At 39.5% G+C, this 144,179-nt stretch overlaps 6 protein-coding genes and 1 long non-coding RNA gene across 9 annotated transcripts; 3 read left to right on the forward strand and 4 right to left on the reverse strand.

Moving 5' to 3' along the window:
- The first annotated feature begins 7,095 nt into the window (after nucleotides 1–7,095).
- Nucleotides 7,096–57,189, forward strand: LOC124275476 (fucolectin-1-like). 2 transcript variants are annotated; one of them, XM_046711051.1, is made up of 5 exons: nucleotides 7,096–7,247; nucleotides 8,302–8,535; nucleotides 9,449–9,685; nucleotides 18,944–19,132; nucleotides 57,136–57,189. In XM_046711051.1, coding segments are annotated over exons 1-5 (732 nt in total). In that variant the 5' UTR covers nucleotides 7,096–7,177; the 3' UTR covers nucleotides 57,138–57,189. The 2 variants fall into 2 exon arrangements, with proteins under 2 accessions (XP_046567007.1, XP_046567006.1); XM_046711050.1 differs by lacking the exons at nucleotides 18,944–19,132; nucleotides 57,136–57,189 and adding an exon at nucleotides 10,127–11,279 and having other exon boundaries at nucleotides 7,103–7,247.
- On the forward strand, nucleotides 22,743–45,149 carry LOC124275477 (fucolectin-1-like). Its single transcript, XM_046711052.1, has 4 exons — nucleotides 22,743–22,853; nucleotides 23,896–24,129; nucleotides 25,045–25,281; nucleotides 43,771–45,149. The coding sequence occupies exons 1-4, from the start codon at nucleotides 22,784–22,786 to the stop codon at nucleotides 44,034–44,036; spliced, it is 807 nt and encodes a 268-aa protein (XP_046567008.1). The 5' UTR covers nucleotides 22,743–22,783; the 3' UTR covers nucleotides 44,037–45,149.
- LOC124275478 lies at nucleotides 45,304–47,049 on the reverse strand. Its single transcript, XR_006898299.1, has 2 exons — nucleotides 46,892–47,049; nucleotides 45,304–46,547 (listed from the first exon to the last, which is right to left on the reverse strand). It is a non-coding gene; the product is annotated as an uncharacterized LOC124275478 (long non-coding RNA).
- A 1,809-nt stretch (nucleotides 57,190–58,998) lies between the features above and the next one.
- LOC124275238 (putative cystathionine gamma-lyase 2) lies at nucleotides 58,999–75,416 on the forward strand. Its single transcript, XM_046710720.1, has 11 exons — nucleotides 58,999–59,189; nucleotides 60,284–60,365; nucleotides 61,148–61,243; nucleotides 62,991–63,101; nucleotides 63,640–63,774; nucleotides 65,467–65,524; nucleotides 65,849–65,926; nucleotides 67,354–67,506; nucleotides 70,255–70,376; nucleotides 72,959–73,011; nucleotides 74,975–75,416. Exons 5-11 carry the CDS (start codon nucleotides 63,640–63,642, stop codon nucleotides 75,120–75,122), a joined length of 747 nt encoding a protein of 248 aa, XP_046566676.1. The 5' UTR covers nucleotides 58,999–59,189; nucleotides 60,284–60,365; nucleotides 61,148–61,243; nucleotides 62,991–63,101; the 3' UTR covers nucleotides 75,123–75,416.
- Nucleotides 75,417–77,606: 2,190 nt separating this feature from the next.
- LOC124275479 (probable pterin-4-alpha-carbinolamine dehydratase) lies at nucleotides 77,607–86,243 on the reverse strand. The gene is made up of 4 exons (XM_046711053.1): nucleotides 86,138–86,243; nucleotides 81,988–82,125; nucleotides 79,916–79,996; nucleotides 77,607–77,899 (listed from the first exon to the last, which is right to left on the reverse strand). Exons 1-4 carry the CDS (start codon nucleotides 86,219–86,221, stop codon nucleotides 77,798–77,800), a joined length of 405 nt encoding a protein of 134 aa, XP_046567009.1. The 5' UTR covers nucleotides 86,222–86,243; the 3' UTR covers nucleotides 77,607–77,797.
- Nucleotides 86,244–92,067: 5,824 nt separating this feature from the next.
- LOC124275480 (nuclear factor interleukin-3-regulated protein-like) lies at nucleotides 92,068–101,557 on the reverse strand. 2 transcript variants are annotated; one of them, XM_046711054.1, is made up of 2 exons: nucleotides 101,401–101,557; nucleotides 92,068–93,019 (listed from the first exon to the last, which is right to left on the reverse strand). In XM_046711054.1, the coding sequence occupies exon 2, from the start codon at nucleotides 92,973–92,975 to the stop codon at nucleotides 92,136–92,138; it is 840 nt and encodes a 279-aa protein (XP_046567010.1). In that variant the 5' UTR covers nucleotides 92,976–93,019; nucleotides 101,401–101,557; the 3' UTR covers nucleotides 92,068–92,135. The 2 variants fall into 2 exon arrangements, with proteins under 2 accessions (XP_046567010.1, XP_046567011.1); XM_046711055.1 differs by lacking the exon at nucleotides 101,401–101,557 and adding an exon at nucleotides 93,236–93,382.
- A 27,216-nt stretch (nucleotides 101,558–128,773) lies between these two features.
- LOC124275239 lies at nucleotides 128,774–135,068 on the reverse strand. The gene is made up of 5 exons (XM_046710721.1): nucleotides 134,976–135,068; nucleotides 132,685–132,835; nucleotides 131,500–131,667; nucleotides 129,904–130,000; nucleotides 128,774–128,869 (listed from the first exon to the last, which is right to left on the reverse strand). The coding sequence occupies exons 2-5, from the start codon at nucleotides 132,808–132,810 to the stop codon at nucleotides 128,865–128,867; spliced, it is 396 nt and encodes a 131-aa protein (XP_046566677.1). The 5' UTR covers nucleotides 132,811–132,835; nucleotides 134,976–135,068; the 3' UTR covers nucleotides 128,774–128,864.
- Nucleotides 135,069–144,179: the final 9,111 nt, after the last annotated feature.

Genomic DNA, 144,179 nt, shown 5'->3' on the forward strand with positions numbered 1-144,179 from the left:
ACACCATCCCTTCAGCCGTTAGCAATTTAGCAAAATTAGCCATACATTAAAAGAACAGGTATTCTACGATTAAAAAAGTGGAACATTTTAATTTACTTCGAATGTTGTGGGACTTACATACCCTCTCAGGAGGACAATAATTTTACAGTACTTTAACCCCCCTCGAGGATACAGCCACTAACAATCTTAGTTACTAATTCAAACTTCCAATCTTAAAATATTTATGTATTTACAAATCATTTAACAAATCTAAAAATGCAATAATTAAATGAGAACTGATACTATTAAAAAGATCCTTCATAGTTCGTGATTTAAAATATTTATCCCTTGTGATGGAATACTCAACACAGTCAAGCAAGACATGCTTGACCGTGATTCTTTCATCACAAGGGATACAAAATGGAGGATCCTCACCTTTCAATAGGTATTCGTGAGTATATCTTGTGTGGCCAATACGACATCGTCGCATAATGACCTCTTCAAATCTGGACTGACAACCCAAGTAAGTGTAACCGATATAGGGTTTTATTTCATGTAATTTATTGATACCTACATGGGTATCCCACTTCTTTTGCATCAGATCACGGATATAAGATCTTATAGCAGCTTTGTAATCAGAGTATGGGATCAGAAGTGGTGTCACAGATTTGTTGAGTGCTGCCTTAGCAGCAATATCAGCCATTGTGTTCCCAGAAATGCCAACGTGGCTGGGTAACCAACAAAAGACGATGTCGCATTGGCCAGTAGCAAGTTCATTGTGCAATTCAATAATTTCTAATAAAAGTGGATGTTTGCAAGAAAGATTTTTAATAGCCTGAAGACACGAAAGAGAATCTGAAAAGATGATATATTGTTTATATTTACGGTGTTTATTAATATATTTAAGAGCTGTTAGTATTGCGTTTGCTTCTGCGGTGAAAATTGAACTGTCATTGGGTAGTCTGGAAGATATTGTTTTGGACCCAATGACAGTGGCACAAGCAACCGCGCCACCATCCTTGGATCCATCTGTATATAAGGATTTATAGGTATTATATTTATTTCTTATTTGACTAAATTCTTGTTTATACTGTAAATCATTAGTTTCGGATTTTTTAAATGTGGTTAATGTTAAGTCAACTTCTGGCCTCACCAATTGCTAAGGAGGAGAAGAAAAAAGACGAGAAGGAGATATATTCTCCAGCTCAATACCAGCAGCAGAAAGGAATGGTTTAATTCTGTGCCCAAGAAGCGGAACAAGAGAAGGCTTTTTGTTATACAAATCCTCATAAAGAGGATTGAAGACACAGTTAAATGCAGGGTTAGACTCGTTAGAATATAGTTTGGTAATATATTGTAAAGATAATTTAATACGGCGTTGGGAAAGAGAAGGCTCATCAGCCTCAACATAGAGACTATCAACTGGAGAAGTTCTAAATGATCCAAGACAGAGTCTTAGACCTTGGTGGTGAACAGAATCAAGTAGTTTAAGGTTGCTTTTGCAGGCTCCGCCATATACGATCAAGCCATAATCAAGTTTAGATCGTACCAATGATCTATATAAGTGAAGGAGGGTAGTTTGATCCCTTCCCCACTTTGAATTGGAGACAACCTTTAACAAATCGAGTGCCTTCAGGCATTTAGCTTTAAGGGATTTAATATGTGGCAGGAATGTTAAATGGGAATTGAAAATTAGGCCCAAGAATTTGGCCTCCTTTACAACTTTGATGGGAATGCCATTTAAAGATAGTTCTGTGTCCTTATGAGGCTTATATTTTCTAAAAAAGTGTAGACAATTAGTTTTGGACTTGGAAAAGTTAAAGCCGTTTTCAAGACACCATTTATTTATTTTATTTAAACAAAACTGCAATTGCCGTTCAATAGTATGCATATTTTTACCACGACAAGAAATATTAAAATCATCCACAAAAAGTGATCCATCGATTGAATCATTTAAAACCTTGGATAAACTGTTAATCTTGATACTAAATAAAGTGACAGACAAAATACTGCCTTGAGGGACACCCTGATCCTGATTATAATGATCAGACAGGGTTGAACCCACTCGGACTTGAAATTGCCTGCCTTTTAAAAACTGTTATACAAAAAGAGGCAAACGGCCCCTCAAACCAAAATCATGTAAGTCCTGCAAAATGCCATGCTTCCAGGTGGTATCGTATGCTTTCTCGAGATCAAAGAATATCGATACTGCATGTTGTTTATTTACTATTGCATTTTTGACGAAGGACTCTAAACGTACCAAATGATCAATGGTACTACGATTTTTCCTGAAACCACATTGGATATTGGTGATAAGGTTATTGGTTTCAAGATACCATGTTAATCGATTGTTTACAATTCGTTCCATGGTTTTACAGACACAACTCGTTAAAGAGATTGGTCTGTAATTAGACGGATCAGTATGATCCCGGCCATGTTTTGGAATGGGGACTACAATGGCATTATGCCAGGAAGTTGGGAAATTCCCTGAAGTCCATATCATATCAAATATATTTAGCAGTGTTTCCAAACACGATTCAGGCAAATGCTTTAGGAGCTGATAGTGGATATCATCAGCCCCTGCTGCTGTATCATGAGCTTGCTCAAGAGCGGTATGTAGCTCATGGAGTGAAAATAGTTCATTATAATCTTCACCATTGTCTGAGTTAAAATTTATTCTTTTCTTCTCCTGTTGTTTCTGGTGTTTTTGAAATTCAGGGACATAATTTGATGATGAAGAATGTTTGGCAAGAGTTTCGCCAATTTTATTTGCTATGTCAGTTTTATTAGTTAAGATTATCACCATCCTTCAGATGGTGTACAGCAGATTTAGAACCTTTGCCCTTAATTCTTTGGACCATGTTCCACACCTTGGACATAGGTGTACGTGAGTTTATTTTGGAAACAAAATTCCTCCAAGACTGACGCTTATTTTGTTTAAAGGCACGTCGAGCCTTGGCATTTGATATTTTAACTTTGTCTAAATTATGGACAGTAGGATGTTTGCGAAAATATTTTTCCGCTTTCTTCCTGCACTTTCTGGCCTGTTTACATTCATTATTAAACCATGGTTTACGAATGTGTGGAGTTGTAGAGGACTGTGAAATTGTTTTGTCAGCAATGTCATTTAAAATATCCGAAAAAGACTGTATAGGATCTTCACTGTTCCTAAAAAGATCATGCTTAATGTGTTCAACACACAGAGTCTTATATAATGACCAATCAGCCCTGGCAAAGTTCCTTCTGAATAAGGGTGGATCATCACCAGGGTTGATATTTTTGAGAATGGTTGGGAAGTGATCACTCCCACATAGGTCATCATGTACCGTCCATTCAAATTCATTATATAAGGTTGAATCAGTAAGTGATAAATCCAGGGAAGAATATGTTCCCGTAGCTGGATGTAAATAGGTGGCTGAATCGTCATTGAAAATACATAAATTGTTATCGGAAATGAAATCCTCAAGTGTTTTACCTTTAGTATTAATGTGGGCACTTCCCCAAAGCGGGTTGTGTCCGTTAGGATCGCCCATAATGAGACATGGCTTCGGAAGTTGATCATATAAATTTTGAAGATCTGACAGTCGAATGTCAGAAGAAGGAGGGAGATACAAGCTGCACAGAGTCAAAGCAATGTGCAAGGTCAGCCGAACAGCTACAGTTTGAAGATTGGTATTCAGAGATACAGGGCTATGAATAATACCCTGGCGCACCAAAATGGTAGCACCCCCAGTTGCTTTATCTCCTGGAGGAGAAAAGGAGTGATAATCAGTATACTGTCTCAGATTAAAGTTATTTGTATTTTTTAGATAAGTCTCTTGAAGACATAATGCTGATGGTTTACAATCTTGTATCAACAAGTGAATCTCATTGAAGTTATTTTTCAATCCTCTGCAATTCCACTGCATTAAAGTCGACAACTGAGTCATGGTGGCTCAATTGGCGATCGTTCCCTTGAATGTGAGGAGGAACTGTTCCTCTGTCTGTCTTGTGTAGACAGAGTAACCTCCATATCTAGAGTCCCAAAAGAGTTTTCTAGAGGAACCTCTGAAGATGAAGGGATGGTAGGGTTGTTTTTGTTTAGTTTCCTTTCTTTCTTATTTTTCTTTGTATTTGCACTTGACGGTTGAGACGAAGACGTTTGAGATGAATTGCCAGGCAGACGGTCTGTTTGGCTTCCCGACGTAGATGTAGTGACCAGGGGTGGAGACTGAGTGACTGCAGCCGTAGTTAGAGTAGCTGACACGATAGGTTTCACTGACTTGACCCAAGTCAAGTCAGTCTGACAGGAAATAGAAGACGTTGCTACAGAGCGTGTAACTGCAGCAGAATATGTGACAGTGGATGGAGTTGATGTTTGGCCTGATAACATTTATTTTGCCTCAAAGTACGAAATATTGTTTTCACACTTAAGTCTCATGATTTTGGACTCTTTTTGCCACACAGGGCATGCCCTGGATGAAGCAGGATGCTGACCCTCACAGTTTGCGCACTTGTTATCTTTCTGACAATCTGGTTCCTCATGGTGGTCTGAACAACGGGGACACACCAGAGAGTTACGACAAGACTGTGATCCGTGGCCAAACTTCTGACATTTATAATACCGGAGTGGATTGGGGACATACACCTCCACTCCGATGTTGAAATATCCTGCTTTAATTGATGTTGGAATATGAGACCGAGCAAACGTCAAAAGATACGTATTGGTGTTAATGATAACACCATCTCTCTTGACTGTAAAACGTTTTACTGCCGTCACTGCTTGTTCTTTTAGTTCTGTGGCAATGTCCTCTTCACTCATGTCAGCAAGACATCTGGCTCTGTCACGAACGATGCCGCGACAGGAATTTAACGTTCTGTGCACAGACACAGCAACCTCAATGTTGGCAAATGTTTTGATGGATAACAAATTGACAGATTGCTGTCTCCGTGCACACTCCACAAGAAGTGAACCACTACGAAGACGGGTGACATTCTTTACTTCACCACAAATACCAGAAACAGCCTTTGAAATGGCAAACGGATTTAATTTGATTGGCAGGAAATCTACAGCCTCAATGACTACAAATCGTGGCCAAGAATCACTGTCAGAAGAATTTGATACAGATGTGGGATCTAAATCTTCAAAACGTCTTTTCTTTTCACTACGAGATGAACCAGCATGTGATAGTGCCATGGCGAAAGGAAATGATTCGACACCCCTGCTCCCCACCCACCATGGAGTGTCAACAAGGACTGTGTCAATATGCATCGGATATCCAAGATGCTGACACCAGGGATACAGGGGTGTTATACACCAGAGAATATGACATGAATAGCTGTATTTATCTACCAATTTAATGCCAGACTGGTTCGGCCCTTGACAAGAAATTGGAGACATACATTACCCAGGGGTCAACATCACCAGATTGGCCCATGAGCCACCGCCTTCTGGCATAGGACTCTAGGCAATTTAAAGTTATGAATAATTTAAACATTGAAAATCAAAATTTCCAAGACCCAATCATAATTTATTGTGCAAATATAACCACCATGCACAGGGCTTGACGTGACCAGCCGATTAATAGAACCGGGCCAGTTCTACCACCCGCCTAGGTGAAGTAAGGGCCGAAGTGGTGTGTTGGGCAACAGGAACACGGTTCCAGGATCCTATTGCCCCCAACCACCAGAATCCCGTCCTCCACCGACACAGGGGACAACCCACGGCAAACGGGTTGGTTGACCAAATATCCCCCCGGGTCCACAACAGGGGGTTGAAGGGCGTTTAGCGTGACCCAGCACCCACCACGAGGAGGTGGCCCTTCATGGGTGCCTTTGCTTTTAAGAAGAAGTTTGGCGGTGTTTAATTTGTAACATAGATGGTTAGTTGCAGTGTCCTTGAGGAGATTATAGTCGTGTAAAATTATGTTCCCCTGAGAACATATGTTAAACCACATAATTAAAAATTCTATGAAGGAAGCAGAAGTACTTTAAGTCCCCACGGTCCCTAGTCAGGTGATCTACCTTCAGTTGTTCGCGATCTATTGCATGTTTTACATTGTATTATTAAGAATGGAGATGAATTTTCATGGCTACAAACTTGTTTTAAACCAAATCTGTTATACTCTAGTAATTCTACTTCCTTCGGTGACATGGCTACATAAACTTCATGTACTTATCATGTCTCTCTACATTTTCTAGTCACGCGTTTAAGTCACTCCCTCACTGTTTCTACTAAATTATAAACAAAAACCTTTTATGATATATAAAACAGGTATAATGTAACCTTACATGTAATGCCCAGGAAAAAAATCACCATTCGTAGCATATTCGCAGTGTCACAACGCGAGATGAATAACACATTACCTCCCATCTTAGGTAATTGTTTACCTACTTTGCACCAATAATAATGTATTGTAATTACATCTCGGTCGTAATTGTTAATTTTGAAGAATTACCAGAAATATCCGTACCTTCACGTGTATATATAAACACTTTCTGTGTAAGTAATATTATTTTCTCTCAGAAACTGACTTATTGTCTCCAGGAAGAAAAGTTCGCAGCATATTTGCAGTCAAGTTCACTTTACTTTCCCTTTTACATATGGCTTTGCCAACGGACTTGACCCATCAAGAAGATTTTTGCCCAGAAATTATGTTTCAGAGGATAACGTTATCAAATGGATTTGATCCCCTGCATAGTATTGAGAGCAACAGCATGTGAGCAAAATAACTGTTCTGCAACGTCACATCAACTTCTTGCTTTGGCAAACAAACAGGTGAAGACATAAAGGATTGTCTCAAGTTCCCTTTAAAGATTCGTCCCTTGTCCCTTGCGTTTACATTTCTCAGGTTGCATCAGGAGAGTAGTGGATAGGAGCACGAACATCCATTCCGACACTGAGTACATATTTAATGACTGCTAATTCCCTTGACGTCTTCTGCAACACATTTTGATATGGCTTGGTTCAGTTCTATGCAAACTGTGCTTATCACCAGGGAAATATTTACGCACGTCTTTTTAACACTCACCGAACAAGAAGAAGAACAATATTGATCATGTACTTCATGTATCTACATATGAAAGGAAAGACTGACAGAGATCGAAAATATTGGAAAATGGCAACAATACATCAATACAAAGATTGTGTTACTGCTGGAAACTGAGTCAATACAAAACGCACGATCCTTATCAGTGAGCGGTGCAGATCGGCTCAAGGATGTTTGTTCCAGTAACGTTGTGCTGTGAACTATTGGGATTCATCCTTCACTATTTTCCTTCTGTCGGTGGTAAGTCATTTAGTTACCTTTGTACGTGCGATGATATTTCGTTAAGGAACGTGTTTGTTGGACTGCTTAAACGCCGTTTCCCTATGTAGTAATCCATTACACCATTTAACATCAAACCTTTGGAGGGTATTTAGAAGCGGAATGCATAAGAAAACAAGATTTATGAATGTCAATTTCTTTATTGGTAACAACACGATGTTTCGGAGTGTATGCTTGCTCCTTCATCAGGTAATGTCCAAGGAGCAAGCATACACCAGAAAACGTCGTTTTATTCTCAAAAAAGAAGTTGACATCCATAAATTTTGCTTTTCTTACAATTTAACATGTTTCTAACATCAACAAACGATACAGAGAATATCATCACATCGTGAAAACGGATACATGCGACATGTTTAGGTCTGTAGGCTCATACTGATACAAATTCATGAAATAACCATTACCTAGCATTGTCTTGTTCTTCCTTTGGGTAGTCCGTAGGTTTCCTCAGTGCATTGATATTAGCATCTTGTATCAAAATCAGGTCATTTATTTCTAAACTATGCCTGTGATATCCCTTCATAGTTGGAAAAATACAACTCTGATATCCAACTTGACGACTATAAAACAGATTGGTGATATCACATATCGTTACACCGTGAAAACGGATTCATGCAACACGACCGTAACTCTCTTATGTGTACACTACTAACCAAACAGAATCATGTTGAGACCTTGTCAATAAGTTTTCTGAAAGCATGATTTTTCCAAACATTCTTTTTGAATCTTCTTGAATGCATGTGTCTATTTGATACTCCATGTACTCCAGTGAGGTAATCTATTAGTCTGAACTTCATATGTATTCCATTCATTCACCAACTTTGATGAAACATTATTTGATAAATATTGTCAGTAGGGTTGACAGGAAGACTGGTCTCATACTTGGGACGTTTAGTATTGGCAGGAAATACTAGTCTTATGTTTCGGACATTCGGTATTGAAATTAAGTACTGGGCTAAAATCAAATTGATTCAGAGTTGGCTGGGAGTAATAGTTGGCTGATGTCTCTTTTATTCAGCACATTGCCTTGACAACGTTGCCCTTGGGAAACCTGCTATTCAGAATTCTATTGGGTTCTCCGCTGGCCCGGGGCGAGCCGTGGACGGAAATGGAGATCTTATCTTTGAAGGTTCATCTTGTTCGTACACACCCAGTTCCACTGGTGACCCACTGCCGTGGTGGCGGGTGGATCTGCAAAAGGTCGTCAACGTTGAGGCGGTCACCATCGCTAACAGAAGATCCAGCGAATATCGTAATTATTGATAATTCACATCTGTTGAACACCTTCACAATCTTTTCATGTCTACATTCAACAAAGAGTTTGTATATTTTATCATTAACTCAATGTTAAATTGTTATAGTCATTTTAGTCGTTGTGGTGTTGTGAGTTGTGCTGTGCCGGGATATAACTGACATACTGGTTAATATACAGGAGTTACATGTCCATCACAATAACTGGTCATTCATAGAGGCCCTGAAACAAATATATCAGAGAAAGCCAGTGCCAGTCAAGAATAAGTGGCAGGTCTAGATTACCTCGCTTTCCCTAAAAAGTCTCTGATCACCCTTTCATAATATTTTATGATTTAAGAACCGTTTTTTTTATGTAATATATGTTTATTTCAGACACTAGATTGGAGTGTACCTACTCTCTCTTCACAGTTTTCACATACAAAAATCAACAGTAGTGTATGGTTATTTCTTTATATACTCTTGAAGAAATAAAAGTTTCACTTTTGTGATAGTTTAAAGTCTGAAATTTCAAGACAAGAATTGGTCTCCGACGCACATATACGTACTTCAGGCAAATGCTGAACTGGTGCCTTATGCTATTCAGGCAAGAACAAACGATTCACAAAATTGAGAGAATTGGTTGTGTCCAAAACAGTGTATCAAGATTAAGGCCATGAAACCGTCTGTATTGCTGTTGGGCTGTGCACAAATATTAAGCTTTTCTGCTTTGTGCGTACACATCAATAGGTAGAGTGATTACTATTTTGTTTGTATAATATGAAACAATTCGCTTCATCATTCGTCTATTTCGACAGCCTCCCATAAGAAGGTCGAACCAAGAGTTATTACTGAAGACAGGATGTTTAACCTTGCCGTTAATTTGTGAGGCTCAGTATCATAGTTGTCTCATTTTCACAAAACTTTGGTTCCAGACTGGCGTCTACACAACTTTGACATAGAAGTATTCTCAGCTGACCCAGTTGTTGACCCTGGAGCAAACGGTCAGCTGTGCTTTTCCTTCTTTGGGCAATTTGGGGATTCACTTACTGAAACCCTTAGATGCATGTATCCGGTTGAGGGGCGATATGTCCGGATAAAGAAGAGGCAACATCTGAATAGTCAGGACAGGCTGACCTTGTGTGAAGTGGCAGTCCACCCAAAGATATATGGTCAGTGAAACAATGTTCTCGAAGAGCCTTGGTATTTGGTCAGATCAAAGACTGTACGGGTAACGGAACATGGACATGGAGTGTTACGTAACTGTTTGCTAAATAGGGTGCACTTCTCTGTTTATAGTAAGTCAATTCCACAACGGAAGTTCACATACAGAAGGAAAATGATCCTATTTGATTTATTTAGGTGGCATAGACAACATTTGTGAAATTAGATTTTACAAAATCAAAACAAAACCATCATTGCCTCAGAACTGCCCACTTTTTCGTCTACTGTAAATATCAGAACATACATTTCCTACCAAAATATATATGTCGAGTATTCAATTTGACTTATGGAGACAATATGGATAGATAGTGTGTGTGGTCAGAGATCATGTCATCAATGGATCACAGTTGCCTGTATGAATATACGAACTGTTTCGTTGACACTTTCAGAAAGCAACTGCAGTTTCAGTCAGAGGTACCCTTCCACATTTGTGCCCTACACGGACAAGTACCTCACGACCAGACCCAGGCATGAAACCATCGGAAGCTTGAAGACCTGCATGATTGAATGTACAACTATGTGGGCATGTGATGGCTTCAACTTCAATATCCTGGACAGCAGCAGTGGAAATGGAACCTGTGAGTTTGTGTCTGTGTCACTGGCAAATCTTTACTCTAAATCTGGATGGACATATTACAAGGCCATTTGTTCTGAAACTCCAGCACAACTCGTGTAGGATTCGATGTATGAGGAAGGCGGCTCTTGCATAATATGTTCCCTTGGTGACTGACTATTACTGTTCATATATAACCGTGCAGGCATACAAGTGGACTATGCATCATCATCACTGCGACAAAACAAACTGAGATGCCCATCTTGACCAACAAAAAACTAGGATGCGAAGTTTGCAAAAGAAATCATATATGTGTTTCAATTAATTTCTTGCTTGTTTGTTGCTTATTTTGTCCAGTTACATGTCCAGTTCAGAAATAAATGAATCCAGCCCCCAAATTCCAGTGATTGACATGATAAATATTCATCCAGGGTCATAGTGTGGGGCCTATTGTGCCTATGAAGCTAGCCAGACTTACGAGGAGCCCGATCCTAGTGACATCACACGCTGTCAACGTTCGTTTTGTGATTACTGGATATAGGTGGTGCAGCCGGCTGGAGTGCTACTTCTTGATCGTTGTTTCGACTCTAGGATTAGCCTTGATTTATGTTGACTTAAAGGAGTTTTCTTACCTCATGTGAATCGATGCAGAACATTTCCCCTAACACATCATACTAAGATGGTGTGCAGTTTCCTAAATACATTAACAGCTGTCTTCACGGAGAGATGCATTTGCGAAATGAGGACCTGCATGTCATCTTATATAAATTACTGGATAAATTCGGTGTAGAATTGATCTTCGGCAACCCATCCAAATAATCACACATTTCCATTTCCACATGCACATCCACTATTTACTAAAGTCATGGTGGATTGCATAATGGACTTTGTCTTAATACTTTAGTTACAGTATGAAGACTAAATATATAATTGCTCCTTGCTCACTATGTGTAAATCTCATATTGATGTTAATAAATGGGTATTATGTATTGTGAGTGTTGTTTCTGTGTATAATGTACTTAGTAAGGGCAAGATGCACTAAAGTTACCTGCAGACTATATATAGGCATTAAATGGCATTAAATAATTTATTTGCAACCAAAATGTTTTCAATTGTGAAATTGTACTAGATGAACACACATTGTCAAATGTTCTAGATTCAAGCAACCCAATATCGTCCATATGTGAGCACTTTCACAGGCGTAATTTCTGGACAAAAAGCATCTCGGGGAACTTCTTCAAAAACAGCGAGTTCAATGACGGAAAACGGGTATTGTATTTAGCAAATTGTATTATGGAACGCGGCAACGATTGCATAGAGAAATATTGTTATGCCATTGTATCCCAAATAATAAACTATCAGTGTATAACATTACATCAGGGGTCCAAGAGAGGCACATACATATTCTCATACATTATCGTTCTGGTTTAATATAACCAACCGATGTGATGGTCGTTGTGAAGTAGATATTGTTACTCACCATTTCAGAAATGTGTGATTCGAAGTACATTTTGACGTGGTCGGACGCGCTTGCGAAACCGATCTGGCAGTAATATACCACTGAAATTCATGTCATATTACGTTGTTACACATTATTTACCCATTGTCAAATTACACGTGTATTAAATATATGACAAGCCTAAGGTCAACTATTTACAATGTAATGTAATTGCCATAGTAAAAAAGATTTAGAATATATTACACACCCATCAGAATGGCTTTTTGGTATCCTACCACCACACACACACACCACACACACACACACACACACACACACACACACACACTCTCTCTCTCTCTATCTCTCTCTTCCTCTCTCTCTCTCTCTCTCTCACATTCACACACACGTACACGCACATGCGCACGCACACACTTCATAACACACATCGCTTTGGGTCAGTCTTTTTTGTATTGAAGCAAGCCTGATCAGGTTGAAATATTGTCAGTGTTGTTTTTTGCTGTAAATTTCAAACATAAAGGAGTCATATAACAGTTTTTAACGGCATGGGAAAGTGCCGAAGTTAATGACAGCGAAACATAAGATAGAGCAATTTACCGTTGTTGACGTATAAAGACAAGGAACCACCGAAACACTCGGATGCAAATCACTTATAATATCCATCTTACAGTTATTCATTATTGATCCTGCACTTATACAGCATGTAAAAAGACAATTACTAAACACACAGAATGCCCAAAGCTCGACCAATGAAATTTTAAACAGCCATCATGTGTATGTCAAGAAAGGCACAAACGTCATGTGCAAATCTTTAAATTGTAGGTGGGTAGTCATGGGTATCATTTCGCTTTGTGTTTCTCAGTACCTATCGATATTCCTATTTCTCAGCTTTCATTGTTCAACTCTCATTTGCCACATTAGAGGCCAGAGTTTGGCGCAGTGTTCCTACGTCTCAGCGGAATTGCTGAATCTTAACGTTCTGCTGGACATCTAACCGTAAAGTGTCCCAGGCCACTAACACAGCTTACCTAAACATGTTAAAGAAGTAGTTGCGTCTGACGTCAAACAAAACCATTTAGCATTTTTAGTTTCTTATCAACTTTGGAACACAAGGTTTGTATATCAAAGACCCGATTTCTGTTATCATTAATTCCGACAACAGAAAATTCGTTTTAACGAGTAAACTGTAACACAACTATAAATAAAATATGATGACTCCATGAATAAAAACAATAGTGGATGCATGTTGTCCTTGTAGAGAAGACTTACACATTTCACTCGCTGGATTTACGCTCAGATGGGTACAGTCTCCATAAATCATTGAGTTCCCCTAAGATTTATCACTCTATTTTCATTCCTTATTACCGAAGCATTGAAATGCATGTTAAATTAGAGTCAATGTTGCAACATTCCATTTACCCATATTTATGAGTGTATTTAATATAGGACAAACCTAACCATGGTCATACGAAATTTTAAAGGTACTGAAATTTTTTTACATTCACAGCATTGCTCCTAAATACATGGAAACAATGGCCAGATTTATACACCTGTGATATACAAGTAAATACAGAGTTGAATGTTATGTTAGCACCCCTTTAAACATGCCATTTAGAAATTAATGCCATTTAGAAAGTGGTCAAATATGACATTCGTTATGGGTTTAGTCCCATCCGGGATCTGAACGCACACCCTCAGAGTCGGGGTGGTTGAGCGGGTTAGACGGCAGACGCCCAAGAGTGTGTGAGTGAGTGAGTTTAGTTTTACGCCGCACTCAGCAATATTCCAGTTATATGGCGGCGGTCTGTAAATAATCGAGATTGGACCAGACAATCCAGTGATCAACAGCATGAGCATCGATCTGCGCAATTGGGAACCGATGACATGTCAGCGAGTTTGACCACCCGATCCCGTTAGTCGCCTCTTACGACAAGCATAGTCGCCTTTTGTGGCAAGCATGGGTTGCTGAAGACCTATTCTAACCCGGATCTTCACGGGTCATCACGCCCAAAAGAAGAAGGAAGAAGAAGAAAAAGAATTTATTCGTCTAGCGAAACATTTACATTTAAAAAGTGTCATAAGACATCAGGTTAAAATATCAGTGGAGGTGGGAGTGTTGAACAGTTTACGTTTAAACATAGTTTTATATATAATTAGCGCACCTATGGTATTCGATAACTTATTGCACAGCATAATATATGTACTTTCATCTGAACTAGATAGTTGGCTAAAATTTGGTAGGATAGCAGAGGCAAGACTAAAAAGTGTTACCCTCAGCTCAGAACAAGTTCGATATGTTGTTTTGGGAAATTAGAAATTCAACCTATTTCCCCTTGAGTGTCTTATTACCCACTCCTAAGAAAGATCTACTGGCTCTATTTTGGATAGCGTTGATGCAACTGTACAACTGTACTCTTTTGTGCCCAATATTGCTGACCCATACGATAAAATCGGTTGAACTAAATTATCATGTAATGGCGTAAAAACTTCATAATTCATGCCTCCCACCGACGTAAATTTACTAATAATAACACCTAGCGCCCTAAAGGCTGATTTAGCAAGGGCTTTGGCTGTATACTTCAAATCTAAATGCCCAAATAGTTATAAGCCTGAGTTACTTCTATATTCTCATCATAGAATTAAAAGATGACTGCACAGAGGAAATGTTGCTGTAATGGATGACCTTGTTCTTTTCTACTTTTAATTTGCAGGCGCTATTTTTACACTATTCACTGACACAATCAAGCATACGTTGAAGAGATACTTCATCAGGAGCTGTCAGAGCAATGTCACCTGCATACAATAGAAATATATACCTTTATACCACAATTAAGATCATTAACCTCTTGAACTAAATAATGAATGAAAATAGAGAAAAGTGTTGGCGACAAAACATCCCCCTGTTTAACACCGCTATTTACCGCGAAACTTTTGGTCATATCACCATTAACGAATACACGCGAACGATAACTTTCATATAGCGATAAAGAATTTTCCTTTTAGGAAGCTTACACCACAGACACTCGCGGTTAACGCGATCAAACGCTTTCATTGCGTCGCTGTAGCATACATATGTTAGGAGGTTTACCGACTTCCAGTTTTTAATGATTAAAATAAGGTGTAGATATATCCTGATGTACTTAGTTTACTGCGGAATTCGTTCTGGTCTTATGCGAGCAAGCTGTTGTTCTCGAGCCATTTCGAAAAACGCATATTTAGTATATCCGTGTAGATTTTACAGGGATTGATAAAAGAGAAATTCCGCAGTAGCCTATAGGGTCCCGTGGGCATGTGTCGGATTTTTTATGGGATATATAAGACTTTCTCGCCAAACACTTAGACAGTGTGTAAAAGTACATAATAAAATGTCGGATGTGACCCGTCAAAATGGTTTTAGGCAAGAAATTATGTTTCAGAAGATTACGTTATCAAATGGATGTGATCCCCTGCATAGTATAGACAGCAACAGTATGTCAGCAAAACAAGTGTTCTGCAACGTCACATCAAATTCTTGCTTTGGCAAACAAACAGGTGAAGACGTAAACGATTCTCTCAGAAGTTCCCTCTGAAGATTCATTCCTTGGATCTACATTTCTCAGAATGCATCAGGAGAGTAGTGGATAGGAGCACGAACATCCATTCCGAAAATGAGTATCTTTTTTATGACTGCGAATTCCCTTGACGTCCTCTGAAAAACATTTTAATATGGCTTGGTTCAGTTCTATGCAAACCGTGCTTATCACCAGGGAAATATTTACGCACGTCTTTTTAACACTCAGTTGGTCAACCGAACAAAAACAATATTGATCATGTACTTCATGTATCTATATATGAAATAAAAGACTGACGGAGATCGAAAATATTGGGAAAATGGCATCAATACAAGGACTGTGTTAACTTGGAAGCTGAGTCAATACAAAACACACGTTCTTTACCAGTGAGCGGTGTAGATCGGTACAAGGATGTTTGTTTCAGTAACGTTGTGCTGTGAAGTATTGGGATTCATCCTTCACTATTATCCTTCTGTCGGTGGTAAGTCCTTTAGCTACCTTTGGACGTTGCCATGATATTTCGTTAAGGAAAGTGTTTGTTGGACTGCTTGAACACCTTTTTCCTATGTTACAATAATGCATTACACGATTTAACATGTTTTTGTCTGTAGGCTCATACCGATACAAATTCATCAAGTAAGCGTTACATAGTATCGTCTTGTCCTTCCTCTGGGTAGTCTGTAGCGTTCCTCAGTGCATTAACCTCAGCATCTTGTATCAAAATCAGGTCATTTAATTCTACTAAACTATGCCTCTGACATCCCGTATAGTATGTAAAACTACAAATCTGATATCCAACTTGACGACTATAAAGCAGATTGGTGATATCACATATCGTTACATCGTGAAAACGGATTCAAGCAACACGACCGTAACTCTTTTATCTGGACACTACATACGTATCAGAAACATGTTGAGAACTTGTCAAACTGTGGATAGGTTTTCTGAAAGTATGATTTGTCCAAACATATATCGGTTTGAATGCATGTGCCTATTTGATACTCCATGCACTCCAGTGAGGAAATCTTTTAGGCTCTGCTCCATATGTAATCCATTCATACACCAACTTTGATAAATATTTGGACAATATTGGGAGTAGTGTTGGCAGGAAGTACTGGTCTCATATTTTGGATATTCAGTATTGGCTAGAAGTACTTGCCTAACGTATCGGACATTCAGTGTTGACATTAAGTACGGGACTAAAATCGAACTGATTCAGCCTTGGCTGGAAGTACTGGTCTGAGGTCTCTTTTATTCAGCATACTGCCTTGACAACGTTGCCCTTGGAAAACCTGCTGTCCAGAATTCTATTGGGTTCTCCGCTGGTCCGGAGCGAGCCGTGGACGGAAATGGCGATCTTATCTTTGAAAGTTCGTCTTGTTCGTACACCTCCCAATTCCAGCAGTGACCCGCTGCCGTGGTGGCGGGTGGATCTGCAAAAGGTCGTTAACGTTGAGGCGGTCACCATCGCTAACAGAAGATCCAGCCAATTTCGTAAGTAGGGATAATTCACATCCGTTGAACATCTTAACGATTTGTAATGACTATATTGAACAAACTGTTTGTTTCATGTTTCATCATGAATTAAATGTTAAATTGTTACCACGAAGTCAACAGCAGGTGGTGGTGTGTGGTCCTGTGCATAGAGCTGAGGTCACAAATCAGTTGAAGTTAAGCAATGTTGGGCGTGGCCTGAGAGTTTCTAGGACTACAGTCCTGCCCCACAACGAAACAAATATGATACATGCTTTCTCAGCTTAGGCAGGTAAGTTTGTTAAAAAATTGCTTCTGTTCACCCAGCAGAAAATGGGTACCCGGTGGGATAAGTCATATGACTTTATTAACCATCTAGCGCCTCACAGGCAGCTTGGGTTATCCAGGGTAATAAGGAACTGTCTGCGCTATGAGCATTCTGTTGGTGTGGATTGAGCGCAATATAAATGGTCTAATAATTATAATATATTTACCAGCGAGTATGTCGTCCAGTCGTCCTAACTTGATATATTCACATCATATCTCCCCAGTTTCTTGTACATGCTTAAACTGAAAGTGACAAAATAACACTGCATGCTGCAGGTCCGGGGTCTATATGGTGTTGTGTGTTGTGCCGTGCCGGGAACTGACATTCTGGTTAATATACAGGAGTTACATGTACATCATAATCACTGGTCTTCCATACAGGCCCTGAAACAAATATAGCAGAGAAAGCCAATGCCAGTCAAGAATATGTGGCAGCCCTTAACTCGGTTTCCGTAAAGAAAGTCTCTGATCACCTTTTTACTATATTTAAGAACCGTTTTTATGTAATATATGTCTATTTTAGAGACTAGACGTGAGCGTAGCCAATCTCTCATCAGTTTTCACGTACACATAATCAGTAGTAGTGAACGGTTATTCCTTTATATACTCTTCAAGAAAGGAAAGTCTTTCATACAGCATAACTGCAAAAAATGTCATACAAAAGAAATTAAAGGCAGAGCTTCATTGGAGTTGTCGATGCAGTAAGTCTCCTGGGAAAAGGTTGGATTTATTTCCGGAGCATTTTAACGCTTTGTACTGGTGCCTGATGTTATTCAGGCATGAACAAACGATTCAGAAAATTCAGTTGGAGGAATTGGTTGTGTCGAAAACAATGTATCAAGATTAAGGCCATGAAACCTGTATTGCTCTTTGGGTGTACACAAAAATTAAGCTTTTGCGCTTTGTGTGTACACATCAGTAAACTGGATACTTTACAGCCTCTCATAAGAAGGTCGGACCAAGAGTTATTACAAGATGACATGATGTTTAACATTTGCACATTTGCCGTTAATTTGGGATGCTCAGTAACAAAGTTGTCTCAATTCGTACACAAAACTTCGGTTCCAGACTGGCGTCTACACAACTTTGACATAGAAGTATTCTCAGCTGACCCAGTTGTTGACCCTGGAGCAAACGGTCAGCTGTGCTTTTCCTTCTTTGGGCAATTTGGGGATTCACTAACTGAAACCCTTAGATGTATGTATCCGGTTGAGGGGCGATATGTCCGGATAAAGAAGAGGCAACATCTGAATAGTGAGGACAGGCTGATCTTGTGTGAAGTGGCAGTCCACCCAAAGATATATGGTCAGTGAATCAATGTTCAGGAAGAAAACCTTGGTATTTGGTCACATCAAACGTTGTACGGTTAATGGAACATCGTCATGTAATTGTTTCCTAAATACGTTTCCCTTCACTGTTTATCAGAGGCCAATTAATCAACGGAAGTTTATATACAGAAGGAAAATGATCCTATTTGATTCATTAAATGGTATTGACAATCTGATAATCAATCAATTTAGACGTTGTAATTTATAAAAGCAAAACAAGGAAAAAATATCTTGGAATACAGCTAGGAAAGACAACAATTGTGAAATTAGATTTTACAAAATTAAAAACTGCTCAGTTTTTCGACGATTGTAAAGAACAGAACTTACATTTTCTAAAAAAATATATATGTCGAATATTCAATTTGACCTCGTTTTCGGTCTGAACAACACTGTAGAAGACATAGGTTTTGTACAAGAGATAATATGGGTAGATAGTGTGTGTGGTCACAGATCACGTCATCAATGAATCACAACTACCTGTACGATTATACGAACTGTTTGTTTGATACTTTCAGAAAACAACTGCAGTTTCAGTCAGAGGTACCCTTCCACCTTTGTGCCCTACACGGACAAGTACCTCACGACCAGACCCAGGCATGAAATCGTCGGAAGCTTGAACACCTGCATGATTGAATGTACAACTATGTGGGCATGTGATGGCTTCAACTTCAATATCCTGGACAGCAGCAGTGGAAATGGAACCTGTGAGTTTGTGTCTGTGTCACTGGCAAATCTTTACTCCAAATCTGGATGGACATATTACAAGGCCATTTGTTCTTAAACTCGGGCATAGCACCTGTAGGAATTGATGCATGAGGAAGGCTGCTCTTGCATAACATGTCCCTTTGGCGAGGTGCCTCACCATTGCTGTTTAGATATAGCTGCTCAGGCGTACAAGTGGAGTGTGTACCGTCACAAAACAAACTGAGGTGATCATCGTAACGAGCTGCTCTTGTTTTAAACTAACATGACATTTTGGCTTTTCCTTATTATCATGTCCCTTTGGCGGGGTGACTGACTATTACTGTTCAGATATAACCGTGCAGGCATACAAGTGGACTATGTATCATCGTCACTGTGAGAAAACAAACTGAGGTGCCCATCTTGACCAACATAAAACGAGGATGCGAATATTGAAAAAAAGAAAAGAATTATATACGTATTTCAGTTACTTTCTTGCTTGTTTGTTGCTTATTTTGTCCAGCTACATGACCCTTCAGAAATAAATGACTCCAGCCCCCAATTGCCAGTCACTGACATGAGAAATGTTCATCCACGGTCATAGTGTGAGGCCTATTGTGCCCATGCAACTAGCCTGACTTAGGAGGAGCCCGACATGCTGTCAACGTTAGTTTTGTGATTACCGGATATAGGTGGCGCATGAAGCCGTGTGCTACATTCTTGATCGTTGGTTCAACTCTAGGATTAGCCTTGATTTACGTGGACTTACTGGAGTTGTCTTACCCCATGTGACTCGATGCAGAACATTTAGCCATTACACATCACACTATGATGGTGTGCCGTTTCTTAAATACATTAATAGCTGGCTTCACGGAGAGATTGCATTTTCGAAATGAGGTGGAATTATAATTGCCAGTATGTGGAGTACATTGATACCTGCAATAATCGGCGATGTTTCTCGGACTATGATCTGTCACACACCCAGGCTCAACTGGAACTTGGACCTGCATGTCATCTTATATAAATTACTGGATAAATTCCGGGGTAGAATCGATCTTTGGCAACCCATCTGGCATTTACTGAAGTCATGGCAGAATGCATAATGGACTTTGTTTTAATGCTTTAGTTAAAGCATGAAGACTGAATATATCATTGCTCACTGCTCACTGCTCAATAATATTAATGTTGTGTCACTAATGGATTTGGTCATATTCTCGATCATCTGGTGTACAGTACTACATAATATACCTCTTCGATAAATCTTTTCTAACTCGACAAAATTTCTTCTTTTCTCGATTTGCTGTGTTAGTTGAGACCCTTGGAGATCCGGGTTAGAATTGATCTTCAGCAACCCATGGTTGTCGTAGATCCGACTAACGGGATTGGATACAACAGTAAATGTACTTGAGAGCCAGCACGACGAAATATAATCTTCATATCAACCGGCGCTTAGCCCACACTCTTGATAGGAATCATTCAAAAATAATAATGAACAATATCGTCGAACCCCTCGTTATCAGAAAAGGAAATTACATTTAATTTATACATGATATTGATCAGGTCAACCTTTCATTCCGTGCAATTTAATTATAAGTTACGACAGAAAGTACATAATTCATTTCAGTGACTTCAGTGACGGAAAACGTGTATTGTATTGCGCAAATTGTATTGTGGAACGCGGCAACGATTGCATAGAGAAATAATGTTATGCCATTGTATCCCAAATAACAAACTATCAGTGAATAATATTAACATCCAAGGGCCAAGAAAGGGTGCTATAAAATTCGAAAACAATCTCGTTCTGGTGTAATATAGCCAACCGATGTGATGGTCGTTGTGAAGTAGATACAACTATACAAAGTATTACCCGCTGCCATAACAACACGTATTTGCCCAACGCTGTACTGAGGCTCCATACAGTGACACTGGCTTCGGTCGACGTAAATTCTAATAGTATTGCGGTGCGAGTGATGCGGAGAGTTTGTATGTAAACATGAGTTATCTGGCGTTCATGATTGTCGTTGTGAAGTAGATACCTCTATTATTGTTCACCATTTCAGAACCCGTGAAGGTCCGGGTTAGAATATATCTTCAGTAACCCATGCTTGTCGTAAGAGGCGACTAACGGGATCGGGTGGTCAGGCTCGCTGACTTGGTTGACACATGTCATCGGATCCCAGTGGCGCAGATTGATGCTCATGTTGTTGATCACTGGATTGTCTGGTCCAGACTCGATTATTTACAGACTGCCGCCAAATAGCTGGAATATTGCTGAGTGCGGCGTAAAACTCACTCACTCACCATTTCAGAAATGTGTGATTCTATCGAACCCGATGTGGCAGGTATATTACCGAACCATTGGAATACATATTTTTATAACTTTCGTCCTAATTTAATCATTTGCTTTTAAGAAGAAATTAAACTGATTGATAAATTTTGACATTGGCGGTGTTCAATTTGTAACAGAGATGGTTAGTTGCAGTGTCCTTGAGGAGATTATAGTCGTGTAAAATTATGTTCCCCTGAGAACATATGTAAAACCACATAATTAAAATTCTGTGAAGGAAGCAGAAGTACTTTAAGTTAAGTATTTTGTGAAACAGAAACAGTAACATAGCGGATAGAACGTTTTTACTAGATAGAGATGGAAACTGCAAATTCGCCACTGGGATTAATACGGGTAACCAGTGTTTGTCCCTCTGCGCAAATGTCAATGATGGGGCTGATTCCGGTGTGCTAGCTTCCGCCCCGTACTTTTAATCGCATTACGAGGATTTCCTGCTTTTTGGCTCACTCATAGTCCGCATGCAAATTGCAATGCTGTTGCTGAAACGCAATTGATTCAATTATTTATTGCCTATCCTCGACGAAGGTTTGAAATGTACTTTGCACCAATAATAATGTATTGTAATTACATCCCTGTCGTGCTTCTTATTTTTGAGGAATTACCAGTTACCACACATTCACTTGTATATTCACTTTCTGTGGAAGTAATACTATTTTCTCAGTGTCCAGGAAAACAAATCACCATTTGTAGCATATTCGGCAGTGTCACAACGCGAGATGAATAACACATTACCTCCCATCTTAGGTAATTGTTTACCTATTTTGCACCAATAATAATGTATTGTAATTAAATCTCGGTCGTGCTTGTTAATTTTGAAGAATTGCCAACAGCATGTGAGCAAAATAACTGTTCTGCAACGTCACATCAACTTCTTGCTTTGGCAAACAAACAGGTGAAGACATAAAGGATTGTCTCAAGTTCCCTTTAAAGATTCGTCCCTTGCGTTTACATTTCCCAGGTTCCATCAGGAGAGTAGTTAATAGAAGCACGAACATCCATTCCGACACTGAGTACATATTTAATGACTGCTAATTCCCTTGACGTCTTCTGCAAAACATTCTGATATGGCTTGGTTCAGTTCTATGCAAACTGTGCTTATCACCAGGGAAATGTTTACGCACGTCTTTTTAACACTCAAACGAACAAGAAGAAGAACAATATTGATCATGTACTTCATGTATCTACATATGAAAGGAAAGACTGACAGAGAAAGAAAATAATGCAAAATGGCAACAATACATCAATACAAAGATTGTGTTACTGCTGGAAACTGAGTCAATACAAAACACACGATCCTTATCAGTGAGCGGTGCAGATCGGCTCAAGGATGCTTGTTCCAGTAACGTTGTGCTGTGAACTATTGGGATTCATCCTTCACTATTTTCCTTCTGTCGGTGGTAAGTCCTTTAGTTACCTTTGTACGTGCAATTATATTTCGTTAAGGAACGTGTTTGGTTGACTGCTTAAATACCGTTTCCCTATGTAGTAATCCATTACACCATTTAACATCAAACCTTTGGAGGGTATTTAGAAGCGGAATGCATAAGAAAACAAGATTTATGAATGTCAATTTCTTTATTGGTAACAACACGATGTTTCGGAGTGTATGCTTGCTCCTTCATCAGGTAATGTCCAAGGAGCAAGCATACACCCAAAACGTCGTTTTATTCACAATAAAGAAGTTGACATCCATAAATTTTGCTTTTCTTACAATTTAAAATGTTTGTAACATCAACAAACGATACAGAGAATATCATCACATCGTGAAAACGGATACATGCGACATGTTTAGGTCTGTAGGCTAATACTGATACAAATTCATCAAATAAACATTACCTAGCATTGTCTTGTTCTTCCTTTGGGTAGTCCGTAGGTTTCCTCAGTACATTGATATTAGCATTTTGTATCGAAGTCATTTTTACTATGCCTGTGATATCCCTTCATAGTTGGAAAAATACAACTCTGATATCCAACTTGACGACTATAAAGCAGATTGGTGATATCACATATCGTTACACCGTGAAAACGGATTCATGCAACACGACCGTAACTCTCTTATGTGTACACTACTAACCAAACAGAATCATGTTGAGACCTTGTCAATAAGTTTTCTGAAAGCATGATTTTTCCAAACATTCTTCTTGAATCTTCTTGAATGCATGTGTCTATTTGATACTCCATGTACTCGAGTGAGGTAATCTATTAGTCTGAACTTCATATGTATTCCATTCATTCACCAACTTTGATGAAAAATTATTTGATAAATATTGTCAGTTGGGTTGACAGGAAGATTAGTCTCATACTTGGGACATTCAGTATTGGCAGGAAATACTAGTCTTATGTTTCGGACATTCGGTATTGAAATTAAGTACTGGGCTAAAATCAAATTGATTCAGAGTTGGCTGGGAGTAATAGTTGGCTGATGTCTCTTTTATTCAGCACATTGCCTTGACAACGTTGCCCTTGGGAAACCTGCTGTCCAGAATTCTATTGGGTTCTCCGCTGGCCCGGGGCGAGCCGTGGACGGAAATGGAGATCTTATCTTTGAAGGTTCATCTTGTTCGTACACACCCAGTTCCACTGGTGACCCACTGCCGTGGTGGCGGGTGGATCTGCAAAAGGTCGTTAACGTTGAGGCGGTCACCATCGCTAACAGAAGATCCAGCGAATATCGTAAATATTGATAATTCACATCTGTTGAACACCTTCACAATCTTTTCATGTCTACATTCAACAAAGAGTTCGTATATTTCATCATTAATTAAATGTTAGATTGTTATAGTCATTATAGTCGTTGTGGTGTTGTGAGTTGTGCTGTGCCGGGATATAACTGACATACTGGTTAATATACAGGAGTTACATGTCCATCACAATCACTGGTCATTCATAGAGGCCCTGAAACAAATATATCAGAGAAAGCCAGTGCCAGTCAAGAATAAGTGGCATGTCTAGATTACCTCGCTTTCCCTCAAAAAGATCTCTGATCACCCTTTCATAATATTTTATGATTTCAGAACCGTTTTTTATGTAATATGTGTGTATTTCAGACACTAGATGGGAGTGTACCTACTCTCTCTTCACAGTTTTCACATACAAAAATCAATAGTAGTGTATGGTTATTTCTTTATATACTGGTACTCTTGAAGAAATAAAAGTTCACTTTTGCTGATAGTTTAAAGTCTGAAATTTCAAGACAAGAATTGGTCTCCGACGCACATATACGTACTCAAATGCTGAACTGTTGCCTTATGCTATTCAGGCAAGAACAAACGATTCAGAAAATTGAAAGAATTGGTTGTGTCCAAAACAGTGTATCAAGATTAAGGCCATGAAACCGTCTGTATTGCTATTGGGCTGTGCACAAATATTAAGCTTTTCTGCTTTGTGCGTACACATCAATAGGTAAAGTGATTACTATTTTGTTTGTATAATATGAAACAATTCGCTTCATCATTCGCCTATTTCGACAGCCTCCCATAAGAAGGTCGAACCAAGAGTTATTACTGAAGACAGGATGTTTAACTTTTGCCGTTAATTTGTGAGGCTCAGTATCATAGTTGTCTCATTTTCACAAAACTTTGGTTCCAGACTGGCGTCTACACAACTTTGACATAGAAGTATTCTCAGCTGACCCAGTTGTTGACCCTGGAGCAAACGGTCAGCTGTGCTTTTCCTTCTTTGGGCAATTTGGGGATTCACTTACTGAAACCCTTAGATGCATGTATCCGGTTGAGGGGCGATATGTCCGGATAAAGAAGAGGCAACATCTGAATAGTCAGGACAGGCTGACCTTGTGTGAAGTTGCAGTCCACCCAAAGATATATGGTCAGTGAATCAATGTTCAGGAAAAACCTTGGTATTTGGTCAGATCAAACATTGTACGGTTAATGGAACGTCGTCATGTAATTGTTTCCAAAATATGTTGCCCTTCACTGTTTATCATAGGCAAATTCAACAACGGAAGTTCACATACAGAAGGAAAATGATCCTAATTGATTCATTTAGATGGCCTGTTAACGTTGTCAACCTGATAACCGTTCGATTTAGATCTTATCATTGATTAAAGGAGAATACGAACGAAAACAAAACTATTGATTTTTGTAAAGGATATTCTTAAAGTCACATTCCGTGATTAAAATTGAACAAAAAGTTTGTAAAATAGCAATAAAAACACAAAAACGTACTCGTATTTCCGCATATTACGGAAACACCAGACAGTTAATGAGCAGAGGGGGTATCATGTGACATGACGTCATAAGTGCCTGTTGCTGATGGCTTTCTCTTTGATTTTACCTCGCAACTTAACAGTGTCCGTGGATTCTGAAGCAGTAAAAGCTGTTCCTGGTGTCATTTCGGAAATGGATGTTAGACCGTATCAGTACGATCCGATTTTACATCTTGCAAAACAATCTTCCACTGAAGATGAAGAAGAAGAATCAAGCGAAACGGAGGCACCGCTTGAGGTCAAAATAAATATAAAAATAGACCATATCATTTAACAAGATTACTATTTGTCAGCAAAATGTCATTCAGTTCCAGCCAGCAAACTCACCCCTATAAATATATGACCAGTCACTAAGAATTATTTTTAAAAAATGGGTGACTGTATAGGGTGTCTGGGATTTAAAAAAAAATAAATTATGCTTCAGGCGAGGGAAAATAAATATTATCTGCTTAAAAAATTACACTGGAATTATTTTGTTGAAAAAAATTAGGATCCTATTTCTCATTAATAACGTATCAAGTCTCGATACAAGATCCCAGCCTGGTCGAGCAGAGATAATATTTGCGACGCAGATAAGTTATTCCCCGAAAACTGGTGAATTATTAAATACTAGTCAGGACAACGTATGTTTCTCCATTGTTTGGTTATGGAAATAGTTATGGTACTCGGTCATAGCCTCAGAATGACATCTTGTCAGCCAATGAGAATACAGAACAACTTTCAAGGCACACACTACTGACAAATAGCGAGTCTGATGCCGACGTGCGTAATTGGACAAAATGGGAAAATATGAAAGCAGCAAGTACTTCATGATTTGCCGTTGTATTCGGCAATGTTTCGAGCTGACTGCATCATTTAGGGCTCCAAACCGAAAAGAACGTTATAGCGAAACATTTTCAAGCTCATGTGAAATCTCTTACTGATTTTGATAATATATATCTCATGTGTACCAGTCGAACTGCACCAGCTACAAATTGCCCCAGCAAATTTGGTCATTCATTCTAATTTGTTCAAATTTATTTATAGTGATTGAATATAGGCCGTAAATGCATAGTTTTTGTCAACTTATTATGATATTATGTTCTTCATATAAAAGTTATTAGGAAGTATTATTTCTGATAAATGTTTCATTAGTAAACTCACAACTATGTATATACATTTATATGAAGAACATAATATCAAAGTTGACAAAACTATGCATTTATGGCCTATATTTATTCATTTTATATAAATTGGGGCATTTTGACTACCCCACTGGGGCATATTGACCAAATTTGCTGGGTCATTTCGTAGCGGGGGCAATTCGACTCGACTGGCAACCGGACTTGATATAATTTATGTTAAAAATACCACTGACAGTATGTTGTTACAGGGAATGATGGAGTATAAATGAATCTCATGGATACTTTTACCTTCTTCTGCCTAGCTTGGGGATTTCCATACCCCATGCGTGCATGTCTCTTTCATATGCGTCCTACTCGGAATGATCGGCGCATTTCTCCCGCCGAAATCTGTCATTTCACTTGGAAAACGGAAGAAATGGTGGTTCTTTCCCATGTTCGATGATGCCGTGCATCCCCAGGCAACGCAATACACCATCGTACCATTTAAAAGAACGACAGAAACAACACGATTTGTACTAATGTAGCGCTTGGTCTTTGGCAATATGGCGGATTTCAGGCACATTTGACGTCACGCGCGGAAAAGTCACGTGGGTTCCAGTGAAATATGCATAATGGCCGAAGCTGAGATTTGGAGAAACTGTTTTCGCGATTAAAACATAATTACACATAATTTGTAATTGAAAATTTGGGAATATGTTTCTGATGACTTTATCTTTCACCAAGCAAATTATTGCAATTCACTCGTATTCTCCTTTAAACCAAACGTCATTGATAAGGAAATAAAATATATTTGAATGCAGCTTGAAAAGACAATATTTGTGAAATTCGACTTTAGAAAAGAAATGAATAAAACAACATTGTCTGAGAACTGCTCACGTTTTCGACGATTGTAGAGATCAGAACTTATAGTTTCCAAAACATATATACTAGCCACATAAAGAAACTGTGCATTGTCAAAATATTATCCCAGTTGATAAGTACGATAACAATGTCAAAGGTACATATAAACTTTAATGGAGGGATCATGAGACCATAACAAGTCGGGAGAATTTCAATTGAAAAGTCAATCACAATGACGTCACGAGTCCACAAGCAGGACAGGGGTCACACGACCATGTCACAAGCTCAATAACGGGTATGTCCACCATCGGCATTTAGAACAGCAGTGCATCGACGACGCGTAGAGCCTATCAAACGTGCAAGGAAGCCTTGTGGGATGTCACGCCAGATTCTCTCAAGTTCTGTTGCAAGGTCAAGGACGTCATCTGGCGGATGAGGAAGACGACGTAGACGTCGATCCATCTCGTCCCATCTCGCAAAGATGGGTCACCCTTATCCATCTGTCCTGTCTTGGCGTTGTTACACGTGGACGTCCAGAACGTGGCCGATCGATGACGTCATTTGTGTTCTGGTAGCGTCTCACCAGTGAAGAAATGGTGTTCCGGTGGCAATGGAAATGTGCAGCCACTTGTCATTGAGACATTCCCCCACGGACCATCCCAATGGCCTCATGACGTTGTGCAGACGTGAGCCTTGGCATGCTATGCGTTTCAATAGCCGTTTAATTTTTTTGAACGATCGCAAGGGCAGGGGTTGAGCTTTCCAAAGTGACAGTATTGTGTGGCATTCATTTGCTCTGTTTCTCTTTCCCGGAATGCACGTGAAACAACGTATTGCACGTCTCAAGGACGAACCCACTGACGTCACGGAACGTGGCACGTGCATGCATGTTGGATACATGTCACTAATCTCTGAGTTTAAATCCTTATGTGTCTACACAGGTTTGATAAATTTAGATTTTAAATTTTGGTATGCACAGTTTCTTTATGTGCCTAGTATATATCGAATATTCAATTTCCGCGCATTATTTTAATTAGGTAACATACTAATTAACAACACTGTAGAGGCCACTGTATTTGTACCCGGCCGCAACGCGGAACGGGGGGACTATGAATTCAGCAGCGTCCGTCCGTACGTACGTACGTCCCGATTATTGTTAACACAATATCTCATGAACTGTTGTCCCCAGTGTGTTCAAGTTAGGTTTCTCGTGATTGAGGCTCAAGAAAACACACGATTAAAGTTGAACCCTTTTGCAATACAGAAAGGCATACAAGGCATTGCCGGTGACGTTAAAAATATCAAACGTTTACGTTCAGGTGCATTGCTCGTAGAGTGCAGCAAAAGACAACAGGCTAATAACCTGATGACTACTGAAACATTCGTCGGCATTCCAGTAACAGTATCCTCTCATAGAACACTTAAAACCAGCAAAGGAATCATCAGAGATAGAGATCGATTGTTTGCCAACATGTCTGAACTTGATATTGTTTCTGAAATGAAAGATCAAGGGGTGACATACGTTAAACGTTTTACAACACGTAAAAACCAGGAAACCATTCAGACTAATACGTACCTGTTTTCGTTTTCCTCTCCAAATGCTCCCAGATCAGTAAAGGCGGGATATTGTCACATTAATGTCGACACCTACATACCAAATCCTTTAAGATGTTTTACATGCCAGAAGTTTGGTCATGGGGTTAGTACTTGCACATTGTCTGTTGTGTGTGTTCACTGTGGTGAGAAGACACATCCAACAAAAGATTGTGACAGTGACTTTAAGAAATGTAGCAACTGTGCAGGCAATCACTCATCATTCTCCAAAAGATTGTCCGATCTGGAAACAGCAGATGGAGATCAATAAGATAAAGTTCACCCAAAACATTAGTTTTACTGATGCCAAAAAGCTTGTCTTACGATCTGAAATTAAGGAAACATATGCATCCACAGCCGTCTGATGCAACTCCTCCACTAGCCAAATCATCTGTACGCTGTCAGACGAATTTAACGTGGCTCAAAACCGATTCTCCTAAGATTTTGTCACCTGCTGTGTCTACACAAACTGCGGAATCACTTCCTGTCACGGCCAAAATCCAAGCACAACCATCTCATGATGGTGACACATTTTCTCAGTCAGCTCAAAGGACTCAATCAACGTCAAACGTTCCACAAATTGTTGAAAACAAGGCAAACCGAAGCCAGATTCTTTGAAGAAACAAAGTGGCAGAGCCCCAAGAGGGTCCGATGATAAAATCAAATTATTTAACAAATACGGATCACTTGAGGACATGGACGTGTCCGAAAACGTCCATTCTAGGGCACATAGCTTGTCGCCCTTGAAAAAGGTGCGGGGTAGATGCCCTATTAATCCACCTAAAAGATAGGTCTATCTGAACATATCGTGCAGTGGAACTGTAGAGGACTATGGACAAATTTTAATGAAATACAGCTATTAATCCAGGATTTAACACCATCAGCGTTCTGTCTGCAAGAGACGTATCTGAAACAGACAGATAATTTTAACTTACGTCAGTTTGAAGCCTATCATTATTTTTCCCCTCAAGGTTATAGAGCCACTGGAGGTTCTAATATCCTTATACGACAGGATGTTATTCACAGCCCTGTTACACTTACACTAATCTCCAAGCTGTTGCAGTGCGACTTACTCTGGGTGTAGCATTTACATTATGCTCTCTGTATATTCCACCTTCATCGGCACTTCAACAGACTGATCTTCAATCACTCTATGATCAACTTCCGAAACCATGTGTTATTATGGGTGACCTAAATGGTCACAACCCACTCTGGGGCAGTACTAACACTAATACTAAAGGCAAAATACTTGAAGATTTCATTTCCAATAATAACCTGTGCATATTCAATGATGATTCAAGCACCTATCTGCATCCTGCAACTGGCACTTATTCTTCTCTGGATTTGTCTCTTGCAGATTCTAACCTCCTAAATGATTTTGATTGGTCTGTTCATAATGACCTTTGTGGAAGTGACCACTTCCCAACTATCCTTTCAGAAATTACTCCATCTGATTCTCCATCGTATACATGATGGAACTTTTCGAAGGCTAACTGGTCTTTATATCAAACTGTTTGTAAATCGAAACTGCGACATAAATGTTTCAGTGATATAACTGATCCCATTCACACTTTCGCTGACGTTTTAAATGAAATAGCTGATGAGTGTATACCATAGTCCTCTACGACTCCACGAAAACCATGGTTTAATACAGATTGTAGACAAGCCAGAAAAGCGAGGAAAAAGGCAGAGTGTGATTTCCGCCATCATCCAACTGTCCATAACTTTAAAAAATTAAAATACTCAATGCAAAGGCGCGTCGTACCTTTAAACAAAACAAACGACAATCTTGGAAAAATTATGTCTCCAAAATTAATTCACGCACGCCAATGTCTAAGGTATGGAACATGGTTCAAAGAATTAAAGGCAGAGGTTCAAAATCTGCTGTTCACCATCTTAAAGATGGTGATAATTTAATTACTGACAAGTCTAAAAGTGCAAATAAAATTGGCGAAACTTTTGCCAAAAATTCATCATTGGCAAATTATGTCCCTGAGTCTCAGAGATATCAGAAACAACAGGAAAAGATAAAACTTAATTTCGAATCAAATAACGGTGAAGATTATAATGAAGTGTTTTCATTACATGAGCTACATACTGCACTTGAGCAAGCTCATGACACTGCAGCGGGTGATGATAATATACATTATCAGCTACTGAAACACTTGCCTGAACCATGTCTGATGACACTTTTAGATATATTTGACCAAATATGGACGTCTGGAGAATTTCCTTCTTCGTGGCGTAATGCCATTGTAGTCCCAATACCAAAACCTGGCAGGGATCATACAGATCCGTCGAATTACAGACCGATATCTCTAACTAGCTGTGTCTGTAAAACCATTGAATGTATGGTGAATAATAGATTAACTTGGTATCTTGAAACCAATAACCTAATAACAAATATTCAATGTGGTTTAAGGGAACAATCGTCGTACCATTGATTATTTGGTACGTTTAGAATCCTTTGTTAAAAATGCTATAGTAAATAAACAACATGCTGTATCAATTTTCTTTGATCTTGATAAAGCTTATGATACGACCCGGAAGCATGGCATTCTGAAGGATTTGCATGATTTTGGTTTGAGAGGCCGTTTGCTTCTATTTATATAACAGTTTTCAAAAGACAGGCAATTTCAAGTCCGAGTGGGTTCAACCCTGTATGATCATTACAATCAGTATCAGGGTGTCCCACAAGGCAGTATTTTGTTTGTCACTTTATTTAGCATCAAGATCAACAGTTTATCCAAAGTTTTAAACGATTCAATTGATGGATCACTTTTTGTGGATGATTGTAATATGTCTTATCGTGGTAAAAAATATGCATACTATTGAACGGCAACTTTAGTTATGTTTAAACAAAATAAATAAATGGTGTCTTGAAAACGGCTTTAAATTTTCTAAATCAAAAACTAATTGTATACATTTTTGTAGAAATATAAGCCTCATAAGGACCCAGAAGTATCTTTAAAAGGCACTCCCATCAAAGTTGTAAAGGAGGCCAAATACTTGGGCCTGATTTTCGATTCCCATTTAACATTCCTGCCATATATTAAATCCCTTAAAGCTAAATGGCTGAAGGAACTTCATTTGTTAAAGGTTGTCTGCAATTCAAAGTGGGGAGGGGATCAAACTACCCTCCTTCACTTATATAGATCATTGGTGCGATCTAAACTTGATTATGGTTCGATCGTATATGGTGGAGCCTGCAAAAGCAACTTAACACTATTAGATTCTGTCCATCACCAAGGCCTAAGACTTTGTCTTGGATCCTTTAGAACTTCTCCAGTTGACAGTCTCTACGTCGAGGCAGATGAACCATCTCTTACACAACTCCATATAAAATTGTCCTTGCAGTATATAACAAAACTTTATTCTAACGAGTCTATCCCTGCATTTAACTGGGTCTTTAATCCTCTTTATGAGGATTTGTACAACAAAAAGCCTTTTCTTGTTCCACCTCTTGGTCTAGAATTCAACCATTCATTTCTGCTGCCGGCATTGAGCTGGTAACTACGGAAGCGTCCTAGTGCCACAGTCAGAATTTTTTTTATCTCCTAATTAGGTGATACTATCTCCTAATTAGGACTTAATATCTCCTAAATAGGACATAGCTATCTCCTAATTAGGTGATACTATCTCCTAATTAGGACTTAGTATCTCCTAATTAGGACTTAATATATCCTAATTAGGACTTAATATCTCCTAATTAGGACTTAAGGATCTTATAAATATGTTTGAAAAAGTCAACCAGTAGTCATTCACTTCTTCTGTTTGGGTTTAGCATCTTGGATGAAGTCATGGATGAAAGCATATGCATTTTTTTCATGTTGGACATGCAGTATTCAGAAATTGTGTCTTGTTTGGCCCATGTAAATGGCATCATTATAAGCTTGAAGACTTTGAAAAGGAAATCAAAACGACTGAATCTGTTTAGGCGAAGACATAATAGTGATATTGCAGAAGTTGCTATGTTCGTAGTGAAAGTGAGTGAGTGAGTATGGTTTTACACCGCTTTTAGCAATATTCCAGCAATATCACGGCGAGGGACCGTAGTGAAAGAGGTAGAAGAATCAGGACAAATGTGTGCTTACAAGCTTATGCATCTGAAATGCATACAAGAGGGATTCATTATCAGTCAAGACATGGTACTTCATTTGCTGCATTTAGTAGTGACAGAAATGAGAGTACAAGAACACCCAACTGCATGTACTTCCATAGAGATCGGGTAGCCTCCCTGAATGTGAGAGGCTACCACACAAATGACGTCACAGGCGGAATCGCCCTTGTTTCCTCTATAGCATGGCCGACGCCATGTTGAAAAAAACTCAAGTCGTCCGTTTGTGTAATGACACATGCCGGCACAAATGCAAATTTATAGAGCGAAATAAACAATGACAACATACAACTTCTATACGCAATATTTAATATCCCCGTGCATGCAGAATGGACATGGGTAGGAGAACCTCCCCAAGCCACCCTTACAATATATATACCGATGTCTCTTGAAATATACAAATACACTTTACACATCTCTCTACCATGTGTCTGGTGGTATATGGTGGTGATGGTGGTGTGTGGTGGTATGTGGTGGTCGGTGGTGGTGGGTGATGGTGATGGTGGTGATGGTGGTAGGTGGTGGGTGGTGGTGTGGTGGTGTGTGGTGGTATGTATTTGTGTGTGTGGTGGTAGTGGTGGTGGTGCTGTGTCTGCTGCTGCTGCGTCTGCGTCTGCGTCTGCGTCGTCGTCAGCATCAGTGGAACTGCATTTTGGCATTCATCAGAATGTTTGACTCTCATGTGTCTCTTCAAATCATAGGGGCAGTGGGGTAGCCTAGTGGTTAAAGCGTTGGCTCGTCACTCCAAAGACCCGGGTTCGAATCCCCACATGGGTACAATGTGTGAAGCCCATTTCTAGTGTCCCCCGCCACGATGTTGCTGGAATATTGCTAAAAGCGGCGTAAAACCAAACTCAGTCAGTCAGCCAGTCTTCAAATCATAAGACCATGTATAAGTATTTCCACACAAAGAACAGATATCCATCTTGATGTTTCTCCGCAAAAAGGTCAGTGACAGAACAACAAGGTTCTGGGCTATTCATACCTCCATTCATTGGCTCTTCTCTGATTCTCCAATGACCATAGGCCAGACTGGTTACACCATCTTCGGGAAGATATCGCTTGTCATTAAAAGGGAGATGACCAAATATCAGTGCATAAAATGGGCTAATATGGGAAATGCTAACGGAACTACTATTAAATTAATTGTTGTGATTGCACGTGTAAAAATGACTGTAAAACTTAGTGATAACGTTTTGTTTATTTTTATAAACATGGTTTACATTATAGTTGTGCAAGACGATTTGAAAGGTAGGCCTACTAACCCACTGACCTAGTTATACAGGTCACGTCTGTTGTACATAACCAGGCGTGTATGCACAGGCTAAGACTCGAAATATATTATTGGATACAAGTGGACAGACATTACACTATATATAAAACTCTGTTCAGTTGGGAAGACGTATGTATGTAGCCTGTTGCAGATTCGTAGGACAGTAAGGACTGTGTTTTTTATGACAAGGCATGCTTACATGACGATCTGAAAAAATGTGACTGTTGATCTCACAGATTATATGGATTATGCGATACTGTGGATAAATAATAATGAACAGGTGACGTTGGCATTGGGTGTTCTGGTACTCTTATTTCTACCACTACTAAATGCAGCAAAGACGCACCGTGTCTTGACTGACAGCGAATCCCTCTTGTATGCATTTCAGATGCATAAGCTTGTAACCACATATTTGTCCTGATTCTTCTATAACCTATGTTATATTTGGGATTGCACTTTCTTAGTAAAGTACAATTCTAGTACTTTTGTGGGGTTGAGTCCCTTCAAGGATGGCATCCAATCGCCAGCCATCCGATCGCCAGCACACAAAGTCAGCCGGCTCACTCACCGCGACTTCCAGCCACCGCTGGCGATTAGGTGCCTGATTCTGAGGGTGTGGGTTCGAAACCCGGATGGGACTCAACCCGACAAAAGAACTAGAATTTGTACTTTACTAAGAAAGTGTAATCCCATATATAACATAGGTTACATCTGACCACTTTCTAATGGCACTGTGTAATCACTGGTTCTTCTACCTCTTCTACCTCTTTCACTAGTATGTCTTCGCCTACACAGTTTCAGTCGTTTTGATTTCCTTTTCAAAGTCTTCAAAGTCTGATGCATATGCTTTCATCCATGACTTCATCCAAGATGCTAAACCCAAACAGAAGAAGTGAATGACTACTGGTTGACTTTTTCAAACATATTTATAAGATCCTTAAGTCCTAATTAGGAGATATTAAGTCCTAATTAGGAGATATTAAGTCCTAATTAGGAGATATTAAGTCCTAATTAGGAGATACTAAGTCCTAATTAGGAGATAGTATCACCTAATTAGGAGATAGCTATGTCCTATTTAGGAGATATTAAGTCCTAATTAGGAGATAGTATCACCTAATTAGGAGATAGCTAAGTCCTAATTAGGAGATATTAAGTCCTAATCAGGAGATAGTATCACCTAATTAGGAGATAAAAAAAATTCTGACTGTGGCACTAGGACGCTTCCGTAGTTACCAGCTCAATGCCGGCAGCAGAAATGAATGGTTGAATTCTAAACCAAGAGGTGGAACAAGAAAAGGCTTTTTGTTGTACAAATCCTCATAAAGAGGATTAAAGACCCTGAATACTGCATGTCCAACATGAAAAAAATGCATATGCTTTCATCCATGACTTCATCCAAGATGCTAAACCCAAACAGAAGAAGTGAATGACTACTGGTTGACTTTTTCAAACATATTTATAAGATCCTTAAGTCCTAATTAGGAGATATTAAGTCCTAATTAGGAGATATTAAGTCCTAATTAGGAGATAGTATCACCTAATTAGGGGATAGCTAAGTCCTAATTAGGAGATATTAAGTCCTAATTAGGAGATAGTATCACCTAATTAGGAGATAAAAAAAATTCTGACTGTGGCACTCGGACGCTTCCGTAGGTAACTATAGCTCCTTCCCGTCTTCTTTCTTCTCCTCCTTGGCAATTGGTTAGGCCACAAGTTGACCTACCATTAACATCATTTAAAACATCTGAAACTAATGAATTACAGTATAGTGAGTGAGTGAGTGAGTTAATATTTAACGTCACATTGGCAATATTTCAGCCATATCGTGACGAGAACATGCGATATTAGAATGAAATATATGTATATTATAAAAAACCTGCCGACGAAGGACAGTAAAAATACTAGATAATCACAGCTATCAATATAAAACTAGCGAAAAAAACTAAAACATTCCAATTAAAGAAGACAATACAATGTAAAAATGGGCTATAGATCGCCAACAACTGAAGGTAGATCACCATACTAGAGACCATGGGGACTTACAGTGCCTTTGCTACCTGCATGGACCCTAGTTGGATTTACACCATCCCTTCAGCCATTGGCGACAGAAGAGAAATCTAGCCATAAATTAAAAACACACTTATTCTACGATTAAAAAGCAGGTACACTTAAATTGACTTTGAAAGTTTTGGGACTTACGTACCCCCTCAGGAGGACAATAATTTTACGCTACGTCAACCCCCTTTGAGGGTACAGTCACTAACAATCTCAGTTGCTAATCTAAACTACCAATAATAAAATATATACCTATTTACAAATCAGTCAACAAATCTAGTTTTTTAAAAAATGCAAGAATTAAACGAGAACTGACATTATTAAAAAGATCCTTCAGTGTTTTGGATGTGAAATAGATATCCCTTGTGATGGAATATTCAATGCAGTCAAGCAAGACATGCTTGACTGTGATCCTTTCATCACAAGGGATACAAAACGGAGGATCTTCGCATTTCAATAAATATTCATGAGTATATCTGGTATGGCCAATTCGACATCGTCGCATAATGACCTCTTCAAATCTGGAATGACAACCCAAGTAGGTGTAACCAATGTAGGGTTTTATTGCATGTAATTTATTAATACCTACTTGGGTGTCCCACTTCTTCTGCATTAGATCGCGGATGTATGTTCTAATGCTGGCTTTATAATCAGAGTATGGAATAAGAAGTGGTGTCACAGATTGGTTGAGGGCTGCCTTAGCAGCAATATCAGCCATCATGTTCCCAGAAATGCCAACGTGGCTGGGTAACCAACAAAAGACGATGTCGCATTGGCCAGTAGCAAGTTCATTGTACAATTCAATAATTTCTAATAAAAGTGGATGTTTGCAAGAAAGATTTTTAATAGCCTGAAGACACGAAAGAGAATCTGAAAAGATGATATATTGTTTATATTTACGGTGTTTATTAATATATTTAAGAGCTGTTAAGATGGCGTTTGCTTCTGCTGTAAAGATAGAGCTGTTATCCGGTATTCTAGAAGATATTGTTCGGGATCCAATGACAGTGGCACATGCCACTGCGCCACCATCCTTGGACCCATCTGTAAATACGGATTTGTATGTATTATATTTATTTCTTAATTGACTAAATTCTTGTTTATACTGTAATTCATTTGTTTCGGATTATTTAAATGTAGTTAATGTTAGGTCAACTTGTGGCCTAACCAATTGCCAAGGCGGAGAAGAAAGAAAACGGGAAGGAGCTATATGTTCTAGCTCAATGCCAGCAGCAGAAAGGAAAGGTTTCACTCTTATACCAAGAGGCGGAACAAGAGAAGGCTTCTTGTTATACAGATCTTCATATAGTGGAGTAAAGATACAATTATATGCAGGGTTTGACTCATTGGAATAAAGTTTTGTAATATACTGTAAAGTTAATTTTATACGGCGTTGTGTAAGAGATGGCTCATCAGCCTCGACGTAGAGGCTGTCAACAGGTGAAATTCTAAAGGACCCAAGACATAGTCTCAGACCTTGGTGATGGACAGAATCTAATAGTTTTAAGTTGCTCTTGCAGGCTCCACCATATACGATGGAGCCATAATCAAGTTTCGAGCGGACCAATGATCGATATAGGTGTAGGAGAGTGGCTTGATCCCCTCCCCACTTAGAATTGGAAACAACTTTCAACAAGTCAAGTGCCTTCAGGCAGTTAGTTTTGAGGGATTTAATATGCGGCAGAAATGTTAAATGAGAGTCAAAAATTAAACCCAAGAACTTGGCCTCCTTAACAACTTTGATGGGAGTGCCATTCAGAGATAGTTCAGGGTCTTCATGCGGTTTGTATTTACGGCAGAAATGTATGCAATTGGTTTTGGATTTAGAAAATTTAAAGCCGTTTTCAAGACACCATTTATATATTTTGTTTAAACACAACTGCAGTTGTCGTTCAATAGTATGCATATTTTTACCACGACAAGAAATATTAAAATCATCCACAAAAAGTGATCCATCGATTGAATCATTTAAAACCTTGGATAAGCTGTTGATCTTGATACTAAATAAAGTCACAGACAAAATACTGCCTTGTGGGACACCCTGATCCTGATTGTAATGATCAGACAGGGTAGAACCCACTCGGACTTGAAATTGTCTGTCCTTTAAAAAGTTCGCTATAAATTGAGGCAAACGGCCTCGCAATCCGAAGCCATGTAAATCTTTTAAAATGCCATATTTCCACGTAGTGTCATAGGCCTTTTCAAGATCAAAAAAGATAGACACAGCGTGTTGTTTATTAATGAGTGCGTTTTTAACAAATGATTCCAAACGCACTAGGTGATCGACAGTACTTCTGTTTTTACGGAAACCACATTGTATATCTGTTATAAGGTTATTAGTTTCCAAGTACCAAACAAGTCGATTATTAATCATGCGTTCCATGGTTTTGCAAACACAGCTTGTTAGTGAAATAGGTCGGTAATTTGACGGATCTGTATGATCACGTCCAGGTTTAGGTACTGGTACAACTATAGCGTCCCGCCATGAGGAAGGAAATTCCCCTGACGTCCAAATATCATCAAAAATATGTAATAGCGTTTCTAAACATGATTCTGGTAAGTGCTTCAGGAGTTGATAATGTATGTTATCAGCTCCTGTAGCAGTATCGTGAGCTTGATCAAGAGCAGTATGGAGTTCATGAATAGAAAATGTTTCATTATAATCTTCCCCCATTATCTGAATGGGAATTAATAGTTTTCTTTTCTTCTTGTTTTTGATATTGTTGGAATTTAGGCACATAATTAGAAGAGGAAGAGTGTTTAGCGAGAGTTTCACCCAGTTTATTTGCAATATCTGATTTATCGGTAAGTAATTGATCTCCATGGTAAGATGATGGACACTAGATTTAGTACCTTTACCTTTAATTTTCTGGACCATGTTCCAAACCTTGGACATGGGCGTTCGAGAATTTATTTTAGATACATAATTTTGCCAAGACTGGCGTTTATGCTGCTTAAAGGTACGCCGCGCTTTAGCATGTAAAATTTTAAATTTATTTAAATTGTGCACCATAGGATGGCGACGGAAATAATGTTCAGCTTTTTTCCGCGCCTTCCTAGCTTGTTTGCATTCATCGTTGAACCATGGTTTCCGAATATGTGGAACCACAGAGGACTTTGGTATACAATAGTCAGCTATGATATTCAGTTCATAAGAAAAGTCTTTTATAAGATCAGGAACATCTATAAAAAGTTCAGGTTTAAGTTTGGCAGAACAGAGAGTTTCATATAAAGGCCAGTTAGCCTTTTAAAATTCCATCTTGATGATGGAGGAACATCAGATGGGTTTACAGGTTTTAGTATTGTGGGAAAATGGTCACTACCACAGAGGTCGTCGTGGACTGACCATTCAAACTCATTTAATAGGTTAGAATCAGTAATTGACAAATCAAGAGCTGAATACGTTTCTGTGCCAGGGTGTAAATATGTGTTTGAACAATCATTATATATGCATAAATCATTGTTTGAAATAAACTCCTCCAGTATTTTACCTTTAGCGTTCAGAGTTGTACCGCCCCAGAGTGGGTTGTGGCCATTAAAGTCACCCATAATAATACAGGGTTTCGGAAGTTGATTGTAAAGTGTTTGAATATCAGCCTGTTGAAGAGCTGAAAATGGCGGAATATACAGCGAGCAGAGAGTAAAAGCAACGTGCAGAGTAATGCGTACTGCAACGGCTTGAAGATTAGTTTTAAGCAAAACAGGGCTTTGGAGTACATTATGCCGTACAAGGATGGAAGATCCTCCCGTAGCCCTATCACCTGGGGGAGAAAAAGAATGATATGCATTGAACTGACGTAAACTGAAATTATCTGTCTGCTTTAGATATGTTTCTTGCAGACAGAATGCTGATGGACTAAAGTCCTGGACCAATAGGTGTAAGTCGTTAAAGTTGGTCTTCAGTCCTCGGCAATTCCACTGTATAATATTCTTTAGGGAAGCTATCTTTTGGGTGGAATGATTGGGCATCTACCCCGTACCTTTTTAGAGGGCGATATGCTATGCGCCCGTGGCTCGATGTTTTCAGCCACATCCATTCTTTCCAGAGATCCAAACTTATTAAATAGTTGGATCTGATTATCTGACCCCTTTGAAATTCTATCACTTAGATGTCCTTTCGAAGATTCAGTTCTTGCTTTGGTTTGCTTCATATTTCTGTGAGACTTTTGTGGGTTTTGTGCTGGTGATTGATTCTGGGTGAAAGACGATGATTGGTCTTGTGATAGAGTCTGTATGTCAGAAAGTGAGTCCGATGTTTGAGTTGATTGTTCATTTGAGTATATTTGAGGTGCTTCAGATTTCAACCATGTCAAGTCTGTCTGGCAGTCTATAGATGATGTCTTGACTTTGGGGTTTGTTTCAGGGGCTATCTGAACGATAGACGCATACGTTCCTGTGCCTTCCCGAGATAGAACAAGTTTCTTTGCATCAGAGAAACTGATGTTTCTGGAAAATTTAATTTTATTTATTTCCATCTGTTGTTTCCAGATAGGACAGTCTTTGGAGTATGACGGGTGACTCCCTGAACAATTGGTACATTTTTTAACATCATTGTCACAGTCTTCCGTTGTGTGAGTTTGCTCACTGCAGTGAGCACATGTGACAGATCGTGTACACGTATTGACGCCATGGCCATATTTTTGGCATTTGAAACACCTCAGCGGGTTGAGAATATAAGTGTCAACTTTGATATTGCAGTAACCTGCTTTAATTGTTGTTGGGGCAGTCGATGTTGAAAATGAAAAAAGGTATGTATTAGTAGGTTGTGTTTGTGAGTTCTTTCGTGTGGAGAACCGTTTAACATACAGAACACCTTGATCTCGCATCTCAAACACTATGTCAGCTTCAGTCATATCAGTAAACAACTGATCCCTGTCACGAACAATGCCTTTACTGGTATTGAGTGTTCTATGAGCTGTAACTGAAACAGGAACACCAACAAACGAAACTATTGACATGAGGTTGTTGGATTGTTGCTTCCTGTTGCATTCTATTAGCAAAGAACCTGATCGCAATCGTCTGATGTTTTTACCTCGCCAGCTATGCCTTGAACTCCCTTAGATATTGCAAAGGGTTCAGCTTGAGAGGTGTTTTGTCAACTGTCTCAATCACTAGAAACCGTGGCCAATGTTCTACAGGCGTTAAAGGCCGTTGCTCGTCTTCATTATCCAGAGGACGTTTGGTTTTTGTTAGGGGTTTGGTAGTCCATGTTTGTTGGTAATAAGGTTCATCATCCGAGCTCCCCACCCACCATGGAGTATCATAAAGACAATGCTAATAACAAGTGGATCTCCGACTTGCAGCACCAGGGATACCCGGATGATATACTCCAGCAGAAGAATTAAAGAATTAAGTAATCTACCAGATTGGCCCATGAGCCACCGCCTTCTGGGTATATGACTCTAGGCAAATTACAAAATTGATGAAGATGCACTTGCAATTCGAGTGATAGATAATTTGGCCAAGACTTTTATCAAAACAAGTTAAAAAGTTGAAGTATTTTGGGAAATACAATAATACTCAGGGCTTGGCATGACCAGCCGATTGATTGAACCGGGCCAGTTCAACCACCCGTCTAGGTGAAGTAAGGGGCGAAGTGGTGTGTTGGGCAAAGGAACACTGTTCCTGGAACCAGTGCCCTCAACCACCAGCCTCCCGTCCTCCACCGACACAGGGGCGCAACCCACGGCAAACTGGTTGGTGGACCAAATATGCCCCCGGGTCCACAACGGGGGGTTGAAGGGCTCTTAGCGTTACCCAGCACCCACCACGAGGAGGTGGCCCTTCACGGTTGCCAATTACAGTATAAACAAGAATATAATCAATTAAAAAGTAAATATAATACATACAAATCCGTATTTACTGATGGGTCCAAGGATAGTGGCGCAGTGGCTTGTGCCACTGTCACTGGATCCAGAACAATCTCTTCTCAATTACCAAATAACAGCTCTATTTTCACAGCAGAAGCTAACGCCATATTAACAGCTCTTAAATATATTAATAGACACCCCAAATATAAACAATATATCATATTTTCAGATTCCCTTTCTTGCCTTCAGGCTATTAAAACTTTCTCTTGTAAAAACATCCACTTTTAATTGAAATAACTAAATTGTATAATGATCTTGCAACTGGCCAATGCGACATCGTCTTTTGTTGGTTACCCAGCCACGTTGGAATTTCTGGGAACACTATGGCCGATCTTGCTGCCAAGGCAGCACTCAACCAATCTGTGACACCACTTCTTATTCCATACTCTGATTACAAAGCTAGCATTAGAACTTACATCCGCGATCTGATGCAAAAGAAGTGGGACACCCAAGTAGGTATTAACAAATTACATGAAATAAAACCCTATATTGGTTACACCTACTTGGGTTGTCATTCCGGATTTGAAGAGGTCATCATGCGACGATGCCGCATTGGTCATACAAGGTATACTCAAAAATACTTGTTAGAAGGTGAAGATCCTTCGTTTTGTATCCCTTGTGATGAGAGAGTCACAGTCAAGCATCTCCTGCTTGACTGTGTTGAATTCTCCATCATAAGGGATAAGTATTTCATTGTGAAAACAGTTAAGGATCTGTTTAACACTGTTAATTTTCATTTAATTATTGGCTTATTAAAAGAAATTGATTTAATAGATGAATTTTGAATAATATGTTCTGTAGATAGATGTACTTTAACGATTTGTAGTTTAGATTAGTAACTTGTATTGTTAGTGGCTGTACCCTCAAAGGGGGTTAAAGTACTGTAAAATTATTGTCCCCCTGAGAGGGTACGTAAGTCCCAAAACATTTCAAGTACATTTAAGTCTACCAGGTTTTTAATCGTAGTATTTTTGTCATTTTAATGTACGGCTACATGTCAATATAAACGCCAATGACTGAGGGGATGGTGTAAATCCAGCTAGGGTGCAGCAGGTAGCAAAGGTACTGTAAGTCCCCATGGTCCCTAGTATGGTGATCTACCTTCAGTTGTTGGCGATCTATAGCCTGTTTTTATCTTGTATTGTCCTAATAGTGCTATGAGTTTAACCTTCCACACCTTGTATGGATACAAGAATTTTTTTCCTTGACACTTTCAGAAAACAACTGCAGTTTCAGTCAGAGGTACCCTTCCACCTTTGTGCCCTACACGGAGAAGTACCTCACGACCAGACCAAAGCATGAAATCGTCGGAAGCTTGAAAACCTGCATGATTGAATGTACAACTATGTGGGCATGTGATGGCTTCAACTTCAATCTCTTGGACAGCAGCAGTGGAAATGGAACCTGTGAGTTTGTGTCTGTGTCACTGGCAAATCTTTACACCAAATCTGGATGGACATATTACAAGGCCATTTGTTCTTAAACTCCAGCACAGCCCGTGTAGGATGTATGAGGAAGGCTGCCCTTGCATATTAACATGTCCCTTTGGTGGAGTGACTGACTGATAGTGTTCATATATAACCGTGCAGGCATACAAGTGGACTATGTATCGTCATCACTGTGACAAAACAAATTGAGGTGCCCACCTTGACCATGAATTATATCAATTCAACACCCAATTTCCAGTGATTGAGTGTGCGCTGAAAAACTAAACTCACTCACTCACTCACTCCAGTGATTGACATCAGGGATATTCATCCATGGCCAGGTCAAACATAACAATGGTGTGGCTTCGTGTGCCAAGATTTATAGCCTGCATTACGATGAGCCCGATCCTCTTAAAATTACGGCTGAGGTGCTGCATTATTTCAATTAAAGGGACACTGATCCAGAGCAATTCCCCGGGACTGGTTGTTGTTTTGGCTATTGTTTTTTCCCCACGACAACCCGGATGATATCTCAGAATTCTTGACTGGGTTGCGATCTCTGCTGCGCCGCCCGCACGCGGAATTGGTACATTTAACAAAAATTAAAATGGCAACTGGACTTCGTAAATCTTCACCAAATTTTATGATCTATGTGAACTGGGTAGAACCCTACTTTATATAAAGATATTCCAGCGCATATAATCATTTTGACATTAGCTTACCTACCCCTGTACCGAAAACTTAATACTGTCACAAATCGTGTATAACTGTATTTTGACCAAACATCAACAGTGTCTAAATGGTTATCACTGGATACGCTTTTTCAAACTACACTAAATAATATCGAACTAAGTGAAATATTAATTTTGTCGATCCCTCGCTTTACCAGACAGCAAATTTATAATGTTGAGTATTTACTCCAGACAGGAGAAATGCTGTAAGGGAACCCTTGTCGGGTAATCTAGAGGTGTTACCGCTACTTACACCTGTTATACATTCATTACCTCTCCGTCAAGTGAATGTCTCCAAATAAACCGGTGTAGGTTTATACCACCATGTACAAGCATGTGTTACAGCAAGGGAGTAGTAAGAGCTGTAGTGCTTAAACAACTTAGGGGTCGACGCTGTTTTGAGGATACGAACGTAACTTCATTGTTGCATAAGAAATACATATTAACATTTGCTGTGTACTAAACTGTATGCCCATTTACTAAGTAAAGTTTCAGATTTTTCTAGCAATGACGATTCAGTCGATTTAGTTTACGGATTCAAATACATCAAATGTGAGTTTTTATTATTATAGTTTAATAGATATCACATTGCTACATGACATGCTTAAATATCGAGGTAATAAACACATAAATAGGATCAAATTGGATCAGTCATCGTGCCTTTAACGCATCCTAAAATCCGAAAAAGCCCAGTACACTGCTGGGGTATTTGATTAAAATCAGACAAGAACTGCCGGGGATATTTTCAAATAACGGCATTTGATGGACATCCACCGTTGCTACTGTCCCATTGTTTATGAAATTCTGTCAAGGTGGACAACTGCCCAGTCCCCGGGTCCGTCACCGTCGAGGGAGCAGGGATTGACCATCTGACCATCGCTCTGGATCAGTGCCCCTTTAATCTATTGTTTACTTGTTGCATTCACAGTTTTCAGTTACATGACCCCTTCTGAGCATATATGAATCCATTCCTAAATTCCAGTGATGGACATCAGGAAGAGCATGTGTAGGAATTGATTTAGTAGCAAGACTGCTCTTGCATGATATGGCACTTTGGCGAGGTGACTGGCTGTTACTGTTCAGATATAGCCGAGCAGGCATAAAAGTCGGCTGAGCATAGTCAACACCGTGACAAAATAAACTGATTGGACAAAACCAACAAAAGAAAACATGTGTGTGTTTCAACAATGTCATTGTTTATTTGTCGTTGAAAATGCCGAAATGTTGCACTTCAGTGACCAGTTGTGAATTATTGGATTTTTATATTCCCGACCTACTAATTAAGGCAAATCCGTCAGAAGATATTTTTTGTTCAACAAATGACTATTGGTTGGATAGTTTTCAAATTTGGAAAACAGCTTCCTTGTCGAAAGGAGACGTGCAGTGCAATGTTTGAAAAAGTTGCGTGAATTTAAATATTTGAACTTAAAAACTTTTGTTCAATAACATCAACACATTTGAAAGGGTTGTTTTCAAATTTGGTGATCACCCTCCATATCTGTAGGAGATACCTTAAAGTTTCTATTTTGAGTTGATGGAGAGCTATCATAATTACATCTCGTTTTCTCATCACTCGAGAGAAAGTCCCACACCAAACTTGTTCAAATTTCAACCAGTTTCAGCTTTGGGCAATGTTTTCTTGCAAAGGTGCATTAAAATGTTTGGCAGATATTTTATTTTTGTCGAGAATAACCAGTATATATTTATTGAATTTGTACTGCAACTATATTGTCTACATCCATTGTTATTCCTCTGTAGTTGTTTCTATTGATTTGTAAAGTTAGTTTATTTAAGAATACAATTATTGTTAATCATATTATCTTTCTTTGTTGGATTCTCACTGAATACTCCGCCCGGATAGCGGAAGGTCGCGGGTTCGATCCCCGACCGCGTCATACCAAAAGGCGTTAAAATATGGTATTTGTTGGTCCCTGCCTGGCGCTCGGCATTAATGGGTACAACAAGGACTGGTCGGCTCGGAGTCCGTATAATGTTGTCTGAGTGGGGTATTCATGCTTCACTGCGGCATGGTATCTCAGTGAGCTAGCACTATAAAACCAGCTTCAGTCTGGGCTAGTACAAGCAGCCGCACATACACATACACACGCATGCACGTCGTCATATGAGCGAACTATTCTCAAGCACGACGTAAAACCCAATTTCACCTCACCTCACCTCACCTCACTGAATACCTTCCCAGAATAACTTCGGGTTTCAGTTTTGAAAACGTAGCGTGACAAGGGTGAAATGCTTTTAGCGTGTTACTCGCCTGGGAGATCACAGTGCTTTGCACTGGTATGCACAACTATCGAGGTAAACATAACGCCCAAGTACCTACAGACGGAAACAGACTCATAGCAAGGATGAGGTCCAGTGTTCCTACAACCCATCACGTTAGTCTTATTAAGCTTTACCCTTATTCCAAAATAAATTTTAATTTTAATAATTAATTCTGTTTCGTAACAATTTTGCCAATATTGAGACTGATATGAATGCCCTTTCTGGCAGTTTCCTCCAGAATTGTTACAATTATATCAATAATACATTCTCGCAGTTCATGGTATTTCAACATAAACTGAGTTTAAATATGTATATATTCGAATAAGTGATGTATGTTCAAGTGATCATCACACTTGCATAGATTATCATAATCACGTGATCAATTTTATTGAAATTGCACGTTCAAGTGCGTGTGAGTGAGTGAGTTAAGTTTTACGCCGCATTCAGCAATATTCCAGCTATATGGCGACGGTCTGTAAATAATCGAGTCTGGACCAGACAATCCAGTGATCAACAGCATGAGCATCGATCTACGGAATTGGGATACAATGGCATGTGTCAACCAAGTCGCGAGCCTGACCACCCGATCCCGTTAGTATGCCTTTTACGACAAGCATGGGTTACTGAAGGTCAATATTCTAACCCGGATCTTCACGGATTGATCCTGATGAAACTGTTCTGTTATGATCTGCGTAAAGTTTCTGATTGGGCTGACAAATGACATTTAATCCCGATAAAACAAATTCTATACAATTTTGTCGTAAGGTACAGCCTAGCCCAAAGCAAAATTTAATAATGAAGAATAGCAATAATTATTATGTTAGTAGCCATAAACATTTGGGACATACTCTACAGCATGACTTGACTGCATTGATTTTTCCATCACAAGGGATAAAAATTTCAATGTTAAAACTGTGAAGGATCGTTTTAGTAAAATTAACTATCATTTAATCATTGAGTTTTTAAAAGAAATAGAATTCGATTAATAAATTTTGATTGATATGTTTTGTGAATAGATAAATGATATTTTATAATCGGTAGAATAAATTAGCAATTAAGATAGTTAGTGGCTGTATCCTCAAAGGGGGTTAAAGTACTGTTAAATTATTGTCCTCCTGAGAGGGTACGTAAGTCCCAAAACTTCCCAAGTCAATTTAGTTCTACACACCTTTTTAATCGTAGAATATTTGTTGTTTTATTATGGCTAAATATCAGTACAGTAGCCAGTGGCTGAAGGGGTTGTATAAATCCAGCTAGGGTCCATGCAGGTAGCCAAAGTAATGTAAGTCCCCATAGTCCCTAGAGTGGTGATCTACCTTCAGTTGTTGGCGATCCTCAGCCTTATTTTTATTTTATTGTCCTAATTTGAAATCCTATTTTAGAGATATACGCTAGTTTTATTTCCTATTACTGTGATTACTAGTTGGTTTTACTGTCCTTCGTCGACAGGGTTTTAAAATTTGTGCATTTGTCATGAATTTATAACTGTCTTAAGTCACGATATGTCTGAAATACTGCCGCTGTGACTATAAACTTTAACTCACTCACTCAATTTACAGCATGATCGTATCCTCCCAAAATTTCCACATCCCGTAACCTCAAATAACATTTCTGGTTGACTGCACACACTTTAACATACTGATTACCTCAGTCTGTAATGGTTGAATCCATTAATCAGTAATGAATACAAACAATCACTCAGCAAACAAATTATATATTTCATTCAGACAGGGTTATTAACAAAAATACATATCTGTTCTAGTTATAATTACATATAACAGTCTATGTAGAACATTTATATAGAACTTGTGTCTGTTAGGGCTGTTACGGTGGTGACATTATAAACTGCCACAGTGTCACTGCCGTAACATGCAGTCTTTACCTGTATTTTACATGACAGGGACATCCATAAGTAATTATTTCGCCTATTACATATTCTTTAAACATTCTGAAATATCTGACTGACAAATTTCATTAAATTATTTTTTTTCCTAAAGTAAACATATAAAACTGGCTATTATTAAAAATGTCACAAATGTCATTGTGTCACTACCATAACAATTAATGCCAATGTCCATACCATAAATTTATCAATTTCCGTACTTAATTAAAATTGGTTTATGTGTTTATTCCTAGATTTGGTAGTGTAAATATGTTTGGTAGTAGAGCTTCAAGTAAGCATAATACAATTCATATTCTCATTTTGATTTTTTGCTACATATTACTTTATATTTGCAAATCATAATTGAAAGGAATTGTTTGGCTTTCAAAACTCATTAGCCATGCTATGTTGTAAACTACATATTTTAATATATATGTACATTAAATGTGCGTTAAGCTTGCATAATTGATGTTTTGTATATTCAGAATACTATGAACGTAATCAACAACATTTCAAGGTAAAACAAGAAAACAAAATTTTAATTTTTTGCCTACATGAAATATGCACGAATTTATAAATTATATATTTCAGATTTATTAACTAACTGCTCTCTTCTCTACTAAAATCTCTACTCTGCTAAGTCAGGTGATGTATCATTATCTGTTGTTTCAGTTCAGTGCACTTCCTGGGCTATTCTATTACGTAAAAAGGGGTGATGAGGAGTTGTTGTTTCATCAATGTGTGGTAGTATTGGGATGTGGACGTTTGGGATGTGGATGTTTTGGGATATAACCCAGCATGATTGTTCCTGGAATGATCAACTGTATACCTAAAAAGGTTACACCATGGTAAACTGTCTCGCACATTGTTGTCATATTTTGGGACAATCGGACCAAACAGCAAGCACTAACACTTGAAAAACTTAATCTTGATGCACTTTGAACTATTTGCAGTGCTATTCACGGTACGAGTAATAAATAAATGTATAATGTGACAAATTTCCAACAAATATGCACGCAAATATACATCCAAAAACTAACAATATTTCATAAAATGAATAACAATTTAACTCCAAAATATTTGAGTAATCACGTACCTTCGAAGGTATCTGACACTATAAACTACAATTACCGAGAACGTTCGAAACTTCAAACTATCGATTGTAAAAGTGCAAATTATGCCAAGTCATTTCTCCTAAATTGTGGATTCCTTGGCTGACGATCACAGAGAATCGACTACCTTGGGTAATTTTAAGACACACATCAGTGTGTCAAATAATAATAGTCACAACTACAACTTATATTCTGGTTCAAGATTCATGCCTCAGGCAGCGATCAAACGCACAAAAATGAACGATTTATATCTTCAAATCCCTCTTGTTCTTGTGGTTATTGTTGTGAAGATCCAGTTCACTATTTATGCTACAAAGGATATGACATAAATTCACTACTATACGGCCGCCCTAATGGATCTACTAAAGATAATCTTGAATTATTAGAAGCTATCCATTCTTTCATTGTATTGTCAAGCAGATTTGTGTTGTAAGTAGTTAAAACGAATGCACTAACTAGTACCTTCCGACAATAATAGTTCTAATGTTATAAGCAGTAAACTATTGTTAGTTTGTTAATTACATGTTTGTTTTCCTCATGATTGTTATTATATGTATACTGTATTTGTATCCCTGAATTTGTATTCAGATAAGCAATATACTGCTTGTTTACCAATCCGGTTCCACTGATGGAAATAAATATGTTTGAACCATTATATTGATAAATATCAGTTTGGTAGACAAACAAGCGAAGTCGTAAACCATATAATACTAGAAGTTATTTTTAAAGATTCATTTCTTGGACATATATTTCTCAGTCTGCACCATTAGCGAACTCAATAGGAACATGGTCGCTGATGCTGTGTACACATTTTATGACTGGCAATTCCCTTGACGTGTTTTGAAAAGTCTTTTATAATGCATCGAACTGAACAAAGCCATATCACTTGGGAAATATTTACGCACGTCATTTTTAACATCTGCTTAGCCTAGCCTATATGAACAAAAACAGTATTGATCATGTATTTCATTTATTTACAAATCGAAATGAAAGACTTACAGAGATTGGATATTTTGGACAAATGCTATCAATATGTCAACACTGTGTTAACCTGGAAACTCAACAATACAAAACACACAGTCCTTCTCAGTCTTTGGTACAAAGATGCTTGTTCCAACGACGATGTGCTGGGAAATATTGGGATTCGTTCTTCACTCTTTTCCCACTGTCTCCGGTAAGTCCTTTAATTACTGTTGGGGGTACAATGGTATTTCGTTTGTTGGACTGCTTAAACACTTTTTTCCTGTGTTTAAATAATCCATTACACGATTTAACACGTATCATACCGACAAAGAAAACATCGACAAACGATACACAGTATAGTCTTGCTGTTCCTTTGGGTAGTCTGTAGTGTTCCTCAATGCATTGATGTCAACATTTGCCATCAAAACCGGGTCATTATTTCGATACTATACCTCTCATGCCCCCTCTTAAAATGTAAAACTCAGACATCCAACATACATAACATGTATAAGTTGCGATGGCTGAGGGGGTTAGATGGCTCTCTTTGTGTGCTGGCGATTAGGTGCCTGACTTTGAGAGTGTGGGTTAGAACCCCGGATGATACTAGAATCTGCACTTTACTTAGAAAGTGTCATCTCAAAAATACCACGTGTTACTTTTGACCTTTTTGTAAATGGGATTGTGCATTCATCTGACACCCATCTTGACTAAAAAGCATATATGTGAGATGTCACCGAAACATGCAACATGACCGTACGCTATCATGTGTACCCTTCTAACTGAAAAGAAACATGTTGAGACCTTGTCAAACTGTGGATAAGTGTTCTGAAAACATGATTTTTCCAAAGATAGATCTGTGTGGATGCATGTGCCTATTTGATAACATTCATGCACCCCAGTGAGGTAATCTATTAATCTGAACTTCATTATGTAATCCATTCATACCCCATACTCCAACTTTGAACAATAATTAGTTTTAAAAAGTGGCCGTAGTGTTGGCAGGAAGTACTGGTCTCATGTGTTGGATATTCAGTATTGGCAGGAAGTACTTGCCTAACGTATCGGACATTCAGTGTTGACATTATGTACGGGACTAAAATCGAATTGATTCAGCCTTGGCTGGAAGTACTGGTCTGAGGTCTCTTTATTCAGCATACTGCCTTGACAACGTTGCCCTTGGAAAACCTGCTGTCCAGAATTCTATTGGGTTCTCCGCTGGTCCGGAGCGAGCCGTGGACGGAAATGGCGATCTTATCTTTGAAGGTTCATCTTGTTCGTACACACCCAGTTCCACTGGTGACCCGCTACCGTGGTGGCGGGTGGATCTGCAAAAGGTCGTCAACGTTGAGGCGGTCACCATCGCGAACAGAAGATCCAGCGTACATCGTAAGTATTGATAATCCACATCTATTGAACATCTACGCGATCTTTTTATGCCTATATTTTACAAAAGGTACGTATATTTCATCATTAATTAAATGTTAAATTGTTATAGTAATTTAATAAATTGATACCACAGAGTCAACAGCATATAATTGCGAATGTCTAGGAGCTCAATGTGGACCTCACCTGATATATTCACATCTTATCTCCCCAGTTTCTTGTACATGCCTAAACTAAAAGTAACAAATTGACACCGCATGCAGCAAGCACGGGGTCGTTGTGGTGTTGTGAGTTAATATACAAGAATTACATGTATTGTCTGTTTGCAATGAAAACGTACCGATGAATTTCACTTTAAACCAAAAAGTAAATCAAATAAAGTGAAATTAAGATTGCGAATCCTCATCGTTTTACCTTGCCAATTGAACATTTGAATCTCAGAATGTTATACATCTTAGGATAACAGTTGTTTAACAAACGATCGTACAATCAAATCGCTATTATTGGTTTGTATTACAAGGGGGTAAAGGTAGTAGATGGAACAGTGAAACAAATGCACGTGCGGTTCGTGATGAGCGTTAACTTAGACCAACTCCATTTGTTCTCGGTGTTTCATATAATGTGGATACTCCCTTGTAATGCAAACCAATAATAGCGATTTGAAACTGTGATCGGACTCCGACGCACATACGCGGCCTTCGGGCAAACGATGAACTGGTGCCTTATGCCATTCAGGCAAGAAGAAACGATACAGAAATTTCATTTGGGGAATTGGCTGTGTCTAAAACAAAACTTCAAGATTATGGCTCAGAAACCTTCTGTATTGCTTTTGTGGGATGTACATAACATGGATGTTATGTTTTTTTGTGCTTTGAGGGAGTGAGTGAGTTTAGTTTTACGCAGCACTCAGCAATATCCCAGCTATATGGCGGCGGTCTGTAAATAATCGAGACTGGACCAGAGAATCAGTGATCATCATCATGAGCATCGACCTACGCAATTAGGATACGATGACGTGCGTCAACCAAGTCAGCGAGCTTGACCACCCGATCCCGTTAGTCGCCTTTTATGACAAGAATGGGTTACTGAAGATCAATTCTAAGCCAGATCTTCACGGGTAGCTTTTGTACTTTGTGCGTACACATCAGTAGGTCAGGTGATTCCTATTTTACTTGTTAAATATGAAACTTTCGCCTCATCATTCGTCTATTTAGACAGCCTCCTATAAGAAGGTCCCGACCAAGAATTATTACTGAAAACAAGATGATTAACATAAAGTTTGATGCTCAGTATCATAGTTGTCTCATTTCCTACACAAAACTTTGGTTTCAGACTGGCGTCTACACAACTTTGACATAGAAGTATTCTCAGCTGACCCAGTTGTAGACCCTGGAGCAAACGGTCAGCTGTGCTTTTCCTTCTTTGGGCAATTTGGGGATTCACTAACTGAAACCCTTAGATGTATGTATCCGGTTGAGGGGCGGTATGTCCGGATAAAGAAGAGGCAACATCTGAATAGTGAGGACCTTCTCACCCTGTGTGAAGTGGCAGTCCACCCAAAGCTATATGGTCAGTGAAATAATGTGTTCAAGAAGAACCTTGTTATTTGGTTAGATCAAACATTGTTGAGGTAAAAGAATATTGTCGTGGAGTGTTATGTTATAAGTTGTAAGCTTCTCTCGAGGGTAATACGCCTCTTTGTAGCAGTGTTACCCGAGCCGGTAGGCGAGGGATGACACTGCTACAAAGAGGCGTACATCAGACGGTATTACCCGAAGGAGAAGCATACAACGTATTTATCTTACCGCCATGTTAAATGTACAAAATATCATTTTATTTTATGTTAAAGATCGCTACCGACTATATGACATGCAAACAAAATGGCGTCTGCCTCTCGACTGGATTTTTAACATGAGTGAAACATTCTGAAAAGCATAAAACTGCTATAAAAATTATTAAAAATTGTGCAAACCACTCAACGTATAAAATAGCTTAAATAAAGCAGTGAAACTCGGTAAATTAAATCTGTACAAAGTGAACACAAAAACAGCTGATCGAACGGTTTTCGAACTCCGGGCACGGCATGCGTCATATTATCACGTCATAGGGTTATTAGCGCTTTAGCTTCTCGGCGGAGAGCTTGGCGGTTACCGTGGCAGCGGGTAATATTTTTTCCAGTTGTCACCCTCCTACGGAAACTTGTTAAACCGTTATTGACCAGTGAAATTAAAGTATTTTACATGAAGGTAAGATAAAATCGTTTTCTAACTACTTCCCCCTTCTCCTATAACAGGCTAATTCAACAACGGAAGTTCACATATTCAGGAAAGACATTTGTATCTGATTCATTTAGATTGCATTTTAACAAGCTGACAACCGATCAATATTATGTTATCATTGATTAAACCAAACGTTACTGATAAGGAAATATAACATCTTGGAATGCAGTTTGGAAAGATAGCATGTGCGAAATTATATTTAAGAAAATTAAACAAAAAACGTCATTGCTTGAAAAAAATCGACAACCACGAAGGACATCTCTGGATGTCAACTTGATTCATATTGAGGAAGACGATATTTCAGCTGGGAAGAAGAGAGAGCTCATTATATGTACATGCTAGAACCACAAAAGTGAGAAGATCACAAAGGTGGACGCTTGATAAGGGAAGCCAGTAGTAAATTGACGCTGACTGGCAGTAGCAATGGACAAATGAAATCCAGGTATAAATCCAGGCATAAATTAACACTGATGGATAATAAACACTAATTGGTAATTGATTGGTAAAAGGAGGGCAAGGGGGTAACTAGCACGTAAGAAACAAAAGGTCGGCAATTATTTTTTCAAAATTTGTAATTTGTAGAAGCTCTAAAATATCTCATGATTTTCTCATTAGAATTATGACTCATTTGGAACGACATTTCCCCTCACTATTCTTAGTTAGAGGCAGTGTTGTTCATTCACAATTTACATTGTCCTCTCCACTGTGTCTGCTTCGCTATTTCGTATTTGATTTCAACTCTGCTTTATATCTAATGATCTCTTTGTGGAACTCTATTTGTCGTCTGCGCTGTTACAATTTATGCAACTCACCTCCAAAAATGTCATTTGACCTGAATTGCCTATTGTTTTGCTCTGGATACAAGCTGCGCTTTTCCTGAAGTTACTACTATTGGGGAGCATTTGATGTCGACACCCCATTATTTCATTGGTGGCATTGGTGCATGTTGTTTTATGGATGTGACAGGATCAATGTGCGAAGAAGAGTTCCTAATAATTGTCTGATCTATATTTACGTACCCATAACGATACTGAAAGAGCGATGACAAAATGACTTATTGCTCTTTAAAATACTTTTCTTGTTATACCTGAGCATTAAACCGTGGAACTGTAGAGTCTGCTAGCAATGTTCCAAGCACCTACTCCACTGAGCTGGAGCGGTGGGGTAGCCTAGTGGTCAAAGCGTTCGCTCGTCACGATGAAGAGCCAGGTTCAATTCCCCACATGGGTACAATGTGTGAAGCCCATTTCCGGTGTCCCCCGCCATGATATTGGTGGAATACTGCTAAAAGCGGCGTAAATATGAAAACTCACTCACTCTCCACTGAGCTAGTAAAACAGACATGCCATATGCATATAATATAGAGATGGAAGTCTTTCTCAACGTCTGGTACTCCTGTAGATGAATGTTGCACGATACTTACAGCAATCATGTTGTCTGCAAATTTCTCTTTTGTGAAGCTGATGTAATTCATATAAAAGCAGCAATGTCGGGTCTTTAGGGGTGAAACGTTCGGCCCTTCTGGAAATAATAATGCGAGATCAGTTGCTAGGGAGTGTAGGGGTGCAGTATCATGGCGGATCACTGAATTGAATTAACAGTACAGTCGCCAACTGCCTACTTTTTCGACCATTTGTAAAGATCAGATCGAAGATGTATCGAATATTCAATTTTCGCGACAGAACCATTCTGACGACTGTTTTAGAAACACAGATAATATTGATGGATGGAAATATCAGTTTTACGTGTGTGTGTGTGTGTGTGTGTGTGTGTGTGTGTGTGTGTGTGTGTGTGACTGTGTGTGTGACTGTGTGACTGCGAGTTCATGTCATCAATGAATTACAGTTGCCTGTATGGATACAATAATTTGTTTCGTTGACACTTTCAGAAAACAACTGCAGTTTCAGTCAGAGGTACCCTTCCACCTTTGTGCCCTACACGGAGAAGTACCTCACGACCAGACCAAAGCATGAAATCGTCGGAAGCTTGAAGACCTGCATGATTGAATGTACAACTATGTGGGCATGTGATGGCTTCAACTTCAATCTCCTGGACAGCAGCAGTGGAAATGGAACCTGTGAGTTTGTGTCTGTGTCACTGGCAAATCTGTACACCAAATCTGGATGGACATATTACAAGGCCGTTTGTTCTGAAACTCCAGCACAGCCCGTGTAGGATTTGATGTATTAGCAAGGCGGCTCTTGCATAACATGTCCCTTTGGCGGAGTGACTGACCACTGCTTTTTAGATATAGCTGCTCAGGCATACAAGGGGAGTGTGTACCGTCACCACTGTGACAAACACATTGAGGCGCTCATCCAGACCAACGTAAAACTAGGATGTGAAGTTCTTGAGAGGCATCTAGAAGTTGGTATGCAAGTATAAGACAAAATATTATGGATGTCAACTTCTTCTTTATTGTATACACGTTTCTGGGTCCATAATATTTTGTCTTATACTAGGATGTGAACACTGCAAAAAACAAATTCATATACTTGTTTCAATTATTTTTTCCTTGTTTGCAGGACTCGGAATTTTTCCTGTAACTTGACCCTTTCTGAAAATAAATTAATTACTGCACCAAAATGCCAGTGATTGATATCAGTAATATTCATCCATGGCCAAGCATAACGATGGTGTGGCCTTTTGTGCCAAGACAGCTCGTCTGCCTTATGATGAGCCCGATCATCGTTAAAATACATGCTGTCTTCGTTAGTTTTGCGATTGGCAGATAGGTGGCGCAGCCGGCTGAGGTGCTGCATTCTAAGATCGCCGGTTCGACTCTAGACTCTAGCCTTGATTTACGTTGTCTTACTAGAGTCGTCATTCTCCAGTTTCACGCAATGTGAATCGATACAGAACATTTCGCCCAAACACATCATAATATGATGGTTTGCAGTTTCCTAAACTTACTAATAGCTGGCTTCGCAGAGATGCCTTTGCGAGATGAGATGGAAATACACTTGCCATGGTATGTGGAGTATATTGTTTCCTACACTAGTTAACGGTATTTCAGGATATTGTATCGGCTTCATAAACTGTGTTCTGTCACACACCCAGCACGTAGGTTCCAATAAACTGATCTAAAATTGACAAAGTACTCGATGAATTTATTACAAATTTGTGCACATTTCAAACTTGAGGACAAACCTGCTATGATGAAATTTCAGATGTTGAAAGTTGTGTTGCTCAATTACTACATTGATGAGGGAGTTTTGGGACTTTTTGTCACGGTAATTTCTAATCAGTTACAGGACACACCATCATCAGTTTCAAAGTACATTGTAAAATAACAGTGTTGAGTGATCTGGTCATTAGATTGCCTAATATCACCTTTGTCTGAATCAACCAAGATCAATTCAAGTCGGGACTTTTAAAACGCAGCAACACACACATCTAAATGAATCAGAATGCTTTGTCTAAACACATTCTATTACAATATGTTCCGCATTGGGTGCTTCAACACCAGAACAGATTAAACTCCATCAGCATTCTTGTGGAATATTTCCATGTGTCGGATGTTTCCATCCAAACTGTTGAAACTAAGATGACAAGAGAAGATGGAGCTCAAATCTGGCAGTTTCCATAAAGTCTGTCGACCCTTGAAGATCCGGGTTAAAATTGGTCTTCATCAACCCATGACTGTCTGAAGAGGAGACCAACGGGATTCCAGTTGAAAAAAATGACAGATATTTTACTGAAGGCCACAAGGGCCTGCAAATATTTGAAACTGCCTGCCCGATACAATAACAACCGATTATTTCGAACGCTGGGCCTCGTTCCTCAAAGCGATCGTAGCGCTACGACAGTCGTAAGTCTATGTTAAAGTATGGGAGTGACGATTATCAGCTTAGCGCTACGATCGCTTTGTGGAACGGGGGTCCCGGGCCCAGATTTTCGAAGCTCTCTTAGCGCTAAGATAGTCGTAAGTTAATGTTAATGTATGGCACTTACGACTATCTTAGCGCTAAGAGAGCTTCGAAACTCTAGGCCCTGGTTATCATGTGTAAACATTATTACGAGCGAACGCTTCAACCACTAGGCTACCCCACCACCGTCAGGGTGTGCTTAGTCTAGTAAGAGTGAGTATGGTTTTACACCGCTTTATGACAATATTCGAACCCGGGTTTTCAGGTGACGAGCGAACTCTCTAACCACAAGGCTACCCCTGGTATGGTAATGAAGGCCAAGTAACACATGAGATAGGCGTCTCCATGTAAGTCCCACTTAGGTGAAACTTACGCACACGGGTTGTGCAAAGTTAAACGTTTAAGATATTTAGACAGTGCAGCATGAAAGCCTAAACTTGACCTATATTAATGCCCCAGCGAAATTAGGTCAGGGAGTGCCGTGTGGCGAATACATATTGTCGTGTTATCGCTCGGTACACGCATTCACACACTGACACCGCTGGAACGTGTACACGATGGGGGAATCTGAAGACTTGGGCGGTTTGCATAGTTTCAGTACTGATGCCATCCATGCAGGGGTGGATCCTATGCAGTGGAGTCACAGGGCTGTTGTTCCACCAATCACCTTGGCAACAACGTTCCGGATTGAGGAACCCACGCGAGGAGCGGTAAGGGGAAAGTTATCATAGCTTTACAGGTATATGGCGCCATTGGGTACAGATTAAATATATTCACGATAATGCATACACATAAAGACCAACTGTTGAAATGCCGTCATTGTGCATTATCTTACTTCAACACGATGTCAAAGACAAAAAGGGCGGTGGGGTAGCCTTATGGTCACGCCGAAGACCCGGGTTCGATTCCCCACATGGACACATGTGAAGCCCATTTCTGGTGTCCCCCGCCGTGAAATTGCTGGAATATTGCTAAAAACGGCGTAAAACTAAACTCACTCATTCCAAGACGAATGTTGGGTTTAAATGCATAACGTGGTCCCTTAAGCGTGTAAGTACCGAAGAATATAAGTTTTATATACGCTATCCATAAAACAGCTGAGTAACAGTGCGCTGAGTCATTCCGTAGTGATAGTGTGCTATTTTCGCCAGGCAACCCAGTTCAGTATACATTCATTGTGGTAGATATCATAAGAAGGTATATATATATGTCCAAGATCAAGTTTCTATGTTTTATTAGTTTTGTAATTAGTTTTTGATAACAGAAACTTGATATGGGTCTCTATTTAACCTCTTGGTATTTAACAGTGTAACTAATCTGGGAAGGCTTGTCTTGTACACGTTGTCAGATGCGAGTGAGTGAGTGAGTGAATGATTTGGGTTTTAGGCCGCTTTTAGCAATATTCCAGCAATGTCACAGCGGGGAACACCAGAAATGGGCTTCACACATTGTACCCATGTGGGGGGATCGAACCCGGGCCTTTGGCGTGACGAGGTAACGCTTTAACAATTAGGTTACCCCAACGCCCCCCTTAGAGATGTGACAGATAAAAAGATTCAGAATAAGTTAAGATAATTCACCTCAACTCATTCTTAAAGTGACGCAACGCAACAATGACCAAGTACAAGTCTACATGTAAGGTACAGTTTACCAGTGCTCCCGGGAAACAACACGTGTTCGTGCCAAACATATTAGAGACAAATAACTAAAGGTTAACCTCGTCGCAAACTAGACGATTGTCAAGAAATTGGGATTAGGATTAAGGTAATATTTAATATGCATGTAACTAAAATCATTATTTCAGAAATTTTACTACTCCCGAGGAAACAACCCGAACCGCAGCTGTCTTCAAGAATGTCTAGCAGCACTGGAAGGGGCGAAATCAGGTTGTTTATTTTATCTGGTCTATTCAGCTAGTCGCCTGAACAACACAGGTATCATGAATGTAGATGGGGATGTCGTTGTCGTGAAGAATGCGCGCGTAAACAATTTAAAAACTTCCCATATTCATGATTCCGAAGGTATTAAGTTTAGTACATTGTGTCAAGTGTATGATGCCACACTTTCGCAGTAAAGTACAGATTCTAAGGATTTTGTTTGAGGAAGGGGGGATTTGGCCCCCCCTGGCATTCGAACCTACAATCTTAGAATAAGGCACCTAATCACAATCACGAAGTCAGCTATCTAACCCAGCTACAGCGTCTTTTATTATATTGAAGTCTGATGACAAATAGCAGTCTAGATGTCAGGTACTTTGTGTTCCGTGTTATTAAGGGGCATAAAACTGGGACTGTTTAAGTCAGTTTGTTGTGTCAGCTTGACTTGGATAATAGGTGGTTGGTTGTTTAACGCCGCACTCAGCAATATTCCATCTAACTGGAGGCGGTCTGTAAATAATCGAGTCTGGATCAGAAAATCCACTGATCAACATCATGAACGTCAATCTTCGCAATTGGGATACGATGACATGTGTCAACCAAGTCAGCGAACCTGACGACACTTTCCCGCTTGTCCCCTCTTACGACAAGCATGAATTCTAACCCGGATCTTCACACGTATTGATACAGTTAGGGCAATTTATGGGCCGTGATTATCGCCACCATGACCCCTGAAAGAGCAAGGTAGATTAATAGTCTGTCCAATAACATACCTGAATTTCAAATTCCAGCGTATTGTTTCTCCTCTGGCATGGCAGCTACAATGACAGCCGCCCACCTCCTCACGTCCGGCGACAACGTGGTATGTTCTGCAGACGTCTATGGAGGTAAACCAAGCAGAGCGCACGTTTAACAGTCATTTTCTTTAGACTTTGATAATTGTTGTCACCGAAATACCCTCGCTGAGATGTTTGCACTGCAAGCAATGGGTTATAGTGAAAACGGACCCCAGCGAAAACGGCCCAAACAAAAATCGAGAAAACGGCCACCCTCACGAGAAAACGGCCACCGGTGCTAGAGTGAGTGAGTATGAATTTACGCCGCTTTTAGCAATATTCCAGCAATATCACGGCGTGGGACACCAGAAATAGGCTTCACACATTAGACCCATGTGGGGAATCCAACCCGGGTCTTCAGCGTGACGAGCGGACGTTTTAACCACTAGGCTACCCCACCGCCCCCCGGTGCTAGAGAATACGGCCTCTAGGCCTAGAGAAAACGGCCATTATAGATATAATAGAAAACTATATATTTTTTATTTTGCTGTTATTCATCTCAAAATCAATATCATAATAAAAAGGCAACAACAATGATAATATAGTCAATGATAACAGGTTTTAAATTGTACATCTGCAGGTTGTATTTATGTATTATTTATTTACCACTCTTCATTTGTTTGTCTCTGAACAATGCAATATATATCATAATACTATATTTTTGTACATAGTTTCTTGTTATTGATAATAAATACGGTGATACGTGTTCTAAAGAGATACCTAGAGATACCTTCGGATCCACCAGCAGTTAGTCATGAAAGCATGTGACGTCGTCTATTGCACTGTAGCAATCAACCACTACGAGGCTGATATACATGATGTGTTTACATATTTTATATCATATTCCCTGACATAATATTCCCTGAAAACAGCCATAAATGTGAAAGCACGAGAAGATTATCACCTTAGAGTTGCTAACACTGACTGACTGACTGAGTTTAGGTTTACGCCGCTTTTAGCAATATTCCAGCAATATCACGGCGGGGGACACCAGAAATGGGCTTAACACATTGTGCCCATGTGGGGATTCGAACCCGGGTCTTCGGTGTGACGAGTCAACGCTTTAACCACTAGGCTACCCCACCGCCCCAGAGTTGCTAACATGTAACATTGATACCTGTAGAGGAACGGCAAGATGTCTTGATTTGAAACTGATAAGCACGTACATTCCAACATAGTTGTGACAAAGTCGTAATTAATTCGACTTATCCGAGGTCAAACATGACAGGAAATTATTAATAAAGAGGGACTATGCAGGGACCAAACATTTACTTCGAGACAAAGGTCAGTTCGACACATCAAAGTTCCAAGCAACAGTGTTTGACTTTAATATTACTTTTAAATCAATCATAAATAATAATACACGTTATATCCGTGTTCTACTGTATACATATTTTGTTTACTCAAATAGCTTTTGTAGCTAAGGAGACTTAAGTCATATACATTGGTTACTCGTCTAACAAGACTTGATAGATTTGAAAAAATACCAGATTGAACAACTACCTCTTTTGAGCAATAATAATTGAATAAATATCCGTGTATTTGTGAAATGCAAAATTCTGGCCATGATTACACAATGCCATTTAAAAAAGTGGTCATATGTAACATATGTTGTATTTGGGATTACACTTTCTTAGTAAAGTACAAATTCTAGCACTTTTTTTAGTTGAGCCCCATCGGGATTCGAACCCACACCCTCAGAGTCAGGCACCTAATCGCCAGCACACAAGTGTAATCCCAATACAACATATGTTAAAATTACGGCCATGCTGTTTTATTTACAACTCAAATATTTCAGGGACATTCAGATATTTCAAGTATTGCGCGGTAAAGATGGGAATAAAAAACGACCTTCGCTGACTTCTTTGATTTAGCCAAGCTTGAAGCGGCACTGGATTGCCAACCTAAAGTAAGTGTTGAAACTTGTTATTTTCGGTTGGAGACTAATACAACTGTCGTTCAATGTATCCCTTCACCACCCTAAGTTTAACGAGTCTTGGTTTGAACACAGAACTGATGGAGGAAGGAACAACAACATGCTCAACTGGGCCATTCATCTGTCCACGCGTCTCGATAAGAATGGGAAACAAAAGAGCTGCTGAATGTTCTTTCAATTAAAATGCCTTTCAAGATCTTCAAAACAATATTGAATGTTTTTCCATTTTCTAAATGCCGTTCTCATCGAGTAATCGGAGTATACAATATTCACAATGTTGGATGATTCTATTCATGTATTTGTATGTGTCATTATGTAACTAATGGTATGATGGAAGACTTTATTTTTTCATGAAAATAAAATAAAAAATATAAAAAAATATTCACAATGACGCAACCCGTCAACCTGCATGCAGAGTCGAGTTGAATAACATCTTGTATATATAATGTCAGATTTATTTGCTGTATCATCAGAGAGTACTATGTGTAAATGTGTGTACATTTCCCTGCAGATGGTCTGGTTTGAAGTGGTGACCAATCCAACTTTGAAAATGACTGATATCGAAGCCGTCGTTGCTTTAGTCAGGAAAAAGGTCCCAGATGCGCTGATCTGCGTCGATAACACATTTCTCACTCCGTATCTACATGTAAGCATTAATATTTATGTTTTGAATATGTTTATGTTTTGTTTGTACAGTAACGCCTCACAATATTCCATCTGTGTGACGGTTGTTTGTAAATAGACGAGTCTAACCCAGACAATCCAGTAATTGATGTTATAACATCTAGCAAATACGATCTGACCGTCATTTAGATAGACATTGGTTGCTGGGGATCTATATTCTCGGCCTCACTTATCAGAGGCATATATATGGTAGCCTCCCAAAACCCCTACAGCCCATAACCCCTACAGCTTATAACAACAAACTTCATGGTCCAGTGCACTGCTATTCTCCCGCCTGTTACCTATTTCATACAACAGACCAGCCCACACACTTAGAAATTTTAATGATTTAAAAACTTAGAATCAAACTTAGATATTAAAGTGCATAAAAAAGCAATTTGAAATTCGCTAGTTAAAGTGATTCCCCCCTTCATGTTTACTGAAAGAGCTTGTTTTGGAGACACTACCCATCCCCTTTCAGATAACATAATCATAAGGACATCAGTTATTCTCATATTTTGACTAATACCTCGTTAACCACATTACCCACATATGTGAAATTTTGGATATGGCTTTGCTAATAATTTCTGCAAAATAAACTGACGTTCAAAAGAAAGTACACACCTGATTCGTTGGTACAATGTTTTCCTGAAAACAACGTAATATTTAGAAAAGTGTTTTGATTGCGACTCACAAGTCACAAACATTGTGTACGTGTTGCAATAACACCATAGATATCGTACCCAACTGGAACATTGCTAGCAAAATATTTACGTTGTTTTGATAGTCTCAAAGCACCATGTGTGTACTTTCTTTTGCACATCAGTATATAATGGAAGCTCTTCAAACATTGGACATCGAGAATATAGTTAGACTGACTGCTTTTTGAACGCCCCTCGTATATACCACCCCAAATTATCTCACTTTATGTATCTCAGTTTAATATCTCCAACACTATTACAACTGATATCATTACGATTTGCAAAATCTGTCTACTCACTACGTACATCAGGAAGCTTAAAAAAATAGTTCAACATTTAATTCATCTCAGTTACTTAAAGTGAATTATTAAAACCCTACCAACAACAGCACCATCTTATTCCTTCTCATCTGTATACTCTCTGCAGCTTAATCTCACCCGGTATGCTCCACACTGTAATCTCTCGTTTGGGTCAGTTCATTATGACAGACAGGTAAACGCCGCGTGTTGTTCTAACTAATTGAAGGGGTACTGGGCTGTAGGGGTTATGGGCTGTAGGGGTTTTCGGAGACAACCATATATATGCATGTACGCACATCTGAAACCTCGTTTATACGTACGATACAATTACCCGTGAAATCGTCCGGGTTAACAAATGTCCGGATTAACAAATCACGGATACAAGGGTAAGAATCTTTTGGTAATGTTTACAGACTTTGATTTCATGATTTTTCCTCGTTTTCGGTTTAACGGGGTCCAAACTATCGAATCTCACTTTATGTATCTTCTTTATGCGAATCTGCATTGGACAATTGTTAAGTTTGATCTGTAAAGAAATAGCTGATACTTGAGAGTTTTTTAAATTTAAAAAATACTTAATGGCATGTCACAGCGTCATGTGAATGTGATGCGAGTAATCGCACTCCTGTTGTGTATGTCTCCTGCTCTCATATATTCGTTTTGTGGTCATTTCAGAAACCACTTGACTATGGTGTAGACATCGTGATGCACTCAATCACCAAATACATGAACGGTACAACATCTTAATATTATCTTACAAAATCTCGAAGACTGACGAAAATCGATGTTTTAAATTGTACAGATTATAATGTACAAAGGTGAACTTAGATTAATAATCATATGTTCAAATTGCGATAAAAGTTGTGTGTATCGAAAAGCCGAGGTAATTGTTATTAACATGTATATTCAACGCTGAAAACCCCAAATCGCCATGAGGTCGTTTTGATATCGTTATAAAACGAGCTGTAAATCGTATTATGTATTGTGATCAATTAGGAAATGTGTTGCGGTATTTCTGCGATGTTCACACTGTATGTAACCTGGAGGTTGTTTTCAGGCCACAGCGATGTTTTGATGGGTTCTCTGGCAACAAATGATGAAAAAATAGCCGAACAAATCAAGTTCTTTCAAATGGGTATGTTCCTTCACAAGTATTATGTTATTTCCAGACATTGATATTTGTTGGTTTGCTGTTTGATGCTTTGTGCAGTCGGCAGAAATGTTAAAGTTTTTCTTCTTAATATCTATGTAGATGATTTAGTCTGGGTGGATAAGAAGGCCTGCTTGACAACAAGGCCGGAAAAGAAGACACCGTATGAGTCAAGTCTGACTATCAGATTAATATTAGTCCAGACATTAGTTGCAACTGACCGTAAGCGATATAACAATTCTAAAAAGTCTCCAAACGGGGTCCGCAAGCCTATAACATATATGTTTCGACGCTGGCAAGGCCTACGCCGTAGTGGTGGTCCGATTAATTGAAATAATCGAAGATTGGTCGTAGTAACAACGACCAAGCAATCGATCACAATTTTTCATAATCGAACACAAACAATTCTGGAACACTTGTTTTCATTAACAATATTTTTCACATGGTTGGTTTTGTCTGTTACATTTCGTAAGCACTACAAGCTCGTTTCAAGTCACGATTGAATTTATGTTAAAGATTCCAAGAAATTTATGTTACTAACATACTAGTCATCCTTTAAGATGTGGAATTTTGCCAAAAAAAAACCCAAAAGAACTACTTGTTTTTTTATCTTATTTTTATGTGCATTAACATATTTCATAAATGATGCTAAACAATTATTTTCGATGATTGAACCAATCATCAATTATGAGATTTTAACCAATTCCCAACACTACTATGCCGTTGACACATCCTTCATAACCAGACCAAATACATTCATGGGAATATGTAAGAAGCATTGCAAGTATTGAGTGATGTGTATTCATCTCGTTTAGGTGTGAAAGGGAGAGGGAAAGGGAAAAACAATTTCGATTTATGATTAAAAGCAACACTTAACATCAGCAATGATGACCATATGCTTGTAGAATCAGTGTCCATCTGACTATAGTGTTGGAAAGGCATTTTACCAAAGCCTCTGGGCTGATGAGTCTGAGAAATAACTAGTTGAAATTCTAGAGCCTGCTTGCACAAAGCGAACTTAGTGCTAAGTCCATCGTAACTGGGGCGGTGGGGTAGCCCAGTGGTTAAAGCGTTGGCTCGTCACGCCGAAGACCCGGGTTCGAATCCCCGCATGGGTACAATTTGTGAAGCCCATTTTTGGTGTCCCCCGCCGTGATGTTGCTGGAATATTGCTAAAAGCGGCGTAAAACCAAATTCAGTCAGTCCATCGTAACTCATATAATCATTTTCCTTTGTCTCTACGTTTGCTTTGTATAAGTGGTCACAGGTCAGGGTCCCGTTCCACAAAGTAACCTTACCTCTACGGAGAGAAAGAGGTTACTGTAAGGTACTGAAGTTAAGCGGTCGTACCACTAACATCGCTTTGATGGGACCTCGGTTTGTTTCTCGTGACTACCCTGTCTTTTCTGTAGCTCTCGGAGCCGTCCCTTCCCCCTTTGACTGCTACATGGTACAGCGTGGACTGAAAACACTTGCCATCCGACTGAGGGAGCATTGTAGCAACGCTAAAGTCGTTGCTGAATACCTGGAGGGTCATCCCATGATTGACAAAGTTCTTTACCCTGGTGCGTATCACTTCAAGATGTGGATTGATCAGTAACTGTTTGATCGGCATTCTAAAAGTTGGTGAGGCAGAACATAGAGGAAGAAGAAAAAGGCGGTGTCTTTTTTTTAAAATTTTTAATATTTTTTTATTGATCAGCATATTATATTGAACGGGTTTCGTATGGCACACATTGAACTTTATGGTTACTGTAGTCATAGAACTGTACTTGTATTACAGATCTTTTTTCTAATCCCCACATGGGTACAATGTGTGAAGCCCATTTCTGGTGTCCCCCGCCGTGATGTTGCTGGAATATTGCTAAAAGCGGCGTAAAGCCAAACTCAGTCAGTCAGTCAGTCTAAGATAGCTTATTGTTTATTGCGTACAGCGACGTTTCAGTGTAGATTTTGACACCGTTGTCTAGCTGAAAGTGACGACAACCAGGTGATGAGTATTTATGCATAGCATGTTATAACAAACACCCAACTTCATACACCAGCAAATAGGTTGCATTGAGGACGTGAAAAGGTTTTCTCCTTCGAAACGCGTCATGCAGATTTCTGTAACGAGGGAGAAAAAAAGGGGTCCCGTTGGGAGGCCGTGGCTCGTTTGAAAGTGCCGTCTTCTCTTGTGAAGTGGTAGACGGCATGCATAATTTAGTGATGCTGATGATGGAGTCTGCAGATAGGTTTGTGTCCAGCGATTGATCCAGGCTAGAGATTCGCTGAGGGAGGATTTTCAGTACGACTTAAGTATAGAGATCAACAACATCGAAGCTGATGATCGGGACAGGTTCAATAATGCTGTTCATATTTTGACAAAGGTCTACAGAGTCCGCAATGCTCTATTCAATAAACATGAAGCTGTTTACTGATGCAGTTGTATGCTCCATTAGTGACTCACCAACTTCTAGAATGCTGATCAAACAACCAAGAGGGTTGCTAAGTAATGATGTCCATACTCTGAAACCTTTGCATTACAAAACACATTGCAGAGTGTAGACTGCTAGAGGCGACAATCAGTGAGACCGTCAATAAATACACGCTAAATGTTCTCTATCTGCGGATTTGGAACTTTAGTACAATATTTTCAGACAGGAGAGATATTACAGGATAATATACGAAAACTTTTGATGGCTGTGATGGACATCGATTTATTATCACCTTCAATTACGGCTGCAATAACAATAATTAGAGACGATAATGCGGGAGAACAATGCGATACGAAAAGATAACCCATAGAGTGATAGAGTGAGCTAGCGAAGGAGCATTAAAGCCACAGGGGTTCGAATCACTGTTTGGACATTAATTTTTAAAAATAAAAATCTAGATTTTTGCAACCTTATATTGTTTTTATATGTTAAGAGTAACTTTTATTTCAAATTTGAACTAAATCGGTGAAGAAATGGATTTTTTTAGAAAATGATACCGCTACACTCATTACATATTTTTATGTAATGAGTGTAGCGGTATCATTATGTAATGAGTGTAGCGGTATCATTTTCTAAAAAATCCCTTTCTTCACCGATTTCGTTCAAATTTAAATATGTAATGAGTGTAGCGGTATCATTTTCTAAAAAATCCATTTCGTCACCGATTTCGTTCAAATTTGAAATATAAGTTACTCATAGCATATGAAAACAATATACGGTTGCAAAAATCAAGATTTGTATTTTCAAAAATTATTGTCCAAACAGTGATTCGAACCCCCGTGATTAAAGCTATAGAACGACGCGAAAAGGTGGTCGTCGCTTTATCACCTCTAATTATTGTCGCGAAAAAACGAATAAGCGATAGCATGTCATGAGACTGTGATAACACGAGGTGAGTAAACGTGATGCTTTATCGTTTTCTTGCTTATAGACCCCTTTTAACACACATTTTCATGAGACCCATCCCCTAATTTCACCGGCCCTTCCATCCACCCCTTTAACAAGGGCCAATTATTTACAGACCGCCTCCATATAGTTGGAATATCGCTGAGTACGGCGTATAACTAGACTCACTCACTCAGTCACTCTTCTCTCTAGGCCACGATTGAAGTCTCTTGTGTCAAGTGGTTCTACTTGATGAATTGCATATACGTTAACAACAGTACTTTTAAACCAAACCTTTTCATAATTCAGGGGCGGACTATTTTCATGTGGTAAGGGGATATGAGAGCGGGGTTGTGGGTCATGTTCGGTGTCTCGTCTCCATCAAAGAGAACTGAGATTTTTCCAATAATATACACGCACGCACGCACGCACGCACGCACGCACGCACGCACACACGCACGCACACACGTGTATGGGTTCGTCTTCTCGAGTTTTCGCTCTTGTCGTGAGCGTAAATGAAAGTACAGCTTTGTCTCCTCTTGGAAAACATAAAATTGCGATACTATACATGTATATCGCTTTCTCGTAACGTTTTACCGCTTTCTATGGAATACTGTAAGGGACATTCTCGCGATCTCGCATTCTCGCGATCTCGTCCTTTGGAAACAAGCTAAAAATGCCAAAAGTGCGAGAATGCGAGATCGCGAGAATGTGCCTTACAGTATTCCATAGCTTTCTCACTCTCTCTTTATCACTTCCTCGTCTTGTGCTATTTCTTTCTAATCCCGTGTAATCACTATATCACACAGTGTAATTGCCTTCCCGTCTTCTTTTATCGTTTTATCGGGGCCGCAACTGAAGGCGAAGAAGCGACGTCCCGCTGCAACCATACAACATCAGATATAAACAATGGTGTGAACCAATAGGAAATAATGTTTGTTTGTATTTCAGGCTTAGCTTCTTATTCACAACACGGTCTAGCTAACAGGTTGTTGAAAGAATACGGAGGGATGGTGAGCTTCTACGTCAAAGGGTCGGGAGAACAAACCAGGAGATTTCTGAAAAATCTAAAGGTACTAATAGATGCAAATTCATTATATTGTTCCGTGTAATACCATATTTATGAAACGAGGGAAAGCGAGTTAGATACCAATACCATTCACGAGTTTCATAAATATGGTATAACAAGGGACATCGTTTAGTATTTTATTTATTACTCACCCAACATTAGCAAAACAATATCTCAGAATTCAACTTACAGAACGAGTGCATTACGCCGTCATAACAGGGTCACGCGTATGAATACATTTCATTATGATTGTCAGCATTAGTCTACTTAATTTGATTTTTTTAATAAACAAGGGGGTATGAAAATGGGACCAAATGACTTAAACCAACATCTTTTTTTTTTATAAATGCTATTACACGCAACAGAGCAAAGAACGGTTGAAACCAGTGCGTTACGTCCGTACATAGTCCCGGGAGCACGCGATGTTATTACACAATGTGCAATAACATTGTAGATTTGTAAAACAATGATATCTTCACCCAAATATCCTAACTCAGCGGCATCAAGATACCAAATAGTTCACTCAGCCCAGATACACATTCCTTAGATCACACATCCACATATTCTTAAACAATGGTTTCCAGTTACAAATACTTCACTTTATTCAGTCTATGTGTGAATTTGTTATATCATACATCCACACATTCTTAAACAATGGTTTCCAGTTACAAAAACTTCACTTTATTCAGTCTATGTGTGAATTTGTTATATCATACATCCACACATTCTTAAACAATGGTTTCCAGTTACAAAAACTTCACTTTATTCAGTCTATGTGTGAATTTGTTATATCATACATCCACACATTCTTAAACAATGGTTTCCAGTTACAAAAACTTCACTTTATTCAGTCTATGTGTGAATTTTTATATCATACATCCACATATTCTTAAACAATGGTTTCCAGTTACAAATACTTCACTTTATTCAGTCTATGTGTGCTTTTGTTATATCACACATCCACACATTCTTAAACAATGGTTTCCAGTTACAAATACTTCACTTTATTCAGTCTATGTGTGAATTTTTATATCACACATCCACATATTCTTAAACAATGGTTTCCAGTTACAAATACTTCACTTTATTCAGTCTATTTGTGAATTTGTTATATCACACATCCACACATTCTTAAACAATGGTTTCCAGTTACAAAAACTTCACTTTATTCAGTCTATGTGTGAATTTTTATATCATACATCCACATATTCTTAAACAATGGTTTCCAGTTACAAAAACTTCACTTTATTCAGTCTATGTGTGCTTTTGTTATATCATACATCCACACATTCTTAAACAATGGTTTCCAGTTACAAATACTTCACTTTATTCAGTCTATGTGTGAATTTTTATATCACACATCCACATATTCTTAAACAATGGTTTCCAGTTACAAATACTTCACTTTATTCAGTCTATGTGTGATTTTTTATATCACACATCCACATATTCTTAAACAATGGTTTCCAGTTACAAATACTTCACTTTATTCAGTCTATTTGTGAATTTGTTATATCATACATCCAAATATTCTTATACAATGGTTTCCAGTTACAAAAACTTCACTTTATTCAGTCTATGTGTGATTTTTTATATCACACATCCACATATTCTTAAACAATGGTTTCCAGTTACAAATACTTCACTTTATTCAGTCTATTTGTGAATTTGTTATATCACACATCCAAATATTCTTATACAACGGTTTCCAGTTACAAATACTTCACTTTATTCAGTCTATTTGTGAATTTGTTTTATTATATAGGTAGTATTTTTCCTGTACCACGATTGGTCAAAATACCGTCACATGATTAACTACAAAATACGATATTGACTTGAGTTTTCTGATAAATTACGATATTGACTTGGGTTACTAAAAATAGACAAGGAATCCTGTACGAAGGGGCTTACCCCGCTTTTCAGCCAATCAGATCACTCGGATAGATGGCACAGTGTGTGCATTAAAAGTTTATGTTAAAACCCGTTTCTCTTTCATTATATAATAAAACAATTATAGACTCTTGTAGAGGTCGATATCGGCTTTTATTGACCTGAGAAAAACAATATCGACCTCGCAAGCTCGGTCGATATTGTTTTACTCAGGTCAATAAAAAACCGATATCAACCTCTACAAGAGTCTATAATTGTATAATATCATACATCCAAATATTCTTATACAATGGTATCCAGTACAAAAAGTCTTCCCTTTACTCAGTCAATAAATTAATTAAGCACCCCTCTGTATTTTTGTAATGATAGGTTTTCAGCACGTACATAAAACTTCTCGTGGTGACCACGATGGAAAAACATGAGTTTTTCTGACCCGTACGATCCTTTGACTCATAAAAAACGACAAAATGATTGAAATCCATGTTGATTTTATGATGATAAGGGCTCATTCAATCGTGAGATATGTCAGGGGGTGCTTAACTAAGTTCTTTGTGTATATATGTGAATTCGTTGTGTTTACATAGTCTCCCAGACTGATGATGCCGTTACGAACTACTTCAAGCCTCACAATATCGGATTTTCATGTACGCAGGTGTGTACGCGTTGTACGTTTGAAATATTGAAATACCATTGCAGATAATCAGCCTTGGGTTTAGTCTTGGGGGATACGAGAGTCTGGCAGAGTTACCGTGAGTAAAATGAATTGATCTGATATGAATGTATGTACGCGTGTGTATTAAACAAAGCAAATATCAATATTGATATCCATTACATATGCCCATCGGCAGATATTTATTGTACAATAACTTTATCCACATGTCGATGATGCATCCTGTACCACAATGGACTGTTTTTTGTCATGATGAAATATCTGTGTGTTTGATCATGTTCAAATACCTCCATGTTAGTTTGGTCATCATCAAATACCCGTAATCAAGTTTGATCGTCATCAAATACCTGAATGCTAGTTTAATCATGATCAATAACCCGTATGCAAGTTTAGTCATGGTCAAAAAACCTGTCTGCTAGTTTTGTCATGATGAAATATCTGAAAGCTACATTTGTAAAGATAATATATCGATATGCTTGGTTAGTATGCTAGTGGTATGCTACATTAAATATCCGTAAGCTAGTTTTTGCCAGGATGAAAACCATCTGTCAGCGAGTACTTACATGTGGGGGCTGTTGGGTAGCCAAGTGGTTAAAGCGTTTGCTCGTCACGCCCAAGACCCGGGTTCCATTCCCCACATGGGTACAATGTGTGAAGCTCATTGCTGATGTCCCCGCCGTGATATTGCTGGAATATGGATAAAAGCGGCGTAAAACCAAACTCGCTCCCTCGCTATGACAGGACATACTTATCCATATTTATCCCAACACCTGGTGTCATCACTGATTTTAGGTGGTACTTTACCGTTAGTTTGTACGTCAATTACGTTTTCAAGGTAAGAGATGGTGCACGTGTTTGCCTGTTTTAGTTTGATTAAATACATATGCATCAGTTTTATTGTCCACGTGTACGGTGAGTGTGAGTGTAGTATGATTAAATACATTACATTAGTTTTATTTTCCAAGTGTACGATCAATGTGAGTGTATTTGGATCAAATTCAAACACTTTAGTTTCATTGTTTAAGTGTACGGTGAGTGTGAGTGTAGTATGATTAAATACATTACATTAGTTTTATTTTCCAAGTGTACGAACAATGTGAGTGTAGTTGTATCAAATTCAAACACGTTAGTTTCATTGTTCAAGTGTACAGTGATCGTGAGTGTAGTTTGATCAAATATGTATACATTAGTTTTATTATCCAAGTGTACGGTGATCAAATACGTTACATTAGTTTTATTGTCAAAGTGTTGTATCAATCTGAGTTCAAATACGTTAGTTTTATTGTTCAAGTGTACAGTGATCGTGAGTGTAGTTTGATCAAATATGTATACATTAGTTTTATTATCCAAGTGTACGGTGAGTGTATTTTGATCAAATACGTTACATTAGTTTTATTGTCAAAGTGTTGGATCAATCTGAGTGTAGTTTGATCAAATACGTATACATTAGTTTTATTATCTAAGTGTACAGTGATCGTGAGTGTAGTTTGATCAAATATGTATACATTAGTTTTATTATCCAAGTGTACGGTGAGTGTATTTTGATCAAATACGTTACATTAGTTTTATTGTCAAAGTGTTGGATCAATCTGAGTGTAGTTTGATCAAATACGTATACATTAGTTTTATTATCTAAGTGTACAGTGATCGTGAGTGTAGTTTGATCAAATATGTATACATTAGTTTTATTATCCAAGTGTACGGTGAGTGTATTTTGATCAAATACGTTACATTAGTTTTATTGTCAAAGTGTTGGATCAATCTGACTGTAGTTTGATCGAATACGTATACATTAGTTTTATTATCTAAGTGTACAGTGATCGTGAGTGTAGTTTGATCAAATATGTATACATTAGTTTTATTATCCAAGTGTACGGTGAGTGTATTTTGATCAAGTACGTTACATTAGTTTTATTGTCAAAGTGTTGGATCAATCTGAGTGTAGTTTGATCAAATACATATGCATTAGTTTAATAGTTCAAGTCTAAGGTGAGTGTGAACGTAGTTTGATCAAATACGTATGCATTAGTTTTGTCGTTTAGGATTACCATGACTCACAGCCAGTTGTCAGACGAGGCCAAGGACGCAATCGGTGTGACCAACACCCTTGTACGACTGTCGGTGGGACTGGAAAACCCAACGGATTTGTCCAAAGATCTTGATCGCGCCTTGAGGGCGGCAATGGTGTAATGATACAATATCTTATACCTCCCGCCGAACATTCTAATGTCATTGTCACCTTACCTTAAGTAAACGTCATTAGTTTCGAGACAGCATTACAATTGTGATGTTAGATATATTCCATGCAAATGTTGGCAATTTGATGTCTCCAATGCAAAGACGACAGATCATTATTATTCAGATATCATTATCCAAATGTGATGATGGTACAGTGAGAATAGCTTCTTGTAACTACATATATCAGTCAACTGTATTCAGTAGAAATTGTAAATGAAAAAGGAAATAAATGTGTAATCGGTGTCATTTAGTATTGTCGAACGATTCAGTATACCATGGGGACAGTCGTCAAAGATCCGCATCATCTCGAGCTCACACCAGCTGACACAGTGCTACAGCTATTACACAGTCCAGATGCTCAGCCAAACTATAGTTTGGCATGAAATGCATGAGGACCCGGTTTTTTGTAAATATCTCTTCATCCAATGACCCAATCGATCTCAAACTGTGCAAGTGGATGTTTTGTCAGACCACCTAATCACATTGTAAATCACCGATTTTATGCATTTGTATTAAAGAATCTGTCTATGTAACTGTCAACAAAATAAACAGCAGACCGCAGACTGCTTGAATGGTCGCATTGAATGATCCTTAATGACTACATGTGTTATGATCCATAATAATATGCAATATGTGTAATAAATCATTAAATAATTCAACAAAGCATCACAAGTCAGCTGTTTATTGCCTCCACATCTACACAAAATAACTTTCAAAATCAGTAAACAATATCCGAACAAATATGACAAAAAATCAACATAAATGCTACACATTGAAGGCACCTCTGAGATTCATTCATGATTATGATTTTTATTCTATTCAAATGCAAGTCCATAAAGTATGATTTTCCGCGAATGTGTCCTTCAAGTATCGGTATGTCATGACTAGATGTGGTTATCATAAATATCTATTTGCATACCCTAGACATCCATGCTCTCTACTTGCACAATGTGCTGTCTACACAAAACCAGGTTATCTGAGCACCAGAAACTACTGAACAAATACATTTTTTTACCCACCCTAGCAAGTTATATCACACACTTCAGCGGGGTGTATTTTATATGATCTTAATTATATTCCTTTTTACAGTGAGGTGAAATGTGGATTAATGCTGCATCAAACATAATATAACTTTTATGATCATTTAGATAATCTTCTTTTCAATATATGTCTATCTTTTTGAAAATCATCTTTTATCATGAAATGCAAATTGCCTCTGTGTATGCTAAGAAAAGTATTCCGGAAAAGCAGTTTCAATAAACATGATCAAAAGACCAGCATGATCCAGAGACTAAAGTACATACATCCTCTCTAATCATCATCATCATCATCATCATCAGAGTTTTCATAAACGAAATCAGAGGAGCCATATCTACCTATCTAAGGCACAAGGCACACACACTCACAACACAGAATATATATACATTGTAAGTATCACCTTTCTTAATTATTGCTATTGGTCTGGCATTAACCTACGTAGGCTAGTCATTAGGGCTGGGTAAAAAGATAGATAATCAGAAATGTTGTTGATGGGAATTATTATTAATGATTATCAATAAGAAAATTGTGTTATCAATAATATCATACATAAACTTTTGAGATGAAATAAGGTTTTAATTTACTCAGACAAAACACAAGGATAGATCTTTACTCATGGGCTGCTTCTAAATTACTTTATTATCCAAAACTAAATATGTCACCTCTCACCAGAAAAATTATTTTTTCTCAAAATGACTTGTCCAACATTTATCGATAATCGATCCATATTCAGTCTCTATTATTGATCTCTATGATCCATATCCACAGCCAGCCCTACTACTCATACAGATTAGGTCTATGATAAAACACTTCAAGTCTTCACATAACAACTATGTCTACACAGAGATCTTATCAGATCTTATCAGTCTCATCATCTATGCTCACCATATACTTAACACCTACAAGATTCACAATGCATAGCACTTAGTCATGTGGAGTGTTACGAGTCATATCACTTGTTACCTGGTTCAGACATGATCATTTACAGGGTGTCATTATGTATATATGGATTAAAGTCGAATGTGGCACAAATAAGTCAGTACCTTTATACTTAGGGACCGTTCATAATTTATGGCTGGGGGGTATTGATGATTTTTATGGAGAAGCATGTACAACGTGAATGACCCCCTCCTAAAATTTATGTACAAAGTAAGTGACCCCCCTGCATGTCATGTACAAAGTCAATGACCCACCTCCTCCTTTCCATATTTTTTAAGCATAATTTTAAAATATTTTTATATACAGAATTGCTTAACCCCCAACGTGTCCAAAATTGATGACCCCCACCCCCACAAACAAAATGGGTGAAACTCCCCACCCCTAAAATCATCATCACACACCCCTAGCTATAAATTATGAACGGTCCCTAATCAAAATGGGGTATTAAGAAATATTCTCTTTCAGGGTCTTTGAACCTTCGATAAGATGTTTATCATCATATTATGCAAACTGTCACTGTGATATGTTGATAATTGCACTCATTCATTAACTATGACCTGTGCTGGTCAATCATCATTGATCTAGGATCTGTCAGTCTGCAGTTTAACCAGGAACAACATGGAATGTATGTTTGGGGCAGGCCGGCTCTGTTAGTCCTGCATGGTTTTGGCTGCCTTCTCCATGAATGTGGCCAGTTTGACATCTCTTTGTGACAGACCACTCACATCGTGGCTACTCAGGGTAACCTGGACCTGGAACACGAGACTAAATTAATCAATAAGTCAGCCACAGATCAGTTACTTCTTCTTTTTTTCTACTGACATATATGTCAGGGTAGAGATTGTGATCTGGTAGAATTAGAGATTGTACCAGTAGAGATTGCGATCAGAGTCTCTACCAGTAGAGATTGCGATTGGATCTCTGATCCTACTAGTAGAGATTGCAATTGGAGATTCTACCAGTACAATTTCTAATTCAACTGGTAGACACTCTGATTGATCTTTGGGCAAACAACAAAGACACTTTATTTGCTGAACAATATCATGCATTCTATTCAGGTACATCTGGGGCTAAAATACAAGTGTGACTTGAGATCATATTGTAATTTTTAAACACACATCACAATCTCTACTGGTAGAGACTTCAATCGCAATCTCTACCCTGACATATATCAGTCAGGTTGAAAATCAGGGCATCTCTACTAAAGCAACATAATTGCAATAACTTTAAATGGCATAGAGAAGTTGGGGCGATGAAACAAGGGAGATAACTCTACGGAGTGACAATATACATACATAATCATCAAATTATCTCCCTTGTTTCAGAACCAGAGATGATGGTGAAACCAATTTCCTTCCCATACAGTATGCCTTGTAGATCTGCATTACAGGTACCTGATTATTATCTAATGTATGGGATATCTATTTAGTTCACTCTTTCAGCTTATGGTGAGTGAATGCATGAGATGTTTAGATGAGCTTTCAACAGAGTTTCTTTTACCGTTTTGGATCTATAAATAAGTGTACATGATCAAAATAAGACTTCTAGTAATCCTAATAGGCACTCCTCACCACGAATTAAACTTGAGGTCACAATCCATATTATGTTTAGCATGAGTACAACAGAAATATCTTTTACAGGAGCTGAAGCATCGGAAGGAATATTATTCACCATTAAAACCAGCTACCTGTCATCAAAAACGTTTTCGTCTTGACATACAGTATCATCATGTGGGGTTGATGAAGGAGCGAACGCTCAAATCATATCGATGAAGATACATTTGACATTTACCACTTTCGGTGACACCAGTGAGAATGAGTGCCGGGATGACAACTAATGGTCAAACATCCAGGATTTGAATCTTTGACATGGCCTTCAGACAGATAATTTAAGTTCTTTTATTAACAGTACTTCAGACATGAGTGAGTGAGTTAACAATATTCCAGCAATAATATGGCGGGGAGACACCAGAAATGGGCTTCAAACATTGTACCCATGTGGGGAATTGAACTCTGGTCTTCAGCGTGATGAGCCTTAGTGACGCTTTAAGCACTGGGCTATCCCACCATCCCACAGACATGAATTCAAATTAAGCTTAACAAAACTAAAATCTTGTACATGTATACATAAAATTCAATCATGTGTAGAGAAATTATGTGCTTGCAAAGAAATCTACATTCCTCCATACTACAAGTATAGTGAGTGAATGCTATTCCTCACTATGGCCACTAGTGGTGGTCCGATTAATTGAAATAATCGAAGATTGGTCGCAGTGACTAAACGACCAAGCAATCGAACATGTTTTCTCATAAATGAACGCAACCAATCTTGGAACACTTGTTTTCATCAACAATATTTTTCACAAGGTTGTTTTTGTCTGTGTCATTAAATTTACATTTCATAAGCACAACAAGCTAGTTCCAAGTCATGTTTGAATTTATCTCAAAGAATCCAGGAAATCTGTGTTCCTAACATACTAATAATCCTTTAAATATGCAATATTTTAAATGAATTTTGTTTAATTTGCAAAAAAACAAAACAAATTACTACATGTTTTTTCTTTATTTTTTACAAAGACAACAGGAACATTTGATAAATGATGCTAACCAATTATTTTCGATGATTGATCGGTTGTAATGGACCAATCATCAATTATGAGATTTTAAACAATTCCCAACACTAATAACCACCACAATCAGCCAGGTCAAGTCAAATCAAGCAAGTTGAAGTTGTTAATATCATCCAACCAATTTCAGTGTATAACTCACCTTGTTGTAAACATTAAACCATTCTGGGTGATGGTCCATCTTATCAGCTAGAAGGGCAACTCTTGTCATGAACCCAAATGCCTGAAACATCCACATTATCATTATAAGAGTAAAAAATACAGTTAACAAAATTATGAAAACAATCATTATGTTGATTGAGCGTTGTTGTATAGCTGTATTTAGCAACACTACAGGAATATTCCAGCTGTATGTAAATTATGGAGTCTGCACAAGACAATTTCGTAATTGTCATCAAGTGCATTGAATAGGGGTGAAACTGTATACCGCGGTATTAGTAGAACCACAGTATTTTGACTTCGGTTCAGTATACTGTAATGCAATCCAAAAATTCAGTATTTTTGGTTTTTATACCAGCATTTTATTAACATTTTAAAACTGTTTCTAAAATGTCTAAGTGTGAAACATTTTATCAGAATCTATGCATTTCAGTGCTAGACGGCTGCTATTTTCCTGGAAGTAAGTTCTCATATACTGAACCGAAACGGACTGAACCGAAGGCCTTGTACCACAATACATACCGTGCCGTGGTGAGAGCGTACCGTTTCACCCCTAGCATTGATGTATGCAGTTGGAATTATAACATGCATCAACCAAGCCAGCAAGCCACCAGTCACTTAAAGTCACCTCTGACCATTTGTACCCTGGTTCTTCACATATATTCGGTAAAAATATTGCCAAATGGGCATTCTGTGAAATCCAAGTGAAATGATTTTGTTATTTGTAATGGACAAAGAATCTACAAAATGCCCCAGGAGACATATCATATACTATCCCTGTAAGATTGACTAGGTACCGGTAATCCCAAAATTTCCCGTTCCACATGTTCTGTGTAAATTACACAGGTCACGAATCCAGTGAAGTTCATCAATCTTGGTCGCAGAGAGAATCATAATTTATGACATCAATTTTCATTCTCACTCTTGAGAAACTTCGTATAACTTCAGCACCCGAGAAAACTTGCCCCATTTGCTACACTACATACTGGTCCAAGGGCCATAACTGAGCATGGTCATAATCTGACAACACTTGGCAAGGGAAGTAACCTTGGCAAAACATAATTTATGGCACCAATAAACATTTGAACTCGGGTCTTGATAATACAGTATCTCCTAGATAAATTTGCCATATTTCATTTGTGGAGTTTTAGTAGTTTAAGAGAAAACATAATCCCTAAGCACTAAGTAAGATAGGGGTGACTATTGGGGGGGAAACAACTATTGCGATAGTGATAGTCTATTGCGACATACTATTGCGATAACGATGGTCTATTGCAACAGTTTATTTTCTCCTTGAATTGTCTCATTTGAAGTCATTTCCCAAATGAATGTATAGTTTAAGTGAAATAAAAACGAGTTGAAGTAGTTTCAGTCTCTTTTAATAACTAACAAGAAACTTGAAACCCGGATCAAGTAAACAGTTAAAACTTAAACTTCTTGTTTTTCACAATTTCAAACTACGAGTCGAATGACGGGTTTGCCGCCATGTTTGTTTAAGAGGTAACAGGGGCAGATAACTCTAAATATAGTGAAATCTTGTGTATTTTGCACTGTTTATTTATCAACGGAAGTCAATTACTAAACTATCGATAGTTACACATACTGTCTATGCATTGATAGTTTTTCGTTTCTACCATCGATTAATTGAGACTCAACAACTGCAAGCCATCATTAGTTTGATGCATTGTTACAGCACTTAAGTAAGATAACACTGAATCAAGGACTGTGAGAAAACAATTAGCCTCGAGCAAGGCCCATAACCAGATAACTGTGAAACACCAGACACCAATTTTCACGCAATTTTAATTATGTGGTGTTTAAAGCACATGTGCTACAATTTTATCCTTGTGGTCTGTAAAGCACACAGATCTTCAATGGCATTTCTCTCTCACCTATGTAGGCCATGTGTTACTTAAGATCTGCCAGTCTTTCAGCATGACTTGATAACTACCTTTACTGCATTAGGCACAGCAACAAAAGAGTTATAAAGAAAATTGTATGGCCGCCAACAGGTCTCATCATAGTCCCACATTAAATGTAAAATATTATTCAAACCTGGTTAAAATCTTTAAAGAGATATTCCTTGTAGATGGCATCCCTTCCTTCCACCATGGACCAGCCCACAGCAGTCAAGGGGCTCAGGGCAGAGCTTCTCTCTTCATCAGACAGTTTACCACGCTTTGCCTCAGTAGCCTACAGGGAATGAAAAACATCAAGAAATTGAAATAAACATGAATGTCTTAGGGTCAAAATATTTAAGCAGTCTAAGTAAACTTAGACTCAGTATTATTCGTTACACTGCTATACTGAGTCTAACAAAACCTTGTGGAAGGTCGCGTCAGAAAACCTTTTCAATTGACCAATCAGAACACAGCTTACCAAATCGCGAAAGTTGACATTCGCACATACCTTTGAACTTTTACCTCCAAATAGTTTGTACCGAACGATTCCGAATGCTATTTTCAGAACGATCGGTTCCTAGTGAGGCACGCCACAGCAGTGAGTAAACAGTCGCTGAAAATAGCGTTTTGTGAGTATTCAAGCATGTCAGCTTGCTGAAATATTAGCTAATAATAGCCATGTCACCACTGACTGACTATGTCACCAGAAACCCCCCATGGGGGAAAGGGTCGGGCGCGATAGCCAACGCTTTAACCACTAGGCTACCCCCAATCACCCCATGTCACCAGAAACCCCAAGGCGATACGGTGCTGCAGGGCAAATATCTGTGTTTTATGCAATTTTCATTTGTTGGGAGATCAGAGTTGGCGAACGGGGGAAGAGAAAATCCATTTTGTATGTCCCGATGAACCCTAAATAGTAGCTGTTGTCTGATTTGTTTAATCCATTCGTCCGTCTCGCGTTTGACTGGACGGTCATAGCTTGCTCAAAGGTTACCTGACGCCACCTTCCACAACTGGTGCCCATGTTGGGAATCGAACCCGGGTCTTCGGCGTGACGAGCCAACGCTTTAACCACTAGGCTACCCCACTGCCCCCACCTTCCACAAGGTTTTGTTAGACTCAGTATAGCAGTGTAATGAATAATACTGAGCCTAAGTTTACTTAGACTGAATATTTAAGATTAAAGATACAATGAAGACTGAAAATGTAGGGCCCTTGATATAAATACTCATGGCATCAACCTTAAGAAGAACATGTTGCCCCTTAATCATGTTAAAGCAGGGCTCCAGATAACTTTTGGGGGTGCGGGTGTACTTACACCTCATATTGCAAGTGGAGGTGTACTGAGAATTTTGAAGGAGTACTGACATGTTTTTGTGGGAGCGAGTTGGTGATGTGGTTTGTTATTTTTAATATTAAACAACTTTTCAGCTATGAAACTTTATATATGTAAGACTTACAAAGGTATTTATGTGCGTACATGATACCCTTGAAATGTCATATTATGTCGTACTTCATTGATTTTTATCTGTTGCCCTGTTAAAGTGGGGACTGTCTTCAGAGGTCAGGGCCCCGTTTCACAAAGCTCTCGTAAGCCTAAGATCTTGTAACTCTTCTCGTAGCATTGGTACCTCTTATTGTTACAGTATAGGAGGTACTAATGCTACGAGAAAAGTTACGAGATCTTAGGCTTACGAGATCTTTGTGAAACGGGTTACAGTATAGGAGGTACCAATGCTACGAGAAAGGTTACGAGATCTTAGGCTTACGAGATCTTTGTGAAATGGGGCCCTGGCATTTAACAATTTCAGATTTTGTTATGGATACCTACCTGAATCTGAGAAATTCTCTATATGAATGTGTAAGGTTGGTAAGCATTATTAATAATATGTCACTAGCATCAGTATTGGTGGGAGTTATCTACACTATGGTGAGGTGAGGTGAAATGGGGTTTAACCTCGTACTTGAGAATATTTCATTTAAATAACGACGTGCAAGCGTGTGTATTGTTGGCTGATTATACCAGCTCAGACTTAAGGTGGTTTTATAGTGCTAGCCCACTGAGATACCATACCGCAGTGAAGCATGAATTCCCCACTCGGATACGTTATACTGACTCCGAGCCGACCAGTCCTTGTTGTACCCATTAATGCCAAGCGCCAGACAGGGACCAACAAGTACCATATTTCAACTTCTTTTGGTATGAAGCGGCCAGGGATCAAACCCACGACCTTCCACTCACCTGACGGACGGGTCTAACCACTACACCACTGAGGCGGTCTATCTACACTATGGAGGAATGCTAATTAACAATTTCAGATTTCCGCCACCACAGAGGCGGTCTATCTACACTATGGAGGACTGCTAATTAAAAGCCAGTCTTAAAACTCTGTTATTGGGAAGGATTTGCTAGAAATTCTTCTATCAGGTGGAGCTTGGTGGTGCAAGTGCAGAGGTGTAGATAAGCTGCATATCTGCATAAATTTCGCAAATATTTATGTGAAAACTCAATTCATAATAGGTCTATTGCGCATTACAGGTACACTTGAAATATTAATACATTTGATCTTACATGTGTACTTACAAAAATATCAAATCTTATAAACTGGTGGATAGATACAATAACTGAGGTTTATTGAGAGGTTCTATTTCAACACATGAACTTGGCAACTTGTAGTCTTTCTTATCGTTTCTCATATTACAGATCAAATATAAATAGCAAACCACGTAAAGCAACATTTAAACTTTATATATTTTTACAAGTAATGGAAAATGGCAAAATACCTAATTAAGTTTGAGTGAGGTGGGTACAATTTATTTGGTTACTCAAAGGAAAATTTGGATACCCAATTGAGATGAACACAAGCGAGTACATAACTCAATGACCCAAAAAGTTACCTGTAGCTCTGCAAGAGTTTTTGTCTAACTAGGTATTATATGTTGGCTATATAGGGTGCCGTGTTCTCCATGGTTTAACTTCTTCAAGAGAGTATTTGATCACTCCCATCAGGTTGGTTTGGTTATTGTTAAACGTCCCACTCAGCAGTATCCCAGCTATATGGCGGCGGTCTGTAAATAATCGAGTATGGACCAGACAGTCCAGTGATCAACATGATGAGAATCAAACTACTCAGCTGAGTCAATGAGTTTAGTGTTACGCCGCTTTTGGCAATATTCCACCAGAAATGGGTTTCACTCATCGTACCCATGTGGGGAATCGAACCTGGGACTTCAGGGTTTGGAGGTTGCAAGCACGCACACACACACAAACCTTTGTCCTAAAAGTTTATTAATTGACGATTGAAACTCTCGTGAATACGGGTGAAAATTAAGTGTGCATCCCCCCCCTTTCACAAGAGGATGCGACCCTGGTAATTCATATATAATGATGCTGAAAATTTGTCAGTATATAGGTAATGGTTCAGCGACAACATGTCTGATTCTGCCTAGATGACCTACAACATTTTGTTGTAAATACAACCCAAATTTATACTGAACTTTCCTCTAGGACCAGACAATTTGGCTAACAAGCATTAATGAAAGGCAAAGGTGTGGTAAAACGTTTCTGTTGCAAACACATAACAAACACAATAACACAGCTAAAAAACTTTAGCATCATGCTCATGTTTATTGTCTTCCAGGGGCAGTGAGGTAGCATAGTAGATGTTTCTAAATCTATCAACACCGTAGTAAGGGGCGGTGGGGTAGCCTAGTGGTTAACGCGTTCGATCGTCAAGCCGAAGGCCCGGGTTCGATTCCCCACATGGGTACAATGTGTGAAGCCCATTTCTGGTGATATTGCTGGAATATTGCTAAATGCGTCGTAAAACTAAATTTACGCACTCGCACGATTGTGTTCCATAAAAGGGTTGACTGCTGGTCATCAACTTGAGAGCCTGGACACATGTAATGATTTTACTGGCGCATCAGTCAGTATCTGGCTACATCTTTTGAAGTAGGTCACGATGATAAACATGCGATTCTCACCCCATAAATATCAGTTCCACGTATAATTCAAATGCATATCTACACAGCCATCATTTCTCTGATGAAAATACTGCACTTTCGTCTCCAACCAAAACCACATACCCCGTAATTTTTCGTGATTACGAATAGAGGTTAAACCATCTGGAATAGTTCATGTACACGTCCTTCGTCGAGTCTGTGGTTGACTGGCTCAGCGCGATACCTTTGAATGATTTTCCTGTTCCTTACACATTACAGCACGAAGAGATCGTTAACGATTGTTCAGTTAGATAGAGAGACTTAAGTTGCACTAGAAATGTTTCACGGATACTCACCATCTTGTGCACAAATGTGAGAGAATGTCGCGGTTCCACACGGCAAATCTTGGAAAGGACGGTCACGAATCGATAAGAATTCATGACACGAGACGCTTGTTTCCGGAACACATGAAGGGAGACAACTCCTGTCACCCTATTTCATTAGTTAAGAAGCGGCAGGTAAATGATCTCGTCGCGAAAGGCGGGCATCGATGCTTGCTGTCAACGTCCAGATTAAGCGACATGCACAAGCCAGTTTGTCTGACGCAGCATGATCTACTAGTATTTGAATGTTTTGGTTTTGAAATACAATTATTATTCACCCATTGTTGCCCATGATGATATGGAACTTGGGACAATGCTCAAACATATAAATCTAAATTTTATATAGCCCAGGGTTAAAATTGCAGTGTTGACACATGGGGAACATACCTCATTCCTTGACTACATCGCTAATAGATTCCCATTGATGGTGTGTATCTTACTGTCATCGAGAGTGCGTGTCTGAATATGTATAAACTGGACCATATGGTGTTCATATGTGAAACGCGATCCGATCACTTCTTAAACCCGACCCCAAATACATTTAGCGATGTTCAAAATGTCCAATTGTACAATGTAGTTATCTATTTAATGTATAAGGAAATGTTTTGTGCAGGGGAACAAAATCATCAACATTGGTAGCATTGCGCATGCATATGAAGCGACGCTACAAGCATACTGGAAATTGTGTAGTACTTACTTTTTGTAAATATTTGAATTAAAGCAAAATCTATTTGTATGCTCTGGTGGTCTTAGACCACCTCGTGGTGTAGTGGTTAGAGCGTCCGCCTGGAGAGCGGAAGGTCGCGGGTTCGACCCCCAACCGCGTCATACAAAAGACGTTAAAATATGGCACTTGTTGGTCCCTGCCAGGCGTTCGGCATTAATGGGTACAACAAGGACTGGTTGGCTCGGAGTCAGTATAATGTATCTGAGTGGGGTATTCATGCTTCACTGCGGCGTGGTATCTCAATGGGCTAGCACTATAAAACCAGCTTAAGTCTGGGCTAGTACAAGCAGCCGCACATACACATACACACGCATGCACGTCGTCATATGAGCGAAATATTCTCAAGCACGACGTTAAACCCAATTTCACCTCACCTCTGATGGTCTTATATTCCTTAAACTCTTTACACTTTCCCTAGTGTTTGAAGTTCTTTCATTATGTACTAGCGATGATCAAGGTTAGAACAGGGCCTAGATTTTCGAAGCTCTCTTAGCGCTAAGATAGTCGTAAGTTAATGTTAATGTATAGTACTTACGACTATCTTAGCGTTAAGAGAGCTTTGAAAATCTAGGCCCTGGTCTTCAGCAACCCATACTTGTCGTAAGAGGCGAATATCGGGATCGGGTGGTCAGGCTCGCTGACTTGGTTGACACATTTCATCGTATCCGAGTCGTGTAGATTGATGTTCATGATGTTGATCATTGGGGTTTCTTGTCAAGAGTCTATTATTTACAGACATCCGCCATGCAGTTGGAATAGGGTTGAGTGAGGCGTTAAACAACAAACAAACAAATAAACAAACAAACAAATCTTTCATAATGTGTTTTATAACATGGCTTTCTGTCAGGTTTCAGGCGGTTAACGTCTGTCTGCACAACATTTAGGTGTTTTATCTGTTTTGTATCCTATACATATTTCAAAATGCCATTTGTGTTTTTAATTATATGCTAAACATGTATACGCTACAGAAATATTGTTTTGAATGTTATGAACTTGTTTTTCATGGAACTGTGTTAGTGCAGTTAGTGTGTGTAAAAGAGCAATCATCACTTCTTCATTATAAAATGAGGGGCGGTGGGGTAGCCTAGTGGTCAAAGCGTTGGCTCGTCACGCCGAAGACCCGGGTTGGAATCCCCACATGGGTACTATGTGTGAAGCCCATTTCTGGTGTCCCCCGCCGTGATGTTGCTGGAATATTGCTAAAAGCGGCGTAAAACCAAACTCAGTCAGTCAGTCATTATAAAATGAATAGACAATGACCTTTAGAAAGTGGTGAAATATAACATATATTATATTTGGAATTACGCTTTCTCAGTAAAGCACAGATTCTAGTACTTTTGTTGAGTTGAATCGATTCCCGGATGGGAATATTGTTCAGTATAATAATTTAAACATTGTCTCCTGTTTCTAGAATTGATTTTCAGCAAGCCATGCTTGTCGTAAAAGGCGACTAACGGGTTTTGGTGTTCAGGCTCGCTGACCTGGTTGACACATGTCATCGAATCCCAATTGCGTAGATCGATGCTCTTGAGTGAGTGAGTTAGTGAGTTGGGTTTTACGCCGCACTCAGCAATATTCCAGCTATAAGGCGGCGGTCAGTAAATAATCGAGCCTGGACCATACAATCCAGTGATCAACAGCATGAGCATCGATCTACGCAATTAGGAACCGATGATATGTGTGAACCAAGTCAGCGAGCCTGACCACCCGACCCCGTTAGTCGCCTCTTACGACAAGCATGGGTTACTGAATATAAATGTTCTAACCCGGACCTTCACGGGTTTCGATGCTCTTGATGTTGATATCTGGATTGTCTGGACCAGACTCGATTATTTACAGATATATTGCCACATTGCTAAAATATTGCTGTGCTGGCGTTAAACAACCAACCAACCAACTGTTGTTTTGCTTGCATAGATGATGTGGCAAAATGCATTCGCCTATGCAGCTGCTATGGAAAAAATGGAAAACAAGATATTTTTCCACTGTCAGATATTTCACAATGCCATGTTTTGACATTCAGCCAGCATACCATCCAGCCATTACATCGCAAGAATTTTAGTATTTAAATGTTAGGCATGTTCGCATGTCATATACTGGGAGTAATTAGTATTTAGGAGATGTGAACGGTTGTAAAATAATCAGGGACCTGTTATTGCTATTTCTATTAATATTGTTTACGGAATAATAACTGTGAGGCTTGTTAGGCCTATTATCAGCTCAAGGTCCGTGTCCCTTCTACACACTGCCAAGACAACCGGACTTCACGAAGGCCTCAGAGGTTGCGCTAAGGTTGCCGCAAGGACACGCCAGACCCCACTTATTGTTCGAATCCCGATTCTCCCGGATTGTTTCTTAATCTATCAACACCGTAGTAAGGGGTGGTGGGGTAGCCTAGTGGTTAAAGCGTTCGCTCGTCACGCTGAAGATCCGGGTTCGATTCCCCACATGGGTTCAATGTGTGAAGCCATTTTCTGGTGTCCCCCGTCGGATTATTGCTGGAATATTGCTAAAAGCGGCGTAAAACCATACTCACTCACTCACTCACTCAAAACCGTAGTCCCAGTCCTGAATTTCAACACAGGTGACCGTCAGTTCTGTTAGGACCTCACAACAGTTTGTAGTTCATCAATGGTTAAGCTGTTTCCCTTCGTATCGATATACGTGCAGACATTTTCGATTTGATCAGTAACTACACACCCAACCATGTCAGTCAGTGACTGTATTATATTTGCATTATGTCAACCAAGGTCAAGGTCATTACAGAGACACGACGGGTAACCGAGTGCATTCATTCTCTTGTGGTTTCCGTGCTCATGATTTATGCAGTTATTTGAAATCTGACTGACATCCTTCAAAAATACTTCATTGTGAGTGAGAATATATGCATGCACAATGACACATCAGCAGGCAAATCACACACAACCATCTGATCAATGTATTAGTTTGTTCACACGACTGACTGACTGACTGAGTTTAGTTTTCGCCGCTTTTAGTTATATTCCAGCAATATCACGGCGGGGGACACCAGAAATGGGCTTAACACATTGTGCCCATGTGGGGAATCGAACCCGGGTCTTCGGCGTAACGAGCCAGCGCTTTAACCACCAGGCTACCCCACCGCCCCTTGTTCACACGAGCATTGGCTACTTGGGACATGACCTGTCGAAGGACCTCACCCGGCGTTACATGTCATTAGAAACCAGTAAGAGACGATTAACGGGATCGGGTGGTCAGGCTCGCTGACTCGGTTGACACATTCATGTTATCGTATCCCAATTGCGAAGATCAATGTTCATGCTGTTGATCACTGGATTGTCTGGTCGATTAATTACAGACCGCCGCTATACAGATGGAGTTTTGCGGAGTGCGGCGTTGAACAGCAAGCAAAGAAATAGTAGAAATCAACCTCCAAACCTTCTTGAGTAAAATGACCAAATGTCTAACAACAACAACAACAACAACAACAATAACAACATCCATTCTTATACTAGTATTTGTTTCGTTCTTGCATTCAGCAATATTCAAGTTGTATGACGACGGACTGTAAATATCAAGAATCAGCCTGAGAATCAAGTGATAGAAATCCTGAGCATCTATGTTTGTAACCGTGTTCTTTATCAGGCGCATCAGTCAAGTCATTGATCCATAGTCACCTCATCTGAAAATCATTGTTGCTTATGGGTTGATGTGTGGTTACCGATGGCTGATGTTCATCACAAAGACACACATGCACGCCATGTCTCGATGTCGGACAATGTCAAGGGCAATGTATAGTCACCCTCGATTATCCAGAGTAATATTTGCATCGTACTGAGCACGATTAGAATGAGATTTCGAATCCGACCAGGGTGTTTAACATACAGAATGGATCATTTCTATGGTGTATACATCGCGTTCGAAGGCAGTGCAAATTCAGAAACACAGAACAAGCAGATCGTGTTAGAGAAAGGAAAAACTGATGGCGGCGGTCTGTAAATAATCGAGTCGAGACCATACAATCCGGTGATCAGCATCAAGAGTATAGATCTATGCTATTGATACGGTGCCATGTGTCAAACAGGTCGGCGAGCCTGACCACCCGATCCCGATAGATTTTACTAATATAATTGAACGCAACATCAATAATATTTTGTACGCTAAACAGCAAACATATGGTTGCGTAAATATCCATATTAATTTGCCACTGTGTGTAACAGATAATGCACAGCGTTATTCCTATAGGGCTTATGTAATCATAAACGTATAGCCAGTAATAAGTACATGTGCCGCAGACGCCCAGTAATGCGATTAGATTCCTGGCAATGTGGCTAACGCTTGCTGTGTATATAACCAATCGATTAGAAACTAGTATGTGTACAGATCAACAGATAGGAGAGAATATAGCGTACAAGCTATGCACTTGAATTCATTACATGGTTTAACTATTTCTTTGTTACAAGCTATGGGGTATTCGACATTGACATACAATTACAAAATTGTAATTTGTCAGTGAAATTGACATGGAAAGTGGAAATGAAACATGCTGGTTGGAACGTTTCTTGGCACATATAATCTCCTGCCCATATCATCTGCTCTGAAGCGATTTTTATTGAAAGGGCAAGGTGTAATAATGGTGGTCCTTTTTGCTCTCAGGATCTGCATGTTTAGAAACTGTGCAAAACATTTATGTATAGTAATGTTACTGTTATGTTAGATACCAAGTGAGAACTTGACGTTGAACATTTCAGGAGACGTATGTTTACATGTTCCCGCAATTCAGTACTGTGTTACTGATTGACACGCACTGATGCATCTTATCCGCGAACATATGGAATATACACTAGCGGCGATTGAGTGTCGCGTTGCTAACCCAGGTCGACAGGGGAGTAAAATGTGTGAATGCAACACCAGAATTGTCTTTACTCTGGCCATCCTTTATGTACAAATCCCAACACCCCTTCCCCCCCCAAAAAAAAATAATAAAAATTAATAATATATATATATATATATATATATATAAAAATATAGCAATTTAAACAATATAAAATAACTAAATAAATTAAATGAAATACAACTAATTTCAGATTAAAAAAAATATTAACAAGGTAAATTTAAAAAAAAAAACACCCTCGTTCGACTGCTAATCGATACAAATACGGGTTAGAGCACCAACAAGGAACGATAGAATATTAACTCCAGATATAATAGTTTTATTAATATAATTTACAACCAGGGAGAGTTGAAATGTTTGATATGAAACTGTTATTGGTTGTTCTCGTCAGGATGAACATAAAATGCTGAATGAAAGTCATTTTTCAGTCGGAATTTATGGGGAACTTTTGTAAGAGGTTCTGCATCCTGATCGATGGCCATGGAGGGTAGGTACTCAGAACGATCCTTCGCAATCACTGGATAGTTCATGAACGAATATCTGAACGGGACTGGTGTCATGTTGAACCCATGTTGATGGGGTAATGTCACTGGCTTCGATGACGTCAGAACCTTCAGCGGCGATGCCGCAACAACATCCGGTTCATACGACCCATGGTACACTTCTCCTTCCGAGGTCACGCTCGATGTCTCCGATAAATCGGAAGCGCTTCCTTGTCTCACGGCCATGTCAAAACGAGGCTCTGAAAACACATCACCAGCTATTTCTTTCCGATTTAACTTTTCTCCAAAATGGCGTTTAAGGGCTGCCAGCTCATGTTTCAGCTCAATATTTTCACGCTGCAGCTCCTTGTACTTTGCCTCCATTGTTTTCTCTATGGCTCTCTTCTTCAGCCTCGACCGTCGAGCTGATTCGTTGTTCTTCAGCCTCTTCGACCAATAGGCCGTGTCCTTTTTGTCCATGGGCACAAACTCGCGTTGTGCCCGTATGATGGAAGTGTCATATAAAAATGAATTACTGATGTGAGATGTCTCGTTCCTCATCGGGATAAGAAGTTCACATGACTTGATCTCTTCATTTGTGAGTTCCTCTTTATGCCTCGGGGATTGCGTCTGTATCCACGATCCATATACCTTCCAGTTTGGATTTAGTTGACTGTACTCGGATACGAACTCAGGATCTTTTCTCTCCTGTTTGATGTGTAAATCCATCGTGTTCAAAGTCTAATATATTCCCAACAGAAGCTGCTTCGTCTCTGCAAGCAGAAAGAACTCAGTCCTGTGAAACTGGACACAACACTATGACAACCTCACAGCCGACTGACATCGGCTGTATATAGGTCCCTCTTTTATACAACTCACGCCATACCCGTTACCATGGAAACAACTACTGACGTAATTACAGTCGGCTGGAGCTGCCGTGAATTAGATTTAAATTCATAATATCAGAAAGGTCACAAAAACAGACATACACAACAAACTGTTTACAGTATATTCGTGTGTTGGCGGTGGTGGTGTCTGAGACGGTGTCTCCCTCTGTTGGTGTCAATGTTTGTGATGGTCGGTGTGGTGTTGTTCTGTTGTTGTTTTCGGGGGGGGTCGTTCTTTAAAGCCGCACTCAACAATATTCCAGCTATTTGACGGCGGTCTGTAAATAATCAAGCAAGTACCAGAAAATCTAGTGATCAGTATCATGAGCATCGATCTACGCAATTTGATACGATGGCATGTGCATCAGTCTAACCCGGATCTTCACGGATGGAGTGAGTGAGTTTAGTTTTACGCCGCTTTTAGTAATATTCGAGCAATATTACTGCGGGGGGACACCAGAAATGCACCCACATGGGGAATCGAACCCGGGTCTTCGGCGTGACGAGCGAACGCTTTAACCACTAGGCTACCCTTCCGCCCTGGTTGTGATGGTAGTAGATGTGGAATTGGGTGTCTGGGTACATAACATGCATGATGGTGTAATATCGAAACAGAGACAAGCAAAGTGCAACCAATTGCGACTGGGTGTATTCATTTACATGGTTCGTAGATCAACAATCTCAGCCTGCTAGCTGCCACAATAAAATGTTTCATAATCATAACGCTTTGGGGAACGTATCTCCATTGTGGCACAATACATATTCGACACCGGGAAAACTAACTCCCTCAAAGTATAGTTATTTTTAGTCACGTGTTAGGTTTACTTGATGACGAGTCCGATACGATACCACATAGATAGTGCGTCAACAACGTACTGGGGTTGTAATACAATACATATATGGATGGTTGTACCGCGGGCTTGCCTATATCCGTAATGTCTGGAACACTTGGTGTGAAGAGATTGGGACTCTAACTGGTGATGTAATGTTGATGGTATTGGTGATGTTGATGATGATGGTGATGTAGATATGACTGTGATGGTCATAATGTTACATGTATGTTATGTAGTAGTGATGGTGATAGTGGTGGCGTTGATGATGGTGGTGACAATGTTGATGATGATGGTGATGTAGATATGACTGTGATGGTGATAATGATTACATGTATGTTATGTAGTGGTGATAGTGGTGGCGTTGATGATGGTGGTGACAATCTTGATGATGATGGTGATGTAGATTTGGCTGTGATGGTGATAATGATTACATGTATGTTATGTAGTAGTGATGGTGGTGGCGTTGATGATGGTGGTGACAATGTTGATGATGATGGTGATGTAGATTTGGTTGTGATGGTGATAATGATTAAATGTATGTTATGTAGTAGTGATGGTGATGGCATTGATGATGTTGGTGACAATGTTGATGATGATGGTGATGTAGATTTGGTTGTGATGGTGATAATGATTACATGTATGTTATGTAGTAGTGATGGTGATGGCGTTGATGATGGTGGTGACAATGCTGATGATGATGGTGATGTAGATTTGGTTGTGATGGTGATAATGATTACATGTATGTTATGTAGTAGTGATGGTGGTGGCGTTGATGATGGTGGTGACAATGCTGATGATGATGGTGATGTAGATTTGGTTGTGATGGTGATAATGATTACATGTATGTTATGTAGTAGTGATGGTGATAGTGGTGGCGTTGATGATGGTGGTGACAATGTTGATGATGATGGTGATGTAGATATGACTGTGGTGGTGATAATGTTATATGTATGTTATGTAGTAGTGATAGTGATGGTGATTGCGTTGATGATGGTGGTGACAATGTTGATGATGATGGTGATGTAGATTTGGTTGTGATGGTGATAATGATTACATGTATGTTATGTAGTAGTGATGGTGATAGTGGTGGCGTTGATGATGGTGGTGACAATGTTGATGATGATGGTGATGTAGATTTGGTTGTGATGGTGATAATGATTACATGTATGTTATGTAGTAGTGATGGTGATGGCGTTGATGATGGTGGTGACAATCTTGATGATGATGGTGATGTAGATTTGGTTGTGATGGTGATAATGATTACATGTATGTTATGTAGTAGTGATGGTGGTGGCGTTGATGATGGTGGTGACAATGTTGATGATGATGGTGATGTAGATTTGGTTGTGATGGTGATAATGATTACATGTATGTTATGTAGTAGTGATGGTGATAGTGGTGGCGTTGATGATGGTGGTGACAATGTTGATGATGATGGTGATGTAGATTTGGTTGTGATGGTGATAATGATTACATGTATGTTATGTAGTAGTGATGGTGATGGCGTTGATGATGGTGGTGACAATCTTGATGATGATGGTGATGTAGATTTGGTTGTGATGGTGATAATGATTACATGTATGTTATGTAGTAGTGATGGTGGTGGCGTTGATGATGGTGGTGACAATGTTGATGATGATAGTAGATGTAGATATGACTGTGATGGTGATAATGATTACATGTATGTTATGTAGTAGTGATGGTGATAGTGGTGGCGTTGATGATGGTGGTGACAATGTTGATGATGATGGTGATGTAGATATGACTGTGATGGTCATAATGATTACATGTATGTTATGTAGTAGTGATGGTGATGGCGTTGATGATGGTGGTGACAATGTTGATGATGATGGTGATGTAGATTTGGTTGTGATGGTGATAATGATTACATGTATGTTATGTAGTAGTGATGGTGGTGGCGTTGATGATGGTGGTGACAATGTTGATGATGATAGTAGATGTAGATATGACTGTGATGGTGATAATGATTACATGTATGTTATGTAGTAGTGATGGTGATGGCGTTGATGATGGTGGTGACAATCTTGATGATGATGGTGATGTAGATTTGGTTGTGATGGTGATAATGATTACATGTATGTTATGTAGTAGTGATGGTGGTGGCGTTGATGATGGTGGTGACAATGTTGATGATGATAGTAGATGTAGATATGACTGTGATGGTGATAATGATTACATGTATGTTATGTAGTAGTGATGGTGATGGCGTTGATGATGGTGGTGACAATCTTGATGATGATGGTGATGTAGATTTGGTTGTGATGGTGATAATGATTACATGTATGTTATGTAGTAGTGATGGTGGTGGCGTTGATGATGGTGGTGACAATGTTGATGATGATGGTGATGTAGATATGACTGTGATGGTCATAATGATTACATGTATGTTATGTAGTAGTGATGGTGATGGCGTTGATGATGGTGGTGACAATCTTGATGATGATGGTGATGTAGATTTGGTTGTGATGGTGATAATGATTACATGTATGTTATGTAGTAGTGATGGTGGTGGCGTTGATGATGGTGGTGACAATGTTGATGATGATAGTAGATGTAGATATGACTGTGATGGTAATAATGATTACATGTATGTTATGTAGTAGTGATGGTGATAGTGGTGGCGTTGATGATAGTGGTGACAATGTTGATGATGATGGTGATGTAGATTTGGTTGTGATGGTGATAATGATTACATGTATGTTATGTAGTAGTGATGGTGATAGTGATGGCGTTGATGATGGTGGTGACAATCTTGATGATGATGGTGATGTAGATATGACTGTGATGGTGATAATGATTACATGTATGTTATGTAGTAGTGATGGTGATAGTGGTGGCGTTGATGATGGTGGTGACAATGTTGATGATGATGGTGATGTAGATATGACTGTGATGGTCATAATGATTACATGTATGTTATGTAGTAGTGATGGTGATGGCGTTGATGATGGTGGTGACAATGTTGATGATGATGGTGATGTAGATTTGGTTGTGATGGTGATAATGATTACATGTATGTTATGTAGTAGTGATGGTGATAGTGATGGCGTTGATGATGGTGGTGACAATGTTGATGATGATGGTGATGTAGATATGACTGTGATGGTAATAATGATTACATGTATGTTATGTAGTAGTGATGGTGATGGCGTTGATGATGGTGGTGACAATGTTGATGATGATGGTGATGTAGATATGACTGTGATGGTGATAATGATTACATGTATGTTATGTAGTGGTGATAGTGGTGGCGTTGATGATGGTGGTGACAATCTTGATGATGATGGTGATGTAGATTTGGCTGTGATGGTGATAATGATTACATGTATGTTATGTAGTAGTGATGGTGGTGGCGTTGATGATGGTGGTGACAATGTTGATGATGATGGTGATGTAGATTTGGTTGTGATGGTGATAATGATTAAATGTATGTTATGTAGTAGTGATGGTGATGGCATTGATGATGTTGGTGACAATGTTGATGATGATGGTGATGTAGATTTGGTTGTGATGGTGATAATGATTACATGTATGTTATGTAGTAGTGATGGTGATGGCGTTGATGATGGTGGTGACAATGCTGATGATGATGGTGATGTAGATTTGGTTGTGATGGTGATAATGATTACATGTATGTTATGTAGTAGTGATGGATGGTGGCGTTGATGATGGTGGTGACAATGCTGATGATGATGGTGATGTAGATTTGGTTGTGATGGTGATAATGATTACATGTATGTTATGTAGTAGTGATGGTGATAGTGGTGGCGTTGATGATAGTGGTGACAATGTTGATGATGATGGTGATGTAGATTTGGTTGTGATGGTGATAATGATTACATGTATGTTATGTAGTAGTGATGGTGATAGTGATGGCGTTGATGATGGTGGTGACAATCTTGATGATGATGGTGATGTAGATATGACTGTGATGGTGATAATGATTACATGTATGTTATGTAGTAGTGATGGTGATAGTGGTGGCGTTGATGATGGTGGTGACAATGTTGATGATGATGGTGATGTAGATATGACTGTGATGGTCATAATGATTACATGTATGTTATGTAGTAGTGATGGTGATGCGTTGATGATGGTGGTGACAATGTTGATGATGATGGTGATGTAGATTTGGTTGTGATGGTGATAATGATTACATGTATGTTATGTAGTAGTGATGGTGATAGTGATGGCGTTGATGATGGTGGTGACAATGTTGATGATGATGGTGATGTAGATATGACTGTGATGGTAATAATGATTACATGTATGTTATGTAGTAGTGATGGTGATGGCGTTGATGATGGTGGTGACAATGTTGATGATGATGGTGATGTAGATATGACTGTGATGGTAATAATGATTACATGTATGTTATGTAGTAGTGATGGTGATGGCGTTGATGATGGTGGTGACAATGTTGATGATGATGGTGATGTAGATTTGGTTGTGATGGTGATAATGATTACATGTATGTTATGTAGTAGTGATGGTGATAGTGATGGCGTTGATGATGGTGGTGACAATGTTGATGATGATGGTGATGTAGATATGACTGTGATGGTAATAATGATTACATGTATGTTATGTAGTAGTGATGGTGATGGCCTTGATGATGGTGGTGACAATGTTGTTGATGATGGTGATGTAGATATGACTGTGATGGTGATAATGATTACATGTATGTTATGTAGTAGTGATGGTGATGGCCTTGATGATGGTGGTGACAATGCTGATGATGATGGTGATGTAGATATGACTGTGATGGTGATAATGATTACATGTATGTTATGTAGTAGTGATGGTGATAGTAGTGGCGTTGATGATGGTGGTGACAATGTTGATGATGAGGGTGATGTAGATATGACTGTGATGATGATAATGATTACATGTATGTTATGTAGTAGTGATAGTGGTGGCGTTGATGATGGTGGTGACAATGTTGATGATGATGGTGATGTAGATATGACTGTGATGGTCATAATGTTACATGTATGTTATGTAGTAGTGATGGTGATTGCGTTGATGATGGTGGTGACAATGTTGATGATGATGGTGATGTAGATATGACTGTGATGGTGATAATGATTACATGTATGTCATGTAGTAGTGATGGTGATGGTGATGGCGTTGATGATGGTGATGACAATGTTGATGATGATGGTGATGATGGAAATGATGATAGTGACCGTTAGTGTCGTGATTGCGAAGGTGACTGTGATGCTAATGGTTATGGTGACTGTGATGATGATCATGGCGATGGTGATGGTGATGGCAGGGGTGATGATGATGGCGATGGTGATGGTGCTTTTGAGTGAGAGTGAGTATGGTTTTACGCCGTTTTTAGCAATATTCCAACAATATCACGGCGGGGGACACCAGAAATGGGCTTCGCTGGAGATGTGTGTGACTGGTTGATATAATACATATCACCTATATTCCAAGGAACGTAGCAATGGGACTAGCCTGGCTCCAAGGCTGTACTGAATGCTGAGCCCATGGATGTATAGTAATTCTATCCTTCGAAGAGGCAGTTCTAGATAAGCGGACAGTACTAAGGACCTCTGTTTGGTATCTATTATTTTTTAGACATTATAATTTAAACTATTAATATTTACCTTAGAGACGTGTGCAAGTCTACATTGGGACCAGAAAGGTTTCCAGGAGCTAGTTTCCAAAGTTTCGTTTTTCCAGTTATATACAGTGGTAAAAACATTCACTTTTCCTCTTTCAAAAACTCCTATTAAAGCGAACTTGAATATCTTTAAAACATACGTCATAGTAGGATACGGAATGTGATTCAAAATTACATTCCCTACAAAGGGAAGGTGATTTGCGAAGTCCAAAAATACCGCGTCCGAATGATCGGAACTATTAAGATAATAAATACATGTAATTCTTTCAACACTATCCTAGCGATGACAAACATCCTCACTCTAATGTTGGGCGCAGCGCAGCGTAACCAGTCAATACAGGAACTATTCAACAGCCCATATTGCGGTTTCGATAATTCGATCGGGTATCTCGCGCTTTAACCCTTTCTCTCCGCTTATCAGACAAATAACCTTCTACGCATCTTCAAATTATGTAATATATACAGATATAAGAAAGCAACATATCCATTCCTTTATCCAGATATCCAATCGTTGTCAAAAACAGCCTCTCAATGGTTGCGTAACATTAATATCCGGGTACCTTTGCACCTGCCCATGTTCTGTAGACCTTGAAGTATGCAGCGCATGCGTGGCGTCAATGACAGAAAGATTGGTAATTAATTACGTTGGTTTCATGACAACAGTTTTAGGCTAATGATTGAGACAAATCAACGATTTTGTGTTAGATTACTAGTGTTTTTACATGTCTGCAGTGATAATTGGAAAATGAACATAAAAGTGAAACTATTTCATTGTGTCAGCATTCATCCATTCAATAAATTGTTCAACTCGTACTCCACTCCTGTACCAATCCTCCTTTCAGTCCTAGCCTGTGCTTAAGAGCCTTGAGGGGGCGGTGGGGTAGCCTAGTGGTTAAAGCGTTGGCTCGTCACGCCGAAGACCCGGGTTCGATTTCCCACATGGGTACAATGAGTGAAGCCCATTTCTGGTGTCCCCCGCCATGATATTGCTGGAATATTACTAAAGGCGGCGTAAAACCAAACTCAGTCAGTCAGTTAAGAGACTTGAGGACTCCTTAATGATTGAAAGTTCTTTTAGTAATATCATTTCACCTCATGCGTAACTTAAATTTCGTCTTCTTCACCAAACTCTCCCCACAGTCCACCCAGCTGAATTCATCGGTCGTCACACGTACTGCTATTTCTAATGTAGTTCAACCTAATTCACAGCATTTCATTGTCCTCACAATTTGGACAACGGGGGGTGGAGCAGGTTGTGGGCAGGGCTTTTGGACTGACTAATGTACTAAGGATATAGACCTTCACGTAATGCTTATCGTATTTTGGGTGACCCTCCCAATGTCCTTGTATACTAGTAAGTCTTTTATGAAAACGATTTGAGTATTATGTGAGTGACACTCCCTAGAATTGTCATATTTCTGTAGACCCCTTACAGCAAATGAATAAAGGACACGTCCCTGCGTAGTAAATGTCTGTATGAGTAATTTGGGAAACAGGATAGATAGATATATAGATAGATAGATAGATAGATAAATAGATGGATGGATGGATGGATGGATAGATAGTGTGAACACAAGTTGTTTGACAATTTAACACAATATCACTATGTGATAACCCTGTTATATTCTATTGTAACGAGGTGAAGGTTGCAAAATAGCGTTCTACCAGTACCTGTTATATTTTCTAGTATACTCAAAACACGTCAAAGAAATATATATTCTGGTTTTAAATGATATTATCGACACGATATTCACTCATAGCATAAGGGTATTACGTACCTATACAGTGAACGTTGCTGGTAGCTTTTCCATGTAACGTGCTCACGCCGCGAATGTTTACGAGAAACAGACAGAGGCGGGTTAGGCTTGGCAACCGCACGTCGATATTCACATTCAGGTCCAGCTGTAAGTATCATTAAAAGGGAGACGACTGGTATAGGTTGTACGCTGTATGATTCGGCGTTCGCACTGTATGACCTATTGCATAAGGCGCGTCTCGTGACAATGTTGAAGTTGCATAACGTTTCGTAATATGGAATCCGACTGGATTAATGTTTCGTAACATAACTGAGCTGATACCTGGATCATTTCTATAATTATAACCGCCATTAATGGCGGAGCAATGTTTTGTTTGCTAGTTCAGGGTGTGTTCGCGTCAGAAATGCACTGCCTTTTATGCGCTGATAAAGTTGAAATAGCATCTATGTTGAGAAACGTGTTACGGGGTGAATTAGGTGAAGAGGTGTATGCATATTGATATGCTTTTTAAAGGCTACATGATTATCTCGATAAAACAAACATATTATCATCGATCGATCGATCGATCGATCGAGAGAGAGAGAGAGAGAGAGAGAGAGAGAGAGAGAGAGAGAGAGAGAGAGACAGAGACCATAAGGATGCAGCTTGTAAAGCCCTTTTCTAGTGTCCATCTGCCATTATACTGGATTATTGCGTGGCATAAAACCTCACCCACTCACTCGTTTGGTTATGCTTCCGGTATATGCATTAAGACGTCTGTAACATATTGCATGATATATAATTAATAACAGGGTTATGATCATCACATGTCGGCCACGTCTTCGTATAAGTAATGACATTCTCGACAGAAATCCAGACGATTAAATAAGTAATATTTTAGTGATCAGTAGCAAGATGGATAAGCGTTCAGGATGAATTGAATATGTGTCATTTGTTATAAGTGTAGTCAGTAGTATGTTTATTTCATCGAAAGACCTGACATTATACATACTTTAAAATGCCACAGTCAGTTGTAATATGCATGCCATTTGAGAGCCTTGTTTTTATACCTGTATTTTATAAAATATCTGGTGAAAACATCGTTACCAAATTCAAATGAGACGTAAACAATTCAAGCATTAAATACTTATTCAGTGTAGATTAACATAATACATTTCACTCGAGTGGAATGTCGATATCAGATTTGGAGATAAACGCAGGGTTTCATACAATTTAAGAACATGTTATATTAATTTATAATATTGATTATTAAATGACAGACGAAATAACAGTAAGATGAACCAGTCCAATTTATTCGGATTCTGAAAAACCTGTTAATCTGTTTTAATCGCCAGTCTTTAGGTCGCGGGGTGGACACGGTATCTTCAGCATGCAGCTTGAGTGGGGTTGTGTGGGGTTGGGTAGGGGAGAGGGTCTACATTGTTAGCAGTATACAGTACTGTACACGTTTCTCGTGGGTTTCACCAATGTGTGAGTGAGTGAGTTTAGTTTTACGCCGGTTTTAGCACTATTCCAGCAATATCACGGCGGAGGACACCAGAAATGGGCTGCACAAATGAAATCAAAAGGACTGTAGCGTATACATTCGAGTCACGGACGCTGTTGTGGTTTCAAGATGTCATACGGGCCCACGTTAAACCTATACGAATGTATTTCAATTTGAATTTCAGATGTGACAGCTGGCACACCACTCGTGCTGTGTACGTATAATGTGCAGTTGTCTTCACTGCTTTTAATGACTACTCAGGTAGTTACTATGACAGACAGTTTATTCTCAAGAGAACCCACCAACGGTGGTACATGAGAAAAGTACAATATAAATTCGCATATGATAATATAATCAATCAAGATGACAGCAATATAAGGTAAACACATATATATAGTGAAATTTTCAATGAAATATGACAAAGTAAGTTAACATGATTCTCATGCTGCTGCAACTAGTCTGAAGATGATGTTGATGAATTTAGACAGGTCTTTCACATTTTTTACTCTGGTGCTAGATAAACATTTTTTTGGCTTGAACATATTAGGCCATTCTGCTTTTAATGACTACTCAGGTAGTTACTATGAGCTCATCGCGTGTTCAAGAATACACCCAAGCTACATCAAGTTGTCTAAACGAGAGAGTACGACTTAGATAACAACGGGGTCCATCCCCGTTAAACCCCTAGTGTCCTGCATGAGTCACCTCGTTGGGATAAGTATGGTGGCGTGATATCGCTTTCTCGCCTCCGAATTTTAAGGCGAGAAAGCGATGGCCCTAATCAGCCACCATAGATAAGGGACTGGTCCTATATTATAGGGGTGGGTCACACGAAAATGTATGTTAGAAGGGTCTACAAAACGTTTGTTTCCATTTTTTATTTCAGTACACCTGGGTTACACGTTTGTACAGTAGCATATAAGTAGCATATAAGTAAAATATAAGTAGCATATAAGTTCATACAGTTCAGACAGTGTAGCTATATATTAATGGACAGACTTGTTCATAGAGTAACGAAACAACTTATACAGTTCATACAAAGTAGCTATACTGATGTACAGGGTGTGATGTTTGCTTTCATAAACAACATGTTGATGGCAACTTATAATCCGTGGTTAGAATGCTGTATTAATAGAGAATATCAGCCGCATTGCAACAAGTATCACACATGGCAAATAATGATAACAAAAATATTAGAAAGTTAATACCGTAATGGTTACCTGATGAATTCTCAGTGCTTTTCAAGAGCAGGAGAAAAAGATCACATTGTAGCAAATATCGTAAGACGTATAGTGGCAGTTGGTGTACCAATGTTTATCATGGGATAATGCAATAAAACTGTTACACAATATATGGTACAGAGGTCACATTACAGTAAGTATCAAGTTGTAATGATACTAATGATAATGATATTAGTAAGAATGGTTTGTATCATAAGTTCGGTCAAGGGTAGCTGGTGTATCAATGTTTATCAAAGGTTGCCATTTCTTATTGAAAGTGTTAACTTTCAGATTCATATTTGCAATGTATTTTTCAATATTCATTATACCCTTGACTGTTTTTACAAATGAGTCAAAGCAAAGCTTTTTTGAGTTAATAAATATACTGTTATTGTGAATGAATTTTGTCGCAATCAGAATCAAGTGATTTTGTAATACAAAGCGTCTGGGTAGTCCAAATAAGACAACTTCCTTTGGTAGTTCACATCTGCTAGTACATCTTCTGTTCATAAAATCTGCTACCTGCTTCCATAAACTATTAACATGTGTTCATTCATAATAAACATGATTAATATCTTCATTTGTTCCTTCACAAACACAGCATGTATTTTTGTCTATTAATTCCATTTTTAAGAGTTCTTGTATATATTGTTGTTTGTACGAATTTATAATGAAAATCGCACAATTTACTGTCTTTGGTACAGGTTCTTGTTTGTGTATATATAAGTTTCCAATTCATAACAGTATTAAACTCATTGTTCCAGTTTAGACAAGAATGAGGTGTATCAACGTTTTTGTCAAGGTTGTCATGATATATTCTACATCCTTTCGATTCAGAGAGCAGGTCCACTGAAGGTTCAGATAAGCTTAGGTTGTAGAATAGTGTGTTGTTGTTTTTCATTTTCCCTCTCCATTCTACAGGAAGATTATTAATTAAACTTCCAAAGTCAAGAAACGTGCCTTTAATGTTGTAAGTCTTTTTTAATAATATCAGATGAAAGAAAGCCTTCCTTACCATATACATCCTTTATAGCTGTAATTCCTTGTTTAGACCAACTTTTTATTAAAAGGTTTGGGCTTGTATTCTGATAGTTAAGCCACAGAGGTTCATTGAGGGGTACTATGCTTTTGCAAGTAATAGTGTTTCCATGCCAAAAAAGTATCTATCCAGAAAGGGTTATCAGTTGTGAAAATTTTCTCAATATTAGCACCCACTAAGAATAAATTTGAAAAAGGAAAATTCAAGAGTCTAGTCTCTTTTTGTATATATCGTCGCAGAAATGATATTTTTAATGCTGAGATAAAGTTAAAAATGTCTACCATCCTTAATCCACATAATCCCTTATCAAAGTAGTTCTCTTGATATTTATCCTGCTTACCATCCCAGATAAAGTTGAACAAGATCTTATTGAGGTTGTTTTCACATTCTTTGGTGGATTTAGTAAGGGTGAGAATATATGAACTAATGTGGATAGTATCAATGATTTTATTACAATAATTTCATATATTAAGGTCAGCTTTCTTTTCCTCCAGTTTGCCAATAGTTTATTTATTGTTTCAAGTCTTTTTCTAGTATTTATAACCCAGAGATTGTCCAACTGTGAATTCAAAGTAATTCCCAATACTTCGAAGTCAGAGTTTATCCCATTTAATTTTCTATCTTCACATAGTGTTACATTAGAGTCTGCCTTGGATCCTAGCCATATTGCCTTGGTCTTCTCAATATTCACCTTAAGTACAGAAATTTGGTGAAATGTATCTAGTGTATGTAGAGCACTCTTCAAGCTATTCTCAGATCCATCGAGGAAAAGTTCTGTGTCATCTGCGTATTGATCTAGTTTTATGTTCTTTGTTATTTATATTTATTCCTTTTATAAGCGCATTATTTCTAATTATAATTCTAATTAGCTCTGCACCAAAAACAAAGAGATATGGGGACACTGGATCGCCCTGACGACATCCCCGTCCGTTTTGAAAAAATGGGGACAAATGGCCATTTTGAATTACACATGAGTTAGTGAGGATTCTAATCCATTTTATCATTTTTGGCCCAAATCGAAATTTCTTTAACACTTTGAGTAGAAATCGTTTTGAAACAGTATCAAATGCCTTTTCAAAATCTATTAGAATTAACAGGCCCGGTCTATCCTCCTGTTTCAGCTCATATATTATATCATATAGGTTTCTAATATTATCAGTAATACATCGCTCGGGTATGAATCCGGTTTGATTTCCATCTATGAGATACTGAAGCGGTTTTATAAAATCTATTGGTAATACATGTACTTAAAATTTTGTAAAGAGTGTTTAATAGCGAAATAGGACGCCAGTTATTTAAATATTTTCTATCTTTATTAGCTTTTGGTAAGCAAGCGACAACACCTCTGTTTACAGTATCCGATAGCCTTTCTTCCACAAAAGCTTTTGAAATAAACCTAAAAATCCATGTTTCTACAAAACTTGTCACAAATATTATGTGTGGCTGTAGCCTGTGGGTGAGTGAGTGAATTTAATTTTACGCCGCACTCAGCAATATTCCAGCTATCCGGCGGCAGTCTGTAAATAATTGAGTCTGGACCAGACAGTCCAGTGATCAACAGCATGATCATCGATCTACGCAATTGGGAAACGATAACATGTCAACCAAGTCAGCGAGCCTGACCACGCGATCCCGTTAGTATGCCTTTTACGGCAAGCATGGATTGCTGAAAACCAATTCTAACCCGGACCTTCACGGGTCGGATTAGGGTGTGGGGAGGTACCAAAACAAATGCTTTACAAATTTAAATATTTACCATTTCGGTGAAACCTAACATCATGAGCCGGGTGCTCACAAACCTAAATAAAATAGCAGGGAAAACCTGTATACACTACATACACTGTTAAGATTCTGGGGCGCCAAAAGGACACGACTCTGCACAGCATTGCTAGATATGTCCACTCACGTCCTCTGTACCAGTAACAAGATTACATTTGAAGGGCAAGATGCCTATAACGCACTATGGCAAATGTCGGTGAGGGTATCGAATTGTGAAGATGAATAACTGATGGAATAATTAACTGATAACGTATGATTATATAAACCTCTCCAACATTCGGTGTAATTCCAAAAGCTTGACCGGAAGGTGTGATTAAACCAGATCGTAGTATCAAAGGTGATCCACCGGATTGAAACTAGACATGCTCATTACCATTCTAACATGTGTCGGCAAACTGTCATCTAAGTCATAGACTAGATGAATCCTGGACTACTTCCTCTCGTGCAAATTTAAGGAAACATCTATGCGTTATTGATAATATGTTTGCAATAAATGTATTAATGAACGCAATAAGGAATGTTAAGATATATATGTTCCGTCCGTTTATTAACAAGATCTTGGTCATCGCAGCTTCCGACAGTGGGAAATAGAAGGATAATGGCATCCTGGTCAAGTTGATATTTATATTTACAAATATCATTGATATCGGCGATGATGTCATGTTTCTTAATTTGAAAGTTTTCCCCCAAAAGAATGAGTGAGAATTGTTTTACGCAGCTTTACCCATGTTTGGAATCGAACCTTGGTCTTCAGTTTGACGAGCGGACGCTTTAACCATTAAGCTACCCCATCGCCCCTTACCAAAAATGAACTTTCATGGATTATCAAAAGTAATTAAAAATATTGTTGTACCGGAATTACGGTTAACAGTATTTGGAGATGGTTGAGTGAAGTCATAATTAATGGAACAGTACCTCAACCAGAACAGTACCAGAAGTATAAATGAGCACAAAATAATTATATTTTATTTCAAAAGTCCCACTAATATTTTTTATGAATGACTAATATTTCAAAAGCGATTATCTCGAAAGTAGGTTTGTGTGGTTTATCACTATCTTCTCCCGACCCATTCAATAACGTGACAATATAATGATACCTGCCTTCGATATACTTACAAATTTCCTAATACTACAACTATTAAGTTAGTCGTGGTAACTCCATTGACCCTTCATCTTAAGACTAATTCTATTTTCCTTTTGTTGTAGTTGGTACTGCTGTTGTTGTTGCTGTAGTTGTAGTTGGTACTGCTGTTGTTGCTGTTGTTGTAGTTGTACTGCTGTTGTTGCTGTTGTTGTTGTAGTTTGTACTGCTGTTGTTGCTGTTGTTGTAGTTGGTACTGCTGCTGTTGTTGTTGTTGTAGTTGTACTGCTGTTGTTGTAGTTGTACTGCTGTTGTTGCTGTTGTTGTTGTAGTTTGTACTGCTGTTGTTGCTGTTGTAGTTGTACTGCTGTTGTTGTAGTTGTACTGCTGTTGTTGCTGTTGTTGTAATTTGTACTGCTGTTGTTGCTGTTGTTGTTGTAGTTGGTACTGCTGCTGCTGTTGCTGTTGTAGTTGTACTGCTGCTGCTGCTGTTGTTGTAGTTGTACTGCTGTTGTTGTTGTAGTTGGCAGTGCTACTGCTGTTGTTCTTGTAGTAGTTGTATTGCTGCTGTTGTTGTTGTAGTTGTACTGCTTCTGTTGTTGTAGTTGGTACTGTTGCTGCTGTTGTTGTTGTACTTGGTACTGCTGCTGCTGTTGTTGTAGTTGTATTGCTGCTGTTGTTGTACTTGGCACTGCTGCTGTTGTTGTAGTTGGTACTGCTGTTATTGCTGTAGTTGGTACTGCTGTTGTTGCTGTAGTTGGTACTGCTGTTGTTGCTGTAGTTGGTACTGCTGTTGTTGCTGTAGTTGGTACTGCTGTTGTTGCTGTAGTTGGTACTGCTGTTGTTGTTGATGTAGTTGGTACTGCTGTTGTTGCTGTAGTTGGTACTGCTGTTGTTGCTGTAGTTGGTACTGCTGCTGTTGTTGTTGTAGTTGGTACTGCTGCTGTTGTTGTTGTTGTTGTTCACCGATGTAAGCATTTTTTCTCCTGTTGTTTTGTGTGTATTTAATCAATGGAATGATGTAAATAAAAAACTGCTGCTGATGCTGCTTCACTGGTACACTCGACCAACATCAGTGTCACATTAAAACCATTAAAATCCACAATGAAACCCATCTATGTCGGGTTGTCCGCATTGAGAACTCTTGTTTAAACTATGAGTGAGTGAGTTTAGTTTACGCCGCACTCAGCAGTATTCCAGCTATATGGCGGCGGTCTGTAAATAATCGAATTTGGACCAGACAACCCAGTGATCAACAGCATGAGCATCGATCTGCGCAATTGGGAACCGATGGCATGTGTCAACCAAGTCAGTGAGCCTGACCACCGATCCCGTTAGTAGCCTCTTACGACAAGCATGGGTTATTGAAGATTCATTCTAACCCGGACCTTCACGAGAGAGAAAGAGAGAGAGGGACAGAGAGAGGGACAGAGCGTCAGACAGGGATAGCGTGGGATAGAGGGGATAGGGATAGAGAGAGAGAGGGTAAGAGAGAAAAAAACCAGAGAGAAATAGATAGACTGACAGACAGACATACAGCAACTAATCCCACGGTACAGCAGACAGACGGACCCAGGTTTATCTCTAACAGTCAAACACTAACATAGCACAGTGTTACCCCCTTGTAATACAAACCCATAATAGCGATTTGAAACTATGACCGTTTGTTAAACAACTTTTATCATAAGTTGAATAAAATTCTGAGATTTAACAGTTCAATTCGCAAGGTAAAATCATGAGGATTCGCAATCTTAATTTCGCTTTATGTGATTTACTTTTTTGTTTAAAGTGAAATTCATCGGTACGTTTTCACTGCAAACAGACTATAATCGATCAAAATTGAGATGAAACCTATTTTATCATGATGTTTGCTTGTTTTCGTGTGTCATCCCCGTATATTTCCCAGGGGTAGCTTAGTGGTTAAAGCGTTCGCTCGTGATGCCGAAGACCCGGGTTCGATTCTCCATATGGGTACAATATGTGAAGCCTATTTATGGTGTCCTTCGTCGTGATATTGCTGGAATATTGCCGAAAGCCGTGTAAAACTTTACTCACTCACTCGCATATTTCCCCGGTTCATTCGGACATGATTTGGCAAGTGTGTAATTATGCACAGCCACAACTCAATCAGGAAAACCTGTTTTTCTTTGTATCATATCACAACGCTTCATTTACGTTTAATTTCGCTTCAGCTTGGTTGACTGGTTGCATAAACTGTGTAACCCTTTTGTCGAGTACATATTGTATTTGCAAGTCAACAAGTCGAAACAATGATGTTGATAAACTATATGCTATGAGGTGATATCACAAACATACACATCACGTACACAGGTGAGTCGAGATGCAAATGTAAACACGTTCCTTGTCACATGAGTTATAATATAAGCGCCATATTTTAGAATTACCAACAATGAAGGTATACGTTTCAAGAATTGTAAAGGGGGTATACGGGTCTTTCCAATTTTAGACCAAAAACACGTTCAGGATTTAAACACGGCTGTGAATATTTTGGGTTGTTACCATTCTAAACAAATTTCGAGCGGATGGGTAGCTTAGTGGTACAACTGTTCGCTTGCCACGCCGAAGTGAGTGAGTGAGTTTTACGCCGCTTTTAGAAATGTTCCAGCAATATCACGTCGGGGGACACTCACTCACTCTTCTTACTGAGTACTCGTGGTATTTAGATGAGTACAAACTACTAACTATAACAAGGACACCGTGTAATCCGACTCAGTAATATCATGTGCCAAATAAATCCTGCACATATATGAAAAACAATATTGTAATCGACCAATGTTTTTCTTATCCACAAAAATATGACTCACAGCATTTAAAATGTCAAAAAGAAACCAACACACGTCAATACATGTGTACCCATGCAGTGAGGTACCGATAACGTTCCTCTCCTATGTACCGATAACATTCCTCTCCTGTTACAAGATACGTTCAAACTATGGCCCACATACGCTTAGGCTTATCGGACAAGTTACCGTGCACCAGTAAAATTAACCCTTGTCATACTTGTTTATCGAAACGTTCTATCCTATTATTTTGTCCCGAGGTTTGCATTCTGTGTTGGTGTCATCGCGAACTAGTCGCAATCTACTTTCACGTCAATATGACGCAGTAGTTTTCTCTACACATCCTTGTGGGTTTTTTGGGGTACTTTTTGTTTATTTCGTCTTATTTATGGCTTAACGTCGCCCTCATTAACGTTCAAGTTATGTGGCGGTTCGGAAATAATCGATTCTGGACCAGAAAACCCAGTGATTGACATCATGAGGAATGATCTACGCAGTTGGGATATGATGGCTCGACCAAGTCAGCGAGCCTGAAAACCCGTTACCGGCGTAAATCTAAACTCACACACTGACTCATATAACAAAATACACAATTCTATCAAACACAGGCTGACCGACTTCTAACAGATATCGGCAGACACAACTCTATCAAATACAGGTTGAACTACGCATATCGTATTCAAGCTTACCGAAAGTAATCAAACAATCGGTCTGTCGGACCTAGCTCTATCACGTCGTCAGCAGACACAACTCAATTAGACACTGTCTGAACTAGCTCTATCACGTCGTCAGCAGACACAACTCAATTAGACACTGTCTGAACTAGTTCTATCACGTCGTCAGCAGACACAACTCAATTAGACACTGTCTGACCTACTCTACCACGTCGTAAGCAGACACAACTCAATTAGACACTGTCTGACCTAGCTCTATCACGTCGTCAGCAGACACAACTCAATTAGACACTGTCGGACCTAGCTCTACCACGTCGTAAGCAGACACAACTCAATTAGACACTGTCTGACCTACTCTATCACGTCGTCAGCAGACACAACTCAATTAGACACTGTCTGACCTACTCTATCACGTCGTCAGCAGACACAACTCAATTAGACACTGTCTGACCTACTCCATCACGTCGTCAGCAGACACAACTCAATTAGACACTGTCTGACCTACTCTATCACGTCGTCAGCAGACACAACTCAATTAGACACTGTCTGACCTAGCTCTATCATATCGTCTGTAGACACAACTCAATTAGACACTGTCTGACCTACTCTATCACGTCGTCAGCAGACACAACTCAATTAGACACTGTCGGACCTAGCTCTATCACGTCGTCAGCAGACACAACTCAATTAGACACTGTCTGAACTAGCTCTATCACGTCGTCAGCAGACACAACTCAATTAGACACTGTCGGACCTAGCTCTATCACGTCGTCAGCAGACACAACTCAATTAGACACTGTCTGAACTAGCTCTATCATATCGTCTGTAGACACAACTCAATTAGACACTGTCTGAACTAGCTCTATCATATCGTCTGTAGACACAACTCAATTAGACACTGTCTGAACTAGCTCTATCATATCGTCTGTAGACACAACTCAATTAGACACTGTCGGACCTAGCTCTATCACGTCGTCAGCAGACACAACTCAATTAGACACTGTCTGAACTAGCTCAATCATATCGTCTGTAGACACAACTCAATTAGACACTGTCGGATCTAGCTCTATCACGTCGTCAGCAGACACAACTCAATTAGACACTGTCTGAACTAGCTCTATCACGTCGTCAGCAGACACAACTCAATTAGACACTGTCGGACCTAGCTCTATCACGTCGTCAGCAGACACAACTCAATTAGACACTGTCTGACCTAGCTCTATCACGTCGTCAGCAGACACAACTCAATTAGACACTGTCGGACCTATCTCTATCACGTCGTCAGCAAGCACAACTCATTTGGACTCTGTCTGACCTACTCTATCACATGACAAGCAGACACAACTCAATTAGACACTGTCGGATCTAGCTCTATCATATCGTCTGTAGACACAACTCAAATAGACACTGTCTGAACTAGCTCTATCACATCGTCAGCAGACAAACTCAATTAGACACTGTCGGACCTATCTCTATCACATCGTCAGCAAACACAACTCATTTGGACTCTGTCTGACCTACTCTATCATATGACAAGCAGACACAACTCAATTAGACACTGTCGGATCTAGCTCAATCATATCGTCTGTAGACACAACTCAAATAGACACTGTCTGAACTAGCTCTATCACATCGTCAGCAGACACATCTCAATTAGACACTGTCGGACCTAGCTCAATCACATCGTCAGCAAACACAACTGATTTGGACACTGTCGGACCTAGCTCAATCATATGACCAGCAGACACAACTCAATTAGACACTGTCTGAACTAGCTCAATCATATGACCAGCAGACACAACTCAAATAGACACTGTCTGAACTAGCTCTATCACGTCGTCAGCAGACACAACTCAGTTAGACACTGTCGGACCTAGCTCAATCATATATCCACATATATATCTGTATGAAACACTGTCTGACCTAGCTGTATTATGTACCGTTTGACCTGGCGTTACAACAACAAACATGTCTAATATTTTCTTATAAAAAAATTACCTTTCTCATGCCACGCAGGTTGTTTATACGCTATCATTTACCGTTCATCTAGCACATGCAAACAGATCTATAGCCAACATTTACCAGCTGTTGTGTCCCTAGATTATGTAGCAGGAAATAGCCGGACCTCACTGGCGTGACTCTGTTACAGACAGAGCTCTGTCTGACAATATGTGCTGCTGTGTATACCTGTCGGTTTTTGCGCAGTGTGTTTCCACATGAGTCATGAGGAGCGGTGGGGTAGCTTAGTGGTTAAAGCGTTCGCTCGACATGCCGAAGACCCGGGTTCGATTTCCCACATGGGTACAATGTGTGAAGCCCATTTCTGGTGTCGCCCGCCGTGATACTGCTGGAATATTGCTAAAACGGCGTAAAACTAAACTCACTCACTCACTCACTCGAGTCATGAACACTCAACTCTTGTATGACATACATCAGAATTACATACACCCATCAAGAGGGTCTACTTAAATGACAGCCCTTGTAGATCCAAGTTAATTGGTTTTCAGTTCCCAAAAGAAATCTCAAGTTATATATGTCCTTCAAATCATACTTTTAAAGCCGAAGGTCACGGCCACTCCGTAATATTATCTGCAATGAACAAAAACAATGTGTGTTGTATAATCCATTGCATAAGATAGTACCGCTCTGTTTGGAATACATGATCTGTTTTGGCAATACGAGATGACCTTTAACTTGGGACATGAAATATGGGTTTCGTTTGCAACATGAGCCATCTTCACAAATATATCAGGTATTTTTGGTTGCTTATGGAGATAAACATAACTCGGAATCATTGCTACGGGGTGCGTTATATGAACTGGTGAGTTACGACACATTTTTATCTTAATTATTATTACATATTTGCCAACGGTAATGTAAACACAAAATGTGTTATACGTTATACTCCTGATGTTAAGTAGTTGGATGCCATCGTGAGAGGACAGGGCTAAAGTGACTGAGTGAGTATAGTTTTACGCCGCACTCAGCAATATTCCAGCTATATGGCGGCGGTCTGTAAATAATCGAGTCTGCACCAGACAAGCCAGTGGTCAACAGCATGAGCATCGATCTGCGCAACTGGGAACCGATGACATGTGTCAACCAAGCCAAGCGAGCCTGACCACCCGATCCCGTTCGTCGCCTCTTACGACAAGCATGGGTTACGGAAGATTCATTCTAACCCGGACCTTCACTCGACTAAAGTTAGTGAGTGGCTTTGGCAACAATATTTCAATAAATATATCAGGCGGTGTTAGCTCATTGCTCAAAGAAAATTGATCAGAATCAGTCCGCAGCAGCCATGTCAGGCGTGCACGGTGCTTACATATCAAGGTTCATGTTGGATCAGTGGATCTGGGAACAGCTCAGTTGAACGAAGAAGGTGTAGCTGACGCCATCAGACATATCACACCCCAAGGCACAGGCACTCGCACACACGTACGCTTGCGCTCATATGCACGCACACACACGCACACACACACGCACACACACACACACACACACGCGCGCGCGCGCGCGCGCACAACTGGTCACACCTGCACCTACTACGCTTTGCCTCTGTATACAAGTACGACATATTTCCAACAGGGGCGGTGAATGACAGGGGCGGTGGGGTAACCCAGTGGTTAAAGCGTTCGCTCGTCACACCGAAAACCCGGGTTCGATTCCCCACATGGGTACAATGTGTGAAGCCCATTTCTGGAATATTACTAAAAGCGGCGTAAAATTAAACTCTCTCACTGGATGACATACTTGACATTGCCCTGTTTTAATAGCAGATTGGTTAATGGTGTGCATGTTGCAGTGCAAAGCTGGATTTGTACCCGTCTCTGTAAAGGTTCTTCATACGCTACGTGTTCGGTATGGAACAATCCGAGAAAGACAATGGTCATAGAAAATTGTTTAAAAATGTGATTGGTTACCGGGATACCCCGCCTACTGTTGAACATTACGGTTTAGAAATTAGTGAGAGTCCCCTTTAAACCAGCAACATAAAACACAAACCAAGTCTGTAATGCTCAATTATATATTGAATAAACAAGGTTACAATGAATGACAGTACAGATTTCTAATACAATACGATTTGATCACAAATCTAAAATATTGGGTCACAAATCTAAAATGTTAACTCACCAAAGTCTTGATATTCCCACTAAGAAACATATGTACTGATTGAAGATTGTTGGCACCTTTGGAAAGTTTAATGTAGACGAGGCCTCTTGAGAGGTAGTCTTGAAACTTTGATGTTAGTAGACAGATGAGCGTAAATCCAAAGTAGTAGTCCCTTCTACATCTCAAAACACCATCCCTTATATACCTATTATACAGTTCTGGAGAATTGTAGCAATAAAGATGCCACGCGACTATCTGCTCATAGCTTACAGCATCCACCGGAAGCAAAACAAAGGGGAGGTAACTCTAACTTCTTCTTACATAGCCTAAGTTCAAGATGCGAGTTCAAATCCACACTCAGCGCTTTAAACTTTTGTGACCCATAGCAACTAAAAGTTAATTAATGTGATAATATCATTAACAAAAACACATCCTTATAACACTGTGTAGATCGTGCTTGGTTACATTCGTAATAAACAGTGGTTTGATAAGCTTTTGTTTATATGCAGTTGGTTACCCTGCTGTGTGGACAGTTTGTTGGTACGCTGCTTGGTACAAAGTGGTTCGTTACGCTCTCGTTACCCTTTTGGGAGCTGTTACTATCATGCAAAGTTGACAGTGGCTGGCTAACCTGTTGCGTAGAGAATGGTTGCTTAATCTGTTGTGAAAACTGTAGTTGGCATAAATGTTGATTTAAGAGTGGCTGGTTAACCTGCTGTGTAGACAGTTCATACAGCACTTCCAGCTACACGATGGCTGGTTGTTTAGACACATGCTACTCTGTTGCGTAGACAATGGGTGATTACCCTGCTGTGTAGACAGTTCATGCAGCACTTCCAGCTACACGATGGCTGGTTGTTTAGACACGTGTTACTCTGTTGCGTAGACAGCAGGTGGTCACCCTGCTGTGTAGAGAGTTCATGCAGCACTTCCAGCTACACGATGGCTGGTTGTTTAGACACGTGCTACTCTGTTGCGTAGACAATGGGTGATTACCCTGCTGTGTAGACAGTTCATACAGCACTTCCAGCTACACGATGGCTGGTTGTTTAGACACGTGCTACTCTGTTGCGTAGACAATGGGTGATTACCCTGCTGTGTAGACAGTTCATATTGCACTTCCAGCTACACGGTGGCTGGTTGTTTAGACACGTGTTACTCTGTTGCGTAGACAGCAGGTGGTCACCCTGCTGTGTAGAGAGTTCATGCAGCACTTCCAGCTACACGATGGCTGGTTGTTTAGACACGTGCTACTCTGTTGCGTAGACAATGGGTGATTACCCTGCTGTGTAGACAGTTCATACAGCACTTCCAGCTACACGATGGCTGGTTGTTTAGACACGTGCTACTCTGTTGCGTAGACAATGGGTGATTACCCTGCTGTGTAGACAGTTCATGCAGCACTTCCAGCTACACGATGGCTGGTTGTTTAGACACGTGTTACTCTGTTGCGTAGACAGCAGGTGGTCACCCTGCTGTGTAGACAGTTCATGCAGCACTTCCAGCTACACGATGGCTGGTTGTTTAGACACATGTTACTCTGTTGCGTAGACAGCGGGTGATTACCCTGCTGTGTAGACAGTTCATATTGCACTTCCAGCTACACGGTGGCTGGTTTTTTAGACACGTGCTACTCTGTTGCGTAGACAATGGGTGATTACCCTGCTGTGTAGACAGTTCATATTGCACTTCCAGCTACACAGTGGCTGGTTGTTTAGACACGCGTGACTCTGTTGTGTAGACAGTGGCTTGTTACCCTGCTGTGTAGACAGTTCATATTGCACTTCCAGCTACACAGACACGTGTTACCCTGTTTCGTAGAGAGTTGTTATATCATGCTGGGCTAAAAGTGACTAATTTCCAGATCTCAGCAATATATATATGGTTAAATAAAAAGAAAACACACCCATCCAACAACGCTGCGTGATCTCTGCTATGTCACAACTTTTGCCTTTGAGTATATGTTTGAGGTTGTGCATGACATATTCTAAAAATCATTACTTAGACTTCACAGACTTATAAATAACAATATAGTACTGGGGAACGTCACAATCTTTAACCACCCAGAACACTAAGAAGTATTGGAGACACAATTCAGCTACAACTCTACAGACACCCAATCTAGCTATGAAAGGGGGATGAAATTAGATAACAGCGTGTTAAAATGCCCAGTCAGCTCATAAATTTATGCATGGATTTGATTATTTTATGGACACTGGCTGAAACTCATCATTTGCGAGAGGGGACAAATTGAGATTTTATGAGCGCTTTTTTCAGTGGCACATCGCGTCCTCGACGCTGCCTCAAACTGCAATAAATATACTCTTAAAAAAGTGAGGTGAGGTGAGGTGAAATTGGGTTTAACGTCGTGCTTGAGAAAATTTCGCTCATAAAAAAGTAGGTGAACCTGAACTTTCAGTTTGGATAGGAGATATAGACGTTAACAAACTTTCAAAGACAGACATCTTTAATATGAACACAACACCATTTCTCTTTATCACCCCCCCACACACACACACACACACACACACAAACACAACGCATGAGGTGCACGTGCACAACGCAGTAGCCCCATACACGTGCATGGGGTGTCACTCTTGATTTTGACGGTTTTCAAGAAGGCAATCATCTTCCATCACAGGTGTTAGTGTTTGTTCTAGACGGTTTTTTTGGGTTTGAAACTGAAAATCGTACACATGCAAATTTCACTTCATACAGCAATCATCTTTTAAGAGCCATTACTGTACTAACAACTATGGTCATAAGGAAGTACAAGTGGTGATGCACTCCCAAAACATTCCTTATCATCATATCAACATTGATTGACTCTATATAACTCCCAATTTTGTCAATCGTAAATTAAAAATGAAGTTCTCCTACTTGTTTTTGAAGAGTATATTACGATTGTTACTCTATAAATATTTTCAGAGTGCGGAAACCTACATAGCCCCTGAACTTATACTAATGTTACTTCCATTCCTGTACGATTCTGTGTTTTGTGACAAGCTGGTGGCTTGAAGACGTTTAAAGAAGAATAACATCTGGTACTGAGATGTGCCAAGTATTACCTTCAGAGGAAGGAATGTCTCGCCATAAAATCTCATAAATGTACCAACAACTGAACCCTTTGTCATACCGATATCAGACGACACTAGTCATAATACTAAACATTGAGTGAGGTGAGGTGAGGTGAGGTGAGGTGAGATGAAATGGGGTTTAACGTTGCATTTAAGAATATTTCGCTCATATGACGACGTGCATGTGTGTGTATGTGTGGCTGCTTGTACTAGCCCAGACTTAAGCTCACTGAGATAACATGCCGCAGTTAAGCATGAATACCCCACTCAGACACATTATACTGACTCCGAGCCGACCAGTCCTTGTTGTACCCATTAATGCCGAGCGTCAGGCAGGAACCAACAAGTACCATATTTTGGTATGACTTGGCCAGGGATCGAACATGCGACATTCCGCTCTCCGGGCGGACGCTCTAACCGCTACACCACGGAGGCGGTCTAAACATTAGAGTGCATGCCTTTGACAAGAAGCAAAACATAGACCATTGGTAGACTTAGACAGTAACTTGAACTGTATCGTCCTCATGCATGGAATGATACTTATCACCTTGTTTGCACAATGGGCAATTAGCCTAGTAGTTAAAGCGTTCGCTCCTCACGCCGAAGACCCGGGTTCGATTCCCCGCATGTATGAAGCCCATTGCTGGTGTCACCCACCGTGGTATTTCTGGATTATTGCTAAGAGCGGCGTAAAACTAAACTCATTCACTCACTACTCTTGGGATTACCGCCCGTCCTCGATATGTACACGGACCTTCCACAACGCAGCATTCACAGATAGCTGCCACATAGCTGGACAATTGCTGCGTGAGGTTAAACAACTAAGCAAACTAACAAACAAAGACAAAAATATAATTTTTTTAGGATATAAATTTGATGCCCTGAACCGGTTTCCCACATTTTGTGAATGCATAGATGTAAATTTAAACCACTTCAAGCACTATTTGAGTCATAGAAAGGTCACAAAGAATATGCATCTCGCGTTGTTTTATACGAAGATAGAGTACTTATCATTCCGCGCCAGGACTACATTATTGCTGAAGTGACACACGCGCTCGGAATGAAAGACTCACTGTATAGTATAGCTACATTGATTTTATGAATGCTTCCATCACAGTGCTTGTGTCACCACGCTGACGAGTGTAGCGACCAGAACTGGGATACGACAAGAACTGGGATAAACAGTCCACAATTTCGTAAAACCCTATTTGCTGCGGTACTGCTCCCGGTTGACGCTAAAACTATGACGAGCAGTATTTTTGGGGAGGCTAGAAATTCCCTACAATTATTGTTTTTCCTACTTTTAGATTCACACGTCAAAGATATATCAGAAACTGACGCGTGTAAAGCTGTGTTAGATAAGTTAAAATATTGCTGAGTGAAAATATACTAGACTTTAGATGATGTGATAATAATGGCATAGAAAACTAAATGGGTTGACATATGCTGTGTTCCCTGGCACAAGACGGTGGTTGGAGAAGTCCAATTCTGCTTTATAAGTGTTTTTGTTCTTATAAGGAACATGAATGTATGTTTGGTCTTGCATTTACTTATTGAATTCTACCGGCATGGGTAAAAACGTAAAATATTACTGAGCTTCGCTTAAAGAGTAAACTTTCCCGTTAGTTATGCATTTGTATCGCACAAATCATTGGCAGTATTTTTTGCTTTATGTTGACTGGCATGTTGACACAAGATGTTTCTTGAGAGAGAATTTATGAACGTCAAGTTCGTTTCTAAGTGTAATACAACGCGTTTACTCCTTCATCTGGTGAATGTTATTCCTACTCCTTCATCAGGCGAATGGTATGCATACATCTTCATCTGGTGAATAGTTTGCATGCAACTTCATCTGGGGAATGGTATGCTTGCTTCATCTTCTGGTAAATGGTATGCCTACTCCTTTATCAGGGGAACGGTTTGCTTACTCCTTCATCAGGTGAACGGTATGCAGACTCCTTCATCTGGTGAATGGTATGAAGACTCCATCAGCTATGAAGACTCCATCAGCTAAATTGTATGCAGACTCCTTCATCTGGTGAATGGTTTGCTGGCCCCTTCATCTGGTGAATGGTATGCAGACTCCATCATCTAGTGAATGGTTTGCTGACTCCTTCAGCTGGTGAATGGTATGAAGACTCCATCAGTTAAATTTTATGCAAACTCCTTCATCTGGTGAATGCTATGCTTAGTCTTTCATCAGGTGAACAGAATGCTGACTCAGTCATCAGGTGAATGGTATGAAGACTCCTTCATCTGGTGAATGGTATGTTGCCTCCTTCATCAGGCGAATGGTATATATACTCCTTCATCAGGTGAATGGTTTGCTTACTCCTTCATCAAGTGAATGGTATATATACTCCTTCATCAGGTGAATGGTTTGCTTACTCCTTCATCAAGTGAATGGTATATATACACCTTCATCAGGTGAATGGTTTGATTACTTCTTCATCTGGTGAATGGTATGCTGACTCCTTCATCAGGAGAATGCTATGATGACTCCTTCATGTGGTGATTGGTATGGTCTGTTTCCTTCATCAGGCGAACGGTATACTTACTCCTTGATCAGGCGAATGGTATATACATGTATATACCTTCATCTGTTAAATGGTTTATTGCGCCCTTCATCTGGAGAATGGTATACAGATTCCATCAGATGAATGGTTTGCTGACTCATTCATCAGGTGAATGGTATATATACACCTTCATCAGGTGAATGGTTTGCCTACTCCTTCATCTGGTGAATGGTATGCAGACTCTTTCATCTAGTGAATGGTATGCAAACTCCATCAGGTGAATTGTATGCAGACTCCTTCATCAGGTGAATGGTTTGCTGACTCCTTCATCTGGTGAATGGTATGCAGACTCCATCATCTGGTGAATGTTATTCCTACTCCTTCATCAGGCGAATGGTATGCATGCATCTTCATCTGGTAAATAGTTTGCATGCAACTTCATCTGGGGAATGGTAGGCAGACTCCTTCATCTGGTGAATGGTATGCTGACTCCTTCATCAGGTGAATGGTTTGCTTGCTCCATCTTCTGGTAAATGGTATGCCTACTCCTTTATCAGGGGAATGGCATGCTTACACTTTCATCAAGTGAATGGAATGCTGACTCCTTCATTAGGTGAATGGTTTGCTTACTCCTTCATCTGGTGAATGGTATGCTGACTCCTTCATCTGGTGAATGGTTTGCAGACTCCATCATCTGGTGAATGTTATTCCTACTCCTTCATCAAGCGAATGGTATGCTGACTCCTTCATCTGGTGAATGGTATGGTCTGCCTCCTTCATCAGGCGAACGGTATACTTACTCCATCGTCATGTATATGTGATGCTTACTCCCTCATCATGTATATGTTATGCTTACTCCCTCATCTTGTATATCTTATGCTTACTCCTTCATCATGTATATGTTATGCTTACTCCCTCATCTTGTATATGTTATGCTTACTCCTTCATCATGTATATGTTATGCTTACTCCCTCATCTTGTATATGTTATGCTTACTCCTTCATTATGTATATTTTATGCTTACTCCCTCATCATGTATATTTTATGCTTACTCCCTCATCATGTATATGTTATGCTTACTCCTTCATCATGTATATGTTATGTCAACTCCTTCATCATGTATATGTTATGCTTACTCCCTCATCATGTATAGGGGCGGTGGGGTAGCCTAAAGGTTAAAGCGTTGGCTCCTCACGCCGAAGACCCGGGTTCGAATCCCCACATGGGTAACATGTGTGAAGCCCGTTTCTGGTGTCCCCCTCCGTGATGTTGCTGGAATATTGCTAAAAGCGGCGTAAAACCAAACTCAGTCAGTCAGTCATCATGTATATGTTATGCTTACTCCTTCATCATGTATATGTTATGCTTACTCCCTCATCATGTATATGTTATGCGCACTGCCTCATCATGTATATGTTATGCTTACTCCTTCATCATGTATATGTTATGCTTACTCCTTCATCATGTATATGTTATGCTTACTCCTTCATCATGTATATGTTATGCGCACTGCCTCATCATGTATATGTTATGTCAACTCCCTCATCATGTATATGTTATGTCAACTCCCTCATCATGTATATGTTATGTCAACATCATGTATATGTTATGCTTACTCCCTCATCATGTATATGTTATGCTTACTCCTCCCTCATCATGTATATGTTATGCTTACTCCTTCATCATGTATATGGTATGCTTACTCCTTCATCATGTATATGTTATGCTTACTCCTTCATCATGTATATGTTATGCTTAATCCCTCATCATGTATATGTTATGCTTACTCCCTCATCATGTATATGTTATGTCAACTCCTTCATCATGTATATGTTATGCTTACTCCTTCATCATGTATATGTTATGCTCACTGCCTCATCATGTATATGTTATGCTTACTCCCTCATCATGTATATGGTATGCTTACTCCTTCATCATGTATATGTTATGCTTACTCCTTCATCATGTATATGTTATGCTTACTCCCTCATCATGTATATGTTATGCTTACTCCCTCATCATGTATATGTTATGCTTACTCCTTCATCATGTATATGTTATGCTTACTCCTTCATCATGTATATGTTATGCTTACTCCTTCATCATGTATATGTTATGCGCACTCCCTCATCATGTATATGTTATGCTTACTCCTTCATCATGTATATGTTATGCTTTACTCCCCTGTCTATATGTTATCCTCATCATGTATATGTTATGCTTACTCCTTCATCATGTATATGTTATGCTTTACTCCCTCATCATGTATATGTTATGCTTACTCCTTCATCATGTATATGTTATGCTTACTCCTTCATCATGTATATGTTATGCTTACTCCTTCATCATGTATATGTTATGCTTACTCCTTCATCATGTATATGTTATGCTTACTCCTTCATCATGTATATGTTATGCTTACTCCTTCATCATGTATATGTTATGCTTACTCCTTCATCATGTATATGTTATGCTTACTCCCTCATCATGTATATATGTTATGCTTACTCCCTCATCATGTATATGTTATGCTTACTCCTTCATCATGTATATGTTATGCTTACTCCCTCATCATGTATATGTTATGCTTACTCATCTGTATCATGTATATGCTTATGCTTACTCCCTTCATCATGTATATGTTATGCTTACTCCTTCGTCATGTATATGTTATGCTTTACTCCTCATCATGTATATGTTATGCTTACTCCTTCATCATGTATATGTTATGCTTACTCCTTCATCATGTATATGTTATGCTTACTCCTTCATCATGTATATGTTATGCTTACTCCCTCATCATGTATATGTTATGCTCAACTCCTTCATCATGTATATGTTATGCTTGTTTCTCCCTCATCATGTATATGTTATGCTTACTCCCTCATCATGTATATGTTATGCTTACTCCTTCATCATGTATATGTTATGCTTACTCCTTCATCATGTATATGTTATGCTTACTCCTTCATCATGTATATGTTATGCTTAACTCCCTCATCATGTATATGTTATGCTTACTCCCTCATCATGTATATGTTATGCTTACTCCTTCATCATGTATATGTTATGCTTACTCCTTCATCATGTATATGTTATGCAACTCCCTCCATCATGCCTCCTCATCATGTATATGTTATGCTTAACTCCCCATCATGTATATGGTATGCTTACTCCTTCATCATGTATATGTTATGCTTACTCCTTCATCATGTATATGTTATGCTTACTCCTCATCATCATCATGTATATGTTATGCTTACTCCCCTCATCATGTATATGTTATGCTTACTCCTTCATCATGTATATGTTATGCTTACTCCTTCATCATGTATATGTTATGCTTACTCCCTCATCATGTATATGTTATGCTTACTCCCCATCATCATGTATATGTTATGCTTACTCCTTCATCATGTATATGTTATGCTTTACTCCCTCATCATGTATATATGTTATGCTTACTCCCTCATCATGTATATGGTATGCTTACTCCCTTCATCATGTATATGTTATGCTTACTCCTTCATCATGTATATGTTATGCTTACTTCTTCATATGTATATGTTATGCTTACCCTTCATCATGTATATGTTATGCTTACTCCCTCATCATGTATATGTTATGCTTACTCCTTCATCATGTATATGTTATGCTTACTTCTTCATCATGTATATGTTATGCTTACTCCCATCATGTATATGTTATGCTTACTCCTTCATCATGTATATGCTTATGCTTACTCCTTCATCATGTATATATGTTATGCTTACTCCTTCATCATGTATATGTTATGCTTACTCCTTCATCATGTATATGTTATGCTTACTCCTTCATCATGTATATGTTATGCTTACTCCTTCATCATGTATATGTTATGCTTACTCCCTCATCATGTATATGTTATGCTTACTCCTTCATCATGTATATGTTATGCTTACTCCTTCATCATGTATATGTTATGCTTACTCCTTCATCATGTATATGTTATGCTTACTCCTTCATCATGTATATGTTATGCTTACTCCTTCATCATGTATATGTTATGCTTACTCCTTCATCATGTATATGTTATGCTTACTCCTTCATCATGTATATGTTATGCTTACTCCCTCATCATGTATATGTTATGCTTTACTCCTTCATCATGTATATGTTATGCTTACTCCTCATCATGTATATGTTATGCTTACTCCTTCATCATGTATATGTTATGCTTACTCCTTCATCATGTATATGTTATGCTTACTCCTTCATCATGTATATGTTATGCTTACTCCTTCATCATGTGTTATATCATGTATATGTTATGCTTACTCCCTCATCATGTATATGTTATGCTTACTCCTTCATCATGTATATGTTATGCTTACTCCCTCATCATGTATATGTTATGCTTACTCCTTCATCATGTATATGTTATGCTTACTCCTTCATCATGTATATGTTATGCTTACTCCTTCATCATGTATATGTTATGCTTACTCCCTCATCATGTATATGTTATGCTTACTCCTTCATCATGTATATGTTATGCTTACTCCTTCATCATGTATATGTTATGTATATGTTATGCTTACTCCTTCATCATGTATATGTTATGCTTACTCCTTCATCATGTATATGTTATGCGCACTCCTTCATCATGTATATCTTATGCTTACTCCCTCATCATGTATATGTTATGCTTACTCCTTCATCATGTATATGTTATGCTTACTCATGTATATGTTATGCTTACTTCATCATGTATATGTTATGCGCACTCCTCATCATGTATATGTTATGCTTACTCCCTCATCATGTATATGTTATGTCAACTCCTTCATCATGTATATGTTATGCTTACTCCTTCATCATGTATATGTTATGCTTACTCCTTCATCATGTATATGTTATGCTTACTCCTTCATCATGTATATGTTATGCTTACTCCCTCATCATGTATATGTTATGCTTACTCCTTCATCATGTATATGTTATGCTTACTCCCTCATCATGTATATGTTATGCTTACTCCCTCATCATGTATATGTTATGCGCACTCCCTCATCATGTATATGTTATGCGCACTCCCTCATCATGTATATTTTATGCTTACTCACTCATCATGTATATGTTATACGCACTCCCTCATCATGTATATGTTATGCGCACTCCCTCATGAAGCAGATGATATGCTTATTTATTCATTAATTAAGTAATATGAAAGAATACACATATACTCAGAACGTTATAATATAGAAGTTGACATCAATATATCTCCCTTATGTGTATCACGTTTAATTTCAATTCAAAGAATTAATTGTCACATATTTAATGTGTTTATTGTTTGTGAAGAGGCCCTGAGCAAGCTGATGTCATATGAACAGTACTGTCACAAATACCAGATGCCAATGCAATGTCGCAGAGATGATGTCATCGATATTTCATAACGGAAAGTCAATTGTTTTGGATATGTCGTAAAATATATTGGATGAACTTATGTTTCCACTTGTGTTTTCTTCATGTTCTTTGAAGCAATGTATAACATAATCACACCGCAGCTTTGAATTCCGCATCATCTGACCCATTTGACATAATCCTGACATTTCATTCATTTGGGAAGGATTACACCCATTTTCTTGGACGTAATTCCTTAAATAATCCCGTGATACTTCAAAGTCTTGTCATTCCGCCGAACTCTTATACCTCTTCTCAACGCCAAACAGTATAAGGCATGTGTAGGTGGAGACGTGTATTTTGAGGCGCAGATAATTGGAAAACATCCGTACGCTATATGGTTTTGTTTCAAAGCAAATCGGGAGTCTATTAGACGTTGTTTGGTGTTTCCTTGTTCGTTTCAATATATTCAGTGTCGACACCATTTCCAATATTGGCTTCTTCCTCATCCCTGCGTATACATCGAGGCGAAAACTTGCTCTGGATGACACTTACTTGTTATACTGTATCACTTTTCCTCAAAGACCTCATTTGTACAATTATTACCGTTAACCCGTGAAGATCCGGGTTAGAATAAATTATTGGTCTTCAGCAACGCATGATTGTCGCAATAGGCGACTAACGGCACCGGGTGGTCAGGCTCGCTGACTTGGCTGACACATGTCATCGTATCCCAATTGCGTAGATTGATGTTCATGATGTTGATCGCTGGATTGTCTGGTCCAGATGTGATTTTTTACAGACCGCCGCCATATAGCTGAAACATTGCTGAGTGCGGCGTAAAACTAAACGCACTCACTCTGCAACTGACAACAACCTTTGTTATTGTTCAACCAGTACAATATACATACTTTAGATATGACAGGTAGATGGTAAAAATAATCAATCTGGGATGCAAGAAGCCATATGACACCAGCTCGGAACTTTGTTAACTGACTGACTGACTGACTGACTGAGGTGGTTTTACGCCGCTCATAGCAATATTCCAGCAACATCACGGCGGGGGACACCAGAAATGGGCTTCACATATTGTACCCATGTGGGGATTCGAACCCGGGTCTTCGGCGTGACGAGCCAACGCTTTAACCACTAGGCTACCCCACCGCCCTTGAACTTTGTTAACACATCATAACCAACATAATGAAATCCTTTAGTACAACACATTTCACATTAAACATTTGACAGTGGCGATCGTATTCGAAAATGAATATCATAATAATACACATATTCATTGCTTAGACATGTGTTGTTTATGTTTATATTAGATGTTTTTGTCGGTAGAGCCGAGCACAGTAACCTTTTCGTAAAAAACTGGTATCATCGCTATTTGATTGTGATTCATAAGCACATGTTCATTGCATACAGGGGAGGTGGGGTAGCCTAGTGGTTAAAGCGTTGGCTCGTCACGCCTAAGACCCGGGTTCGAATCCCCACATGGGTACAAAGAGTGAAGCCCATTTCTGGTGTCCCCCTCCGTGATATTGCTGGAATATTGCTAAAAGCGGAGTAAAACCAAACTCAGTCAGTCAGTCAGTCAGTCAGTCAGTCATTGCATACACGTAATCGTACAATCGCCTTTCTTTTCCGCAGGAATTCATACAAATGTGTCTTTCGACGTATTGTTAGCAATGTAGTGAGCAGTGATGATCGGTCTGCAGCATCCCATACTTGTACCAAGACTTGATAACTTAAAGACAGGCATCATGCAGGTGTAGTATTGCTTTAAACAGGTGAGGTGAAATGGGGTTTAACGTCGTGCTTGAGAATATTTCTCACTCATATGGCGACGTGCATGCGTGTGTATGTGTATGTGTGGCTGCTTGTACTAGCTCAGACTTAAGCTGGTTTTATAGTGCTAGCCCACTGAGATACGATGCCGCAGTTAAGCATGAATACCCTACTCAGACACATTATACTGACTCCGAGCCGACCAGTCCGTGTTGTACACAACAAGTACCATATTTTAACGTATTTTGGTACGACGCGGTCCGGGATCGAACCCGCGACCTTCCGCTCTCCGGGCGGACGCTCTAACCACTACACCACGGAGGCGGCTTATTCTTTAAACAACAATCAAACAAAAGGAAATGGTATTAGTTCCGTTTTCTCAATACTTATGGATTCCCTAACAACAGGCAAAACCTGATGGAAAGACAAACTGTGGCAAGTGTTTGCAGATTTTATTTGTCATGTTAGAAACGATCAGCCCATGGTTATGGATTGGCTGGTCGAGTCTGGTGCGTCCCTGCCAATCTGGTTAAGCTGAAATAGAACAACCACACAAACAGTTAGTGAGTTAGATCGACCCCTTCCCTTAACAGAACCCATGGGATTTTGTTCTGGTTTTGATTATACTATGAAACAGATGCGCATATCTGTCAACATTAGCTAAGACCGACCAAGGTTAAAGGCGAGCACATTCTCTGCAGAATCCCCTTGTGTACAATTTAATCAAAATATGTCAAGATTGTGTTATATTTAATATTTCTAAACACTGCTCGGGATATGACTAAACATCCTGTGAATAGAGTTTACACAATTTGAATTACGGTACAGTAAAGGTGCACACGACTTCCGTGTCCAATGCAAACCTTATGGGCAATTTTAAATATACTTATATAGATACTTCAAGGATAACTGCACTATTTTAATTTTTCACAGACACCACTGACTTCAAAATGTTGGCTCCATGTATTACACACGTGCAATTATACATTATATGCAGGACAATCCTGCATTCGAACCAGCCGTTGTCAAGAAATGTTTTGCTCTTTTAACTATTTAGATTTCTTCAGAAACAAAAAATGTGTACTTTACTCAGCAAAGCCCATGATGGGAAACGAGAAAAATTGTGTGTAGTCAGTTTGATGTATATAAGTTGAAATTCATTGTAGACACCACCAAGAAATAGTTATGGTATAATTATATCAGTATTAAGGGGTTTTTTTCTCTTAGAATCTGCACTTGGAACACTTGCCGATGCAATCTGGCCAAATTAAGGTTCAGAATGCTTAAGATCACTATTTTTCTCCTTATGTGTAAACTTGAATAGACAATTTTCAATAAATAATGAGAAAATGCGATTTGAATGTTTGGAGTCTATTATCTCCAAATTAGGTTTAAGTGACTTAGAACACACTGGTTTTCAGTCGACGACTTGGTAACTGAGGCATCGTACAATCCGCTGATCAGTCTACTCACTGACACATTTCATGCAGGTGTTACTACTGGCGGTACCATCATCTACACGATCAACTACAAACATAAGTAATGAAATGTTTAAAATAAGTACTTACAGAATTTACAGGCCACGTATACTGGTTCAGCTTCGCCACCAACCATTGGACACAATTTCTGCACGGAGCACCCTACTCGGGTAGCGGTGCTGGTAATCTGGGAAGAAAGGATGGAATACATGTATACAGAGAGAATGAGGGAGCCCTTTTGTAGTAATGAAGCCTGGGCCATCTCATGTCACAGTTCTCCCTGTGGTCTCGGAAGAGAAACTAGTACTATTTCTTCCCATGGCAAGTTTTCACACGCAAATCATTGGTCATTTTGTTGGCTCAGGCAAGAAGGTATCTGAATTGTTTTAATTATATTTTATTGTCACAAATATGAACTTAACGTCACAACAGAAAAAATGGTAGCTTAAACAACTGTATATAATTGGAGATTCACGTGTATGAAGTGTGCGTCTAGTAATCAAACAATCAATAAGATAAGATAAGGGGCATCCTTGCTTTATTGTAATCATGGAGATGTTTCTATATAAACTACCATTATTGCCAAATATATTCACCAAGCCGTTTATGTAAATGATATTATACCATTTTCCACCAGGAAACGAAGTTATTCATTCACTGTCCTTAGTGTTTCGGGAACGTCCCAGAAGATTAAACTATCCGACTTTCACATCTTGAGTGTAGTTTCCGGTTAATATTAATTATTATTACCACGTGGTCAACGTATGGGTAGTTGCATACTAATCTCGTACGTAACATGAGTGTCGTATCGCGTTGACCTGTGCCGTAACGACTTGACCTGACATTTTAACGATTTGATTGGATTACCGATGACATCTCAGTTAGATGCCGTTGTGACTGAACTACTTTCTCATTCATAACAAACACATGGATTCATTCATTCTGCAACTTATAATACACGTTATAATAGTTCAGGGGAAAAGTTACTTTACTACACTATACATGGGGGTAGAGCGAACTGTATTTCTATTTAAAGATGACAAATTTAATATTTAACGACGATAAATCTAAGGCAGAAAGTAAACAGAAAAGCGACTGTGTAGGTGACCTAAATTAACAATCCTCGTTCAGGGCTAACTGACGCGCTGTTCTATTGACGTGCAAAAAGTGTACTTTATCATCTGATAAAGTACTGTCGGCGCCTTGGATCTTTAAGCAAAGCATCTTAAAATATTCTATGAAGAGAAATATTTGCTTCCTTTGAAGCTTCTGTTTGGTGTTATTAAGTTTTTAAAGCGTTTCCACATGGTTTGTCTTCCTTATCAAGTAAAACAGATAAGAACTATATATATTCAATTGCGCATATTCAGGAATGTCAAAAGAAGTGCAAAGGGTAATCCTCAACAAAATTCTTCCGCAACCTCTTTATGAAACCGGTTTTGGTTTGAAGCATAAAATTACCAAGAATACGCTATTTTGTCAATTTTATGCAGGTAAGACGTGGGTAATAAATAAAATTCCACACTCTGTCTCGTTACATACGAATTATACGAAACTCATGATCTTCCTATGGTTTCTGACCTTGCTTTCGCTCGGTCTTTACCATAGACAGGACACTCGTTCGTATTTAAATTTGGAGGGTGATTAATGTATACATTCTTGACCAACACAAAGATTTATTGTTACCTCTTTCAGAGCAGTAGGGTTATCACTCCACGTAGCAATGGCTTTGGTGATGGCGTCATCCACATCGGTTCCATGTGAGAAGATGGCGGATGTGACCTGAGGCATCTCCTGGTTCACACAGCTCTCAGTAATGCCATCTGCTTCTCTCATGTCGAACACATCCCAGACCTGATACAACATACACTCGGTCGTCATCACATTTGACACTGCTGATTGACTAACATAAAATCAATATAGAATGTGTCTTCATATATTTTCTACCCGTAAAGATCCGGGTTAGAATGAGTCTTCAGTAACCATGCTTGTCGTAAGAGGCGACTAACGGGATCGGGTGGTCAGGCGGCTTGCTGACTTGGTTGACACATGTCATCCGTTCCCAATTGTGTAGATCGATGCTCATGCTGTTGATCACTGGATTGTCTGGTTCAGACTCGATTATTTACAGATATATTGCCACATTGCTGGACTATTGCTGAGTGCGGCGTTAAAAAACCCAACCCATCAATCATATATTTTCTTTTTTGTAGGCTGAGGTGTGGGTGATTTGTTTGTACCCGGTGGTTGAAGTTAGCAATCAAAATAAGCAGGTCGAAGGTTCAAATTGTACTCCATTGTGTTCTGTCTTTTGCTTTGAGCTGAAACGCCATGATACACTGCTATACTCGTCAGTTAGAAGCGACGTTAACCCTATGCCACCATGCTTCTGGCGTTTAAGTAAGTAAACCACGGTGACAGTTAAAAGGCATGTAACAATGTAATTGCGTTTAACGATCCGTTGGACAATATTTCAGTTACAAGACAGCACGTCACCCCTGCATGGAAAACACTCTTAAGAAAGATATTATCATTTTACCGAAGTCCTCATACACCGTGACAAACCGAGAATCATAATCAAGGTAAATCTCAGATTCAACATATATCTTAGGAATACGGCACATCGGGCGAACGCTCGGAGAATCGCTGCACCTTTCTGTCGGGTTAATTGTCAGTTTCTATTTGGCTTTTAGACGAGAGACGCAGTTCTTAAATGGATTCATGTCATTCAAAAGAAATAAGAGCCAGTTGGGTCGCAAAACAACTAATCTTTTGTATAAAGTATGACTGTCTCACCAATACTATGCAATTCACAAAGCACAGCCATTCTCCTGTTAAAAGTATTGATCTCGTTATCTGTATACTACTTACCAAGTCAGGTTCGTCACTGGCCTTCCTGATTTCGTTCATTGATGCTAAAGCTGTTTCCTGAAGCTCAGGGGAAAGGTTTTCGGCAACTGCCAGAGCCACTATGGCGCAAAACACGAGGACTTTCATGGCTGATGTGGAACTCCCTTTGGAACTGTTTAAGATTTAGAAAGAAACAGAGCTTGTAACATGCTTTGACCCTGTAGGCATCAGCACGTCAAATATGTCAGCAAAGTTAGTAATAGATCGACAGGGTGTCAATATATGTCAGCCATGTTAGTAATAGATCGACAAAATGCATCGGCAATGAGTCAACATCGTATCAGGGCATATGTGTCAGTTCTATCTTAATGTTTTATCAACGATATATGTGCATACACCATCAATGTGACTGTTTTGTTTAAGAAACACTTGCATTTTACTACATTGTGTTTGTTATCCGTGTGTTAACCATTTTAAGCAGCGTGTATTTTATAATATGAATGTATAGCTAGAAAGCGTGCATATCTAGTCGATGTTCCCTTCCATGGCGAAGTGAACCATTCAATTAGATTTGGGCCTTCTCGCAATGGATTTTGGTATGTTTTAGTTGTTTCACAAAAAAATATATGCTCTTTTTTGTGATTTATTGTCTGCTGTGTAACGCCACACTCAGACGGCGGTGGACCCGTGAAGATCAGGGGTAGAATAGGTCTTCAGCACACCCATGTGCTTGCCATAAAAAGGCGACTATCTTGTCGTAAGAGGCGACTAACGGGATCGGGTGGTCAGTTTCGCTGACTTGGTTGACGCATGTCATCGGTTCCCAATTGCGCAGATCGATACTCATGCTGTTGATCACTGGATTGTCTGGTCCAGACTCGATTATTTACAGACCGCCGCCATATAGCTGGAATATTGCTGAGCGCGGCGTAAAACTAAACTCACTCACTCACTCACTCAGACGGCGGTGTGTAAATAATGGAGTCTGGACTAGACAACCCTGCAATCAAAATCACGAGCATCGATCTTCGCTACTGAGATACGATGACCGAATCAGAGAGCCTGATCACATGATGGCTTTAGTCGCCTCTTTAGCCAAACATGGGTTTCTGAAGACCAATTCTTACCCGGATCTTCTCGGGTGGATATGTTGTACCGCAACATTATAAAGATCGTTTGTTCCCTTTTTGTTGACGTGTTTAGGCATATTGTACTGCACATATGCCCCCGATACCGATACACTGTGAGTCCACGATACCGATACTGTGAGCCCACGATACCGATACTGTGAGCCCGCGAAACCGATACTGTGAGCTACCAATACGGTGAGCCCGCGGTAACGATACTTTGAGCCCACGATACCGATACTGTGAGCCCGCGATACCGATACTGTGAGCCCACGATACTAATACTGTGAGCCCGCGATACCGATACTGTGAGCCCGCGATACCGATACTACTGTGAGCCAACGTGAGCCCACGATACTAATACTGTGAGCCCTCGATACCCCACGATGCCGATACTGTGACTGTGACACCGCGATACTGTGACACGATACTGTGAGCCCACCGATACTGTGAGCCAATAATACTGTGAGCCCGCGATACCGATACTGTGAGCCCACGATACCGATACTGTGAGCCCCCGCTACCGATACTGTGAGCCCGCAATACCGATACTGTGAGCCCACAAAACCGATACTGTGAGCCCACAACACCGATACTGTGAGCCCACGATCCCGTGACCCCGATACCGATACTGTGAGCCCACGATGCCACCGATACCGATACTGTGAGCCCGCGACACCGATACTGTGAGCCCGCGCTACCGATACTGTGAGCCCACGATACCGATACTGTGAGCCCGCGACACCGATACTGTGAGCCCGCGCTACCGATACTGTGTGAGATACTGTGAGCAACGATACCAATACTGTGAGCCCGCGACACCGATACTGTGAGCCCACGATGCCAATACTGTGAGCCCGCGACACCGATACTGTGAGCCCACGATACCAATACTGTGATCCCGCGACCATGATACTGTGAGCCCGCGACACCGATACTGTGAGCCCACGATACCGATACTGTGAGCCCGCGACACCGATACTGTGAGCCCGCGACACCGATACTGTGAGCCCTGTGAGTCACGATTAAAACTCGGGTTCGATTCCCCAACATATGAATTCTACCTCTAAAATCCCTATTGTGAAATGACTGGAATACCGTTAAGAAAGGCCTGATACTAAACTCATTCACCCCTCTGGAAAACCGATATATTGGCAAAAAGAACAAGCAAAAAGAGAAACTTACCAAAGTCGTAACGGATGTTGAAAGGAGCTGACTGAATGTTGAGAGACAACCAACGCCCTTATATACCATCAGCTGCACACTGCAGAATGCTTACCAGAATGAAGAAATCATAATAAGTGGCAATATGCATGCTTAATATGGCATCAGCTGCATATTACATGAAACACTTGTTTGTAAAACCGAGAGATTCCTACATATATGCATTTGATTGATCACTAATCAAATCATTTATTAACTCAATTGACGCTTATTAAGTATATCTACTATCACAATAAACATTAATTAATTGGCTTGTAACTATTTTATGAAATCACTGTTGAAGAGTTGTGAGTTTACTGGGGGTGGGCCACAAGTTGAAGCCCTTACATATTTATGAAAAATATAAAGACAATGCCAGGGAGTCGATTTTACTGGACACATATATATGGCAAAACAGCAGTGAATATTATGTGAATGGATAACAGAAACAGGGCTACAGACATCTATTTCTCAGAATTAAGCCTTAAAGTTGAATATGAAAGGAAAAGAGAAACCAGTGCACGACAGAGTGAGATTGTGCGTTCATCTGCACCTGTATGATATTGTGATCGTGAGTTTAAACATACTATGCCTTATCAGCAATGCCTCACATGAACATAGCCATGTTGGACACAAGAGATGCTTTTTCCCTTTTCCCGTTACTTTGAATTCAAGGTTTTCTACTGGGCTAGTAAACATATTCATTTCAGGTTTAACCCTTTGATCGTCCATAAAGATCACTCGGTTAACTCACAAAGACATTGGTACTGGAGTTTTTGGTCATTGGATGCTAATGTGCATCATTGGTCACTACATGTTAATGTGCATCATTGGTCACTCCATCCTAATGTGCATCATTGGTCACTGCATGCTAAGGTGCATCACTGGTCACTGCATAGCTAATGTGCATCATTGGGTCACTGCATGCTTTTGTGCATCACTGGTCGCTGCATGCTAATGTACATCACTGGTCACTGCATGCTAATGTGCATCATTTGGTCACTGCATGCTAATGTGCATCACTGGTCACTGCATATCTAATGTGCATCATTGGTCACCGCATGCTTTTGTGCATCACTGGTCACTGCATGCTAATGTACATCACTGGTCACTGCATGCTTAATGTGCATCATTGGTCACTCCATCCTAATGTGCATCACTGGTCACTGCATGCTAATGTGCATCATTGGTCACTGCATGCTAATGTACATCATTGGTCACTGCATGCTAATGCGCATCATTGGTCACTGCATGCTAATGTGCATCATTGGTCACTACAGGCTAATGTGCATCACTGGTCAATGCATGCTAATGTACATCACTGGGTCACTGCCTGCTAATGTGCATCATTGGTCACTGCATGCCAATGTGCATCATTGGTCACTGCATGCTAATGTGCATCACTGGTCAATGCATGCTAATGTACATCACTGGGTCACTGCATGCTAATGTGCATCATTGGTCACTGCATGCTAATGTGCATCATTGGTCACTGCATGCTAATGTGCATCATTGGTCAATGCATCTAATGTACATCACTGCTAATGTACATCATTGGTAACTACATGCTAATGTGCATCATTGGTCACTGCACGCTAATGTGCATCATTGGTCACTGCATGCTAATGTACATCATTGGTCTCTGCATGCTAATGTACATCATTGGGTCACTACATGCTAATGTACATCATTGGGTCACTACATGCTAATGTACATCATTGGTCACTGCATGTTAATGTGCATTATTGGTCACTGCATGCCAGTGTGAATCATAAGCCATTACATGTTAATGTGCATCATTTATCGCTAGATATTAATGTTTATTATTGGTCAGTAATTTATACCTAGCTAAATTGCTTGCAACATTCATAACCAAACATGTATATAGCCACTTGTTTGTTACGTAATGAGGCACCACATGCATGTTTTATGTAATGTTAATAACGCTGATTATCATTATTCTGGATGATCAAGTACATAAATCGTGGTTAGATAATGCACAATATATCTTTCAAGACGTGCGCAAAACCAAGCGTGTTGCTACAGATGGCGTAGTAAAGGATCCCCTAGTCTGTCGTACAGACCCACGCAAGTCTACAAAATGTGGCAAGTCTAGATTTCCTGAAAATGAAGAAAGTCTCAGGGCTTCTTTTCATTATATTATATTTTTTTTCACTATGAACTTTTTTCAGTAAAATATTTTCATTTCAGAGACTAGCTGTTAGTCTAAGGATCCCCCTGAAAGCGTATATATTTGTTGTAACAAAGTTGTATACTTCCATGAGAAACATATGAATAATAACATGTCCTTGTATGTTCATAGCACTAGCCAAGGTCGCTTCTGATCCTCATCCTAACATGCTAAGGGGTCCAAGGGCAGAGCGCCCGCTCTCTTCAGTTTATCAGTGAATGTCTACATCGCGTATGTGATTTTCCAATTTAGATGTTGGTTGTCATACAACGACTATCACCCGCCTTGAGAGAAAACATCACCCGTCCATGCCACGTGGCGTGTTAGAAACAGCGTTGTGTCCTCATCGTCGTTTGACAGAACGTTCCCTGTTCCGTTTTTGTGTATACAGTATCATTCTGACCTTTGAAATGTTCTTCACCGCTGACGGGATCCGAGAAGGTCCGGGTTAGAATGGATTTTCTGCAACCCATGCTTGTCGTAAGAGGCGACTAACGGGATCGGGTGGTCAGGCTCGCTGACTTGGTTGACACATGTCATTGATCCCAGTTGCGTAGATCGATGCTCATGCAGTTGATCACTGAATTGTCTTGTCCAGACTCGATTATTTACAGACCGCCTCCATATAGCTGGAATATTGGTGAGTGCGGCGTAAAACTAAACTAACTCACACACTATCGCTGACGGACATACACAAGCCTACATTATACAATGAAAAAGTTACTAACCTGACGTTAAGGAGCCTCTTAACATTCGGGTCTTGTTTCTTGGACACCTGTTAATTTATAGCAATCTGTAATTTCTTTAATGAACTCGTGCCACGACGAGATGCTGTTTCGTTGTTCAGTACAAATACACAGCTTTTATCCGTATAAAAATATAAGTAACCTTTTTGACTTTTATATATGTGCATTTCCGTACTACTGCTCAAAATGAAGAATCATGTTTAACACTTATGAGTTTAATACAATCGCGTGCAATTACTAAAGCGTGGAGAGAAAAGCGTCGATTGACGACTGCACATTCAGATCCGCTTCTTAAAAATTGAGATGTCATTATCTATAGCATTACATCAATAATGTATCTGGTTAATTGTGCTTGTTGGAAGTAGTTAGATGGTTAATTAATGATATAAACCATCACTGGGCGTAAAACATAAACATTCCTGAGATACACCTGTGGCATATTTCAGTAACTGTCTCACAATGAGCTTCTGTAGCATGTGAGGTGAGATTGGGTTTAGCGTCGCACTTATGAATATTTCGCTCATATAACGACGTGCATGTGTGTGTATGTGTTGCTGCTTGTACTAGCCCAGACTTAAGCTGGTTTTATAGTGCTAGCTCACTGAGATACCATGCCGCAGTTAAGCATGGATATCCCACTCAGACACATTACACTGACTCCGAGCCGACCAGTTCTTGTTGTCGAGCGCCATACAGAGATCAACACTTACTGTATTTCAACGTCTTTTAGTATGACGCTGCCGGGGATCGACCTTCCGTTCTCCGGGCGAGCGCTCTAGCCACTACACCAGGGATGCGGCCTTTCTTTAGCATGTACAGCAAAACAGTGTTAGTACACACCCCTTATTATTTGAATGGTGTTTTGGCAGAACTGGTAGTTTGAAAGTATCAAACTTTAATGAACTTTCCTCGGATGCTAAAACTAACAGGATCTTTGAACATTAAGGAGTTGTTGATAGGGTATTGCAGTTGGTAATTCGCAGACATACAGTCGGTGTTCGATTCCTGAAATATGTTACCAAAATATATAGCAAACTCTATCATCATCATTATCATTTATTGGAAACCATTCACTATTATTTTCAGATTTTTAATTAATTTGGAGACCTCTGTTTCACGTTCATCAATACTGGTAGAGAGGAGGCACCTAACGGGACCGGGCAGTCAGGCTCGCTGACTTGGTTGATGCTTGGCATAGTTTCCCAATTACGTAGATCGATGATTATCTCAATTATTATCAATCACGGGTGTATCTGGTCCAGACTCGATTATTTACATACTGCTATCATGTAGTTGGAATGTTGCTGAGTGCGGCGTAAAACTAAACTCACTCACTCTGGCCTTAAATCAGTCGTTTGACTAGCTTACCTTTCCGAGACACTATGGAGACACTATGTCATTTAGAAAGTGGTCACATGCTAAATGCGGCTTTGAACAGCAAACAACCAGCAAATACATTGCGAAAACATATTTCCAATGACACCGGCGAAGCAGGTTGTGTTTCCATATCTGTGATTGTAGACTTTTGTGGATTGGGGTCGTTTACCAAATTTTATATATATATTATATTATCTAAACTCTTACCTTATTGTATTATGTTGTAGGGGCGGTGGTTGAAGCGTTCGCTCGTCACGCTGCAGACCCAGGGTCGAGTCTCAACATTGGTACAATGTGTGAAGCCCATTTCTCGTGTCCCCCCTTCGTGATATTGCTGGATTAGTGCAAAAGCGGCGTAAACTAATCTATCTCACTCACTCTCACTCACTCACTTACTCACTCACTCACTCACTCACTCACTCACTCACTCACACTCACTCACTCACTCACTCACTCTCACTCACTCACTCACTAATGCTGTATTTCTGACTCTGTAGATCACTGGCCACTACAAACACACTTAGAGGACTCATGGACACTTTTACACTGCCCATGACCAAGACATGTAATGTATTGTTTACAGTCTGAGAAAGGGGACACAAGCGGATTAGCCGTGCCAGTCGCTCGGAGGATATCAGTGTCTCTGAGACATGTTAGGAGCCTGATTGTACGCTTAATGGTTATTATCCGGGTTTCCTACTCGAAGCAAGACTACTATGCTCTTCATGCAGATGTAAACGTCGGTATCACTTCGCTCACGTACAATAGAACAGTAAAAGGTGACTAACGGGATAGGATGGTCAGGCTCGCTGACTTGGTTGACACATGTCATCGTATCCCATTTGTGTAGATCGATGCTCATGCTGTTGATCACTGGATAGCCTGGTCCACACTCGATTATTTACAGATTGCCGACATATAGCTGGTATATTGCTGAGTACAACTGAACTCACTCACTCACTATAGAACAGCTTAAAGGGCCGTGACACATGATTCCCTCCATCATCAAGAGTCTTCGTGTATTTGCAGAGCAGCTGTTTCATTTGAGCGCCATGCCTGTCATGTGAACAGTTTTTACCAGTTCCGCTGAGTGGTTTCGGTACCGTAGTGTTTATGATTCACTCGTTGTGTGTTCGGAACTGGCGTTCGTTCAGTTAAGGGAAAATTACTAATAAATTAAATACGTAGAGTATCACTTCACAGTCTTATTTTATCGGCTATTCATGCCAGACAGAAAAGGCGAGGGAGTGATCGTTAGCTGGAAATCGGAAATTTTCATAATTATCATCTAGAATATTTGCTTGCTCCAAAACATATTCACCTAACTGAGCATTGTTCAATTTTCGCGTTGTTAGAAACATGGAGGTTCTGTTAGCAGAAACTAATTGTCAATTGATTGGGCCTCCAAGGTTTTACAGCTTTTAATATTTACAAACAAATACCAAAACATTACCTGGATTAATTGCGCCGTTGTTGCACACTTCCGGAAACAAATAAAGGGAATTATAAATCCGGTGTGGGCCCAATATTGATTCCTCCTCAAGAATCCTTCACATCATAATGGTGTCGCAACGCAAATATTGCCGGTAACCAGTCTGAGCATATGCTCACAATGTTATGCTCACAGGAAGCTACTACATATCTACATGCACGTACATCCATGTACGTTAGGCAAATCCAATTTACCGTAATATAACTTCAAAAACCTGCATTTCACCTAAACTAATACACTTGTGTTTTACAACACGTAAAAATTGGATGCTCAAAAAAGTATGTTCTCCTCATTGTCCAAGCCCTCGGCTTTCATGAAGCTATAGTTTGCCACACAAGGTTGTTGATTTGCATAATGGAATTAGTTCCTTTGCCGCACGCAGTAGTACTTTAGCTACTTGCCAGCGGTCTGTAGGTACTACGACTGGACCGGACAATATAGTGATTGATATAATGAGCATCAATCAACCCACTGAGCTAAGATGACATGCTTCAACTAAATCATAAATAAATCATAAATACACCATAAATCAGGAAGCCCGACCAACCGATCCAGTTAGTCGCCTCATTCCATAAGAATATTTAGGTGCGGTGGGGTAGCCTAGTGATTAAAGCTTTCGCTTGTCTCGAGGAAGACCCTGGTTCGATGCCCCACATGGGTAGAAAATAGGCCTTTTCTGGTGTCCTCAGGCGTGATATTGCTGGAATATTGCTAAAAGCGGCGTAAAACCATACTCACTCACTCACTCACTCACAAGAATATTTTGATAGATGCCGGACCTGGCCACATTCAAGTTCATAACGGACACATGAGCAACCGCTGTCGTACAATATTAACAAGTTGCAAAAGTATCATCCATTGTAGTAGTAATAATGTTCTCAGCCATATTTATATCCTTGCTCTTCAGGAAGTCGAGAAGACAGCGATAAGGCAACACGAGTTACCTCCCTTCAACTGCTACTGCTTCAGGACACCCGCGATCTGACATAACCTACCCGACAAAGGATGGAATGCGAACAGACTGAAGAGCTTCTATAAAGATAATTCCTAGAAAAATAACGTTGTCGTTGTTTATAGGTAATAAATGCAATTGTGTCTCTCGTAGCAACAAAAAATAAACCACAATTGTGATTTTACTAAAATCTGGGAGGTCACTAATTTAACAGCTTCATAAAACATAATATAGGAAGAGGTCACAAACAAGAAACGTGACATTAATGACGTCACATAACAATAGATGGACTGCATTGTCATTACGTTACAGCAGCCCCATATCACTGATAAATTGCAGGCAGGTTAATGACGTTCTCTTTCCATTATAACTCTAATAAAGGATTACAGCTGCATTCCATTACATCTCACCCACTTGGGATATTACCTTTTAGATATATTTACCACGTCTCTTTCATCCCCCACACCCCACCCACGCGGAATATTCTTTTGATATTAATATGCTTATCACCCCGTCTCATCCCCCCACACCAACCCACACAGGATACTGCCTGTTGGACATGCTTATCACCTAACATCATCCCCCACACCCACCCACACAGGATACTGCCTGTTGGACATGCTTATCACCTCTTCCCATCCCTGATCCTTATCGCATCACCCCATCGAGGCAGGACGCTCTCTATTGGGTATCCATATCACCTCACTCCATCCACCCAGGACACTCTCTGTTGGGTAACCATATCACCTCACTCCATCCACCCAGAACACTCTCTGTTGGGTATCCATATCACCTCACCCCATCCACCAAGGACACTCTCTGTTGGATATCCATGTCACCTCACCCCATCCACCAAGGACACTCTCTGTTGGGTATCCATATCACTTCACCCCATCCACCCAGGACACCCTCTATTGTGTATCCATGTCACCTCACCCTATCCACCCAGGACACTGTCTGTTGAGTATCCATATCACTTCACCCCATCCACCCAGGACACTCTCTGTTTGATATCCATATCACTTCACCCCATCCACCCAGGACATTGTCTGCTGGATATCAATGTCACCTCACCCCATCCACCCAGGACACTCTCAGTTGGATATCCATATCACTTCACCCCATCCACCAAGGACACTGTCTGTTGGATATCCATATCACCTCACCCCATCCACCAAGATTCTGTCTGTTGAGTATCCATGTCATCTCATCCCCATCCACCTAGGACACTGTCTGTTGGATATCCACATCACCTCACCCCATCCACCCAGGACACTGTCTGTTGGATATCCATGTCACCTTATCCCATCCACCCAGGACACTCTCTGTTGGATATCCACATCACTTCACCCCCATCCACCCAGGACACTGTCTGTTGGATATCCATATCACTTCACCCCATCCACCCAGAACACTCTCTGTTGGATATCCATATCACCTCACTCCATTCACCCAGGACACTGTCTGTTGAGTATCCATATCACCTCACCCCCATCAACCCAGGACACTGTCTGTTGACTATCCATGTCACCTCACCCCCATCAACCCAGGACACTCTCTGTTGAGTATCCATATCACCTTACCCCATCCACCCAGGACACTGTCTGTTGGGTATCCATGTCACCTCATCCCCATCCACCCAGGACACTGTCTGTTGGATATCCACATCACCTCACCCCATCCACCCAGGACACTGTCTGTTGGATATCCATGTCACCTTATCCCATCCACCCAGGACACTCTCTGTTGGATATCCACATCACTTCACCCCCATCCACCCAGGACACTGTCTGTTGGATATCCATATCACTTCACCCCATCCACCCAGAACACTCTCTGTTGGATATCCATATCACCTCACCCCATTCACCCAGGACACTGTCTGTTGAGTATCCATGTCACCTCACCCCCATCCACCCAGGACACTGTCTGCTGAGTATCCATATCACCTTACCCCATCCGCCCAGGACACTGTCTGTTGGGTATCCATGTCACCTCACCCCATCCACCCAGAACACTCTCTGTTGGATATCCATATCACCTCACCCCATTCACCCAGGACACTGTCTGTTGAGTATCCATGTCAACTCACCCCCATCCACCCAGGACACTGTCTGCTGAGTATCCATATAACCTTACCCCATCCGCCCAGGACGCTCTCTGTTGGGTATCCATATCACCTTTCCCCATCCACCCAGGACACTGTCTGTTGGGTATCCATGTCACCTCACCCCCATCCACCAAGGACGCTCTCTGTTGGGTATCCATATCACCTTTCCCCATCCACCCAGGACACTGTCTGTTGAGTATCCATGTCACCTTATCCCATCCACCCAGGACACTCTCTGTTGAGTATCCATATCACCTCACCCAATCCACCCAGTGCACTCTCTGTTGGATATCCATATCACTTCACCCCATCCACCCA

The sequence above is a fragment of the Haliotis rubra genome, unplaced genomic scaffold, assembly GCF_003918875.1.
Source record: "Haliotis rubra isolate DU_JTF1 unplaced genomic scaffold, ASM391887v1 Scf2, whole genome shotgun sequence".
Classification (NCBI taxonomy): Eukaryota; Metazoa; Mollusca; class Gastropoda; order Lepetellida; family Haliotidae; genus Haliotis; species Haliotis rubra.

Coding starts and splice junctions, on each gene's coding strand:
- LOC124275479 (XM_046711053.1), bottom strand. CDS start 86,221: ATGAATTCTTATCGATTCGTGACCGTCCTTTCCAAGATTTGCCGTGTG. Junction 79,997..81,987: donor TCTTTAAAGATTTTAACCAG/GTTTGAATAATA, acceptor TGGATGTTTCAG/GCATTTGGGTTCATGACAAG. Junction 77,900..79,915: donor GGTTTAATGTTTACAACAAG/GTGAGTTATACA, acceptor CTCGTGTTCCAG/GTCCAGGTTACCCTGAGTAG.
- LOC124275239 (XM_046710721.1), bottom strand. CDS start 132,810: ATGAAAGTCCTCGTGTTTTGCGCCATAGTGGCTCTGGCAGTTGCCGAA. Junction 131,668..132,684: donor CCAGTGACGAACCTGACTTG/GTAAGTAGTATA, acceptor ATGTTGTATCAG/GTCTGGGATGTGTTCGACAT. Junction 130,001..131,499: donor ACCCTACTGCTCTGAAAGAG/GTAACAATAAAT, acceptor CTTTCTTCCCAG/ATTACCAGCACCGCTACCCG.
- LOC124275238 (XM_046710720.1), top strand. CDS start 63,640: ATGGTCTGGTTTGAAGTGGTGACCAATCCAACTTTGAAAATGACTGAT. Junction 65,525..65,848: donor AATCACCAAATACATGAACG/GTACAACATCTT, acceptor GGTTGTTTTCAG/GCCACAGCGATGTTTTGATG. Junction 67,507..70,254: donor TGACAAAGTTCTTTACCCTG/GTGCGTATCACT, acceptor TTTGTATTTCAG/GCTTAGCTTCTTATTCACAA.
- LOC124275476 (XM_046711050.1), top strand. CDS start 7,178: ATGTTTGTTCCAGTAACGTTGTGCTGTGAACTATTGGGATTCATCCTT. Junction 8,536..9,448: donor CAGAAGATCCAGCGAATATC/GTAATTATTGAT, acceptor CTTTGGTTCCAG/ACTGGCGTCTACACAACTTT. Junction 9,686..10,126: donor AGTCCACCCAAAGATATATG/GTCAGTGAAACA, acceptor TGACACTTTCAG/AAAGCAACTGCAGTTTCAGT.
- LOC124275477 (XM_046711052.1), top strand. CDS start 22,784: ATGCTTGTTCCAGTAACGTTGTGCTGTGAACTATTGGGATTCATCCTT. Junction 22,854..23,895: donor CTATTTTCCTTCTGTCGGTG/GTAAGTCCTTTA, acceptor TCTTTTATTCAG/CACATTGCCTTGACAACGTT. Junction 24,130..25,044: donor CAGAAGATCCAGCGAATATC/GTAAATATTGAT, acceptor CTTTGGTTCCAG/ACTGGCGTCTACACAACTTT.
- LOC124275480 (XM_046711054.1), bottom strand. CDS start 92,975: ATGGATTTACACATCAAACAGGAGAGAAAAGATCCTGAGTTCGTATCC.